This window comes from Triticum urartu, chromosome 4, assembly GCF_003073215.2.
Source record: "Triticum urartu cultivar G1812 chromosome 4, Tu2.1, whole genome shotgun sequence".
In the NCBI taxonomy this organism is placed as follows: domain Eukaryota; kingdom Viridiplantae; phylum Streptophyta; class Magnoliopsida; order Poales; family Poaceae; genus Triticum; species Triticum urartu.
The window spans coordinates 438,774,396-438,918,574 of record NC_053025.1 but is presented as its reverse complement, the minus strand read 5'-3'; the positions used below and the strand labels follow the sequence as shown (position 1 = coordinate 438,918,574).

Sequence of the window (144,179 nt, the reverse complement as noted above, 5' to 3'; positions counted from 1 at the left end):
TGGTTCGTGATTGGGTAATCCTTACCAAGTATTTGTTCGTGTCCGTACCTTGTTGTTTTATTCATCTACCTCTATCTAAGTGGCTTCTCAGTTTATGGAAGTGTGACCATTTAATTTGGAATTCATTCGTTCATTCTTGTTCGAATGTTAAGGCTATATGCTGCAATTTCGATCCATTTGATTCAGCTTGAATATATGTCTTTCAAGATGCTAACGGATGTCACCCTCTTCAGGATGGCTCCTCCAACGCGTCTGAATCCGGATCCGCCGCCACCACCTCCACTTCCAGAGGCATGGCAAGCTATAATGGCCGCTACCAATGCCAACACGCAGCTGATTATGCAACTCTTGCAAGAGCGCAACCAAGGAAATCAAGGCAATGACAACAATCAAAATCAGTTCGCTACACTCAACCAGTTCCTCGCAAACCAGCCAAAGACCTTCAGTAACTGTGTCGAGGCCACAGACACTGATGGTTGGCTTGTGGATATCTGCAAACATTTCGAGTGCAGCAACGTCAGGCCTGAGGACTTTGTCAAGTTTGCTTTGTTCCAACTCAAAGACCAAGCCGCAGAGTGGTATCAGCAATACAAAGATTCCAGAGGAGGTCGTGTGATTACCTGGGATGATTTCCGCCAAGACTCCAGAGCTCACCACATTCCTCAGAGTGTTGTTGAGATCAAGCGTGAGGAGTTCCGCAATCTGAAGCAAGGCAGCTTGTCTATTTACCGATACAACATCATGTTCCAGAAGCTCGCTCGCTTCGCCAAGAAAGACGTCCCTGACGAGAAGAGCATGATTTACCAGTTCAGAGGTGGCCTCAGAGAAGATCTGCAACTAGCCCTCATGCTTTTTAAGCCGAAAAAGTATGATGAGTTCTACAATATGGCACTAAAGCAAGAGACTGCTTAGTTCAAGTGCGATGCTTCCAAGAAGAGAGTCAGGGATGCAACTTCTTCTTCCTCTACTCAAGTGGCAGCTAAGCAACAAAAGTATTGGTTGCCTCCTCCTCCTCCGTTCCGTCAGCCTTATCGGCATAAGAGCAAAGGTGGCAATGGATCTTCCCACCCACCCAACCTAGGCTTTCAGAACAAGGTTTCGTCTCATGCTCCAAGATCAAGTGCTCCGTATCACCGTCTGCTTTCAGAGGTCACATGCAACAAGTGTCAGCAGAAGGGTCACTATGCAAACAAATGCTTCAATCAGAGGCGTCTTCCCCCTCCTCCTGTGAGATCTGCTAGCAATGCAGTGGTCAAGCATAATCCCAAGTCTGCTAAGGTCAACTTGATGAACGCAGCTCAGGCAGAGGACTCGTCAGAAGTGATCATGGGTAACTTTCCAGTTAACTCTACTCCTGCAAAAGTCCTTTTTGATACTGGTGCATCGCATTGTTTCATGTCAAGATCATTTGTTTCAAAGCATGACTTCATTTCAGAAATGTTGGGTAAACCTATGGGAGTGGTTTCTCCGGCCAAGTCTATGAGGGCTACCACGATGGTCCCGGATGTTACTATCACGATGGGAGACTACAAGTTTCTGTCTTCTCCAATGGTCCTTGGTGACTCGGATATTGATCTAATTCTCAGAATGGACTGGCTTTCTAAGCACAAGGCTCAACTTGATTGTGCTGCCAGGAAGATTCAATTGACACACTCGTCTGAGGATGTGATCGTCTTTGCCGCTCGTGATGATACCATTCGACTGTTTTCTCTCAACGAGAAGGGCGAGCTGGATGCCATCTCTCAGATTCCAGTCGTTTGTGAATATCAAGACGTCTTTCCAGAAGAGCTTCCAGGAATGCCTCCTCCTCGGCCAGTTGAATTCATCATTGACCTTGAGCCTGACACGGAACCTGTTTGCAAACGTCCTTACAAGCTTGGACCAGAAGAGTTGAAGGAGCTGAAGAAACAACTCGATATACAAGAGTGTATGGGTCTGATCCGACCAAGTTCTTCTCCATGGGGTTGTGGTGTTCTTTTTGTCAAGAACAAGGATGGAACGGACCGACTTTGTGTCGACTACGGCCCATTGAACAAGAAGACCATAAAGAACAAGTACCCACTTCCCAACATCAACGAGCTTTTTGAACAACTCAAAGGTGCTCAAGTATTCTCCAAGCTTGACCTCCGTATGGGCTATCATCAGATTCGCATTCATGAACAAGATATCCCCAAGACAGCATTCAGAACAAGCTATGGTTCTTATGAATACACTGTCATGTCTCTCGGCCTTGTCAATGCTCCTCCAACATTCTCTCATATGATGAACTTCATCTTCAACCCCTACACAAATGACTTCGTCTTGGTCTATATCGATGACATTTTGGTCTTTTCCAAGAACAAGGAGGATCATGCCAAGCACTTGAGATTGGTGCTGGACAAACTCAGAGAACATCAGTTCTATGCGAAGTTTTTAAAGTGCGAGTTTTGGCTAGATGAGGTTCTCTACCTTGGGCATATCATCTCCGCCAAGGGCATAGCTGTGAATCCTGAGAAGGTGTCTGCAATTGTGAATTGGGAACCGCCTCAGAATATGAAGCAACTCCGCAGCTTCCTTGGGCTCGCAAGCTATTGTTGAATGTTCGTTGAGAATTTCTCTAAGATCGCGAAGCCTCTTTCCAACCTTCTCCAGAAACATGTGAAGTATGTCTGGATGCCTGAATGTGATGTAGCTTTCAACACCCTCAAAGAGAAGTTAGTCACAGCTCCAGTTCTGACTCCTCCTGATGAATCCAAACCATTCGAGGTCTTCTGTGATGCTTCCCTTCAAGGTCTCGGTGTTGTGTTAATGCAAGAGAAGAAAGTTGTGGCCTATACCTCTCGCCAGTTGAAGCCCAACGAAAAGAACTACCCCACTCATGACCTCGAGTTGGCGGCAGTTGTTCATGCTCTTTTAACATGGAGACATCTCTTGTTGGGAAGAAAAGTGGACATTTTCACTGATCATAAAAGTCTCAAGTACATCTTCACTTAGCCAAACCTCAACCTCAGGCAGACTCGTTGGGTCGAAATGATTCAAGAGTATAATCCGAGTATTGAATACACTCCAGGCAAGGCCAATGTAATTGCTGACGCATTGAGGAGAAAGGCTTACTACAACAGTTTGATTCTCAAGCCCTACCAACCAGAGCTTTGTGAAGCTTTCCGCAAACTTAATCTCCAAGTTGTTCCTCAAGGATTCCTTGCCAACCTCCAAGTCTCTCCTACTTTGGAAGATCAGATTCGTGAGGCTCAAATTCTTGATGCTATGGTGAAGAAGGTGAAGATTGGGATTGCCAAGAGCCAACCCAAGTACAAGTGCTATCGTCTTGATGACAAGGATACTCTATTCTTCGAGGGTCGCATTGTTGTTCCTAAGGGTGACCTTCGTAAAGTCATTATGAACGAGGCTCACAATTCACTCCTGTCTATTCACCCTCGAAGTACAAAGATGTACCATGACCTCAAGCAGTCGTATTCGTGGACTCGAATGAAGCGCGAGATTGCTCAGTTCGTGAATGAATGTGATGTCTGCAGAAGAGTGAAAGCAGAACACCAATGACCAGCTGGCCTCCTCCAACCTCTTGCCATTCCAGAATGGAAATTTGACCATATTGAGATGGACTTCATGACTGGATTTCCCAAGTCCAAGCGTGGCAATGATGCTATCTTCGTTGTCATCGACAAGCTCACTAAAGTGGCTCATTTTCTTCCTATCAAAGAATCTATCACAGCAGCTCAGTTGGCAGAGCTATATACCTCCAGGATTGTCTCCTTGCATGGCATTCCATAGTTGATATCTTCAGATCGTGGAAGCATCTTTACCTCTAAGTTCTAGGATTCCTTTCAGAAGGCTATGGGCACCAGCATTCGCTTCAGCACAACTTTTCATCCTCAAACTAGTGGCCAAGTCGAGCGAGTCAATCAAATTCTTGAAGATATGCTCAGGGCATGTGTCATTTCTTTCGGTATGAAGTGGGAAGATTGTCTTCCATATGCCAAGTTCTCCTACAACAACAGCTTCCAAGCGAGTTCGGGCAAGGCCCCATTCGAGATTCTCTATGGCAGAAAGTGTCGTACTCCTCTTAACTGGTCAGAGACTGGTGAACGTCAACTTCTTAGCAATGACTTGATCACAGAGGCTGAAGAAATGTGCAAAGTCATTCGTGAAAATCTCCAAGCCGCGCAATCGCGCCAAAAGAGTTACTATGATAGCAAGCATCGTGACTTGGCTTTCGAGATCGGAGACCATGTCTACCTCCGTGTCTCTCCAACGAAAGGTACTTGTTGCTTCGGTATCAAAAGGAAGCTTGCCCCTAGATACATGGGTCCTTTCAAGATCATTGGCAAAAGAGGCGATCTCGCCTATCAACTTGAGCTTCCGTCCAACTTTTCAAACATGCACGACGTGTTTCACGTGTCTCAGCTTCGCAAGTGTTTCAAGACTCCTGATCGCACCATCAACTTCGAAGAGATTGATCTCCAAGAAGACATGTTTTATCAGTAGCATCCCGTTGCTATTTTTGAAGAAACTGGGCGCAAGACTCACAACAAGTCTATCAAATTCCTGAAAGTGAAGTGGTCACATCATTCCGACCGTAAAGCCACCTGGGAACGCGAGGACCACCTCCGTTCCGAATACCCGGAGTTATTCCAGTCCTAGATCTCAGGACGAGATCCTTTCGTAGTGGTGGAGTGTTGTAACACCCCGTATGTAACTTGCCATATTTGTATTCCAACTCTTGCCATTTTCGGCACTAAGTTATGATATTCCCTCGTGGTTGGGTTTTGTCTTCGTTTTTCTTTTGCCCTTGTCATGCATATCATATCATGTCATCTTGTGCATCGCATTTGCATACGTGTTCTTCTCATGCATCCGAGCATTTTCCCCGTTGTCCGTTTTGCACTCCGGCACTCCTACGTCCTCTGGTGTCCCCTTTTGCCTCTTTTCGTGTGCGGGTGTCAAACATTCTCGGATTGGACCGAGACTTGTCAAGCGGCCTTGGTTCACTACCGGTAGACTGCCTGTCAAGTTTTGTGCCATTTGGACTTAATTTGATACTCCAACGGTTAACCGAGGAGCCGTAAAGGCCTCATGTGTGTTGCAGCCCAACACCTCTCCAAAGTGGCCCAAAACCCACCTAAACCCCCTCAATCCTCTCGGTCGTTCGATCACGATCGCATGGCCGAAAACCGCACCTCATTTGGACTCTCCTAGCCCCCTCTACCTATAAACATGTGTCTTCCCCCGGATTTTCGTGCAGTCCAAACCCTAAAAATCGCTCCCGCTGCCACCGGACATGTCCGCCGTCCGCCGGACGTCTTCGTGCCACCGCCCGCAGCCAATGGACACGTGACACGTGTCCACGCCGCCGCCGATTCCACCACGTGCTGCCGCGGGCCCACGGGGCCCGTTCCGCCGCCGCCGCCTGCGGGAGAGCCTCCGCCCGAGCTACCTCGCCTCGCCACCCGCCGACCTCGCTGCCTCTGCACGCCGGCGACCCTCGCCGCGGCGGTCTGCCGCTCCGACCACCGCCTCCTCCGTCCGCGGCCGCCTCTCCCCACTGACAGCCATCATGCGCCACGCCCACACCTCCGGCGCCGCCCTCCGACGCCCCCAAGAACGGCCACCGCTGTCGGCGTTCTGGGAACGGGGGTCCCCAGACTTGCCTACCTGCGGCCAGTGGCGTGGCTCAAAGGGGGCCCCAGCACGGCCCATCTTCATCAACACAGACCCAAGACCCTTGCGAGGGGCCAAGCCTCGCGGGGCGGACGACACGGAGCTTCCTCAGGCACGGCCTCACCAGGCTGGCTCGCGAGGAGGCGGAGAGATCAAGGCGGGGTACCTCACGAGGTGCCCGTGACGCAAGCCATGACGACCAAAGGCGCCAGGCGGGTGCCAGCCCGCGCAGTGTCCTCCTTTCCTCTTTGGTTCAAAGGGGGCAAGCACAGCCGCAGAGTACCGAGGCATCAGGCAAAGGTTGCCATTTCGGTGCAACAAGACCAAGACCAGGATGACTGCAAGACGGAGGACATTGTGGAGCCCAAGACGGCGTCACCATCAGAGCTTTGTGCAGGTGAAGACTACTTTTGTCAGGATAGCTAGTACTAGCTGTCCCCCTTCAAATTAGCCCGCCATTGTTGGCTCCCTTCCCGCTGGATATTTGGGAAGAGGGCCAGGGCCTCTATAAATAGGACCAGCCACCCACGGGGCAAAGGAGCAGAGAAAGAGGGAGAGTTTTAGGGGGATCGAGATAAACGATCGAGGAGAGAGAGAGAGAGAAGGGTGACTGAACTCCTCCCTGCAGTTCGTCTCGCCAGCCAAGAACAGACCCTCGCGAGGCTGTTCTTCCTTGTATCGCTCATCATCATCATCAGCCCAAGAGGCAATCCACCACACCTCACACTGGAGTAGGGTATTACACCACAACGGTGGCCCGAACCAGTATAAACCCTGTGTCTCTTGTGTTGTTCTTTCCATAGCTTAGATCTTAGCGAGGCGGAGGGGTGCAGGTAGGTAGGAGACGAAATCTCCGTGCGCACCCCAGTGTTCGAGCCTCAAGGGTCTGCCGGAACCCGAAATCCGACATTTGGAACGCCAGGTAGGGGTGCACCGGAGTTTTCTCTTCCGCCACCGCAACGGCCTGCCTCGCGATGAGTAGCGCGTCGCCCGCTCCGGCCGCCGGCGCCAGCACGGGGGCCAGGGGGCTCCAAGCCCTGGCCCCAGCCCTACAACGGGTACGGTGGCCGGACAAGTTCAAGCCAACGACGCCGCCATGCTACTGCGGCACGACAGATCCGCTGGCCTTTTTGCTGGCGAGCGAGGAGGCCCTCCTCGAAGCTGGAGGTGACGATAGGGTCATGGCCAACTGGCTCCCCATGGCCCTCACTGGCGCTCCGCGCACATGGCTGCTCCACCTGCCGGCAGCCTCCGTGGCCTCTTGGGAAGAGCCTCGCAGCCTCTTCCCCGCCCATCGCGCTACACCAACACCCCCGGTCGTCGCGGCCCTCCTGGGCGGCTCGCGGGCGCCGCCTACAAGTCACCACGTCAAGCCGTTCATCCGCCGGGTCACAGCCGCCTCCACGCGGCAGGGGGCTCTCCCGGACCGGGCGGCGTCCAAGGCCGGCCTGACCTTTAGCTCGGAGGACCACCCCTCCAGCTCGGCCTGCTCAGGTGCGCTCCCCATGCTGTGCACCCCCACCATCTGCCAGGTGGCCGTCACCAGAACTCTCATCGATGGCGGTGCGGGCCTCAGCGTGCTCTCGGTCGAGGCCTTCAACCTCCTCTGCATACCCCTGGAACGGCTGCAACCCAGCCGGCCCTTCTCAGGCATTGGGGGAGGATCATCCAGCTCCTTGGGACAGATGCGACTCCCAGTAACCTTCGGCACCTACAACAACTTTCGCATGGAGCTGGTCGACTTCGACATCGCCCCCATCGGCCTCCCCTACAACACCATCCTCGGCTACCCAGCGCTGGCCCAGTTCATGGCCGTGACGCACCTGGCGTACAACCTCATGAAGATGCCCGGGAGCAGCGGTGTCCTCATCGTGCACGGGGACACCGGAGACGCGCTACGGGTGCTCAAGCTCGCCTTCAAGACGGCGGCGTCGGCACAGCCCGCCGGCTTGGAGACCCCCGAGCCCAAGGGGGCTGCACCCGCCAAGAAGAAACAGTTGTTCACTCAAGACAAGGCAGAAACCAAGCAGATACCCGTCGATAAGGACGGGTCCACCAACGCCACTTTCACCATAGGCGCCAACCTCGAACCCGAGCAGGAGGAGTCCCTGGTCGGGTTCTTGCGCGCAAACAAGAAGGTATTCGCTTGGGAGCCTGATCAGTTGGCAGGGATCCCTAGGAGTGTAATCGAGCATCACCTCAACGTGTGCCACAACGTGCGCCCTGTGAAGCAGAAGGCCAGGCGGCAGTCCACAGAAAAGTAGGCCTTCATCGTCCAAGAGACCCGCAAATTAGAAGCCGCTGGGGTCATTCGCGAGGTCCGATACCCGGATTGGTTGGCCAACCCTGTCGTTGTGCCAAAGAAGGGAGGGAAGGAGCGCATGTGTGTCGACTTCACCAACCTCAACAAAGCATGCCCACAAGATCCGTTCCCGCTCCCCCGCATCGACCAGATCGTCGATTCCACCGCAGAACGCGACCTGCTATGCTTCTTGGATGCCTTCTCTGGGTATCACCAGATCAAGATGGCGGTAGAAGACGTCGAAAAGACAGCCTTCCTAACCCCGTGTGGGGTGTACTGCTACACATGTATGCCATTCGGGCTGCGTAACGCAGGGGCGACCTTTCAGCGGCTGATGCACATCACCTTGGGCCCGCAGCTCGGGGAGAATGTTGAAGCTTACGTCGATGACATTGTGGTAAAGTCTCGGGAGGCCAGGACCCTGATACAAGACCTGGAGGAAACCTTCGCGAGCCTCAACGCAGTGAACCTATGGCTCAACCCAGAGAAGTGTGTGTTCGGAGTCCCCTCGGGCAAGCTCTTGGGTTTCCTCGTGTCCCACCGAGGCTTCGAAGCTAACCCGGAAAAGGTCAAGGCGGTGGAAGACATGAGCCCACCAAAGACCCTCAGAGAAATGCAGAAGCTCACTGGGCGCGTGACCGCGCTAGGGCGCTTCATCTCCAAGTTGCGGGAACGAGCGCTGCCCTTCTTCCAGCTAATGAAGAAAAAGGGGCCCTTTGAGTGGACTAAAGAGGCTGACAAGGCGTTCCAGGATCTCAAGAGATACCTGACCAGCCCACCGGTCATGGTGGCTCCCTGCCCTCAAGAGCCCCTGGTGCTTTACCTCGCCGCCACTCCCTACTCCGCCAGCGCAGCCCGGGACAAGGCAAAACAGGAACAAGGAAGGCCCACAGAAACCGCCACCGCGGCTGAGGAGGATCAGCCGCCGCAGAGGAGTGCACCAGAGGCGGAAGAGGCCCCTCTCCCAGATGGCCAGCCTCAGGAGGCCTCATCGCCTCAAGAGGCGCCATGGTCTCCGAAGGGAGCCGCCAGCACTGACGCACCCAACCTCGTTGAGCACCCAGTGTACTTCGTCAGCACGGTGTTGCGGGATGCGAGGGCGCGATACCCCATGCCTCAGAAACTCCTCCTCGCGCTACTGGTGGCCTCGTGCAAGCTGTGGCACCATTTTCAGGGTCACCCCATCAAGGTCGTCTCGTCATACCCCCTGGAGAGAGTGCTCAGGACCCCTAACTCAGCTGGAAGGGTCGCTGAGTGGAACATAGAACTGCAAGCGTTTCAGCTCGAATTCAGCACGACCAGAGTCATCAAGGGAGCAGCGTTGGCGAATTTTGTGGCAGAATGGACGGAGGCACCAGGCCTCAAGGCCGACGAGGATCGGTCCCTCTCCCCGGGAAGCGAGGCGCCAGAAGGCTGGGTCATGTACTTCGATGGGGCGTTCTCCAGGCATGGCGCTGGGGCTGGGGCGGTGCTTATATCGCCCACTCAGGACAAGCTCTACTACGCTGTGCAGCTCTGTTTCCAGCAAGGTGAAAAGGTCTCCAACAACATAGCGGAGTATGAAGGTTTAATAGCGGGCTTGAAGGCCGCAGCTGCCCTGGGGGTGAAACGCCTCACCATCAAGGGCGATTCGCAGCTCCTTGTCAATTTCTCCTACAAGGTGTACGAGCCGAAAGATGAGCACATGGAAGCCTACCTTGCGGAGGTCCGCAGGATGGAGAAGTAGTTCTGGGGGTTGGAGTTGCAGCATGTGCCCCGTGGCACCAATCAGGAGGCCGACGACATCGCCAAACGGGCGTCCAGGCGGTTACCTCAGGAGCCTGGCGTTTTCGAGGAGCGGCTCTTCAAGCCCTCAGCCCTGCCGTCATTGTCAAACACGGCTCATCTTTGGGAGGAGCTCCCCCAGCGACCTGCCTCAGGAGCTCCGGCCTGTGGCCCGGCCTCAGGAGCACGCCTGCTCCTGACGATGGAACCTCAGGAGGGATGCTGGATCACGGAGCTCCGGAGTTACATAACACAAGGGACCCTGCCGGAGAAGGAGGAGGAAGCGGAGCGAGTGGCACGCCAAGCCATGTCATACTGCATCAAGGATGGAGAGCTCTACCGGAAGCGACCAAACGATGTGTCCCTGCGCTGCATCTCCAGGGAGCAAGGGAAGGAACTGCTGGAAGATATACACGGCGGAGACTGTGGACATCATTCATCATCACGGACCCTCGTCGGCAAGGCATTCCGGAGTGGGTTTTATTGGCCCACCGCACTCAATGACGCCGTCGAACTAGTGAAAGCTTGTGAGGCCTGCCAGTTCCACGCCAAGCAGATCCATCAGCCAGCAGGAGGCCTGCAGACTATACCCCTTTCGTGGCCATTCGCAGTCTGGGGGCTGGACATCTTGGGCCCATTTCCTCGGGCGCCAGGGGGCTACCGCTACCTCTATGTCGCTGTGGACAAGTTCAGCAAGTGGGCTGAAGTAGAGGCTGTCCGCACCATTCCCACGGGTTCCGTGGTCAAGTTCATCAAGGGCCTCGTGAGCCGGTTCGGGGTGCCGAACCGCATCATCACGGACAACGGTTCACAGTTCACCAGTAACCTCTTCAAAACATATTGTGCTAACCTTGGAACGCAGATATGCTACGCTTCGGTGGCGCACCCCCGAAGCAACGGCCAGGCCGAGCGAGCCAGCGCAGAGGTCCTGAGGGGCCTCAAGACCAGGACGTTCAAGAAGAAGATGGAGGCCTGCGGCAGAGGTTGGTACAATGAGCTTCAGTCCGTGTTGTGGTCCATCTGCACAACCGCGACCAAGCCGACTGGAGAGACCCCGTTCTTCCTGGTCTACGGAGCCGAAGCGGTCCTCCCTCACGAGGTCAGACGTCGCTCCGCGTGGGTCCTGGCGTTCGACGAGGCGCAGCAGGACGCCATGCGGGGGATGGACCTTGTGCTGGGGGAGGAACGTCACCGAGAAGTCGTGCTGCGACCGGCAAGGTACCAACAAGCACTGCGGCGATATCACTACCGCAACATCCGCCCCAGAACTCTCGAGGTAGGAGACCTCGTGCTCAGGCGGGTTCTCTCCAGGGAGGGGCTACACAAGCTCTCTCCCATGTGGGAGGGCCCATTCAAAGTTGTTCATGTTTCCAGGCCCGGCTCCGCGCGCTTGGAGACTCAGGAGGGGATGCCGGTCCAGAACACATGGAACATCCAGCACCTCCGGAGGTTCTACCCCTAAAAAGGCCCAGAGCCTGTGAAGAAGGCGAATGCCTGTGAAGCTGTCACGTTTTGGAAAAGGCCCAGAGCCTGTGAAGCTGTCGCATTTTGGAAAATGCCCAGAGCCTGTGAAGAAGGTGAATGCTTGTGAAGCTGTCGCGTTTTGGAAAAGGCCCAGAGCCTGTGAAGAAGGCGAATGCCTGTGAAGCTGTCGCGTTTTGGAAAAGTCCCAGAGCCTGTGAAGAAGGTGAATGCCTGTGAAGCTGTCACGTTTTGGAAAAGGCCCAGAGCCTGTGAAGAAGGCGAATGCCTGTGAAGCTGTCGCGTTTTGGAAAAGGCCCAGAGCCTGTGAAGAAGGTGAATGCCTGTGAAGCTGTCGCGTTTTGGAAAAGGCCCAGAGCCTGTGAAGAAGGCGAATGCCTATGAAGCTGTCGCGTTTTGGAAAAGGCCCAGAGCCTGTGAAGAAGGCGAATGCCTGTGAAGCTGTCGCGTTTTGGAAAAGGCCTAGAGCCTGTGAAGAAGGCCAACGCCTGTGAAGCTCGCCGCCCGTGACACTCTCACGTAATAATGAGTTGGGGCTGTACATGCCCCGGAGTCTCAGGAGCGCCGGCCTCAGGCCCTGGGGCTCCCTCCCACGCCCAGTGGCAGCACTTAGCTCCACGCTGGTGAGAAGACCTCGAAGACTAGATTAGGTGCCGGACGCGGCTTTTCATTTGCTTTCTGCAGTTGGCTTGTTCCTTCTCATTCGAAGTTTTATTGAAGTTGTTGCCGTCTTTGGCTTGTGGTTCTTCGACTTTTCACCCTCCTGCCTCGATTTCTCTTGTGCAAGGCCTCGCGAGGGGGGGGGGCAGCCGAGCGCCCTCACGAGTGTTCCTGTCCTAGTCGTTCAAACGGTTTGCGACCTGGGTCCATTACAGGAGCACCCCTCCAGTCCGTGCCCCACGGGCACCGCGACACGAACACAGGGCCTGGGTCGGTCGCCCCCCCATGGCTAGGGCCGGGAACTATCCACGCGCAGGCACGTAGCCGGAAGGCACGATAACGGAAGCAAAACGATGATTAACAACAATAACCCAAACACGCCCCCGCGGGGCTCCACACTACTGTCTTTTTACGCAGGAAAAAGGAAAAGAAAGAACAAATCAGGCGCAGCTCGCCTCACACCGGCCCGCAGGGAAGACTCGAGCTGCCTCCGGGGCTCAGGCAGACTCCCTCTCGCGCTTCACCGGGGCGCGACGGCGGGCGGACACGCTGCCACCTCCGAAGCAGATACGACGGCGTGGAGGCTGACCGCGGCCACCGCTAGAAGAGTCGCCGCCTGAAGAAGAACCGGAGAAGCTTGGGGAACCCTGAGCGCTGCCAGTCGCGTGAGCACTGTCCTCTCCATCATCGCCGGAGCTAGGTTCCCGGCCGCGGTCATCGTCCTCGGGGCAGCACCCTGCGCGGCGACCATCTTCCCCAAACACCCTCACGTAGAGGGTGGCATCGCCGTCAAACTTGAAGTGCAGGGTGCACCGACGGCTCAGGCCACGCGCGCGGGCAAACGTCTGCCAACCGCGGGCCAGGGCCAGGCTCCCGGCTGCGGAGACCTCCAGTAAAGCCCATGAGGCTCGACTGCAACAGCCGTCGGCCTGAAGCCAGAGGCCGCCCGGGGCGCCGGCCGGGAGCTCGCCAAGGAGGAAGCGAGGAAGTGGAAGCCGGGTGCTAGTCGGCTCCGCCGACCACACGACAAACTCTGGCAGCACCTCTGCAGCGCGAAAGCGCGGCCTAGGGGGACGCGTGACCGGAGCGCGCCCCCCGGCCGCAGCAATACGCCCGTCGCCGTGCTGGAAATCGTCTCCACGGCCGCGGGGAGCTGCCGTGGTGGCCACATGATGTTTGCGAGGGCGCCCTCGGCCGCTCTTGGGCGGGGGAGAGGCAGGCTCAACCTGGCGAGCCTTCCCCTTCTCTGCGGCCGAGAACCTCCTCGACGGGGCCATGAAGAAGAATGAGAAGCAAGGGGGGATGAACTAGAAGGGCGCACGCCGTTCCGTACTTATGGCCGGCGAAGGCCAACCGCTGACCTCCACGATCGCCGGTAATCATGACCCACTTTGCATGCAGGGACTTGTCCAATCCGTGCAGTTGCCGAGGCGCCATGGGGAAGTGGAGACGCCCACGTCCAATGAACCGCCATGTGGCGCCCAAGGCCGCAGGCTGTTAGGGCCCGCGGTGCTTCGCTCTTGCCCTTCCGCCTCCCTGCACGGCCAAGTCCGGGCGCGCCTTGGGCCCGGGGGCTACTGTCGGCGTTCTGGGAACGGGGGTCCCCAGACTTGCCTGCCTGCGGCCTGCGGCGTGGCTCAAAGGGGGGCCCAGCACGGCCCATCTTCATCAACACAGACCCAAGACCCTCGCGAGGGGCCAAGCCTCGCGGGGCGGACGACATGGAGCTTCCTCAGGCACGGCCTCACCATGCTGGCTCACGAGGAGGCGGAGAGATCAAGGTGGGGTACCTCACGAGGTGCCCGTGATGCAAGCCATGACGACCAAAGGCGCCAGGCGGGTGCCAGCCCGCGCAGTGTCCTCCTTTCCTCTTTGGTGCAAAGGGGGCAAGCACAGCCGCGGAGTACCGAGGCATCAGGCAAAGGTTGCCGTTTCGGTGCAACAAGACCAAGACCAGGATGACTGCAAGATGGAGGTCATTGTGGAGACCAAGACGGCGTCACCACCATAGCTTTGTGCAGGTGAAGACTACTTTTGTTAGGATAGCTAGTACTAGCTGTCCCCCTTCAAATTAGCCCGCCATTGTTGGCTCCCTTCCCGCTCGATATTTGGGAAGAGGACCAGGGCCTCTATAAATAGGACCAGCCACCCACGGGGCAAAGGAGCAGAGAAAGAGGGAGAGTTTTAGGGGGATCGCGATAAACGATCGAGGAGAGAGAGAGATGGGTGACTGAACTCCTCCCAGCAGTTCATCGCCCCAGCCAAGAACAGACCCTCGCGAGGCTGTTCTTCCTTGTATCACTCATCATCATCAGCCCAAGAGGCAATCCACCACACCACACACTGGAGTAGGGTATTACACCACAACGGTGGCCCGAACCAGTATAAACCCTGTGTCTCTTGTGTTGTTCTTTCCATAGCTTAGATCTTAGTGAGGCGGAGGGGTGCAGGTAGGTAGGAGGCGAAATCTTTGCGCGCACCCCAGTGTTCGAACCTCAAGGGTCTGCCGGAACCCGAAATCCGACAACCGCTCCAGCTCTGGCCTCCTCTCCCCAAACTCTGGCGACCTCGCTACTGTTCCGGCCACCTCGGGAGGCGTGCACCAGATCCAGATCCAGAGGGGTTGACTTTCGTTTCCCTATAAGTCCCCAGTTTCTCATATTTTTTAGGCATCTTCATCATGCAATATCTCTGCATCTGTAGCTCCGTTTTGGGCATGTTGCATATCAAATTGTTTGTCTGGATGTGCACTTCATTTCATTCCATTGCACCATGTTCATTTGAGTTCATCTTGATGCCCTAAATGCTGTTGCAAGAGTGCTATGTAATGTTAGGTTCTGATTCTTAACAGATTATGGACATTTGTCATTTTTGCCATGATTGATGTGTGCCTCCTATGAACTTGAGCCCTACATGTGTTTTGGGCTATGCCATCTTTATAGGGGTGTATGCCACGTATTTTTGTGATCAATGTGGTGACTAGCACAAGCATGCAAAGTAGCTCTCGTGATGTTGCTGATTTCAGGGACTTCGAATTTTTCGAAGTCATTTCCCTGATGATATTTTTATGCCATGTATTCTTGTTGCTACAGAGTGATCCATGCCTCTTTTGAGCATGTTTAGTAAGGATGATTTTGAGATATTGTTATGCTCTATCCATCCATGTCTTTGTTTGCAATTATGGAGCACCATAGCATGACTCAACCTTGCTCTACTTTTGCTATAAAATGTTCCTGGCAGATTGTTTACATGTTAATCAATTTTGTCGAGGTTATTGTAGTTGATCCATGCATGCTATGTGATTTTTCTTGACATGGTTAGCTTATTGATCATGTCTTCTTGCTGGGTGTGTGCTTAGTTTGTCATGCAATGCCTTGTGGTGAGTGCATCGAGCTCGCAAACATGCCTACGTAATTCTGTTTTGCCATGTCCAATTTTTTTTATATGCTTTGAGTAGTTTCATGCCATGCCTTTATTTGCCATGATATGTTCATGTAACATGTTGTTATCTTGCCCTAAACATTGCTTCCTGATGTTAAATCCTGACATGTTATTTTCACCAAGTCTGTGAACCTAATATCTTTTGCACTTTTGCCATGCTTGTTTGAACATGCTATTTTGTGATTTAGCCATAGCTCAGTGTTCATATTTTGTCAAGCATCTTGAGTGGATCACTGCCATGTGCTTTTTTGCTATGTTAGAGTGCAGTAGCTTATTTTTCTTGATGCATTTAGATGGCATCGTGCTGTTAATCGCAGATTGGTGTCATTATTGTTTTGCTTGCCATTTGCAAACCATGCATCCGATTCCAGTGATCTTATCGATTTCGACCGAAATCAACTCATCTTTCCAGTGGCACTCTTGGTTTTCTAAGTTGAGGCCTGGTTCAATCTTTTCCTTCCGGAGCATGCATATGCATTGCATATCACATCCCGCATATCATGCCATGTTTTGCATCATGTTGTTTGCGCATTGCACCGTGGTTGATTGTGTCTCCCTTTTCTTGTGTTCTTGCTTTGCGTAGAGCCGGGAGACGAGTACGTGATTGAGGAACCCGTTGAGTAAGCTTACGAGGATCAAGCTTACGTCAACTCAGAGAATTTTGCAGGCAAGATGAACATACCCTCGAAATCACTTGTCTTTGCTTGCTTGTTGCTCGCTTTGTTGCTATGCCTATGCTACGATACCTACCACATGCTTTATCATGCCTCCCATATTGCCATGTCAAACCTCTAACCCACCTTGTCCTAGCAAACCGTTGTTTCACTATGTTACCGCTTTGCTCAGCCCCTTTTATAGCGTTGTTAGTTGCAGGTGAAGATTGGAGTTTGTTCCTTGTTGGAACATGTTTATTGTTGGGATATCATTATTATATCTTGTTTACTTTAATGCACCTATATACTTGGTAAAGGGTGGAAGTCTCGGCCTTATGCCTGGTGTTTTGTTCCACTCTTGCCGCCCTAGTTTCCGTCATACCGGTGTTATGTTCCTTGATTTTGCGTTCCTTACACGGTTGGGTTATAATGGGAACCCCTTGACAGTTCGCCTTGAATAAAACTCCTCCATCAAGGCCCAACCTTGGTTTTACCATTTGCCACCTAGCCTTTTTCCCTTGAGTTTCGCGGAATCAAGGGTCATCTTTGTTTTTAACCCCCCCCCCCCCGTGCCAGTGCTTCTCTAAGTGTTGATCCAACCTGAGCGATGTCCGGCGCCCCCTGGGCAACCGGGTCTATGCCAACCCGACGTCTGCCTCATCCGGTGTGCCCTGAGAACGAGATATGTGCAGCTCCTATCGGGATTCCTCGGCACATTCGGGTGGCTTTGTTGGTTTAGTTTTACCATTGTCGAGATGTCTTGTAACCGGGATTCCGAGTCTGATCGGGCCGTCCTGGGAGATGGAATATCCTTCGTTGACCGTGAGAGCTTGTGATGGGCTAAGTTGGGACACCCCTGCAGGGTTTTGAACTTTCGAAAGCCATGCCCGCGGTTATGGGCAGATGGGGATTTGTTAATGTCCGGTTGTAGAGAACCTGAAACTTAACTCAATTAAAATGGATCAACAGCGTGTGTAGCCGTGATGGTCTATTTTCGACGGAGTCCGGGAAGAAAACACGGTCTTGTGTTATGCTTTAACGTAAGTAGTCTTGGATCACTTCTTGATCATAGATTCTCGAATGTGCTTTGCCTTCTCTTCTCGCTCTCTTTTGCGTAAGTTAGCCACCATATATGCTACTGCTTGTTGCAGCTCCACCTCACACCTTTTACCTACCCATAAGCTTAAATAGTCTTGATCACGAGGGTGTGAGATTGCTGAGTCCCCGTGACTCACAGATTACTTCCAAAACCAGATGCAGGTGCCGATGATACCGTTCCAGGATATACGACTGAGCTGAAGTGGGAGTTCGATGAGGACTCAGGACGATACTACGTTTCCTTTCCAGTCGATCAGTAGTGGAGCCTAGTTGGGGCGATCGGGGATATTATGCATTTGGGGTTGTCTTTATTTTGGTTCCGTAGTCGGACCTTGATTTTATCTGGATGATTGTAATGTTATATTTATGTATTGTGTGAAGTGGAGATTGTAAGCCAACTCTGTACCTCTTTCTATTCAGTACATGAGATGTGTAAAGATTACCCTTCTTGTGACATTGCCTACAATGCAGTTAGGCCTCTTAGTCATGCTCCGACACGTGGGAGATATAGCCGAATCATGGGTGTTACACCTTATCAAAAAGTTTTGGTCAAGAGCTTTAATTTGCAAAAAGAATCAACTAAATCAGAGTTATAAAACTCAAGTTACGATCAAATGGAGTTCAAATACAAAACTGTTTAACTGGTTAGAGGAGATCATAACGAAGAAGTGGGCATTGGTTTCTTCTAATTATGACTAACGAGCAAAAAGTAGTGATCGTTTTAAGAGTAGGGACTAATCTGTAAAAAACACTACAGATAGGTCCCTGGCCGAAATTAAAAAGAAAAAGAAAAATCCTATCGAACGAACGTTCGCTACGTAGAACTAAAGGACGAACTCGTTCACTGCAGAAGCTAACATAACAAGCGTTTACTAATTAAATTAACCTAGAAAATAAACCGATCTAATAAGTAAAAACCAACCTATAAATAAAAACCGGACGAGTTAACGGTTTTGTACCGGTTCAGGAAATAAACTGGGGCGGCGGTTTCCGGTGGCAGTGGCGGATCGGCGAGCTCCAGCGAGGCGGCATGGGGCTCTGGCGGGCGAATGACGCGACGCGGCGCGGAGGCGAGCGCGCGGCGAGGGCGGAGTGCGGGACGGCGGCGCATGTGGCGTGGGCAAACTGCGGCGGAGCGGCACATGCGCGAAGTGCGGCGGCGAAATGCGGGGCGGAGCGGCTTGAGGGAGAAAAGGGCGGCGCCGGGGTCCAGGGGAACGGGACCTGGGTCCGGTATTTATGGGGGGGAAGGGACACTTGGAGGAGGGGTGAGGTTGAGGCGGTGGAGGAGACCGGGGCGGAGACGGCGGCGCCGGCGGTGTCGGGCGGGTGCCAGACTCCCCGCTGGAGGTCGAAGACGACCGGGGTGCGGCGTCGGGCCGGCTGGGCCGTGGCCTGGTTATTTGCTGAGCCGGCCCATTTCGGTGGCCTAGGAGGTTTTTTTGAAACAACGAAAACAAAATAAATCAAAAAAATAAAATAGAACCTAGGCATATAATATATCAAAATTTTCAGAAAAAAATTTCCTACAGCATGGACATTTTTCTAGCGTCAAATAAAATCCACAAAAAATCGAAAAAATCAAACAGTGCTACTACCCTACTAAAATACAATAAACATCATTTTAAAAATACCAAAATAAATTCAAATTTATTTCTCTCCAATTTTCTGATGTAGGGAATCATTTTACCCTATTTTCCATATATTTTATTTTTGGAGAAAATTAATTTGAACAAAACCAAATAACTCCAAATTGAAAATAATATCAAAGGGGTTTTGAATTTAACTCTTTTAAAACTTCCAAGTCATATTTCATATGTTTTGAAGAAGTCATTTTATCTTCTCTCATGAAAATCATTGAGTTGCTTAAAGTTCCTGAATTGGAAAAATATTTCCAGATAAAATTCAAATCTTTTCAAACCCCTTTTTCATTTAATTAAATGGAAGAAGTCATGTCATCTTCTCTCTAGGGTTTTTTGATGAAATGAATTTGCATTCACGGAGATTACAAATGCAAAAATGGAAGTTTGGGAAAGTCCTTTTATTCCCTCTCATTTAACTTTCAAAAACTTTCAAATTTCACTCACTTTCAGTCAATCAATCACACAACAAACAAAACAATCAAATCTTTTATTTATTATAACATTCCAAAATTAAGAATTTTGGGATGTTACATGGATCCTATGGCTCGTAGAAGGCCCATGGATCCTACGGCTCGCAGGAGGCCTATTGTTACAACAGTCCGTGTGTTGCCATGATTATTGTGGCCTAGTTACGAAAAATAGGTTATTGTGGCCACTAGAAAAACACAGAAAAAGAACTTTAGCGACTACAAGCAAACAACTAAACAAGACAATAAGGAAATAAATAAGCAAGCAACTAACGCTAGCCTATTATAGCTATTACACATATTACATCCACTGGGCATCAAAGTTCGCCACCAGTGCAAATATAGGGAACAAAGCAGCATGTTACATACACTGGCCATCAAAATTGGCCACCGGTGTAAATAAACGCGGCAGCAAAACAAGAGCATAACTGAAAACAACTTCGGAAGAGATCAAGAAACGTTATCCTAGGTATCCACCATGCTGGCAATAAGTTTAGCAAGCTTATTAGCTTTGTCCTGTTTGGCGCTAAAATCCTCTGACACTTGCTGTTCCTCCAGAAAGTATGCATCTGAATGCTCCAGGGACTTCCGCAGTCCTTCCGCTTCTTGTCGCAGCACAACTGATCGATGTCTTTCAGCTTGTAGTTGAGACTCAAGAAATTGAACTAATTCACACAGTGAGTTTGAATAGCTTGTGCAAGCGGTGGTGGCCAGTAACTTGAACACTAAACCAAGACAGGACTTTGGGGTTGTCTCACTATCTTCAAGATAGTCTTCCTTAGCTGTTTTATCAGCTTTGTTGGAGACCAACAAGGATATCTCACTATCCTGACCCTTATATGCATTACTTCCTTTACCATTGCGTAATAAGGCACTCTTCCCCAATATTTTGTCAGCATTCTAAAAGAAGAAACAAGCAGACACATAACAGGTTTAGCATGTACTAGTATATGAAACTCATTTCGGTGAACCAATTCATTAGTAAGGTGGGCAGGATTAAACTACTAAGTCTTCTATTGCCAAGTACTAGTACATAATAAAAGCATCAAACAAACATATATATATGTCCTATGGTCACTGCATTGTCTTGCCAAATCAAAATAGAGACACGGTTCAAATCATATCAGTTCAAGACAAAGCAGCAGTGAAAGAATACAAAGCGTGGGAAACTACACGGCACAGAAAGATTTCAGATGGGTACGGCGGGGCTACATGTACAACAACACTATTGGCTCTGTTGTGATGCTAGTAATGTGCATGCTATGAGAAGTCAACTGTATACACAACTGAAAATGAAATCAACAGAGCCATTGATAAGAGCAAACCAGTTAAAGAAACATGCGTGAACATACCTACTATGCCATTGGAGTTTCGATTGGATCCTTCAATTTAAAAATAAGTTTGTATGAGTAAATAGAGTGATACAAGAGCAAAGCAGTATGCACGATAGCAATGGAATCTTAAATTAGAATGGTTGTTCTTCATGTTTAAGCACTTGTTCTACATGAACAGAGTATAGTAAGACACAAGAATACAGTACTTAAAAAATGAGCTCATAGACCTTACCACATTCTTGGTTCGGGACTAGTATAGAACAAGGTGTTCCCGGTCATCATCTAGTAAATGTGTCTCGGGAGAACATAAGGGAATTTGATGAGTTTCTTTGCCAGTGAAGTACGTTTTCTTGCGGTAATTTCGATACTAGCACCAAGAATTCTTGAAGATAGCAGAGGTATTAGCACAGGTTACCTCATCCTGAGTTTCCAAATCGATCCTTCTCTATAGAAAAAATGGGAAATTTTGTTGTATTATAACCATCATGGAGGTAGAATGTATGTGACAAAGCAAAGTAATTCCCCTGAAAAACATTACTTACACATAACTCCTGGACAAACACCTGCAGCTAGCATTTTCCTTCATCTTCAGTATAATATTTCCAAGATGGGAAGATACGCACATAGGATTTAACAACATCAAATGCGATAGATGCTAAATGTCGGAGTTCTGGGAACGGGGGTCCCCAGACTTGCCTGCCTGTGGCCTGCGGCGTGGCTCAAGTGGGGGCCCAGCGCGGCCCATCTTCATCAACGCAAGCTCAAGACCCTCGCGAGGGGCCAAGCCTCGTGTGGCGGATGACAGGAAGCTTCCTCAAGGGCGGCCTCATCAAGCAGGCTCACGAGGAGGCGGAGAGATCAATGCAAGGGTACCTCGTGAGGATCCCATGACGCAAGCCATCATGATCAAGGCCAGGCGAGCGCCAGGCGGGCATCGGCCTGTGCAGGGTCCTTGTTTCCCCTTTGTTGCAAAGGGGACAAGCACAGGCCAAGGTATCAGGCTAAGGTTACCGTTCCAGTGCAACGAGACCAAGACCAGCCAGACGGCCGGACGAAGCTCACCGTGGAGCCCAAGACGACGTCATCACCAGTGCTTTTGGCAGCCGAAGACCACCTTTGGTCAGGATAACTTGTACTAGATGTTCCCCTTCAAAATGGCCAATTGTTGGCACCCTTCCCGCTCAATTATTCGGGGAGAGGCCCAGGGCCTCTATAAATAGAGCTAGCCACCACAAAGCAGAAGGAGGAGAGATCTGGTAGAACCCTAGCAGAGAGAGAGAAAACCCAGTAGAGACTAAGTAGAACACACCGCACCAGCTCAAGAACACCCCTCGCGAGGCTGTTCTTCCCTTGTACTGTTCATCATCAGCCCCTGAGGTAATCCACCACACCACACACTTGAGTAGGGTATTACACCACAACGGTGGCCCGAACCAGTATAATCGTCATGTCTCTTGTGTTGTTCATCATTTTCATCTTAGTTCGCACGAGAGGATCAGACGTAGATCGGTAGGGGAGAGATCTCCACGCGCACCCCAGTGTTCGAACCTCAAGGGTCTGCCAGAACCCGAAATCCGACATTTGGCGCGCCAGGTAGGGGTGTGCCGGAGTCCTCCCTCCTGACGACCCGCTCTCCTCCAACATCGCATTCCACCCTCATGGCAGACAACGCACTGCCCGCTCCAGCAACGGATGTCGACACTAGGGACAGGGGGCTCCGGGCCTTGGCCCCCGCCTTGCGACAGGTGCAGTGGCCGCGCAAGTTCAGTCCCAAGACGCCGCCGCGCTACGACGGCGCGACGGACCCGATGGTTTTCCTCCTGGCGTACGAGGAGGCCGTCCTTAGAGCCGGGGGAAACGACCGGGTGATGGCCAACTGGTTACCCATGGCCCTCACCGGCATCCCGTGCGCGTGGCTCCTCCACCTACCGACGGCCTCTGTCACCTCCTGGGAGGAGCTGCGCGACCTCTTCCTCGCCCGTTTCGCTGCACCAGCGACACCCATCGTCGCAGCTCTCCTGGGTGGCTCCCAGGCACCACCCTCGAGCCATCACGTCAAGACGTTCACCCGCCGGATCAGCACCGCCTCCAAGCGCCGAGAAGCCCCCCGGGCTGGGTGGCGCCCGAGGCCGATCTAACCTTTGACTCGGAGGACCACCCCTTCAACCCCATTGGTTCAGGCGCGCTCCCGATGCTGTGCACCCCCACCATCTGCCAAGTGTCCGTCACCAGGACCCTCATCGACGGTGGTGCCGACCTCAACGTGCTCTCGGTGGAGGCCTTCAGCCTCCTCCACGTGCCGCTGGAGCGGCTCCGACCCAGCAGGCCTTTCTCGGGCGTCGGAGCCGGTTCCACCGCCTCCTTGGGGCAGATCCGCCTCCGAGTGACCTTCGGCACCTGCAACAACTTCCGCACGGAGCTGATCGACTTCGACATCGCCCCCATCGGCCTCCCCTACAACGCCATCCTCGGCTATCCGGCCCTGGCTCGGTTCATGGCAGCAACTCACCCAACGTACAACCTCATGAAGATGCCTGGGAGCAGCGGCGTCCTCACCGTGTCAAGAGACAAAAGGGATGCGCTGTAGGTGCTCCAGCTTGTTTTCAGGGCGGTCGCGGTGGTGCAGTCCACTGGCACCGACGCCCTTGATCCCAAGGGGGCCGCGCCGGCTAAAAAGAAGCAAATGTTCACCCAAGACAAGGAAGAAACCAAGCAGGTACCAGTCGACGAGGACGGGTCCGCTAGCGCCACCTTCACCATAGGGGCCAACCTCGAGCCCGAGCAAGAGAAAGCCCTGATCGGTTTCCTGCGTGCGAACAAGAAGGTGTTTGCGTGGGAACCTGATCAGTTAGTAGGGGTCCCAAGGGAAGTGATTGAGCATCACCTCAACGTGTGCCCCAATGTGCGCCCCATGAAGCAGAAGGCAAGGCGGCAGTCTACTGAGAAACAAGCTTTCATCGTTCAAGAGACCCGGAAGCTAGAGGCGGCAGGAGTTATCCGCGAGGTCCGCTACCCTCATTGGCTGTTCGTTGTGCCAAAAAAGGGAGGAAAGGAGCGCATGAGCGTCGACTTCACCAACCTCAACAAGGCCTGCCCGCAGGATCCATTTCCGCTCCCCCGCACTGACCAGATAGTCGACTCCACCGCAGAGTGTGACCTATTGTGCTTCGTAGATGCCTTCTCGGGCTATCACCAAATCAAGATGGCGGTAGAAGACGTGGAGAAGACGGCCTTCCTGACCCCGTGTGGAGTGTACTACTATACGTGCATGCCATTTGGGTTGCGCAACATAGGTGCGACCTTTCAGTGGCTGATGCACATCGCCTTAGGCCGGAAGCTCCGGAGGAACGCGGAAGCTTACGTCGACGACATTGTGGTGAAGTCTTGTGAGGCAAGGACCCTGATACATGACCTGGAAGAAACCTTTGCGAGCCTCAACGAAGTAGACCTACGGCTCAACCCGGAGAAGTGCGTGTTTGGAGTCCCCTCAGGCAAGCTCCTGGGTTTCCTCGTATCCCAGAGGGGCATTGAGGCCAACCCGGAGAAGGTCAAGGCAGCCGAAGACATGAGCCCGCCAAGGACCCTCAAAGAAATGCAGAAGCTCACCGGGCATGTAACTGCGCTGGGGCGTTTCATCTGCAAGCTAGGGGAACGAGCGCTGCCCTTCTTCAAGCTGATGAAGAAAAAGGGCCCCTTCGAATGGACTGAAGAGGCCGACAAGGCATTCCAAGACCTCAAGAGGTACCTTACCAGTCCACCAGTGATGGTAGCTCCGCGTCCTCGGGAGCCCCTGGTGCTCTACCTTGCGGCCACCCCCTACTCCGCTAGCGCAGCCCTGGTAGCGGTCAGGGAGGAGCGTTGTGCCAAGGCCGCATCAACCGTCCGAACTGAAGCAAAGCAGAGCCAGGAGGGCCTCGCGGAGGCTACAACCGCAGCCGGAAAGGAACAGCCGCAACAGGAGAACGCACCCGGAGCAGGAGAGGCCCCTTCAGGCGACCAAGCACTGGGAGCTCCGTCGTCTCAAGAGACGCCTCGACCTCTAGAGGACGCAAGCAGTGCCAACACCCTCAACCTCGTCAAGCACCCCGTGTATTTCGTCAGCACAGTGCTACGGGACGCGAGGGAGCGGTACCCCATGCCGCAAAAGCTCCTCCTCGCGCTATTGGTGGCCTCACGCAAGCTGCGGCACTACTTCCAAGGCCACCCCATCAAGGTCGTCTTGGCATACCCCTTGGAGAGGGTACTCAGGAGCCCCAACTCGGCTGGAAGGGTTGCTGAATGTAACATCGAGCTACAGGCATTTCAGCTAGAATTCAGTACGACTAGAGTCATCAAGGGAGCCGCGCTAGCGGATTTCGTGGCGGAATGGGCAGAAGCGCCGGGTCTCGAGGCAGGCAAAGACCGATCACTTTCCCCGGGAAGTGAAGCACCGGATGGATGGGTCATGTACTTTGATTGGGCATTCTCCCGACACGGTGCGGGAGCTGGCGCAGTGCTTGTATCCCCTACCCAGGACAAACTCTACTACGCCATGCAACTTTGCTTCCAGCACGGAGAAAAGGTCTCCAACAACATAGCGGAGTACGAAGGCCTAATAGCAGGTTGAAGGCCGCAACTGCCTTAGGGGTGAAGCGCCTCATAATCAAGGGCGATTCACAGCTCCTCGTCAACTTCTCCAACAAGATATACGAGCCAAAGGACGAGCACATGGAAGCCTACCTCGCTGAGGTCCGCAAGATGGAGAAACAGTTCTTGGGACTGGAGTTGCAGCATGTGCCTCGCGGCACCAATCAGGAGGCGGATGACATTGCCAAGAGGGCATCTAGGCGGCTGCCTCAGGAGCCTGGCGTCTTTGAGGAGCGGCTCTTCAAACCCTCGGCGGTGCCGTCGCTGTCGAGCACGGCACAACCAAGGGAGGAGCTCCCTCAGCCGCCTGCCTCAGGAGCCCCGTTCTGCGGCCCAGCCTCACGGGCACGCCTGCTCCTGGCGTTAGAGCCTTAGGAAGGGTGTTGGATCCCGGAGCTCAAGAACTACCTGATGCAAGGGACTCTGCCGGAGAATGAGCAGGAGGCGGAGCGTGTGGCACGGTAGGCCACAACTTATTGCGTCAGGGATGGAGAGCTCTACAAGAAGCAACCGAATGACGCGACCTTATGTTGCATCTCCAGAGAGCAAGGGGAGGAGCTACTGGCGGACATACACGGCGGAGACTGCGGGCACCACTCGTCGTCATGGACCCTCGTTGGCAAGGCGTTCCGTAGTGGATTCTATTGGCCCACAGCACTCAATGACGCTGTTAAGCTTGTGAAGGCTTGCGAGGCCTACCAGTTTCACGCTAAGCAGATCCATCAGCCTGTGGGGGTCTGCATACTATACCCCTCTCATGGCCGTTCACAGTTTGGGGGCTCGACATTCTGGGCCCATTTCCTCGGGCGCCAGGGGGCTATCGCTACCTCTACGTCGTCATGGACAAATTCACCAAGTGGGCTGAGGTGGAAGCCGTCCGCACAATCCCGGCAGGCTCAGCGGTCAAATTCATCAAGGGGCTCATGAGCCGATTTGGGGTGCCCAACCGCATCATCACCGACAACAGTTCGCAATTCACCAGTAATCTCTTCAAAACGTACTTCGCTAACCTTGGAACACAGATATGCTACGCTTCGGTAGCACACCCCCGGAGCAACGGCCAGGCCGAGCGGGCCAACGCGGAGGTCCCAAGGGGCCTCAAAGCCAGGACCTTCAAGAAGAAGCTGGAAGCCTGTGGTAGGGGCTGGTACAACAAGCTCCAGTCCGTGCTGTGGTCAATCCGCACGACAGCAACCAAGATGACTGGCGAGACCCCGTTCTTCCTCGTCTACGGAGCAGAGGCTGTTCTCCCCCACGAGGTCAGGTGTCGCTCTGCGCGGGTCCTGGAATTCGATGAGGTTCAGCAGGACGCCATGCGGGGGACGGATCTCGTGCTGGGGGAGGAACACCGTCGGGAAGCCGCACTGCGAGCGGCAAGGTATCAACAGGCGCTACGACGATACCACTACCGCAACATCCGACCCAGGACCCTTGAGGTAGGGGATCTCGTGCTCAGACGGGTTCTCTCCAGGGAGGGGCTGCACAAGCTCTCTCCCATGTGGGAGGGCCCATTCAAGGTTGTTCATGTTTCCAGGCCTAGCTCCGCGCGCTTGGAGACTCCGGAGGGAGTACCCATCCAGAACGCATGGAACATTCAACATCTCCGGAGGTTCTACCCCTGAGCGAGGCCTAGCGCCAAGGAAAGGCCCGGTGCCTGTGAAGAAGGCGAATGCCTGTGAAGCTATCGTGTTTTGGGAAAGGCCCGGTGCCTGTGAAGAAGGCGAATGCCTATGAAGCTATTGCGTTTTGGGAAAGGCCCGGTGCCTGTGAAGAGGACGAATGCCTGTGAAGCTATCGCGTTTTGGGAAAGGCCCAGTGCTTGTGAAGAAGGCGAATGCCTATGAAGCTATCGCGTTTTGGGAAAGGCCCGGTGCCTGTGAAGAAGGAAAATGCCTGTGAAGCTCGCCGCCCGTGACACTCTCGCGTAATAATGAGTGGGGCTGTACACGCCCCGGAGTCTCCGGAGTGCCGCCTTCGGGCCTCGGGGGCTCCCGCCCATGCCTAGTGGCAGCACTTAGCTCCGCGCTGGTGAGAAGACGTCGAAGACTAGAATAGGTGCCGGACGCGGCTTTCCCATTTGCTTTCTGTAGTTCGCTTGTTTATTCCCGTTTGAAGTTTTATTGGAGTTGCTGACGTTCCTGGCTTGTGACTCTTTGTCTCTCTCGCTCGCGTGCCTCGTTTTCTCTCGCACAAGCCTTGCGAGGGAGTCGCGGGCGCCCTCGCGAGTGTTTTCTGCCCCGATCGTTTGGTGCTTCCCTATCCGATTCCTCTGCGGGAGCACCCCTCCCAGTCCGTGCCCCACGGGCATCGCGACACGAGTGCAGGACCTAGGCTGATCGCCCCCACAACCAAGACCGTAAGCTACCCCTCTAACTAATCCTTGTACGGTATGAAGTGCACGGCGAGGCCTCAGCCTCCGGAGGCGAGGGCCGCGTCAAGCTCCACCAAGCTCAAATGACTCCCGCACATGGACACGCAGCAGGGAACATAGCGCACAAATGGTAAAAGCAACGCGACACTTGACAGCAACAGTTCTAACACGCCCCCACGGGTCCATCTACCACCTTCTTCTTACGCAGGAAAGGAAGGAAACAAAATGGACACGACCTGTCCAACACCAACCTACAGCAAAAGCTCGAGCCGCTCCTGGGGATCAGGCGGACGCATCCTCTTGCTTCATCGGGGCACGGCGGCCGGTGGACCCACTGCCTTCCCCCAGGCGGGCGCGACGGCGCGGGGGCTGGTCGCGGCCACCGTAGGAGGAGCTGCTGCCTGAGGGAGAGTCGCCGAAAGTTGGCGAACCCCGAGCACCGCCGCCTATACGCCAGTCGCCATCTTCATCCTGGTCAGTGCCGGGGCTGGGCAGGCGGCCGCGGTCGTCGTCTTCAGGGTAGCACCCGGCACGGCGACCATCTTCCCCAAACACCCTCACATAGAGGGTGGCGTCGCCATCGAACTTGAAGTACAGGGTACACCACCGGCCCAGGCTGCGCGCGCAGGCAAACGTTTGCCAGCCGCGCGTCAGGGCCCCATTCCCAGAGACGGAGACCTCCAGCGAAGCCCAGGAGGCCCTGCTACAGCAGTCATCTGCCTGGAGCCAGAAGCCGCACCGAGCGCTAGCCGGAAGTTCATCTACGAAGAAACGTGGGAGCCGGAGCCGGGTGCTGGATGGGCCGCCGACCACACGACGAACTCCGACAGCACCTCCACAGAGCGGAAGCGTGGTCTAGGGGGGCGCACCCCCATGGTGTCCCCCCGTCGGCAACCGGGCGCTCACCACCACGCAGGGAACCGCCTCCATGACCGCGGGAGGCTACCATGGGGACCCTGGTGTACTTGCGAGGGCGGCCTCAGCCGCGCTTGGTCGGGGGAGGGTCAGGCCCTGCCCGGGGGGGCCTTCCTTTCTCCGCGGCTGAGAATCTCTTTGGGGCCATGGGGACGGCGATTAGGCAAGAAGAAGAAGAAAAGGAGCAGCAAGAAGGGATGGACTGAAGGGGCTCGCCCAGCCCCGTACTTATAGCCGGAGGAGGCCAACCGCCGAGCACCACGATCGCAGGTAATCATGACCGGTTTCTCTGCATGCAAGGACTTGTCAAGTCGTTCGGTTGCCGAGGCATTGTGGGAAGTGCAGACGTCCGCGTCCAATCAACCGCCACGCGGCGCCCAAGGCCGCAGGCTGTTAGGGCCCGTGGTGCTTCGTGCTTGCCCCTTCGCTTCTCTGCTAAGCCAAGCCCGCGCGCGCCTTGGTCCCGGGGGCTACTGTCGGCGTTCTGGGAATGGGGGTCCCCAGACTTGCCTGCCTACGGCCTGCGGCGTGGCTCAAGTGGGGGCCCAGCGCGGCCCATCTTCATCAACGCAACCTCATGACCCTTGCGAGGGGCCAAACCTCATGGGGTGGACGACAGGAAGCTTCCTCAAGGGCGGCCTCATCAGGCAGGCTCGCGAGGAGGCGGAGAGATCAATGCAAGGGTACCTCGCGAGGATCCCATGACGCAAGCCATGATGATCAAGGCCAGGCAGGCGTCGGCCTGTGCGAGGTCCTTGTTTCCCCTTTGGTGCAAAGGGGGCAAGCACAGACCAAGGTATCAGGCAAAGGTTACCATTCCGGTGCAACGAGACCAAGACCAGTCGGACGGCCGGACGGAGTTCACCGTGGAGCCCAAGACGGCATCATCACCAGTGCTTTTGGCAGCCAAAGACCACCTTTGGTCAGGATAACTTGTACTAGATGTACCCCTTCAAAATGGCCAATTGTTGGCGCCCTTCCCACTCAATTATTCGGGGAGAGGCCCAGGGCCTCTATAAATAGAGCTAACCACCACAAAGCAGAAGGAGGAGAGATCTGGTAGAACCCTAGAAGAGAGAGAGAGAGAGAGAAAACCCAGTAGAGACTAAGTAGAACACACCGCACCAGCTCAAGAACACCCCTCGCGAGGCTGTTCTTCCCTTGTACTGTTCATCATCAGCCCCTGAGGCAATCCACCACAGCACACACTGGAGTAGGGTATTACACCACAACGGTGGCCCGAACCAGTATAATCCTCGTGTCTCTTGTGTTTTTCATCATTTTCATCTTAGTTCGCATGAGAGGATCAGACGTAGATCGGTAGGGGGAGATCTCCGCGCGCACCCCAGTGTTCAACCTCAAGGGTCTGCCGGAACCCGAAATCCGACACTGAACTACGATTGGCTGGTTGCGCTTCCTCCATAGGAATAGGCGTACTAACTGGTGGAGTTGGGGTTCGCCGTGGTAGTACTGGCCCTTTGGGCACTGGAGCTGCCTTAGTAACTGCTCTTGTTTGGGAGCTCTGTGGTGGAGATGGTGTTGTGTCAACAGGAACTGGGTTACTATCTCCTGGGGTCGGGGTTAGATTGGGTGAAGCTGGTTCTTTGACCATCGTAGTAGGGGTACAATCTGCGAGAGTCTGGGTTATGTGTGGTAGGGCTTGTTCTCGTGCATGTACAACCGGGGTGCTATCTCCACCAAGAGGTAGCACTGGTTTATTTCAAGACCGTGTTTTTACTCCGCTAGATACTGCCATCACCAGCTCCAATTCAAATGGCTGATAAATAGGAAACATAGTTGAATGTACATACATTGTATGAGAGATAGATGCAATAGACAGTGTGGAAAAAAGAGGGCATGAAATAGTTGACATGTATATTGTTTAACTAAAACGGATAGCATGGCATAATTTCACATATATGATGTCTATCTAAAATGGATAGCATAGCATAACATAATTCAAAGATATGATGAATAACTAAACAAGATCGCATGACATAATTCACATACATGTTATCTAAGTTATCAGGATCGCATGATTTAATTCACATATGTGATTTATATGCTAAACAGAGGGCATTCAATATGATGTCTGAACTAAGAACATGGTGTTGAATATTGTGTATATGATGTCTAAACTATGCAATGCAAGACACCATATGCATGATATGAGCAGTATAACCGTGCCAAGTTAGAGCATACACCTAGGTGGGGGAATAGGGCTGGTCATCTGTCTCTGAATCCATCTCTAACGAGCTATCGGGTCCCAACAAGAGATCTGCTTCAATAGGTAGCACTGTCTGCTATGAAGGCCTTGTTTTCACTCTAGATTTTTCCATCTCCCACCCAACTGGTTGATTCACGGGAAGAGTAGTTTAATGTACAAACATTGTCGACAAACGGAAATGTAATGAAGAAAAGGATGGGCAAGATATCAGTCAAATATATGATGCCTAGTTAAATAGGATGGCATTGCACATTTCAAATATATTATGGCTGGCTAAAAGACACGAGACTGCATAATTCCCATATATGATATAGAAACTAAATAGGTGGCATTACAAAACATGTCAAAACTAAGTAGATGACATATATGATGTTAGAAGTAGGCACTGCAAGGTAACATAGGCATGATATGACTAACATCATCATGCCAAGGTAGAGCAAACACCTTGGGGGGTAAATAGGAGTGGTCAGCTATGTCTGAATCCACCTCAGAACAGATATCTTCCTCTGGATTACAATCTGGAGAGGGGGGGAGGGTTTGCCATTGAAACCACCATGGAGCAATGTCTGCATGACATTGTATTGCTGCACAAAACTCTTCTCTTTTTCTCTACATGTTCAACATTGTCGGCGTCCTGGGAACGGTGGTCCCCAGACTTGCCTACCTCCGGCGCACGGCGTGGCTGGGCTGGCAGGTCTGTACGGCCCATCTTCATCAACAAGGCATTCAAGACCCTCCCGAGGGGCCAAGCCTCGTGAGGCAGACGACGCAAGACCTCCTCAGGAGCGGCATCGCCAGGTAGGCTCGCGAGGGGAGGAGAGATCAAGGCAAGGCAAATCTCACGAGGTCCTCGTGATGTGAGCCATGACGATCGAGACTAGGCGGGCACCAGCGCGCACAGTGTCCTTGTTTCCTCTTTGGTGCCAAGGGGGCAAGCGCAGGCGCGGAGTACCGAGGCATTAGGCAAAGGTTTCCATATTGGTGCAACGAGACCAAGACCAGAAGGATGTCAGGACGGAGGTCACCATGGAGCCCAAGACGGCGTCAGCACCTGAGCCTTTGGCAGGCGAAGACCACCTTTTCTCAGGATAACTTGTGCTAGCTGTCCCCTTTCTAATCGGTCGTTGTTGGCTCCCTTCCCGCTCAATATTTGGGGAGGGGAACAAGGCCTATATAGGTAGAACTAGCCACCACAGGAGACGAAGGACGAGAAACAGAAAAGAGAGGACAAGGGGACGAGAGACAAGTGAGGATCGACCTCATCACAAGTCCACTAAGCACAACAACACCTCAACCTCAGGAGGTTGTTCTTCCCCTTGTAACTGTTCTTCATTAGCCCAAGAGGCAATCCACCACCACCACACTTGAGTAGGGTATTACACCACAACGGTGGCCCGAACCAGTATAAATCTTGTGTCTTTCTGTGTTGTGAGTTCGTTGAGTTCATCTGCGAGATCTTAAAGAGCTAGGGCATGGATCGATAGGGAGAAAAACTTCGCGCGCACCCCAGTGTTCGAACCTCAAGGATTTGCCGGAACCAGTGATCCGACATATGGCGCGCTTGGTAGGGGTGCGTCGGAGTCTCTTCCCCACCAATCGACCCGTCGACGCTCCGTGGCCCCGATGTCTGGCGACCCAAGGGTCTACTCCGACTTATGGGCAGCCTGGCCATCCCGGGCGGCGCCACCTGCCCATGAAGACCTCGATCCTGCGCTCCAGATGGCGCGAGCGCCGCCAAACGCTGCGGGGTGCGGGCGGGGTGGCCAGGCGTCATCCACCCCCACTCCATGACAAGCGCGAGCTGCGGCAAGGGCCGCAAGACACGCCGCGGCAACAGTGCCACACACCCGGCGGGAGCAGGCGAACATGCGGGTCGCGCTCACGGTGGCGCGGGAGTTGCTGCGGTGCCGGCTGATGGAGAGCAGATGCGACGCACTACTGGAATGTGTCACTGAGCTGCTGGATGCGGCAGCGTCAGGAGCACCGCCTTTCTGCTATCTGGTTCCTTCCCGAGCCGCTACTGGACCTCACGACGGGCCACGCCGCAACCGCGTGCCCTTGGGCGCGCCCGAGGGCTTCACCAACACCAGGACGGCCGGCAGCGCCGGGGGCCCCGTTACCCCCACGTCGCCTCTGATGAGCATGCGCACGAGCATTGCGCCCCAAGGCCCCAGCGAGGCATCACGCTACCACCCTCAGGACGTCGCGCTGGGTCGGGCGACGTGGAGCATGGGGCACTACGGCAAGGAATTTGGGGTGACGGCCCCGAAAGCCTATGTGCCCCGCATGATGGGCCAGGAGTACACGCCGGAGGACGACCCTGGCTCGTTTCCCGGGCCAGGTTGGGAGGAGGAGGCATTGGGAGCTGAAGCCTTCCAAGAGCCGCCGGAGAGCCCCGCCAACCGCGCCATCGACAACAGATACATGGTACCACTAATCCCACAGGAGCAAGCTTACACTAACCATGAGTCATGGATGAGCCAGGCCACGGCACCGAACAGTGGCTCCTGCACGGCGATGCCCGCCCCGAGAAGAGAGACCCACTGGGGGCTGCGCGGAAGGGGCCAGGAGCAAGGCCCCTCCCTGTGTCGCAGGGATCAAGGCAACACCCGGAGGTAGGCCCTCTGCCGGGGTGGCGACCGTGACCCTTCCCCCGTCAGAGGACTCTTGGTCACCAAGGGCGCCGCTGGCGTCCCCTCTGCCCTCGCTGGTCTGTCGCGGTTTCCGGTTGTCCCAACGGTGGTAGGGGGTGGCGCAAGGCAGGGCCCTCGCCTGGCGACATGAAGCAAGGCCGGTACCTGTGAAGCAAGGCCTAGTGCCTGTAAAGACCGCCGCCTGTGACAATCTCATGTAATAATGAGTGGGTCTATACATGCCCCGAAGTCTCCGGAGAGCTGCCCTCGGGCCTCGGGGGCTCCCTCCCATGCCTAGTGGCAGCACTTAGCTCCGCGCTGGTAAGAAGACGTCGAAGACTAGACTAGGCGCCGGACGCGACCATTTGCTTTGGATTTCTTTTCTGTAACCCTGCCTTCTGGGTTTGGATTTAAGTTGAAGTTGAATTTTCATTTGATGCGTGCGAGGGGGGGGGATACCTTTTCTCGTTCGAGTTATTTCTCACGGTCATGTTCTTGCCTTGTTTTGGAGTTTGCGCGAGTCGCTCCCCCCTCACGGGCCCCTCGCGAGCCAGGCTGGGCATGAAGCACACAAGCCACAGGTGTGGCGGGCTGTGGTGGCCGCTCGTTTATCACACGGCCCTCTCGGGCGTGGCGACGAATTCGTCAGGGGCTCCTCAAAAGTCGGCAGTCTCTCGGGCCGGTTCTGGCCTCGTCCAAGCTAAGGTAAACCGCAATAACAACATTGCCCCAACATGCATAAGCTCAGGAATACGCATACTCAATTTAGCACGAAAGGATAAAAGCTGAGATTATTAACATGAGGGCCCCCCCTCTCAAAATGCTCTTAGAGTCTTCCAGGGCCACGCCCATGTTTTTACAGGGAAACAAGGAATCAGCCAGATACGTCGCTCGCCGTGTCCCCCGTGTCATCGTCAGACGCACCGCTCGTGTCGCTGTCGCCATCGTTGGCATTGCCTCCACCTTCGTCGGTGTCGATGTCGCCGTCATCAACCATGTCGCCTGCGTCCGGCGCAACCACAACCCCGTCATCGTCAAAAGCGAAGGCCCTGACCAGCGCATCCCCGTGGTCTTCGACCCACCGTGCCAAGTCACCCCAGATGGCTTCCGGCGCGGGAGCAATAGCGGCATCAAAATCGAAGTCGAGATCAACGTTCTGGAGGTGGCTGAAGACGCGGGAGAATGCGATCCCAAGCAGACTACAGCTTCTCTCTTCCACAAGCTGGCGAGCCCTATTAGACCGGGCTTCCAGGCGTGTCACCACGTTGGTGAAGAAGGTCAAGTGACTGGCGTAGTAATCCGAGTGGGGGGGGGGGCGGTGCATTCTCGTCGCAGATGAAGCCCAGGGCGGCATTAGCCCTGCTCTGGAGACCCTGCAGCATGGGGGCGTGCTCGCGCTCCAGCGTCTGCCGTTGAAGCCCCTCCTCCCTGTTTTTCCGTGCGATGGCCTCGGCGTCATCAACCCGCCTCTGAAGAGAGAACAGCTCAGCAAGAGCGGAGGCCAAGTCCGCCTGCGCCATGACCAGGGCGCAACCGTGGCCTCCTAACGCCTCTCCGCCTCATCTGACCTGGGCTGGGGCGCTGCCCCAGTTTCCGCAAGCTTCAGCTCCAAGACGCGCTGACCTTCGAGATCCGCGCGAACCTCGGCCACCCGGCGGTCGACTTCCTCCTGGACTCGGGCCTCGCGAGCCCTGATAGCACCCTCCACTTGGGCAACTAGACGCTCCTTCGTCTCCAGTTGCTCGAGCTCGAGGCTACGCTCCACGGCTTCCAGAGCCAACACCTCCTCGCGCTTCCGGACCTCATCTTCCTCGGCATGCGTCCCCCTTAATGTCGCCATGGCGGCCTTGCGCGCCTCCACTTGCTGCTAGAGGGATGCACTCCAGGCGTGGAGCTCCAACGCGCGCTTCTCCACAGCCTCGCGATGGCGGTCAGCTTCACGAGCCTCCTCTAGAGCCCGGGAGCAGGCTTCACGGGAGGCCGCGAGGGAGGCCTCGGCCTTCACATTCTCTAGCTCGCGTTGGTGACGCCCGAGGTTGATGGCCACTTTCAACTTGTGCCACTCCTCTGCCAACCGAAGACCCTCGGCCTCAAGGAGCGCGTCAACACCCTCAAGTTCTTCGCCGAGTTGGTTCATCACGTATGTCGCCTCCTGGAAGTACTCATGGCGAACGACGCTCCGCCCATGCTCAAACTCGAGCGCATGGCCCATTTCGCCGTCCACCATGGGGGCTGTGGGTGGCGCCCGGTGCGGCGTGCCCCCTCTCAGTAGGGGCCTGGGGGCTGGCGCGGCCTTAGGCGCCAAGCGGCCCTCTCGAGGGGCCCGAGCTGAACAAGGCCCATTGCTTTAAGAAGACCCCAGGTGTCGGTGTCAAAACCAGCGGATCTCGGGTAGGGGGTCCCCAACTGTGCGTCTAGGCGGATGGTAACAGGAGACAAGGGACACAATGTTTTACCCAGGTTCGGGCCCTCTTGATGGAGGTAAAACCCTATGTCCTGCTTGATTAATATTGATGATATGGGTAGTACAAGAGTAGATCTACCATGAGATCAAGGAGGCTAAACCCTAGAAGCTAGCCTATGGTATGATTGTTGTATATATTGTGTATCTATCGACTAGCCTGGCCTCGGTTTATATAATGCATCGGAGGCCTAGGATAACAAGAGTCCTAGCCGAATACGCCGGTGGGGAGAAGTCCTTGTCTTGATCGCCAAGTCTTGTGGAATCTTCCTTGTATGCGGTAGCCGTCCGAACTGGCCAATGAGTATACGGCCACGGGGGTCCTCGGCCCAATCTAATAGATCGGGAGATGACGTGGTGAGTACCCCCTAGTCCAGGACACCGTCAGTAGCCCCCTGAACCGGTCTTCAAGTTAGGGACGCTCCTCGATTCTTCCGAACTGTTCTTCATCTTCGGTTGCCGGTCTTGAAAACTGGTTCAACAAATCTTCTTTATCTTCGATCTTGAGGATCGCCGAAATGCATTCGACGAGTTTACACGTCGGGTATCCGAGGAGCCCCTTTAAGTTTCCGGCCTTTATCAATGCCTTGTTTATTTTTATGCCACACCTCGGGTTTGAAGTTGTTCCCGGGAGGCAGGGTCCTCTTGCGTCCGAGCTCCAACGCCGAACTGCATTCGAGGTATCTTTTGCAGCCGAGCACCAACGCTGGACCGCTTCCCAGCTCTAGCGCCGGAATGTATCTGAGCTCCAACGCCGGACTATGTATCCGAGCTCCAACATCGGACTGTATATCCGAGCTCCAACGCCGAAATATATCCGAGTTCCAACGCCAGACTGTGTCCAAGCTCCAATGCCGGACTATATCCGAGGTGTCATATCACCTTGGTTCAAAAAGGTTGAAGGAGTTTAGCCGAGCTTAATGCCGGAAATGCCCTCTATGGAGCCATCCACTAGCGCCCGAGCTTTATGCCGGACTGCTTCCGAGGTGGTGCACCACCCCGACTATGGGCCGATTTTTTGTCAATATTTTTTATTGGTGCAATTTATTCTCTACCGAGATATATAGCCAGTAGCCCTCAAGGTGTGTATCGGTCTAAAACCCGAGATGCACATGAAGGATGACATAAGACCGCTGATCCCAATAGCCGCTGAGACTCGGGTTGATTTGCAAAATCGGCCTGAGGATCAAGTCCAAGATCGGCAGAATACTTCGGGACACAAAAGCGGCGTGCTCAGTCCTCAAGACTTAGGTTGGGTGCGGCCGACCAACCTGAGGATCAAAATCTCCTCGGAAACTATATTGCACATAAAATTTTCTGCATTGGACAAGCAATGCAGTAGCCCCCGAGACATTGGTCGGGTGGCAACACCAGATCAGGGGATCGATGTGCCCCTTTAATATTTGTAAATAATAAGCCCAAAGCCCAGTAGCCCCCGAGCCTTAATGCGGGCACGGGTGGCCGAATTAAGGATCAATATCCATAGTAAAATCACAAATTATGTGTAATGACTCTATGTATCCAAGTACTTTACGTCATTAATGCTCGGATCCGCATTGTACAAAACTTTGTTGACCGACCATCGGCTTCCACCTCCTTGGCCAGTAGCCGAGGAGTGTTTGTCCTACTTTATAAAGCCTTTATGAGGGCAAAGATTTACGACAAACAAGGCAATCTGGCCACACGGTTTTATAAACAAAGGTACGCAGAGAGATATGTTATATTACTATTTAACAGAAGAAATGTATTCCAAAGAAAATAGTCCCGCTATCGGTTCCTTTCTTTGGGTTGTTATGCTAAGCATGATCATGAAACCTCAGCTCGAATGTAAGAGCAAAATATCGAGGATTTAGTTTGGGAGGCCAGTTAATAACCCCCGGTAGTGTTCGGCGACAATCGAGGTCAAGCCGTAAACACTTTGGCCAATGTTATGAATGGCCTATCATAGTCATCGGATCGCTGACCAGTTTACGCTTATTATGACAGTCAGTTTTCGGCTTTCTCCACTAAGGTGCTTAACCATGTGAGCTGGAAGCACAATCGCCGTGGTTCTCCCTTTGCACGCCTAGCCGAACAAAACGGAACGTAGGAAGCAAGTGCAGGAGCTGGGCAACCCAACTATTGACCAAAGACACAATTCGAAACCGATGCATATATAGCAATATCCGGTGTTGCACTGCGAGACTAATGCTGGAAAACCACAAATAGTTTAAAAGTGCCAAAAAGCTTGGAAAACCAAGAAACGTCAGTAAAAACATGACGTCCGAACAAGATCAAGTGTTCGGTGCCAATCCGAAAATTGGTCTTAGAAAAAAGAAGTGCTTCTGTCGTCCTTTAACATGACACATCCTATCTCAAGACTTCGAGCGGGTCAGCCTACGACTTCAACCTCCTATCCCGAGGGCGGAGTACTTCTCATTAGGCCAGTTTAGCAAACTAAACTCTAGCGGCTTTGAGAGAGAAATTAGGCTCCCCGGCTAGTGACCGCACACTCGCGTCGAAAAAAGGAGTGATAAATAATAATAATAATAATAATAATAATAATAATAATAGAACTTTGCAATGACTGAGAAGAAGAACACTTATTATAAAACGGCTCAAATAAACTTAAGAGCCCCCAAGTGACTTGGGTAGAAGAATGATTGCATGTACCGAAGTACTTATATCATATCTATGTTCAACCAAACTTTAAACACGTCTTAACCGACCGTCGGCTTCTCCCTCTTCGGTTAAGGACCGAAAAGTGTTATGTACTCCATTGGTCGAGAATATCGACGGTGTTTCCAATAACCAGACAATCAGGCCATAAGGCTGTAACAGACAAAGCGCGCTCAGGGAACTTATGCTATATTACTGCGAAGAGTAAGAAGAATCTTCGAAGAAAATAGTACCCCCACCGATACCTTTCTTCGGTGCTCATTGTTATTATGAGGCTTGTGCAATAGATTTTTTGTACTCATGAGTTCCGTTGTGTGCCGACCATCATTGAATAACTATAAGAGCGCTAGCTTTCGGCTTCACCCAGTCTGAGGTTCGGCTCGGGTGACCCGATCGTGACAATCGCAGAGGAGCTCCCTTTACTCCCTAGCCGAACAATCGGGAACGTAGGGGTAAACACAGGAGCGAGGCAACCCAGCTTGCAAATCGCTTAAGTCAATGTGGTGCATATTGTGGCGTAATACACGAACAAGGAACGAAGCCGTACAAGTATAATCATATGCAACAGGAAAAGCTTCATAAAGGAAGCCCCCAAGTAAACGGGGTATTTGTCACAAACAAAGTTTGGACAAGGAAATTTTTTAGAAGCAACTTTTTTCCAAAAAAGTATAATGCTTGGTCGAACCGAACGCAAGTTAGAAATTAAAGCTTTGAGCATGAAAGCAACTTAGCTGGTTAATGTGTTCGGTATTGATGACGCGGTCCGAGCTTGATGCGGGGCAAGGTTCCATCCCTCAAGCCGGTCCCGAGGTGGCGGAGCGGAGAACTTGACACGCCGAAGTGGTGACATAGCACGATCAATGCAGACCGGCAGAGTGATGTTGAAGTCCCCGGATCATTTTCCTGTGCACAAAAAATAGTGCAAACCGGAGATAATAGTAATAATGATAATTAAAAAAAATCGTTGCATAATAAATAATTTATGCAAAGTAAGTAATAACAGAAATATGGCCTGGCGCCGAAGTCAAGTCGATGCAGGGCGTCGGCGTGATGCGGTAAAGGCGTGGCAAAGCCTGAATTCGCAGGTCGGTCCGAGCTCCGAGTGCGGCGTTCGCCGGACTATGTACGGAAACTGACTGAACCACCATGCGACTGTCGTTAATGCAGCCACCATTTGATAGACCTATGTACATATGACGGACAAACCAGAGTAATAATTCCTTGGCAAAAATGAACCCAAACAAGCAAAAAATACTGGGATTAATAACACCTGGTTTATTTGTTGTAGCAATCCGAAGGAAGGTGATTCCTAAAATTGGGACCCGCTCCGCACACCCATTGCCTGATGGGCAATAAAACGACGGCATGGCAATGCTGGCAAAGGTTGACTCGCCGAGGCAAAGCCCTCGGCCCAGCTAACGTGACGGAGCTGGTCGGCTAGTGACGCCGAAGTGTCCGGAGTAGGTTGATGAAGAGATGGCGAAGCCTCCGGTCCAGCCGAGATGTCGAAGCCTCGATGTCAGCCGATGAGTCGAAGTAGGTCGGCGTGATGGACACCAGCTTGAAGAAGCAATAGTGCGGCCCTGTCGATGCAGGTCGTGACGTGGTCGATGCCGGCTTGATGACGCGACCATGCGGCGATGCCGGTATGCCCGCTCCATGTAATCCGTGGGGCGGCGATGTTGGTGATGATTTATCCTTCGCGATGCCGGGCTCTTGTTCGGCTTGCCGAGATGATGATCCGAAGAAGTTGAGCTCGGCTTAACAAAGTGACGCCGTGTCTAGCGCAAGTCGGCAGCCGTGGAGTAATATTGCCGGACTGGTTTGACACCAGCATGATGTTGAAGATCATGTTCAAAATATCTTACAGTTAGTGGGATGTGTTCGGGAACAAAACACAATACCCCACACAAAACTTTCTTCAAAAGGGATGTCCGAAATCCTGTTCATAAAAAAGATGAACTCGGGTCGGATTCGTTTTCGCGCAGAAAACAGATCCGAAAAGTGATGCACTAATCGGAAGGTTTCCGGAGTTTGGACGGTCGGATCGAGCCGAAATTTTGAGAGGTGATGGATATAGGAATTCCGCAGCCGATCAACGGTTGGATCTTCCAAAGGACGTCCGAGCTAGAAGCTGGACACCACGCCCTAAACTCATCTAAATTCCCGTCCAGATTTGACAGGACTCCGGTATATCATGGATTGCCAGAGATTCCTCCATCGGAACTCGACGAAATTTTCCAGGGTTGTTGTAGAATCAATTCCGCACAATTCCACCAAAGCGATCGTCAAAGCGATACTCAAGGAGGTGGTGGTGGCAGACACGAGTTTGCTGTCCAGAAAAACAACACGGTCGCTTGAGGGCAATGTTGACGTTGAGCCCCCGAGCTCCATAGATGATTCCTCCGTGATCTTGATAGAGATCGGAGTTGACGTTTGATGAAGGCCCTCGTCCGGACATGGTGATCCGAACACGGGGCGCAATTCTTGGTCGAACCAAGGTGACCAGTCGAGCTGGTGACGAAGATGCCGAAGTCGCAGTTGATCTGCAGGCGAGCCATCGACCCTTTTGTCGATCACACAGCGGAACTCTCAATGAAAGCACCAATGTCGGTGTCAAAACTGGCGGATCTCGGGTAGGGGGTCCCGAACTGTGCGTCTAGGCGGATGGTAACAGGAGACAAGGGACACAATGTTTTATCCAGGTTCGGCCTTCTTGATGGAGGTAAAACCCTACGTCCTGCTTGATTAATATTGATGATATGGGTAGTACAAGAGTAGATCTACCACGAGATCAAGGAGGCTAAACCCTAGAAGCTAGCCTATGGTATGATTGTTGTATATATTTTGTATCTGTCGACTAGCCTGGCCTCGGTTTATATAATGCACCGGAGGCCTAGGATAACAAGAGTATTAGCCGAATACGCCGGTGGGGAGAAGTCCTTGTCTTGATCGCCAAGTCTTGTGGAATCTTCCTTGTATGCGGTAGCCGTCCGAACTGGCCCATGAGTATACGGCCACGGGGGTCCTCGGCCCAATCTAATAGATCGGGAGACGACATGGTGAGTACCCCCTAGTCCAGGACACCGTCACCAGGGTCGAGGCCAGCGAGCTGCCGACCAAGACCAAGGGGGAGCCCTTCGCACACCTACTGCGCTCCAAGCGAGGCCGCGAAGGAAGGATGGCGAAGGCACGAGCTCGGGGCGCCATGATGATGGACCAACTCCCACAGCTGACCCCGCGTCGTGGGCGGCACCCAAACCTGTGGCGATGGAGCTTGGCAGGTGCGACAGGACGAGAGGGAGCTGCTTCTCAGGAGATTTCACAGTCCCCGCAGAAGGAGTCCTGAGGGAATAATCGTCAAGAAGGGAAGACGGCTCATAGAAGATCACCGAAATAAGGTACTTACTCGTCGACGGCGATGTACTTTCGTCGCTTCAACGGTCCGAAGATACCACTGCCGCTCGGAGATCATTTCCTCTTGCGGAGCTCCTCGAAGTCCACGCGAAGCCGACTGAAGCGTTGAACGTGGCGGCCAGTGCGGGGTGAAGCCGGAGAAGTGCTCGGGAGAATGACTTCAGTGGTGCCCGGCTGCGGAGAACAGTCGGGCGCTGTTTCACCGCAACCTCCCGAGGCCTCCAGAGTTTCGGCCTCGGGAGCCGCGTGCTGCATCGCCTCAGCAACCGGCGTTCCAGAATCATGGGATCCTGAGGATGATGCCTCGGGATACCCGGGCGGCGTCCGCACATCAGCACTCGTGCCGCCAGCCTCCGGCGGTGCTCGTTCCCCTGCACCCACATTCGAGGCGAGCCCGGCGCCAGCTATGGAGAGGGGAACCATGCTCGCAGGATTCTTGTGGGACCCCACCAGGCCGTCCGGACGCAGCCCCCACTCGTCAAAGGAGGGCATGCTCCTCGCGAATTCAGCCTTGTTCCCACAGCGGTACAATAGATAGTTGTTCCCACGCAAGTCGTCCGGTGAAGGGACACCTGTCAGGACCTTGAGCACCGTTTGCCGCGCCCCAAGGGGGAGCCCAGACACCTGAAACCTCATGTGGTCCTGACTGATGAGCAAGGTCCACATCGGGCGAGAATGGCATAGAAGCGGAGCAACCCGACGCGTGATAAACTCCCTCACCACCATCGGCGCGGTCATGCCACGGCCCTTCAGTATCCTTATCCGGAACCAAACTGGAGAAAGACGGGGGCTCGCGAGCCTCTCATGGCCCCAGCCAGAGTGGGGAACGGTGGGCACTGACGGGGCATGGAGCAGGGGGCTGAGCACACCAGCGTCGACAAATACCCACCGTGTTCGAAACTCGCTCGTAGAGCGAGGAAGCTCGAAGTCGATCCCCGTGCCTGCCGTTGCGGCCACGACCTGGAAGCTCACGCACCCTGAGCATTGATGGGGATCGGTCAGATGCAATGAGAAGAAATGGCAGAGAAGGGCCACAGAGGGAGCGGTGCCCACCATGGCCTCACACACAAAGGCGAAGACGGCAAGGAGAGTCACAGATTGGGGGTCGAGATGCAGCATATGGATCTGGTAGTGTTCAAGCAATGCGTTGAAGAAGGCAGAGAAAGGGGGAATCAGGCCCGCCCAAAGGGCATCTGAGGGAGTCCTGGATTAGGGGGTCTCCGGACAGCCGGACTATATCCTTTGGCCGGACTGTTGGACTATGAAGATACAAGATTGAAGACTTCATCCCGTGTCAGGATGGGACTCTCCTTGGCGTGGAAGGCAAGCTAGGCAATACGGATATGTATATCTCCTCCTTTGTAACCGACCTTGTGTAACCCTAGCCCCCTCCGGTGTCTATATAAACCGGAGGGTTTTAGTCCGTAGGACAACATACAATCATACCATAGGCTAGCTTCTAGGGTTTAGCCTCTTTGATCTCGTGGTAGATCAACTCTTGTAATACTCATATCATCAAGAACAATCAAGCAGGACATAGGGTATTACCTCCATCAAGAGGGCCCGAACCTGGGTAAACATCGTGTCCCATGCCTCCTGTTACCATCCGCCTTAGACGCACTGTTCGGGACCCCCTATCCGAGATCCGCCGGTTTTGATACCAACATTGGTGCTTTCATTGAGAGTTCCACTGTGTCGTCACCATAAGGCTTGATGGCTCTTTCGATCATCGCTAGTGATGCGGTCCAGGGTGAGGTTTTCCTCCCCGGATAGATCTTTGTGTTCGGCGGCTTCGCACTACGGGCCAATTTTCTTGGCCATCTGGAGCAGATCGAGAGCTACGCCCCTGGCCATCATGTCAGATTTGGAAACTTGAACTGCACGGCCGACATCCGCGGAGACTTATCTTCGGCGGATTCGAGCCCATGTCGGACGCGCCGCACAGTCATGATGAGCATGACGTAACTCTGTCGTCGGACAGTGTTCGGGAGATCGCATCTGCAACTACTCCGGCTGTTAACCGGACCAAATCGCGCCATCCGAGAGCGAAGGGATAGACCCCGCCATGGAGGCTGCACTCTTAGTGGCGATAGAGCCAGATACTGATTTCACCCCTTTCGAGAGCCGCGTCGCTGAACCACTAGATTTACTTCCGGCCACGGACTCCGAGCCGCCCACATCCGTGCCCGTCGAATCCGACGGGGTGCCGATCATGGAGTTCACCTCCGCGGATATCTTTCAGCACTCACCTTTCGGAGATATGCTAAATTCATTAAGGTCTCTCTTCCTGTCAGGAGAACCTTGGTTGAACTATGTTCGGCTAGAATGGGATGCGGGCGATGAAGAAATTCGCTGCCCACCCACCACCCACTTAGTAGCCACTGTCGACGACTTAACCGACATGCTCGACTTTGACTCCGAAGACATCGACGGTATGGATGATGATGTAGGAGACGAACAGGAACCACCGCCCACAGGGCACTGGACCGCCACTTCATCACATGACGTATACATGGTGGATACACCCGGAGAGGGCAGTGGCAAAGAGACAATGGAGGATGCCCCCTCCAAGCAACCCAAGCGCCGACGTCAGTGGCGCCGCTCTAAGTCCCGCCATAGCAAAAACAGTGATAACAGCGCACGAGGAAATAACAGTCCAGTCGACTCTAGTAGAAACGACTGCAGCACCCTGGTGGCAGAGCACGATCAAGATGCAAACTGCAAACATAGTACGGATCCGACGTCCGAACACGACGATGCCAAGGATAATCCTCATAAAACCCTGTCTGGGGAAGAAAACAGTCCGGACGAAGATGCACACATCATCCCGGAAACACATTTGGAGCAAGAGAACCTCCGCAGAAGGCTTGTTGCCACAGCAAGAAGCTTGAAGAAATAGAAGCAAAGGCTCAAGGTCGCACAAGAGACGCTCAACAGCAGGTGGAGCAAAGTAACGAAGTATGGTGGAAGTTACCATAAAAATAGCTATCCAAAGCTCAAGCTATTACCGGAATTCGATGATGAGGCCTTAGCTCCCATACAGCCAAAGAATGATACGGCCAACCGGCCGGATCCACCACCTTGTGAACGCGATAGAGCGGCTAACAAAGTCGTGCATAAGTCAACACACGATCTACATGAGAACTCGCGTCAAAAATTTGGTGCGACCAGATCCATCTATGGATCTAGGAAGCGCGCTACGGTACAAAACCAACACCGAATACTACAACCGTTTGAAAACCATGGCACATCCCAATACAGGGGTGCCGCACACCCCTTATGTTTCACTGATGAGGTGCTGGATCACGAATTCCCAGAAGGATTCAAACCGGTGAACATAGAGGCGTACGACGGGACCACAAACCCTGGAGTCTGGATAGAGGACTTTATCCTCCATATTCATATGGCTCGTGGAGACGATCTCCATGCCAATAAATACTTGCCCCTCAAGCTTAAAGGGCCAGCTCGGCACTGGCTGAAAAGCCTCCCGAAAAACTCAACTGGAAGTTGGGAGGAGCTCGAGGACGCTTTTCAGGCCAATTTTCAAGGGACTTATGTCCGACCTCCGTATGTAGACGATTTAAGTCATATAATCCAACAGTCCGGAGAGTCCGCCCGAAAGCTTTGGAACAGATTCCTCACCAAGAAGAACCAAATCGTCGACTGTCCAGACGCCGAAGCCTTAGCAGCTTTTAAACACAGTGTCCGAGATGAATGGCTCGCCAGACACCTCGGCCAAGAAAAACCGAGAACAATGGCAGCCCTAACAAGCCTCATGACCCGCTTTTGTGCGGACGAGGACAGTTGGTTGGCCCGTAGCAGCACCAGCGACCCAAGCACATCCGAAGTCAGGGACGGCAATGGTAAACTATGACGCAACAAAAACAAAAACAAGCGTTGAAATAAAGGAGGTAGTCAGGGACGGCAATGGTAAACCCGCTTTTGTCAACGCCGGATTCAGGGGCTCCCGACCAGTTCAGTGGAAAAAGCCTTTCAAAGGCAGTAGAGAAGGACAATCTAGCCTAAACAAAATTCTTGACAAACTCTGTTAGATTCACAGCACCTCAGACAAACCTGCAAATCATACCCATAGAAAATGTTGGGTCTTCAAGCAGGCCGGTAAGCTAAACGCCGAACACAAAGGGGAAGAGACACCAAGCGAAGATGAGGATGAACCTCGTCACCAAAGCGCCAGAGGACAGAAGAACTTCCCACCAGAGGTTAAAACAGTAAATGTGATCCATGTGACAAAGAGGAGAAGCAAGCATGCACTCCGAGGCACACGCGCCATTGAGCCCATCACCCCTAGGTTCAACCCCTGGTTGGCCTGCCCGATCACTTTTGATCATACGGATCATGAGACAAATATCCAACATGAAGGACTGACGGCCTTGTTCTTAGACCCAATAATAAATGGGTACCATTTCACATGAGTCCTCATGGACGGCGGCAGTGATCTAAATGTGATATATCAGGACACAGTCCGCAAAATGGGGATAGACCCGACACAAATAAGCCACAGTAATACTACCTTCAAGGGAGTAATACCAGGCCAAGAGGCCCGCTGTATGGGCTCTCTACTACTAGAGGTGGTATTCGGTTCTCCCGATAACTTCCGAAGCGAAAGGTTAACTTTTCACATCGCCCCATTCCTAAGTGGTTATCAAGCACTACTCGGAAGAACGGCTTTCGCTCGTTTTAACGCAATACCGCATTATGCTTTTCTCAAGCTTAAGATGCCCGGTCCACGTGGCATCAACTCAGTTAGCGGAAATAGCGAACGTTTCTTACGTACGAAAGAGGATGCGGCGGCTCTAACATCCGCAAACTAGACGGCCTCACCAACCAGAAAAAATGGTAGGTCGTCAAGACCACGGATACAGTTAAACGAATCCGGCGTTCGATCATATATACATGAGATTGGTTTGACGATCAAACCCTCATAAACGATATCAGGGGCTTCCCACGTGTAATCAGGGCCAGCCTAGCTCAACTTGGCTTCTCTTGAATTTTGATAGTTCATTGATAATAACCAATTCTTCTTTTTGGCACAACAACTTTCACCTAAGTTCTTTCCTTTTACAGATGACAATCGTGCTACACCCGTCCAGGACACGGCACAATGGAAACACAGGCGCAGACGTGCAGCAGGGACCCGCCCAAAGGTTTCTTTTTAGATTAAGACCCTGCGTAAGCCTTTTTTACTGTATCTTGTTGCTCACATCCTCCGGATACTCCACACAACCGAGAAGGATGCTCGCGTTATTGGCATGTGGCCACGTTAGGATTTTGCACGTACCTGGACACATGGGGTTTCTTAGTAAGGGCATTTTTTTAGCCTGGTATATGTTATAAAGACCGAACACCTTAGGGAGTGTTCGGCGTCGCGAGTTTGGCCCTATATGCATCAGCTCTGAATCATGTCTTTGGTCACATGTTGGGTTTGCCCGGCTCCCACGTTTTGGTACCTTATGTTCTGTTATATCAGCTAAGGTAGCACTGGGAGAACTACTCCGATTGTGCCCTGGTTCATCCGGATGAGCACCTCAGTAGAGAAAGCCGAAAACTGACTGTCATGATATAGCGAGAGACTGGTCAACCACTCGATGACTCATCGGAATCTTCGGGATTCCTCCGCATTAATGAAGGGCCATTTCCCGGTCATGTACGTACACGCCCCGTATTCGGACGAGCGCAGAAGTACCAGGGGCTATATAGTAGCCCCACCGTCAAACTCCTATGGCTAAGTGAAAGTGTTAAAGCAATATAGTTCGATTGCCTCATTTGCTGTGCTATCACCTCCTTAATGGACCAAGACGTTGGATCAAGTGTGGATATGCATTTTCTGCGAACACCCCCGCATTATATGCGTGGGGGCGGAAGCCGATGACTGCAAACATTCAGGTTATATACATATATACATAAACGGTCGCACAGGAGGCATCATAGTACTTTCGGGCAAAAGTATAAATACAGCCTTGATAATTCAATAAAACATTGTTTTTACAATGGGAATACATGTCACTAGAACATAATATTCTTCGAGCACTGAGCCTCTATCGAACGAGCACCTACAAGAACTTCTTCAAAGTAGTGCTCCGCAGCCACTCGGCCTACGGCCGAACCCTGTGTCGCAACAGTGGTGGCCTCCATCTCCGCCCAGTATGTCTTGACACGGGCAAAGGCCATCCGCGCACCCTCTATGCACGCCGATCTCTTTACAGCATCGATGCGTGGCACAACACCAAGGAATTGTTGCACTAAACTAAAGTAGCTATTCGGCCTTGGCCCTCCCAGCCACAGGTTATCCACAACGGACCTCATGGCAAGTCCGGACAACCTATGGAGCTCGGCCCACACGGCCATTCGCTCATTCAACAGCAGTGGATGGACTGGAGCGTGAAACTGTGACCAGAATAGCTTTTCCACTTCGGGACCTTTAAGATCCTTGAAGTACTCGGCTGCATCAGCAGCACTTGCAGCCAAATCCACGTAGTCATCCGCCGAACTCCATAGCCGGTCCAGAGGAGCATACTTCGGATCTCCGAACTTAGTCCGCAACAAGAAGGGCTTCCCAGACATGATATCTGCAGCTTGATTTAGCTCCTCCTTCGTTGCTCTAATTTTGGAGCGGGCATCCTTGGTAGCCACCAGGGCCTTCTCCAGGTCCGTCGCCTTCGCCCGGTTTTCTTCTTCAAGAAGCTGGTAACAGTCAGCGGCATCTTTTAACTCTACAGCCATCTTGGCTATTTTTCCTTGCTCTCGCAATGCGCGGCCTGTTTGGCCCTTAACTCTTCAGCCGCCTTTAGAGCGACCGCATTGCTATTCCTTGCTTGCTCCTTGGCTCGGGCAAGCTCCGCCTGAAGGGTCTCCACACTGGCAGCTCCATCTGCAGTCACAACATATTAAAGATACTGGCATCATGCTACTCTTATTACATGACGATCACCAGAGAAATCACTCACCTTATGCCTCGTCAAGCCGTTGGTTTACAAGTACAATATCGGCATCGGCCGCATCGAGTTGCCGCTTTAGCTCGGTAAATTCATCAGTTCGGCTAGTCACCGTAGCCTCAGCCACCTGCACATAAAGGCAGTCGAATTATTACCTGGGTATATGATCCTCGGGTTGCCGCCGTTCTCGACGACAACCAGAGTCTCAGGGGCTACTATCTGCATAGGGCACACCTAACGTGTGCGGTACTATCAAAAACATACACTATGTCATGTACCTCGAAGCCTTTCAGCAGACTCATAAAGGCATCATGCAAACCGCTTTCAGTGGATGAAATCCTTTCTATTACTGTACCCATTAGTGTAGGATGTGCTTCCGAGACGGCCTCTTGCCCCAGAAGATCCTTCAGCGCGTCCGACCGCACACTGTACGGACCCTTGCTGTCGCTCTCCTTAGGAGCCGAATACTGGGGATTCCGGGTAGCCAAAGGGTTATCCTCTGGCCTTAGTGGATCCGGAGATACCCTTCGCGACGACACTTCAAGGTCGCCCGCTTCATGAGGCAGGATGTCAGGGGGAGGTGTTTCGCTCTCCATCATCTCCGGAAGAAGATCCCCCGAAGATGAACTCTGTCGAGAAGGGGTACGATCCGGACTACAATTTATAAGCATCGGTTATTGTCTTCGGAAGTAAGGTAGGATGTTTCCACTATTAAGTAATTTCCGATTACTTACAGCTCGGTAGAGGGCTGATCCCCGCGTGGACATTGTGCGGCAAGAATACCCTCCGAGGCAGGACCCTCTGATGAAGATTTCTTCTCCCGTTTGGAAACCTTAGTTTCCGGATCTTCAGAGGTAGTCCTCTTCCTTCCTTGGGGAGAGAGAATGTTAGATTCTTCCCTTTTGTTGTCCTCCCTTGCGGAGGAGCTCATTCCTCTGGCTGGAATAAGAAGTGAGTGAGGCCCGCTTTCGCCCTCTCTATTCCCCCCCATCATCTTAATTTGAGGGCACTGGATAAGGCACCGGCTCGAGCATCTTGTCCAGTACCGGAGTGGCCAAGCCCTCAGGAAGGGGGGCCGAACACCTGATCATCATCACCTTTGTTAGCCAGTCCTGGTCAAAGAGCGGCTCTTTATAATGATGCCATGATAAATAAAAGGACAGTAGGTTCGACATGGGATTACTTACTGGGGCAGCGGGGCGGTTGCAGCTCAGACCCACGTCCTCGGTGGTGTCCGGACACTCTATTTGGGGTCCGAAGAACGATTTGTACATCTCTTCGAGCGTCATGCCGAGGAAATGTTGAATAGCTCGCGGTCCTTCCGGGTTGAATTCCCACATGCGGAGGGGTCGGCGTTTGCAAGGCTGGACTCGACGAACTAGCATAACTTGCATTACCATAACCAGACTGAAATCTCTCTCAAAGAGATCTCGGATATGGCTTTGCAGTATTGGAACATCCTTTGCTGGACCCCAGCTCAGCCCCCTGCTGATCCATGACATCAGCTGCGGTGGGGGGTCTGAGCGAAAGGTGGGGGCCAGCTACCGACTTGGCACTTCCGGGAGTTGTGATGTAAAACCACTCCCGCTGCCACAATCCGGACACCTCTGGGAAGGAACCCTCTGGCCATGGAGCATCGGCGATTTTGCTTATTAAAGCACCTCCGCACGCTGCGTGCCTCCCCTCGATCATCTTCGGCTTCACATCGAAGGTCTTGAGCCACAGGCCGAAGTGAGGGGCAATGCGGAGGAAGACCTCACATACGACAATAAATGACGAGATGTGAAGAAGGGAATCCGGGGCTAGATCGTGAAAATCCAGCCCGTAAGAGAACATAAGACCCCTAACAAAGGGATCCAGAGCGAGGCCTAGTCCTCGGAGGAAGTGGGAGATGAACACGAGCTCTCGTTGGGTTCAGGAGTAGGGACGACCTGCCCTCGGGCAGGCAGCCTATGCGAAATTTCGGCGGTCAAATATCTGGCCTCTCTCAACTTCTTGATGTCCTCCTCTGTGATGGAGGAAGGCATCCACTGACCATGAAGGTTGGATCCGGACATAGTTGATGGTCCGAAGCACCTGACCTGGGCTTTGGGTGTTACAACTCGAGGCGGGGGAAGGATTCGATTGAGCACGGGAGGGAAAAAGCCTCGTCCCCTTTATAAAGAGGGTGAATATCAAGCGTCCTCCTCGTGGCCGTTTGGGACTTGCCTAAGATCTAGGAGTCATACCAACAGGCACAGTTGGGTTACCCACGTCTGTATTGATGAGAATCCCGTGATAAGGGGGACATGATCTCTTCTTTGACAAGATGTGTCAAGAAAACTGCCTCGCGTTATGTGCGGAGCTGGTTGAGAAAAACGGTTCGAATAATGACCGGGCCAAGGCGTGATGTCATGCTGTCAAAACGTGTCAGTAGATTAGATTTGTGGAAATATTATTCTCTCTACAGTGGTATGTGGAACTTATTTTGCAGGGCCGGACACTATCCTTGTATTCTAAACTCTTCCATGGTGTATGCGGAGAAGGAACCCGCCTTGCAATGTCGAACACAATACTGCGTGTCAGACTCGTCGTCATTGAAGCCTGGTTCAGGGGCTACTGAGGGAGTCCTGGATTAGGGGGTCTCCGGACAGCCGGACTATATCCTTTGGCCGGACTGTTGGACTATGAAGATACAAGATTGAAGACTTCGTCCCATGTCCGGATGGGACTCTCCTTGGCATGGAAGGCAAGCTAGGGAATACGGATATGTATATCCCCTCCTTTGTAACTGACCTTGTGTAACCCTAGCCCCCTCCGGTGTCTATATAAACCAGAGGGTTTTAGTCCGTAGGACAACATACAATCATACCATAGGCTAGCTTCTAGGGTTTAGCCTCTTGGTCTCGTGGTAGATCAACTCTTGTAATACTCATATCATCAAGAACAATCAAGCAGGACGTAGGGTATTACCTCCATCAAGAGGGCCCGAACCTGGGTAAACATCGTGTCCCCTGCCTCCTGTTACCATCCGCCTTAGACGCACAGTGCGGGACCCCCTACCCGAGATCCGCCGGTTTTGACACCGACAGCGTCGATGAAGATTGGGACCTCGGTGACCGTCCGAGCGATGCGAGCGCCAGACGCTGGCCAAGCCACCGTCTCCCCCACTCGTTGAAGCTGGTGGCGAGCATGGGACGCACCTTGTCCATGGCCTCTTCGTTGAGCACCAAGGATCGGCCGACTGCAGGCTCGGCGGCTGCAGGCGCACTTTCCGGAGACAGTGGCTTCTTCCCCTTGCCATCTTGTTTCGGCGCCATGGTGATGAAGCAGGCGGAGTACAGGTCAGATTGGAGGGGAGGGGCAAAGTTTCGAGGAAGCAGAAAGACTGTGGAAGCAAGGCATGGGAAATGGGAGAATAACTGTGTAGGTTGCGAGGGCTGCATAGCCAGGCGGGTTCAAAGGCAGCATGGGGAAACAGAGACGCCCACGTCCAATAAACCGCCACGCGTCAACCGAGGCCACAGGCTTTGGGGGCCCATGGCGCTCCGCGCTTGACCCTCTGGCTTCGCCTCGAAGACAAGCCCGAGCACGCCTTGGGACCAGGGGCTACTGTCGGCGTCCTGGGAACAGGGGTCCCCAGACTTGTCTTCCTGTGGCCCACGGCGTGGCTAGGCTGGCAGGTTTGTATGACCCATCTTCATCAACAAGGCATTCAAGACCCTCGCGAGGGGCCAAGCCTCGCGAGGCGGACGATGCAAGACCTCCTCAGGAGCGACCTCGCCAGGCAGGCTCGCGAGGGGTGAAGAGATCAAGGCAAGGCAAGCCTCGATAGGTCCTCGTGATGTGAGCCATGACGACAAGACCAGGCGGGCGCCAGCGCTCACAGTGTCCTTGTTTCCTCTTTGGTGCCAAGGGGGCAAGCGCAGGCGCGGAGTACCGAGGCATCAGGCAAAGGTTTCCATATTGGTGCAACGAGACCAAGACCAGAAGGACGTCAGGATGGAGGTCACCATGGAGACCAAGACGGCATCACCACCAGAGCCTTTGGCAGGAGAAGACCACCTTTTGTCAGGATAACTTGTACTAGTTGTCCCCTTTCCAATCGGCCGTTGTTGGCTCCCTTCCCGCTCAATATTTGGGGAGAGGACCAAGGCCTATATAGGTAGAACTAGCCACCACAGGAGACGAAGGACGAGAAACGGAAAAGAGAGGACAAGGGGACAAGAGACAAGTGAGGATCGACCTCATCACAAGTCCACCAAGCACAAGAACACCTCAACCTCAGGAGGCTATTCTTCCCCTTGTAACTGTTCTTCATTAGCCCAAGAGGCAATCCACCACCACCACACTAGAGTAGGGTATTACACCACAACGGTGGCCCAAACCAGTATAAATCTTGTGTCTTTTTGTGTTGTGAGTTCGTTGAGTTCATCTGCGAGATCTTAGAGAGCTAGGGCGTGGATCGACAGGGAGAAAACCTTCGCGCACACCCCAGTGTTCGAACCTCAAGGGTTTGCCGGAACCCGTGATCCGACAAGCATGACTGTGTACAATATCTGACATGCATACAAAAAATATGGTGAGATTATGTAAGGAGAGCACACAGAAATCTAGAGTGATGGTAACAACCAGCGGATGGATCCAAAATAATGATAGCAGGCTGATGATTGCTTTAAGTTAATAAAAAGACAGATGATGATTGCTTTACTATTTGTTTCCCACCCAAGATGAACAACATAGGCATACCCTAGGTGAACCAGATAATAGACAGAGATACTATTCATTGCTGCCTTGATATGTGCCCCACAACTAATTTAGAACTCAAGTTTGAACATCAATAAAGTGAAACCATATGAAAGCGTGTACAGTTAGAATGTTATTCTGCCACTAATGCACTTGGTCTTGTTTTCATGCATAGGATTTTGAAAAGTAGGTCCAGGTGGATGTTTTGCTCCATTCCTTTCAATAAAATGCATGAATAATTGAATAGTAGAGTGCCATAGGAAAATTTCCTATTGCTATCTTTTTCCGTTGAACCACAATAGCCCTAATGGATTGACATGAATGCAGAGTAATAAGTAATGCGACAAGTGTACAACCTATTTGCCGTAGTCGTGTCGGCCTCAGCATCATTGGGTTGGTCGCTAAAGAAGTTGAGCCAGAGGTGGCTGTTGGAGGTGTGGTGGAAGATCTGAGGAATCTGTAGACAGCGTCCTGGGCACTACTCTGTTTTGATGGATCGTTCTGTCATTGGAGCAGCTCTGATAAGCCGTAAGATGTCAAGGCTGAAGTAGCACAAGACAGACATCGTTAATCTCAATTGGGATTCTAATAACATCTCCAATAGATGATGTAAAATAGATGTAAAATTTACATCACCAAAAACCACCTGACTACAACAAATGAGGTAAAAACTGTTGACTCTAAACTTAACTGTCGAAACTGAATTTTACTATGGAATCTGAATGTTACTGTTGAAAATGAACGCAATGGTACCGGAGAGGCACTTGACATGTAGTTTAGTGAGGGCCTGTAGTTCATCTTCAACCTGCACCCCCTGAGCCGCCAGCCACCACCGGCCGAACCGTCGGGCCCGTGCCGCCCGGAAACAACTCCCCACCGCAAGTCCGCCACCCCGAAACAACTCCCCATCGCCGGTCTTCTGCCCCGAAACAACTTCCCACCGCCGGTCCGCCACCGCCTCGCCGCCCCAAAACAACTCCCCACCGCCGGTCCGTCGCTGCCCCGGCCAGCCCTAGCCCCCCCACCGCGCCAAGCTTTTTCTCTGGCGATCCCCACGCCACCGCCCCACCACCGCAACCCCCCACCATCGGCGAGCAGCACCCCACCCAAAACCCTAAGATATATAGTTGGCTACCTCTCCGGCGAGCCCCCCTCCCCGCTGCGGGTGCTTCTTCCTTAACTCCAGCGAGCCCCCCTCCACCCCCTGAAAATCGACTGACCCAAAAGTCGATTTAGTCGACTGAAGTGTAGCTAAATCGGAGCAGAGCAGCAGCACGAGCGAGGGGGAGAGCAGCAGTAGCAGCGCGAGCGAGCGAGAGCTGGAGCAGCAGCAGCTAGGCGAGTGAGCGAGCAAGCGAGAGCAGGAGCAGCAGCAGCGCGAGCGAGCGAGCGAGAGCCAGAGCAGCAGCAGCAGATCCGGCTGGTATTGCTGCCGCCGCCGAAGGGGCCTCACACTGGGGGAGAGCCGCCGTGGAGATGTCACCCGCGGCGCCGGCTTCGAGGTAGTCGCTCCATGGGGGTGCGGGATGGAGCACCGTCGGCGCCGGGAGGTCGAGTTAAGGAGAATATGAGATGCGATGAGTGTACAACCTATTTGATGGCGCCGAGTAGGACTCGCCTTCATCCGAGGAGTCGGTGAGGATGTTGCGGTTCCGGTGGAGCAGGTTAAGGCGGCGCTGTGAGGATGGAGCAGCCGCGATAGACGAGGCGATCGTTGGAGCAGCTCCTTGGAGGTGGAGGACGGGGCGGCTGAACCGGCGGGATGACGGGATGGATGACGGATCCTCATCCAGGGAGGTGGATGAGGGATGTCGAGTTGTTGCGGTGGACGACATCGTCGAGGAAGAGGCTCCGGCTGGGCTGCGGTCAGGTGGCAGATGGAGGAGGGTGGGGTTTCGCGGCTGGAGCGGAGAGTTTATTGCGGCCTGGGATTTATAATGGCGAAAAGGAGGCAATGGGAGGGGGAACCGTGACTTAGGACGCGCTTGTCCAAAATGTAGGGTGTGTTACAAAAGTACCCCCACCGATTTGAACTAGCGGCCCTTTCGGCTCAGTGTTAGAAGGGGGATTTAGCGTGTCGGGATTTGGCAGCTGGAGGGAGTTTTCGTGCGCGTTATAATTTCAGGATAGCAAGGCGCGGGTTGTGAAGGCGCCAGTTTTGGGAGCATGATATCTGAATTTTTGGGATATAACAAGGCACGGGTAGAATTTTGGGGACAAGCCTAATGTGTAATATTGTACTTGGACGTACCAAATCAATTCACACTTCCCTCAACGAAGAAAAACGAAAAAAATAAAAACTATTCACCCCACATAAAGAGAGAGTCTTGTCTCGTTTTACTATACAAATGCTATTCAAAGCTACTCCCTCCTTCCATCTATATAGGGCCTAATGCGTTTTTCGAGGCTAACTTTGACCAAATATTAGAGCAATAATATATAACATGCAACTTACACAAAGCACACCGTTAAATTCGTGTGTGAAAGGAGCTTTCAATGATATAATTTCCACACTGCGCATGTCATGTACCATTAATCTTGTCAATAGTCAAAGGTGGTCTTAAAAAATGCATTAGGCCCTATATAGATGGAAGGAGGGAGTATGAATCCATGTTATGTCCAATTAAATTTTTTCGCTGGCTGTATAATGCATGCAACATACTCATACCAACATTTTAGTGCATTCTAAATGTTTATACTACCGCTGCACTTCGAATTGAATTTGAATTCGTTTCTCTATTTCAATAAGAATCTACAATCAGGATTGTTGCCAACTTCAACCATCATTCATGTATTACATTAACAACACACCACATGATTACTATAGAGATAAATATGAAATATGTGTACTATATGAACTCAAATTCAATTTTTTTGAATACACTTGATGTAGATTACAAATAATAGTACATTTTGCCGGCGTTCTGGGAATGGGGGTCCCTAGACTTGCCTGCCTGTGGCCCGGGGGCTACTATTAGCGTTCTGGGAACGGGGGTTACTATTAGCATTCTGGGAATGGGGGTCCCCAGACTTGCCTACCTGCGGCCCGCGGCATGGCTCCACCAGCGGCCCTGTATGGCCCATCTTCACCAGCAAACACTCAAGAACCTCGCGAGGGGCCAAGCCTCGCGAGGCAGATGATGCAAGACCTCCTCGGGGGCAGCTTCATCATGCTAGATCACGAGGGGCAGAGAGATCAAGGCGAGGGACAACTCGTGATATTTTGGTGACGCAAGCCATGACGACTAGAGCCAGGCGGGCGCCAGCACGCGCAGTGTCCTCGTTTCCTCTTTGGTGCTAAAGGGGCAAGCGCAGGCGAGGAGTCCTGAGGCATCAGGCAAAGGTTTCCATATCGGTGTAACAATACCAAGACCAGCAGGATGGAGGTCACCGTGGAGCCCAAGATGGCGTCATCACCAGAGCCTTTGGCACGCGAAGAGCACCTTTAGTCAGGATAACTTGTACTAGATGTCTCCCTTCGAATTTGGCCATTGTGGAATCCCTTCCTGTGCAATATTTGGGAAGAGGACGAGGGCCTCTATAAATAGGACTAGCCACCACCGTAGAAGCAAAGCTGAGATTGGATCGGAACCATTCCATCCATAGCCTCACACAAGTTCACCAAGCACAAGAGCACCTCCCCTCAGGAGGTTGTTCTTCCCTTGTACTGTTCATCCTCAGCCCAAGAGGCAATCCACCACGCCACACTAGAGTTGGGTATTACACCACATCGGTGGCCCGAACCAGTATAAACTCTTGTGTCTCTTGTTCTTTGGGTTCGTCGAGCTAGGCCGTGAGATCATGATGTGTGCAAGCTAGAGGGAGGGGAGATCTTCGTGCGCACCCGAGTGTTCGAACCTCAAGGGTTTTGCCGGAACACGAAATCCGACATTTGGCGTGCCAGGTAGGGGTGCCCTGAAGCTTTCCCCTTTTGTCAATCCGCGGTTCGCCACTCCACCAAGCCATGGCCTACGCTCGCGGGGCCCGCGCTGAGCACCGGGCCGCTGTCGCCACCCGCATCGCTCAGACAGCCCCTGTCGGTGGGCCTCCCCACTGCTCTCCGTCACCCGCCGCCAACGCCACTACCGGCCCAGCAACAAACGAGCAGCAAGCCTCCTCACCGCACCCCTCCGTGCGACGAGGTGACCGCACCGCCACCCCGTCGCTGACTATGGTCGGCTCATCGTCTCATGCTCGCCGCGCACCCACGGATGCGCAGGCCGCGTTGCTCATGGCATGCGAGCTCCTGCGTTACCGCTCGGTCGACGACCTCTACAAGGACTGGTTGGACCGCATCGCCGAGCTCGTCTGTGCCGCGGGGGGCTCTCCTGCACCATCCCTCTCGCTGCCTTGCCCGCCCCCGACTGTGGGCGATGTGGCTCACGGAGCGCCTCCGCCCCCTCCGCATCAAGACGGCGCCCTTGCGCCGAGACGCACGGCTCATGGAGCGCCTCCTCCACCTCCATGTTAAGACGACGTCCTCGCTCCAAGATGTGCGGTTCCGCGGCGTGATCCACCGCGTCGTGTGCCCGCGCACGAAGAAAGAAGCTGCCAAGAGGTTCCCCGTCCGCAAGAAAACGCTCCACCGCTCCCAGCACCGCCATGTCAGGATCGCTTGCCATGGCAGGGCCATGTGCCGCTTGCCGTGGCGGTGCAAGGACACCAATATCGAGCTCTGCCTCCACGACGGGCCCCGGTGGCCACGGCGGGCTGCTGCGCCTTCACTCCTGAGCTGCGTAGCGTCATCTGGCCGGGCAAGTTCAAGCCAGATCTGCCTCCTCGCTATGATGACACCCCGACCCTGCGGAGTTCTTGCAGCTCTACGAGCTGAGCATCGAGGTGGCCAACGACGACGAAAAGGTCATGGCGAACTAGTTCCCCATGGCTCTGAAAGACGGCACCCGCTCATGGCTCCTGAACGTGCCCCGGGCTCGATCTCCTCCTGGGATGAGATGCATGACAGATTCGTCGCCAACTTCCAGGGCACTCGCGACCGCCCCCCGGCCGCGGGTGACCTGCGCCGCATCAAGCAACAGCCGGGAGAGACCTTGTAGAAGTACATCCAGCGCTTCAACAACGTGCGCCTCAAGATCCCCAAGGTGACGGATGAGGCCATCATCTCAGTGTTTTCCGATGGCGTCCGCAACATCAAGATGAAGGAGGAGCTGTGCACAACTTTGGAGATGTTCAACATAGCAACCAAGTGTGCAAGAGCTGAGGAGGGGCGTCTCTCCCTCCTCGAGCTCGCTGTTGCGGATCCAGAGGAGGAGAAGGCCAAGGTCAAGGATGTGAAGCCCAAAGGGGTGGCCATACTTGCGGCAGAGCCAGACACAAAGCGCAATCGAGACCTTCCCGAGTTGTCCAAGGGAAGCCGTACGTTCTGCGCCTGCCACAACATGCGCAGCCACAACACCAACGACTGTCAAAAGCTCAGGGCCATTCGAGATGGACGCTTCGGCTGACGCCCCGAGCGCAACGACCAAGGCTACGACCGAGGAGGTGGACGAGGTGGAGGACGTTGGGATGACCGCGGGCCCCGCTTGGAGTGGCGCGATCAGCCTCGTGAGGACCGCTGGCAGGACCAGCCTCGTGAGAGCGCCTGGAGGGACCAGCCTCGCGAGGATCGTCCTCAGGGCAATCCTGGTCTCCCTCCGCTGCCGCCACCACCAAGGAGGAACGACGACCACCAGCAGAACGAAGGGGCTGGGGGCTTCCAGGAGTCGCACGCCATCACCTGCATCTTGGTTGGCGCTCAGGGCCCAGCTTCCCAGCACATCTTCAAGTAGTTCTCTCGCGAGGTGAATGCAGCCCTCCCCAAGCTTGAGGCCACGCGCTTGCTCGGATGGTCCAAGTACGCCATCACCTTTAGCTCGGCGGGCCAGCTCAAATGGGCGGCAACCGCCAGCGTCCTCCCGATGCTCTGTTCACCCGTCATCAGTAATGTCCAAGTCACCAAGACCCTCATCGACGGCGGCGCAGGGCTCAGTGTCCTGTCCGTCGAGACGTTCGACAGCCTTCAAGTGCCATACGATCAGCTCCAGCCCACCAAGCCTTTCTCAGGAGTGACTGACAGCTCCACCACCCCGATTGGGCAAGTTTGTCTCCCTGTCACCTTTGGTCAGCGCGGCAACTACCACACCGAGCTCGCCGACTTCGACGTCGCCCACATCCGCCTGCCGTACAATGCCATCCTCAGGTATCTAGCACTAGCCAAATTCAAGGCAGTCACGCACCATGGCTACAACGTCCTCAAGATGCCGGGAAGCGGCGGAATCATCACAGTCCCCTGCGAAGAAAGAGATGCGGTGTGCTCCCTCGTGCGTGCCTTCCAAGCCGCAGCAATCGAAGACCCTGATAGCGCGGGTGTGCAATACCCTCCTGAGGCCAACCCCAAGAAGAAGAAGCAGCTACTCCGCACTGGGCCTCAGGGGAGCGACGCCTCCAGCGGCGCCACCTCAGGATCGGTGTCCGCGCCTGGGGCGCCTCCCTCCCTCGCATAGGGAGGCGCGCCCGGCGCTCTCCTCGGGCAGGGCTCGGGGGCTCTCTTCTGGAGGGCCTCGAACCTGGCCAATGTCATGAGGGAGGCACTCAGGCACCACGTGGAGGTGTGCTTCGCGGCACGTTTCCCTTAGGAGGACACCGGGCAAGGAGCGCCCAGCGCTCAGGACTTCATCAGCAAAGCCACTCAGGAGCTGCAGGATGAAAGAGCCATGCGCAGCGACCACCGCCCACCTGGCGCTGCTCCCCATCCAGGCACGGATGGTGGGCTGCGCGTCTGTGTCGACGTCCCAGGGCTCAACAGAGCCGCATCTCAGGAGCGCTTCTGGCCTTCGCGTGCTGGTCGTTGTGAGGGCCCACCTCACAACTACGTTCGCATGCCATTCGGCGTGCCGAGCATGGCAGCCGCCTCCCAGGGCAACCTGCGGAGCATCCTGGCAGGTCAGGAGCCAGGCATCATGCAGTCCTGGCGGAGATGGAGATGGTCCTCAGGAGGCCACCTGAGCCTCCAGAGCCTCCCGAGGCTCTAGGCCTCGGCGCTCGTGAGGAGCGACTTCTTCAGTGCACGTCTTCAGCTACCCCAACACTCCTTCGACAACCAAACTAGGTGACATTTTCCAAGTTTATTTAGCTGGGAGCGCCCCCTAGGCTGCATCATTACCAGGCCGTGTGGGTCTGTCCCTATGGCTTGTATCCTTTACGTCTTTAGCTTACTCTGCTGGGGGCTCCCCTCGGGCTGCATCATCCCCAAGCCGCTCGGGTCCAACCCAGTGGCGTGTATCGTTCTTGCATTTACCTAAGCTAGTTTGCTTTTCATGCATAAGCTTCCTAATGTCACTGCATGCTTGATTATCGCCCGCCATGGGAACCTCTCATGCCGGCACGGCGCTTGTGCTCGGGTCCGTCCCTGCAATACTAACAAATCTGAGCGGTCGATCTTTGGCTCGCAGCACGCCCACGCACGTCACCTCACCAGACCCTCAGTGCCTTCATCTCCTTGTGAAGCAACCAGTGGCGGACCAGCAATCACCATGGAAATTTGTGCCCCTCCTCACGCTAACTTGTTGGAACCTCTTGAGGACTACAGTGGGCGGTACTGCGGCCTCCCTCTTCTCCCATGCAATTCGCTTGCGCGTTAAAAGGGCGGCTCCTGAGCACCGTGACTCAGGAGTTCTTACTGGCTCTCCAGGCCTCACCCCCTGGCCTTGACCACGGCATCACGACCTGGCATACCAGCGGCAGCTGAGCTCGCTCAAGGGCCGGGACCTGAGGATGTAGAGCACATAGAAGAGCATGGAGAAGAGGGAGAGGCTCGCACGGGCCTAACCTAGCTACCCAACAGTGGTCGACGCCCAAGTCTGGCGCAACACAAGGAACCAGCTCCAGAATGCCAAGATAAGTCCCACGCATGGGTCCACCCAGCGCTACAGCATAGGATCCTCACCTGCGGTAGCCTTGTTACAGCGACATCGCCACCCTTTCCTACCTCTCGGTAGTTGCTTGAGCGCTAATGGGGACCTCTTGAGCATTGCGCCTTAGGAGCTCTTACTGGACCTCGGGCCCCTCACCTCCTGGCCTTGACCACGGCATCGCGATCTAGCATACCAGCGATGGCCGCAGCCTTCCTGGAGACCGGGACCTGTCAGCGTAGAGAACCAAGTTGCCGTGGGGTTGGAAAGGGGAGACCGAGCCGAAACAAGACATGCGATCGCAAATTTTCATAATAGGGATAATATGAATAGAAGACAATGCAGACCCTTTACACGCCCCCACGGGGTCCATTTCATTTCCTCGCAGGGAACAAAAGGAAGGGAGTTCCTAGGAGCTCTATCTACATGCGCCGAGGAAGCCGACGCCATCATCAACAGTGGGCCATGGAAGGCCGGCGCCAACTAAATCCAGATTAGTGACGGTGGCGGACGGACGTTGCAGCCTTGCTCCGGGCCCGGCGAGAGCTCGGGGGCACGTAGTTGTCGTCGCTTGTCTCCGGAGTCCCGACGAGCTCGGGAGAGTCGCTGGACCAGCAGGAGTCACCGCTGTCACTGGAGGAGTTGCTGGCGAGGCCAGCGGCGGGCTCGGCGTCGGCCGATGCACTGTCCAGGCGACTCCCTTTTGGGCAGCACTCCAAGCGGCGTCCTTCCTCGTCGAAAACCTTGAAGAACATCGTGGAGACTGATACGTCCATTTTGCATCATGCTTTTATATCGATATTTATTGCATTATGGGCTGTTATTACACATTATGTCACAATACTTATGCCTATTCTCTCTTATTTTACAAGGTTTACATAAAGAGGGAGAATGCCGACAGCTGGGATCTAGGCTGGAAAAGGAGCAAATATTAGAGACCTATTCTGCACAGCTCCAAAAGTCCTAAAACTTCACGGAAGTCATTTTTAGAATATATAAATAATACTGAGCGGAAGAAGTTCCGGAGGGGGGCCACACCCTGCCCACGAGGGTGGGGGCGCGCCCTACCCCCTGGGCGCGCCCACCTGCCTCATGGGCCCCCTGGTGGCCCTCCGATGCCCATCTTCTGCTATATGGAGTCTTCCGATGAGGAAAAAATCATAAGCCAGCTTTCGGGACGAGACTCCGCCGCCACGAGGCGGAACCTAGGCAGAACCTTGGCGGAACCAATCTAGGGCTCTGGCGAAGCTGTTCTGCCGGGGAAACTTCCCTCCGGGAGGGCGAAATCATTGCCATCGTCATCACCAACGATGCTCTCATCGGGAGGGGGTCAATCTCCCTCAATATATTCACTAGCACCATGTCCTCTCAAACCCTAGTTCATCTCTTGTATCCAATTCTTGTCTCCAAGTCTGGGATTGGTACCTGTGGGTTGCTTGTAGTGTTGATTACTCGTTATAGTTGATGCTAGTTGGTTTATTTGGTGGAAGATCATATGTTCATATCCTATATGCATATTAATACCCCTCTGATTATGAACATGAATATGCTTTGTGAGTAGTTACGTTTGTTCCTGAGGACGTGGGTGAAGTCTTGCTATTAGTAGTCATGTGAATTTGGTATTCGTTCGATATTTTGATGAGATGTATGTTGTCTCTCCTCTAGTGGTGTTATGTGAACGTTGACTACATGGCACTTCACCATTATTTGGGCCTAGAGGAAGGCATTGGGAAGTAATAAGTATATGATGGGTTGCTAGAGTGACATAAGCTTAAACCCTAGTTTATGCGTTGCTTCGTAAGGGGCTGATTTGGATCCATATGTTTCATGCTATGGTTAGGTTTACCTTAATACTTTTGTTGTAGTTGCGGATGCTTGCAATAGAGGTTAATGATAAGTGGGATGCTTGTCCAAGTAAGGGCAGTACCCAAGCACCAGTCCACCCACATACCAAATTATCAAAGTACCGAACGCGAATCATATGATCGTGATGAAAACTAGCTTGACGATAATTCTCATGTGTCCTTGGGAGCAATTTTCTCTATATAAGAGTTTGTCCAGGCTTGTCCTTTGCTACAAAATGGATTGGGCCACCTTGCTGCACTTTATTTACTTTTGTTACTTGTTGCTCGTTACAAATTATCTTATCACCAAACTATCTGTCACCTATAATTTCAGTGCTTGCAGAGAATACCTTGCTAAAAACTGCTTATCATTTCCTTCTGCTCCTCGTTGGTTTCGACACTCCTACTTATCAAAAGGACTATGATAGATCCCCTATACTTGTGGGTCATCAAGACTCTTTTCTGGCGCCGTTGCCGGGGAGTGAAGCGCCTTTGGTAGGTGGAATTTGGTAAGGAAAAATTTATATAGTGTGCTGAAATTTTCTGTTACTTGTTACTATGGAAAGTAATCCTCTGAGGGGCTTGTTCGGGGTATCTTCACCCCGACCAGTAGAGCAAAGAGTTGCTCCTCAACCTATTGAACCTACTGAAAATGAAAATGTCTACTTTGAGATTCCTTCGGGTATGATAGAAAATCTGCTAGCTAATCCTTTTGCAAGAGACGGAACAATGCATCTTGATGAGCACCTAATATATGTGGATGAAGTTTGTGGATTATTTAAGCTTGAAGGTGTGCCCGATGATGTTATTAAGAAGAAGGTCTTCACTTTATCGTTGAAGGGAGATGCATTGACATGGTATAGGCTATGTGATGATATGGGATCATGGAACTACAAACGATTGAAATTGGAATTTCATCAGAAGTTTTATCCTATGCATCTTGTTCATCATGATCGCAATTATATATATAATTTTTGGCCTCGCGAAGGAGAAAGCATCGCTCATGCTTGGGGGGGGGGGTTAAATCAATGTTATATTCATGCCCCAATCATGAGCTTCCAAGAGAAATAATTATTCAAAATTTGTATGCTCGGCTTTTTGATAACAATCGCACAATGCTTGATACTTCTTGTGTTGGCTCTTTTATGATGAAGACTACTGAATTAAAATGGGATTTATTTGAAAGAATTAAACACAACTCTGAAGATTGGGATCTCGACGAAGGTAAGAAGTCAGGTATGACACCTAAGTTTGATTGTGTTAAATCTTTTATGGATACCGATGTTTTCCGTAAATTTAGCACTAAATATGGACTTGACTCTGAGATAGTAGCTTCTTTCTGTGAATCTTTTGCTACTCATGTTGATCTCCCTAAGGAGAAGTGCTTTAAATATCATGCTCCCATAGAAGTAAAAGTAGCTACACCTACTAAAGTTGAAGAAAAGACTATCACTTATAATGATCCTATTGTTCCTACTGCTTATGTTGAGAAACCACCTTTTCCTGTTAGGATAAAAGATCATGCTAAAGCTTCAACTGTGGTTCGTAAAAGCAATATTAGGACTTATACACCTCCTGAGCAAGTTAAAGTTGAACCTAATATTGCTATTGTTAAAGATCTCTTGTCTGATAATATTGATGGGCATGTTATTCATTTCTATGATGAGACTGCTAGAATTGCTAAACCTTGTGCTAGAGATAAACATAGACCCATGGTAGGCATGCCTGTTATTTCTGTTAAAATAGGAGATCAATGTTATCATGGCTTATGTGATATGGGTGCCAGTGCTAGTGCTATACCTCATGACTTATACAAAGAAATTATGCATCACATTGCACCTGCCGAGTTAGAAGATATTGATGTCACAATTAAACTTGCCAATAGAGATACTATTTCACCAATGGGGATTGTTAGAGATGTTGAAGTCTTGTGTGGGAAAACTAAATATTCTGCTGATTTTCTTGTCCTTGGTTCCCCACAAGATAACTTTTGTCCCATTATATTTGGTAGACCCTTCTTGAACACAGTTAATGCTCGGATAGATTGCGAAAAGGATGTTGTTACTACTGGTTTAGGTGATATGTCTCATGAGTTTAATTTCTCTAAATTTTGTAGACAACACCGTGAAGAGGAATTGCCTAGTAAAGATGAAATTATTGGTCTTTCTTCTATTGCCGTGCCTCCTAGTGATCCTTTAGAACAATATTTGCTAGACCATGAAAATGATATGTTTATGAATGAAAGAAGGGAAATAGATGAAGTATTCTTTAAACAGGAACCCATCCTGAAACACAATTTGCCTGTCAAAATCCTAGGGGATCCTCCTCCACCCAAGGGTGATCCCGTGTTTGAGCTCAAACTGTTACCTGATACACTTAAATATGCTTATCTTGATGAGAAAAAGATATATCATGTTATTATTAGTGCTAACCAGAGAGATTATTGAAAACTCTGAATAAGCACCGTGCTGCTATTGGATATACTCTCGATGATCTTAAGGGCATTAGTCCCACACTATGCCAACACAAAATAAATTTGGAGAAAGATGCCAAACCAGTTCGTGACCACCAACGATGGCTGAATCCTAAGATGAAAGAAGTGGTAAGAAAGGAAATACTAAAGCTCCTTGAGGCAGGTATAACTTATCCCGTTGTTGATAGTCAGTGGGTAAGTCTTGTCCATTGTGTCCCAAAAAAGGGAGGTATTACTGTCATTCCTAATGATAAAGATGAATTGATTTCGCAAAGAATTATTACAGGTTATAGGATGGTAATTGATTTCCGCAAATTAAATAAAGCTACTAAAAAGATCATTACCCCTTACCTTTTATTGATCAAATGCTAGAAAGATTATCCAAACATAAACATTTTTGCTTTCTAGATGGTTATTCTGGTTTCTCTCAAATACCTGTGTCAGCTGATGATCAATCTAAGACCACTTTTACTTGCCCGTTCGGTACTTTTGATTATAGACGCGTGCCTTTTGGTTTATGTAATGCACCTGCTACCTTCAAAAGATGCATGATGGCTATATTCTCTGACTTTTGTGAAAAGATTTGTGAGGTTTTCATGGACGATTTCTACGTATATGGATCCTCTTTTGATGATTGCTTAAGCAACCTTGATCGAGTTTTGCAGAGATGTGAAGAAACTAACCTTGTCTTGAATTGGGAGAAGTGCCACTTTATGGTTAATGAAGGTATTGTCTTGGGGCATAAAGTTTCTGAAAGAGGTATTGAAGTTGATAAAGCTAAGGTTGATGCTATTGAAAAGATGCCATGTCCCAAGGACATCAAAGGTATAAGAAGTTTCCTTGGTCACGCCTGTTTTTATAGGAGGTTCATTAAGGACTTCTCAAAAATTTCTCGGCCTCTGACTAATTTATTAAAAAAAAGATATACCATTTGTTTTTGATAATGATTGCATAGAAGCATTTGAAACACTTAAGAAAGCATTGATCTCTGCACCTATTGTTCAGCCACCTGATTGGAATTTACCCTTTGAAATTATGTGTGATGCTAGTGATTATGCTGTAGGTGCTGTTCTAGGGCAAAGAGTCGATAAGAAATTAAATGTTATTCAATATGCTAGTAAAACTCTAGAGAATGCTCAGAGAAATTATGCTACTACTGAAAAAGAATTCTTAGCAGTTGTATTTGCTTGTGATAAGTTCAGACCTTATATTGTTGATTCTAAAGTAACTATTCATGGTGATCATGCTGCTATTAAATATCTTATGGAAAAGAAAGATGCTAAACCTAGACTTATTAGACGGGTTCTCTTGCTACAAGAATTTGATTTGCATATTATTGTAGAAAGGGAGCTGAGAACCCCATTGCAGACAACTTGTCTAGGTTAGAAAATGTTCTTGATGACCCACTACCTATTGATGATAGCTGATACGTCTCCAACGTATCTACTTTTCCAAACACTTTTGCCCTTGTTTTGGACTCTAACTTGCATGATTTGAATGGAACTAACCCGGACTGACGTTGTTTTCAGCAGCATTACCATGGTGTTATTTATGTGCAGGAGCAAACATTCTCAGAATGACCTGAAACTTCATGGAGCCACTTTTTAGAAAATAATAAAAATACCTGCAAAAGATGAAGGCCAGGGGGCCCACCACCTCTCCACGAGGGTGGGGGGCCCTCCTGCCCCCCTAGGGCGCGGCCCCCTACCTGGTGGGCCCCCTGTTGACTCTCCGACTCCAACTCCAACTCCATATATTGAGTTTCGGGGAGAAAAAAATTAGAGAGAAGAAATCATCGCGTTTTACGATACGGAGCCGCCGCCAAGCCCTGAAACCTCTCGGGAGGGCTGATCTGGATTCCGTTCGGGGCTCCGAAGAGGGGAATCTGTCGCCATCATCATCATCAACCATCCTCCATCACCAATTTCATGATGCTCATCGCCATGAGTGAGTAATTCCATCGTAGGCTTACTGGACGGTGATGGGTTGGATGGGATCTATCATGTAATCGAGTTAGTTTTGTTAGGGTTTGATCCCTAGTGTCCACTATGTTCTGAGATTGATGTTGCTATGACTTTGCTATGCTTAATGCTTGTCACTAGGGCCCGAGTGCCATGATTTCAGATCTAAACCTATTATGTTTTCATCAATATATGAGTGTTCTTGATCCTATCTTGCAAGTCTATAGTCACCTATTATGTGTTATGATCCGTTGACCCCGAAGTGACAATAATCGGGATACTTATCGGTGATGACCGTAGTTTGAGGAGTTCATGTATTCACTATGTGTTAATGCTTTGTTCCAGTACTCTATTAAAATGAGGCCTTAATATCCCTTAGTTTCCGTAAGGACCCCGCTGCCACGGGAGGGTAGGACAAAAGATGTCATGCAAGTTCTTTTCCATAAGCACGTATGACTATATTCGGAATACATGCCTACATTACATTGACGAACTGGAGCTAGTTCTGTGTCACCCTAGGTTATGATTGTTACATGATGAACCGCATCCGGCATAATTCTCCATCACCGATCCATTGCCTACGAGCTTTCCATATATTGTTCTCCACTTATTTACTTTTCTGTTGCTATTGCTATCATCACTACAAAATACCAAAAACATTACTTTTACTACTGTTACCTTTTGTTACCGTTATCACTACTATCATATTACTTTGCTACTAAATACTTTGATGCAGATATTAAGTTTCTAGGTGTGCTTGAATTGACAACTCAGCTGCTAATACTTGAGAATATTCTTTGGCCCCCCTTGTGTCGAATCAATAAATTTGGGTTGAATACTCTATCCTCGAAAAGTGTTGCGATCCCCTATACTTGTGGGTTATCAAGACTATTTTCTGGCGCCGTTGCCGGGGAGCATAGCTCTATTCTTTGAGTCACTTGGGATATATATATATATATATGCTTATCATTATGAAGAACTTGAGAGATCCAAAAACCATGATCTATCCCTCAACTACGAGGGGAGGTAAGGAACTGCCATCTAGCTCTGCACTTGATTCACCTTTTGTTATGAGTAAGTTTGTGACACCTACACCTGCTTCTGCTATTCGTTCTGATATGTCGCATGTTATTGATGATGCCACTTCTGCTATGCATGATACTTATGATGAAACTACCTCTATGCCTGATACTACTGTGCCACTTAGTGACTTTCTTGACGAACAACTTGCTAGGGCTAGAGAAATTGAAAATATTGAATCTGATGATACTGATGAAAGTGATGATGAAGAATCACTTGTTATTCCTAAGGGTTATGTTTTTGATCAAGAAGCTTCTTTAGCTATTTTAGCTTGCAAAAATAGAAATGAACTCAAAAGGTTATTAGCTAAATGGAGTAAGCAATCTCTAAATGCTAGAATGAAACCTGACCCTGCTTTTAATACTTCACCTATCTTTGTTACTGATAAGGATTATGAATTCTCTGTTGATCTTGATATAGTTACTTTGGTTGAATCTGATCTTTTTCATGGTTATGAATCTGTAACTGTTGTGGCGCATCTTACTAAATTGAATGACTTGGCACTTGGGGGCTAATGGATGCAGAAATTTCTTTATGAAGCAATGACAGTGATAAGTACCGGTTTATTCATGACAATTAAACTGGCCCTTGGGGGCTATAAGTGCAAAGTTGATTCTTGAAAGTCCCGGCTTGTTTTGATTCAGATACATAGCTAAAGGCTATCTAACAAGTATATAGTATATTTTATTCTATCATATTCAGTAGACTTGGGGGCTAAAAGAATATATATTATATAAAAGCAGAAATTGATACCTCATATTTCTGGTGCATGTGCTTGACCATGTCAATCTCCAGATCATGGTTGTTGTGCACTTGGCTGAGATAGCCGGAGAGGATTTCACTAATGTTCAGTTATAGTTGGCCATGTCAAATTTGACCTTGCGCTTCTCGATCAATTCTTCCTTGGGCAGAATGTTTTGCTAAGGCAACAGGATTCCCCGCTTCTTGAAAACCAGTGCCGCCCGGTGATCAGAACTTCTTCAGTGTTTGGTTCTGAAGGCTTGAATGGGCTTGGCAGTTCAGCAACCAAAGGATCGACAATTATATGTTCAGCAGAGGTACCAGGATTTTCTGTTGGCGGGTCATCAGCAAGTTCCTCCGGGTGTTGCACGGAGGCTTCAGATATTGGTGCTTGCTTTTCCAGCTCGTGAGTCCTGGGGTCTTTTGTTGGCTTTTTTATTTTAGCCTTTTTGCTAGGCTTTGCCATTCCACTACAAGAGGATTGAAAAGGTCAGTATAAATACAGAGATATGAAACAACAAAGATAAAGTTTGTACCCAGGAGCAGTTTTGAAAGTCGGAAGCTGAGTCTGGGATGAATCGCCAAACGAAGAGAGAGAAGTCCCCTGATAATTTGAGTTGGAAGGATTAAGTGGTTGACGAATAAGACCGGCCTTGGGATAAATAGAGTTGGAATTTTTAAGCACCTCGTTCAGGTGCTTGCGTGGGGCTAGTGTGTTTTGTAACCCAGAGGAAAGCTCTCCGCCCCCACTGGTCCGAGTTCTGCGCCGGTTATCATGCTGTTGTTGCTTCAAAATAAAGTTGGGATCCAAGTGAGATAAAGAGTGAGAAAACCTTACTTTCCGGGTCACTCGTCGAATTTTCTGTCTTGGCAAAGGCTCTGAGTCGGAGGAAATAATAGTTACCTCATCATCACCTGCCTGGCTGGCTTCCATGTCATCCTAATAGCAATCAATGTCAATAAGATAGTTGAAAAAAGAGCCAAGGGAATCAAGGTCTACCTCTGAATCATCATCTTCGTCCAAGTTCAACATATCACAGGTAGTGGTTTTCTTTTTATTCCTCTTCACGGCTTTGGTCTTAGCCCCGGCCTTCTTGGCAGCCTTTTCATCATATTTCTTTTTTCAAAAGGCGGCTCCAGCCTGCAAAAATTACAATAAAGGTTGGGGATTTGCAAGTTATATGAACAATGAAGTGAAGTATATAAACCGGACAGACTTACATCCGGTGCTAGGTTGAGTGTGTAGAAGGGATTCAACCCCACTTTGCTGCAGCTATCCAAGATTTCATTGAAAAGAGTTTTGGTCATCTCATTAATGGCTTTATCAGTCAAACGTGTTGAGTTGTAATGCAGTGGATCTTTGGCATCGCCAGTATATGTGCACATTAAACCGGACCGGCGGCTTAATGGTATGATCCTCCAAGGTACCCAGCATCGAACCAGATCGACCCCAGTCAATCCATTGGCCAATAAAGCTCTAACCTTTGAAAAGGTAGGCATAAGTTTGGCTCGATCAGGAGTGGTAAGCCATTTGGGGAGAGGGTGTTTCGAGTTGAGTCGTTGGTCACAGAAGCCTGGCAAGGGGTTTTCATCAGCAGGAGAAGTATCTTTACAATAGAACCAGGTTTGATTCCAATCCTTGGGATGACTTGGAAGCTGAGCGTAAGGAAAAATGGCATCTCTTCATCGCTGAATTGAGATCCCTCCAAGCTCCTGGCTGGGCCCGTCAGTGAATTCATTTTGGTGGTTCAAATAAAAATACTCTCTAAAGAGTTCAACATTGGGTTCTTCTTGAAGATATACTTCACAGAAGACTTGGAAATTGTAGATATTTGAAATGGAATTGGGTCCGATATATTGAGGATGAAGTTGCCAAAAATGCAGAACGTCACGGAAGAATTTTGACCCGGATGGTGAGAAGCCTTGGTTCATGTGATCAGTGAAAACGATAACTTCATCGTCCTGCGGCTGAGGTCTGACTTCATCCGGTTTTGGAGCATGCCAGTGAATAACGTTCTTTGCCGGTAAGAAGCCAATTTTGACATAATCCTGGAGCATCTCTTCGGTAACGATGGATGGGACCCAGTCGCATGATGTGACTGTCTTAGTCTTGATTGAGTGCACGGCCTACACAAGGCGATTCAAGATGTTATTAAACCGGCAGATATCTGGCAGGTTATAAATTATCGTTTAAACCACTGTAAAGGGCTGATGGCTATGGAGATACAGTTCAGAGTATGTAGTTTTCAAACCGGAGAACTAAATTGTGAGGGTGAATAAGCAAGCATGGTTAAGCTGGAAGGATATTGCTAGATTATTGACTTTGAGGCATATGGTGGCGGCTTAAATGGGGCCTAATGTTGTATGGTGGGTCACGGTTTATGGTATACGACGCCATGGTAGTTATGGTGCTTCAAATCTATTAGTGCAAATTTTGCTAAGTGATGGATAAACAGATTTGACAAGCTGCAGCTGTAAATTTGGATCTATGGCAGTTCAGGAAAGGCAGTAAATTCTAAAACCTAAGGTGGCGACAGTAGAAAATTTTGGGTGCTCCTATGAGGTCTTCTATGGAAAGATGTTATTCTGATAATAAAAATGAATGCTAAACTACTACCGACAAGGTTCATGACCTGTTCAGATTAAAGCTTCTTGAGTTGAAGGAGAAAACAAAGAACGACGAAGAACATCGATGAACAGAAGAAACCCTAATGCAGATCTGAGATAAAAGAGAGGAGCACTTACAGGTGATGAGGAACAGCGATGGCGCACGAGAGTTCTCTGGTCTGGTCAGGTCAATGCAGCGGCCTGAGTTGGTGTAGCGGTTGGAGATTGCGGCGGTGGAGCTCAGGTGACAGAAGAGACGCGAGAGGAAGATGAAGGCGAGGAGGCAAGGGGAAAATGATAAAGACCCCGTCCCTATTTATAAGAGGGTGGATACAATGCATGCACAGGAATCGAGGAGGCCGAAATCATCATATGGCTATCTGGATGCCTCAATTTTTGGGATAGTCATTAAGATAAGGACCAGTTAAAGATATTCTAGGCCTCGTGCAAGATTAATGTGAAATGACATCATGGCAGTTTAAGAAGATTATGTGAGCTGATGTCATGGCGGGTTACAGCAAGTTTATCAAACAAGCAATGCAAGATTTTGACAAGTCAGGTATTGAAGATTGACATGAACAAGTTCAAATCAACATGCGGCCTAATGTTGGGGATATAACTATTGGGTATGACCGCCCAAGAGGGGCCGGGTCATACCACTGATGACTTATCAATGAAAATGGTGGCTCATACAAAGCCCATTGACGGCCCAAGACCCAGAGGCAACTTGAGGCCCAAGAGGATGAACCGCCATATGTGTATAACATGTTTTGTTAGGCAAGCTTAGCAAGTCACCGAACCGGAAACGATGTGTATGATCCGTCCGGGACTCCGTGAGCCGCCGGGCGTCTTCCTGAGTATATAAAGGGACGACCCGGCGGCGGTTTAGGGACAAGAAACAACAGATCGAGAACTAGGTCAAGCGTATTCGCTCCCTGGTAATCGAAACCCAAGAAATACAACCCCAAACTGGAGTAGGCCTTTACCCCCACCGCTAGGGGCCGAACCAGTATAAACTCTATGTGTCCTTTGTCCTGATTAACCCCTTTAATCTAACCTAGTTGCGATGGCTCCACGACTAAGTCCTTCCGCTAGGACATCTGCCGTGTCAACTCCACAACACATACCCTAGTTCGGTGATGAGCTTGCTATGGAGGCTACGGCGGTGTCGAATTCTGTTGACGGCGATGGAGACCAGCGGCAGGAGGTCGCTGGCGATGAGAGGACGATCCGGAGATCCGAGACGGCAAAGCAGGACACGCATGGGCGAAGAGGTTTTGGAGAAATTTCCAAAATTTGACTCGTCGGTATATATATCTTGACCATGTCGGTGTGACCGAGTGGAACAACTCAGTGGCACCGAGATGCAGAATCGCAAGCAGTTACTGCAACTCGGTGTGACCGAAAGGTTCTAATCGGTTGCACCGAGATCGAAAACCTAGATCAACTCAGTGAACTCGGCCAAAATGCATAGAGAGGTTTTGGAAGTTTAAGTCTACGATGAATCGGTGACCCCGAGTGCTCCTCACACAGATGGTTTGAATCTGACTTGATCAAGCTTTGTTATGTAGCATGAAAAGAGTTTGAGACGAGAAAAGCATAGATAGCTAGAGGAAGTTCTTAGGCATTCTTGTCCATCCATTTGGCAAAAGAAAAAAGCCAGTCATTCAAAGCAACAAATGGATGTCCTCAAATGATTAAAATATGCAACCAACATGCTCACACAATAAAATGGCAAATGAAATATGTGACAAAGCATGCACAAACCCTATACCATCTATCAAGCAATTGGGATGACTAGGTCATCTATATATGAGTATATTGACTTAGGAGTCAAATGAGAACATTTGATCATAGGTCATACTCATCGTTTAAGCACAATCGGGGTTACCACTTTTATATAAAGCATTGTTGTGGTCACACCGTTAGAGTTGCTTTAGCTCAATTCTTAGAGTAAAGCTCCCCCTAGATGTGATATCCCCCCTAAGAGGGATGAACTAACCTTGAGTTTTGTCGATGATGACTTCATGTAGATGTTGAAGATGTGGATGCTCAATGTTGATGTAGATCATTCAGAGCAATCCATTGGAGTGAGTTGCACTTTCAATACCTACACGTGTTAGTACCACAAGGAAGAAACAAGTATATTCATAGACATAGAGTGAAGTTCACACAAGATAATGTACATGAAAGCATTAGGTTACCTTGTCCCTTGTCTTACCAACAAGAGGGTTTGTGACTCCTTGAACTAGTGCAAGATGTGGAAGTTGTTTGCACTTGTTCTCGCCAAAATGATATGAGTGAAGTATGTTGATGGAGTCACCCTCAAGAACTCTCTAGTTCTTCTTCTTCGGGATCCACATCAACTTGATGGGAATCCTTGGAGTTGTAGTCATACTTGATGAGGAATAACTTGATGTAGTCTTGGGAACCCACTTGACCAAGGCCTTGGGAGCTTCTTCAAATGCATCAATCTCCTCTTGAAGCTTGCCCTTGCCTTTTTGCTTGTGGTCTTGTCGTGGAAGATCATCTTGAGCTTGTGTCCCCTTGAAAGAAGGAGGATCATACTTCTCTTGTTGAGGAATAAACTTTGTCTTCGGGTATTGATCTTCTTCCCACTCAACTCCATTGGCATTGAACTTTCATTCAAAACCAACACCTTGATTCTTCCGATGCCTTCCTTGCTTGCATACAATTTCCTCAAATTGTTTACTTCCAGTAAGGCTCTTGTAAACACATTTCTCTATAATTCCCTTCAATAAGCTATTTTCTTGCTCAAGTGTAACTTGGCTAAGAGAATCATTAGTGGAATCAAGAGGACTACTAGAAGCAACAATATTGGATTTAACATGATTATTGTTACTACTAGATGAAGAATCTTTCTTACTCTTGTTGCTAGATTTTACTTGTGGCATGAAAGTAGACAAGAGTAAACGCTTGACAATGTAAGAAGAACTTTTCTTATGAAGATCATCATTGATTGCCTTTAAGAACCCATGCTCTTGCTCAAGGTTGAGCTTTTCAAAGCATAGCTTGTCATGAGTCTTTAAAAACTCTCGATGATCTTCCAAGGTAGTTTCATGAGCTAACTTAAGAGTGTTTAGTTCTTTAGTTAGACGCTCAATCTCCTTCTTATCATCATCATTCGTTTTATCTTGATTCACGTCATTAATAGAAAGATCATCATAGTTTTCATCACTAGAGTTGTCAACAAGTAAATCATCATCACCTAGCAAATCATCTTCATCACTACTGAAATCAACATACTCGGGGTGTGATGCCTTTGGGCCTTTAGCCATGAAGCATCTTCCAAATCCTTCATTTGGTGAGTCAAATATGTCATAGGAGTTGGTCGACACAAGTGCTAGACCGGCAACACCTTCATCTTGAGTATATTCCGAGTCGGAGTGATAACTTCTCTCGGAGTGATGGTCAGAGTCAGAGCCGGATACCCATTCACCAACATGAGCTTGATGTCTTCGTTTTTTTGTAGCTCCTTGATGACTTGTCCTTCCTTTCCGAATCCTTCCTTCTACGAGAGGTTCTTCGTTCATAATGATCATCTTTACTCATCCTCTCTCTTGGAGGTGATTCTTCTCTTCTACTTCTTCTTTTAGGTGAGTCCTTGATTCTTTTGTAGGGATTCGCACACTCATTGGAGTAGTGTCCGGGTCTTCCACAATTGTAGCAATTATGCTCATGACTAGAAGATCTTTTGTCATTGTAGGACCTTGACTTGGAACTTCTTTCTTTGCTTCTACTCTGTAGAACTTGTTGAAGTTCTTCACATTAGGCTCAATTCCTCATTGAAGGCTTGTTTCTCACTTGATGATGTAGGAGCATCACATGAGGCTTTGTAAGCACCACTAGACTTGTTGTGAAGCTCTTCTTTATCCTTAGGTGACATCTCATGAGCAACAATTCTTCCAATGACTTCCGTTGGCTTGAGATATTTGTAATTGGTCATCATTTGGATCAATGTGCACACGGTATCATACTTTCCATCCAAGGCTCTTAGGATCTTCTTGATGATGAATCTATCGGTCATCTCTTCACTTCCAAAGTCGGCAATCTCATTTGTGATGAGAGCAAGCCTAGAGTACATTTCAGCAACACCTTCACCATCCTTCATTTTAAACTTGTCAAGGTGACTTTGAATACATCCAATTTGGATTCCTTGATGGAGTCGGTACCTTCGTGCATATCAATCAAAGTATCCCAAATTTCCTTTGCATTCTCAAGACGGCTGATTTTGTTGAATTCTTCGGGGCACAACCCATTGAGGAGGATATCGCAAGCTTGAGCATTGTATTGTAGCATCCTCAACTCTTCCGCGGTAGCTTCATGATTTGGTTCTCTCCCATCAAAGAATTCATCTTGCAAGCCAATACACACAATAGCCCAAACAGTAGGGTTATGTCCAAGAATATGCATTTTCATCTTATGCTTCCAACTAGCAAAATTAGTACCATCAAAGTAAGGACATCTACGGGGGTAATTTCCCTCGCTAGACGCTGAAAGGATCGATATGGTTGACTAGAGGGGCATGAATAGGCAACTAACATTTTTTAACTTTTCTTTACCAAATTAAAATTTACATCAAAGTAGGTTGTCTAGATATGCAACTAGGTGAGCAACCTATATGATGCAACAACAACGAACAAACACGCAAGCAAGAGAAGTAACACTAATGAGCTTGCACAAGTAAAGGTAAGAGATAACAAAGAGTGGACCCGGTGAAGACAAGGATGTGTTACCGAAGTTCCTCCCTTTTGAGGGGAAGTACGTCTCCGTTAGAGCGGTGTGGAGGCACAATGCTCCCCAAGAAGCCACTAGGGCCACCGTATTCTCCTCACGCCCTCGCACAATGCGAGATGCCGTGATTCCACTATTGGTGCCCTTGGAGGCGGCAACCGGACGTTTACAAACAAGGTTGGGGCAAACTCCACAACTTAATTGGAGGCTCCCAACGAAACCACGAAGCTTCACCACAATGGAATATGGCTCCGAGGTGACCTCAACCGTCTAGGGTGCAGAAAGCACCCAAGAGTAACAAAATCCACACAAGAAAGTATGGGAAGCAAATATCCTTTGGTGGAAAGGTAGATCTAGGTCTCCTCCTTCAATCCCTAGCAAATCAACAAGTTTGAGTGGCTAGAGAGAGAGATCGGGCAAAGAGAGCTTGAGTAGAATTAATGGTGGAAATAGAGAGGTTAGAGGTAGGTGTGGTAGGTAGAAGAAGCACCCTTATATAGCAACCCTAAAAATCCAACCGTTACTGTGTTCTCAGTGCTGCAGCGGTACAACCGCTCCTGGTCCCGGTATAACCGAGACTCGCAGTTTACGTGCAGAACCCTACCAGGCGGTACAACCGGGCGACCAGGCAGTAGTACCGGTTGAGAAGAACAACCGGACCAACCGCCCAGCCACCGCCCAACCACCGCATAGGAACAGAAGGGAGTCACCCCTGAGTGCGGTAGTCGAGCGGTACCGGGCCGGTGCAACCGCATGGCCTCGAGCGCTCGGGCGGCTAAGTCCTAAGCGGTAGAACCGCTCCGGACCCCGGTGGTACCGGTACGATCAGACCAACCGGGCCACCACCGCACGAGTACCGCATCAAAACAGAGGCCACACCGGTACTTAGGCGGTGCCTGGCCGGAACAACCACCCTAGTCCTTGCTGAGCATTGGCGGTACCACCGCCCGGATGCAGCGGTACAACCGCTCGAACAAAACTGGTCAGCGCCAAGACCCAGCGGTACAACCGCTCCAGAGAGTGGTACAACCGCTGGAGCCCACAGTAGACAGTAGGAAGGAAGGGGAAGATAAGAGAGGGGTGAGGTATGTGTATGTGAATGGATACCCCCAACACTTTCCAATGTGGATTCCCTCTTGATAGTACAGGTTCCCTATGACCAAAAGAGATAAACAAACGTGTAGAAAACACCGTCTTCGATCCTTTTTTCTTCAGAGAGAATAGCTAACCGAAGAAGACCTAAAACCGAAACCTGAAACACTTAGCATAATATTAGGTCAATAAAGGGTTGTCATCATCCTCCAAAACACAAAGTAGGGAAATGACCTTACAGACGCCATACTCTCCTAGGTTGTGAAACCAAGACTATGATCACCAAAGCTATGGAAATCAAGGCAAATGGAGACCAAAGCTCTAATACCACTTGTAGGATCGAAAGTATGTCTAGAGGGGGGTGATTAGACTACGTGACCAAATAAAAGTCTAGCCTTTTCCCAATTTTAAGTCTTGGCAGATTTTAGCAACTTAGCATAAGTCAAGCAATCAACCTACACATGCAAATCTAAGAGTATAGCAACGGGATGTAAATCATTGCATATAAAGGTAAAGGGAGGAGTTTGGAGGGAGCAAACGCAATGTAGGCACTGAGATTTTTGGCGTGGTTCCGATAGGTGGTGCTATCGTACATCCATGTTGATGGAGACTTCAACCCACGAAGGGTAATGGTTGCGCGAGTCCAGGGAGGGCTCCACCCGCGAAGGGTCCATCAAGAAGCAACCTTGTCTATCCCACCATGGCCATCGCCCATGAAGGACTTGCCTCACTTCAGTAGATCATCACTAAGTAGGCGATCTCTTTGCCCTTACAAACTCCTTGGTTCAACTTCACAATCTTGACGGAGGCTGATACGTCTTCAACATATCTATAATTTTTGATTGCTCCATGCTATATTATCTACTGTTTTGGACATTACTGGGCTTTATTATCCACTTTTATATTATTTTTGGGACTAACCTATTAACCGGAGGCCCAGCCCAGAATTGCTGTCTTTTTGCCTGTTTTAGGGTTTCAAAGAAAAGGAATATCAAACGGAGTCCAAACGGAATGAAACCTTCGGGAACCTGATTTTCTCAACGAACAAGACCCAGGAGACTTGGACCCTATGCCAAGAAAGAAAAGAGTAGGCCACGAGGTAGGGGGGCGCGCCCACCCCCACCAGGCGCGCCCTCCACCATCGTGGGCCCCCTGTTGCTCCATCGATGTACTCCTTCCTCCCATATATCCACGTACCCCAAACGATCAGAACAGGAGCCAAAACCCTAATTCCACCGCCGTAACTTTCTGTATCCACGAGATCCCATCTTGGGTCCTGTTCCGGAGCTCCGCCGGAGGGGGCATCAATCACGGAGGGCTTCTACATCAACACCATAGCCCCTCCGATGAAGTGTGAGTAGTTCACCTCAGACCTACGGGTCCATAGTTAGTAGCTAGATGGCTTCTTCTCTCTTTTTGGATCTCAATACAATGTTCTCCCCCTCTCTTGTGGAGATCTATTCGATGTAATCTTCTTTTTGCGGTGTGTTTGTTGAGATCGATGAATTGTGGGTTTATGATCAAGTCTATCTATGAATAATATTTGAATCTTCTCTGAATTATTTTATGTATGATTGGTTATCTTTGCAAGTCTCTTCGAATTATCAGTTTGGTTTGGCCTACTAGATTGATCTTTCTTGCAATGGGAGAAGTGCTTAGCTTTGGGTTCAATCTTGCGGTGTCCTTTCCCGGTGACAGTAAGGGCAGCAAGGCACGTATTGTATTGTTGCCATCGAGGATAACAAGATGGGGTTTTCTTCATATTGCATGAGTCTATCCCTCTACATCATGTCATCTTGCTTAAGGCGTTACTCTGTTTTTAACTTAATACTCTAGATGCATGCTGGATAGCGGTCGATGAGTGGAGTAATAGTAGTAGATGCAGGGAGGAGTCGGTCTACTTGTCTCATACGTGATGCCTATATACATGATCATACCTAGATATTCTCATAACTATGCTCAATTCTGTCAATTGCTCAACAATAATTTGTTCACCCACGGTAGAATACTTATGCTCTTGAGAGAAGCCACTAGTGAAACCTATGGCCCCCGGGTCTATCTTTATCATATTGATCTCCTACTACTTAGTTATTTCCTTTGCTATTTACTTTGCCTTTATTTTCCTTTGCATCTTTATCATAAAAATACCAAAAATATTATCTTATCATATCTATCAGATCTCACTCTCGTAAGTGGCCCTATAGGGATTGACAACCCCTATTTGCGTTGGTTGCAAGGATTTATTTGTTTTGTGCAGGTGCGAGGGACTCGCGCGTAGCCTCCTACTGGATTGATACCTTGGTTCTCAAAAACTGAGGGAAATACTTACTCTACTTTGTTGCATCATCCCTTCCTCTTCGGGGAAAACCAACGCAGTGCTCAAGAGGTTGCAAGAAGGATTTCTGGCGCCGTTGCCGGGGAGGTCTACGCAAAAGTCAACATACCAAGTACCCATCACATACCCTTATCTTCCGCATTACATTATTTGCCATTTGCCTCTCGTTTTCCTCTCCCCCACTTCACCCTTGCCGTTTTATTCGCCCTCTCTCTCTATCCTCCCTCTCTATTTGCCTCTTTTTGCCCGCTTGCTTTTTGTTTGCTCATGTGTTAGTTTGCTTTCTTGTCACGATGGCTCAAGATAATACTAAATTGTGTGACTTCACCAGTACGAACAACAATGATTTTATTAGCACTCTGATTGCTCCTCTTACCGATGCTGAATCTTGTGAAATTGATACTGCTTTGCTGAATCTTGTCATGAAAGATCCGTTTTCCGGCATTCCTAGTGAAGATGCCGCTACCCATCTAAATAGCTTCGTTGATTTGTGTGGCATGCAAAATAAGAAAGATGTGGATAATGATATTGTTAAATTGAAGATATTTCCTTTTTCTCTTAGAGATCGTGCTAAAGCTTGGTTTTCGTCTTTGCCTAAAAATAGTATTGATTCATGGAACAAGTGCAAAGATGCTTTTATCTCTAAGTATTTTCCTCCCGCTAAGATCATCTCTCCTAGAAATGATATTATGAATTTTAAGCAACTTGATCATGAACATGTTGCACAAGCTTGGGAGAGAATGAAATTAATGATATGTAATTGCCCTACTCATGGTTTAAATTTGTGGATGATTGTTCAAAAAATTTATGCCAGGTTGAATTTTGCTTCTAGAAATCTTTTAGATTCGGCCGCGGGAGGCACTTTTATGGAAATCACTTTAGGAGAAGCTACTAAACTCCTAGATAATATTATGGTTAATTATTCTCAATGGCATACTGAAAAATCTACTAATAAAAAGGTGCATGCAATAGAAGAAATTAATGTTTTGAGTGGAAAGATGGATGAACTTATGAAATTATTTGCTAATAAGAGTGTTTCTTCTGATCCTAATGATATGCCCTTGTCTACTTTGATTGATAATAATAATGAATCTATGGATGTGAGTTTTGTTGGTAGGAACAATTTTGGTAACAACGCGTATAGAGGAAATTTCAATCCTAGGCCTTACCCTAGTAATCCCTCTAATAATTATGGTAATTCCTAAAAAAATTATTATGGAAATTATAATAAGATGCCCTCTGATTTTGAATCTAATATTAAAGAATTTATTACTTCGCAAAAGAATTTTAATGCTATGATTGAAGAAAAATTGCTTAAGATTAATGATTTGGCTAGGAACGTTGATAGAATTTCTCTTGATGTTGATTCTTTGAAACTTAGATGTATTCCACCTAAGCATGATATCAATGAGTCTCTCAAAGCCATGATAATTTCCATTGATGAGTGCAAAGAAAGAACCGCTAGGATGTGTACTAAGAAAGATGCCTTTATAAGAGTGTGTTCTTCTAGTTCTTATGAAAATAAAGATGAAGATCTAAAAGTTATTGATGTGTCCCCTATTAAATCTTTGTTTTGCAATATGAATCTTGATAATGATGGGACAGAATATGATCCACCTTTACCTAGAAGGCGTTCCAAGAATTCGGAATTTGTTGATCTTGATGGTAAATTTGATAAAAGTGGGATTGAAGAAATTTAAACCCTAGATGTTGCTAAACCCACTATTATGGATTTCAAGGAATTTAACTATGAAAATTGCTCTTTGATTGATTGTATTTCCTTGTTGCAATCCGTGCTAAATTCTCCTCATGCTTATAGTCAAAATAAAGCGTTTACTAAACATATCGTTGATGCCTTGATGCAATATTATGAAGAAAAACTTGAATTGGAAGTTTCTATCCCTAGAAAACTTTATGATGAGTGGGAACCAACTATTAAAATTAAAATTAAAGATCATGAATGCTATGCTTTTATGTGATTTGGGTGCTAGTGTTTCCATGATTCCAAAGACTTTGTGTGATTTGTTAGGTTTTCGTGATTTTAATGATTGCTCTCTAAACTTGCACCTTGCGGATTCCACTATTAAGAAACCTATGGGAATAATTAATGATGTTCTTATTGTTGCAAATAGGAATTATGTGCACGTAGATTTTATTGTTCTTGACATAGATTTCAATCCTTCATGTCCTATTATTCTTGGTAGACCTTTCCTTAGAACGATTGGTGCAATTATTGATATGAAGGAAGGAAATATTAAATTCCAATTTCCATTAAGGAAAGGCATGGAACACTTTCCTAGAAATAAGATTAAATTACCTTATGAATCTATTATGATAGCCACTTATGGATTTCCTGCCAAAGATGGCAATGCCTAGCTAGGGGCGTTAAACGATAGCGCTTGTTGGGAGGCAACCCAATTTTATTTTTATTCTTTGCTTTTTGCTCCTATTTAGTAATAAATAATTTATCTAGCCTCTGTTTTGGTTGTGTTTTTTTGTTTAATTAGTGTTTGTGCCAATTAGAACCGTTGGGAAGACTTGGGGAAAGTCTTGTTGAACTTGCTGTAAAAAACAGAAACTTTAGCGCTCACGAGAACTGCTATCATTTTTATTTGGAGAGTGATATTTAGTTAATTATTTTTTCAGATGATTAATAGATAAATTCCTCACGTACAGCAAGTTATTTTAGAATTTTTTGGGTTCCAGATCTTGCGCTAGCTACAGATTACTACAGATTGTTCTGTTTTTGACAGATTCTGTTTTTCATGTGTTGTTTGCTTATTTTGATGAATCTATGGCCAGTAAAATATTTTATAAACCATAGAGAAGTTGGAATACAGTAGGTATAACACCAATATAAATAAAGAATGAGTTCATTACAGCACCTTGAAGTGATCTTTTATTTTCTTTCGCTAACGGAGCTCACCAGATTTTCTACTTTAAGTTTTGTGTTGTGAAGTTTTCAAGTTTTGGGTAAAGATTTGATGGATTATGGAACAAGGAGTGGCAAGAGCCTAATCTTTGGTATGCCCACGGCACCCCCAAGATAATCTAAGGACATCTAAAAGCCAAAGCTTGGGGATGCTCTGGAAGGCATCCCCTCTTTCGTCTACTTCTATCGGTAACTTTACTTGGAGCTATATTTTTATTCGCCACATGATATGTGTTTTGCTTGGAGCGTCTTGTATTATTTGAGTCTTTGCTTTTTAGTTTACCACAATCATCCTTGCTGTACACACCTTTTGACAGGGCCATACATGATTTGGAATTTGTTGGAATACTCTATGTTCTTCGCTTAAATCTTTTGAGTTATGTAATTTTGCTCTAGTACTTCACTTATATCTTTTAGAGCACGGTGGTGGATTTGTTTTATAGAAACTATTGATCTCTCATGCTTCACTTAGATTATTTTGAGAGTCTTAATAGCATGGTAATTTTCTTAAAATCCTAATATGCTAGGTATTCAAAGCTAGTAAAATTTTCTTAAGAGTGCTTTGAATACTAAGAGAAGTTTGATGCTTGATGATTGTTTTGAGATATGGAGGTAATAATATCAAAGTCGTGCTAGTTGAGTAGTTGTGAAATTGAGAAATTCTTGTGTTGAAGTTTGCAAGTCCCGTAGCATGCACGTATGGTAAACGTTATGCAACAAATTTGAAACATGAGGTGTTATTTGATTGTCTTCCTTATGAGTGGCGGTCGGGGACAAGCGATGGTCTTTTCCTACCAATCTATCCCCCTAGGAGCATGCGCGTGGTACCGAGGTTTTTGATGACTTGTAGATTTTTGCAATAAGTATGTGAGTTCTTTATGACTAATGTTGAGTCCATGGATTATACGCACTCTCACCCTTCCATCCTTGCTAGCCTCTTCGGTACCATGCATTGCCCTTTCTCACATTGAGAGTTGGCACAAACTTCGCCGGTGCATCCAAACCCCGTGATATGATACGCTCTTTCACACATAAACCTCCTTATATCCTCCTCAAAACAGCCACCATACCTACCTATTATGGCATTTCCATAGCCATTCCGAGATATATTGCCATTCAACTTTCCACCATTCCGTTCATCATGACACATTCATCATTGCCATATTGCTTAGCATGATCATGTAGTTGACGTAGTATTTGTGGAAAAGCCACTGTTCATAATTCTTTCATACATGTCACTCTTGGTCCATTGCATATCCCGGTACACCACCGGAGGCAGTCATATAGAGTCATACTTTGTTCTAGTATCGAGTTTGTAATCATTGAGTTGTAAATAAATAGAAGTGTGATGATCATCATTTTCTAGAGAATTGTCCCAAGTGAGGAATATATATATAAGGTGGAGAAAGGCCATAAAAAAGAGAAGACCCCCAAAAAAGAGAAAGGCCATAAAAAAGAGAAAGGCCATAAAAATGAGAGAAAACGAGAGAAGGGACAATGTCACTATCCTTTGCCACACTTGTGCTTCAAAGTAGCACCATAATCTTCATGTTAGAGAGTCTCTTGTTGTGTCACTTTCATATACTAGTGGGAATTTTCATTATAGAACTTGGCTTGTATATTCCAACAATGGGCCTCGTCAAGTGCCCTAGGTCTTCATGAGCAAGCAAGTTGGATGCACACACACTAGTTTATTTTGTTGAGCTTTCATACATTTATAGCTCTAGTGCATCCGTGTCAGGATCGGTTTTCCAATAAAACATTTATTTAAAAACTGACCATTATATCCGACTAGTATAGAAGAATCCTCCTTACTGGTAGACAAATTCTTGATACAGAAATCCAGAAGTATTATAAAATGTTGAGTTGAGGCTGCTCAACAATTTATTACAAGCACGCCGATATTATACATAAAGGTGGATATGACACAGAGGGGTATGGTGGCATAACTACTGACTCGTAATAAAAGTGGTGGTGGGTATGTCACAGTGAAGCGGGTGACATGACTCCAAATCTTACAGATCATCAAGCGTCGGAGTGAGGCTCAATGATTTTATTAGGGTAGCGGAAGCGTATATAATACAAGTGACCAACTCCAGTATCGCACGGGACCGACTGGAACTCCTCTAGGCGTCGGACTCGCTATCGAACTCTTCATCCATAAGATCGCCTTCGTCAACATCTGGCCAAATCAACAAGCCAGGTGAGTACTTTGAATGTACTCGCAAGATAGTTTGGACATACTATATAACAAATGCAAACATGATGCACATGAGCAGATTAGTAATGCACACTCAGGTAATAAATTTGCACTGCATGATAAATGAAAGGAAGTCAGGCGGTAGTCCTCCCGAAATCCTAATAAAATAACTGAAGGCCGATCGGGTGTCTAAAGCGACGCCTCGAAAGGAAAAATAAATTAACATGCCACAGTCGGGCGTCAAGGCGACACCACATAAAGGGCTTATATTGAAATGTAAATGACAGTATGTGCCATAGTCGAACGTCTAAGCGACATCTCGAAAAGGGCTTATAATGAAAGTAAATAACAAGGTTGCCACAATCGGACGTCTGAGCGACATCACATAAAGGGCTTATATCAAAAGTAAATAACAAGAATGACACAGCCGGACATCTAAGCGACATCACATAAAGGGCTTATATCAAAAGCAAATAACAGGAATGCCACAGTCGGACGTCTGAGAGACATCACATAGAGGGCTTATATCAAAAGTAAATAACAAGAATGCCACAGTCGGACGTCTGGGCGACATCTCATAAAGGGATTATATTTCGTCATTCGAATTCAAGTAGCTCATGAATTTAAATCATCCCAAAGAAATACTCAGTACATAATAATAAACTGGTTAGTCCGTCCACGGGAATAACTTTCAGCCGGGATTACCACTCTCGGTTTCATGTTCCGGAGACTGTCACTGAGACTGACACTGATATGTTGATCAAAGTCCTTGATCATGGACACTGTTACTCAGATGGTTTTTACTCTGCAAAGTTTGTACTCTTTACCCACAGCCAACGGATTTCAGTAGTCACAAAGGACTAGTTCCGTTTATGGTGTTTTAGAAGAAGCACATCTAACCAGTACACACCCATTCCACATTCTGCTGCCAGGGATCACCCTAGGCAACGTTCAAGAAAAACTCTGAGACGGGGAGGCTACAACCTCGAGTAGCATGGGATCAAATTTATATTCGCGTGCTCTAAGGGGTGCCCCCCTCTCGGTCCCAACCGGAAACACCCATGCCCCCTGACCGGATGACGGGCTTTAATCCAGGGCCATGGAACCCTCATCACGGCCCCTCTATTTGGTGTGTACAAGGAAAGAGGTTAGCAACTGACTAGACCGCATTCTTTGCAGAAGACATGTGGCGGCACAAAAAGGGACGAACGGGACATGACTTGATCCACGATAATACCGGAGTTAAACGGTTGACATAAGACTAGCATGCTTCAACAATACCAGCTTACCGCCTATCATGCCACCACATGATCAGGTTATATCACCATCATATGAACACATCGTATTTCGAAGTCCACTTGTAGCTTGCCTTGCATGCAATATAACACTCACAATTGCTTATATAAACATGCCATGAGAAAACTACTCAAGCAAACATGCAAAACACTCATCATATCAAAGGTTCAAACATGCTTGCCTGGTTCGGAGTAGTCGGAGTCTAGCTCGGCAAAGTTTGCGGTTCCGTCACCTCCTTCGGTATCTACGGTATAAAAGAAATCGGATACTAACATAAATACCGTGCGTGCATAAAAATTGCTCCAAATATTTTTAAAATAAATATGATAAAAAACTAGACAGAAAAATAAAGATGCCAGAAAAAGAATCAACTCAAAATCATCTTTTGTTTAAAAGTTATAAAGGTTTTAGTCCAGGGACTAATATGTGATGAAATAGAAACTTTTCAGGGGCTAGTTTAGAAAAACAGAAAATGCTTCGGTTAGAAATACGCCAACCCAAAAGAAAAACGTACTTTGCCCGAAGGCGTTTTCAGATAACGCTTCAAATAAGAGAGGAGAGGCTAACGAGGGGGTCCCACCCGTCAGGTTTAAAACTCAAAACAGAGTCCACCGGCGCCCGAGGCTTGCGGTGGTCGCCGGCATCGATCCACGGCGAGGTAGGGAGAGGGGATGGTACCTACGGACTCATGGAGCTCTCCCGCGTCTGTGGGTGGTGGAGTTGGTCGTCGGCGAGCACCACGTCGACTATGGCCTCCACTCCGGCGGACGGTGGTTCGGACGGTGATGGATCTCGCCGAGGAGGGTTGCAAATGTCAAATTGGGGCTCGGGTTAGAAGAGTGGGTGCACTAGGAGGCTGCTGGCACAGTCTGGGAGGCGGGGGTGCCCTCACCAGAGAAAATTTTGCCGGAGCCCGAAGCGGATCGGGGCGGCCGGAGTCGAAGAAGAAGGCTCTCCCAAGGCCTTCTGATGAGCGTGGCAAGGTTCTAAGGCGAGGAGGGGAGGTGTTGGGTCGAGAATGAGCTCGGGTCCTCCATTTATAGCGGCCTGAGGCGGTTGCCGAGAACGGGGTTACTCCGGCGAGTGATTACGGCGAGGCAGTGGTCGGGCAGGCGGTTTAGGTGACTGGGCAGCTGCGGATTGGTCCACTGGCACCATCCAATGGCTAACCTTGGTCGGATTTGATCTGCTCCCGTGGTTTCGACGGAACGGCCTCACGGGCTCGTCGGCGGCAGAGAGCGCGCTCTGCGCCTCTCAGGCCACGGCGACGGCTCTGCAGCACGCACATGAGGAAAGGACGGCCACGCGGAGGCTCCTGGTGGTGTGGGCGGTGCTGGACAGCGCCGTATGGCAGGGCTGGTCCCTGCTGACCGCCACGGGCGGTTCTGCCACCGCGGAAGACGTCGGCGCTGGCGAGACACGTCGCCACCAACGCTTGCGTCCGTCCAAACGACCGTGCGGCGCATTGGATAAGAAGGAGGAGCAGGGAGCAAGGCGCCAACGCGTGCACTGGCGAGATTGACGCCGCGGACTGACGAAAACGACATTGTCTCTGAAACTGAAATCTGAATTTGAACAGAAACAGTGCACACCAACTGTTCGACGAAATGATTTGAGCACATGGAAGATTTTTCTTGAGCTGAGACTTGGTGAGTGATCTCTTGATGCATCTGGAGACTGCCTGAATTATCTCGGAATTTTAGGAAAAATAAAAGAATGAATTTCACCAAAAATGGCAAATCTGGTCCAAACTTGCAGCAAGCAAATTTTGAAAAAATTAAACTGTGGACTAGCAGATCTTGATGGATCTAGGTTGAGGGTACTAAGGACTAGCCAGAGGAGTTTATTTGGGATCAAGATTCAAAGGAAATTTGTAGTTCCTTTGTAAACCACCATAGTCCAAATAAATGACAAAAAATGATCTTGAGGATAAAATAAATAGAAATAAAATTTAAAAGGGGTTGAGACTTGCTGGAATAGGATGCTTGGCTTGATCCAGAGTGGGGAGGTGGGTTTTGGAAGAAAAATATTCTACATAGGCCATGGCACAAGAGAAAATTTTAAATGGAAAGAAGTAATCCATGATTTTATAGGAATTCTTTTTAATGGAAATGATTTGTAAAAACCCTCCAAAGTTATTTGTGTTGAGCCAACATAAGATGAAAAACCCTTAAGACCAAAGATCAAGATTTGGAAGAACCCATAAAAAAATACTTGTCACAAATGAAAATTTTGAGAAGGAGAGTCCCTTAGAAAAAATTTAAATGACCTCCTTCCACTTAAATAAAGAATTTGATAAAAACCAAATCAAAATTTTTGGAGTGTTACAATCCGTTGCATGGCAATCCCTACTCCTTGCAATAACATCAATTGGTGGCATCTCCATAGCCCATTGATTAGCCTCGTTGATGTGAGACTTTCTCCTCTTTTGTCTTCTCCACATAACCCCCCTCATTATATTCTATTCCACCTATAGTGCTATGTCCATGGCTCGCGCTCATATATTGCGTGAAATTTTATAGGTTTGAGATTACTAAAGTATGAAACAATTGCTTGGCTTGTCATCGAGGTTGTGCATGATGAGAGCATTCTTGTGTGACGAAAATGAAACATGACTAAACCATATGATTTGTAGGGATGAACTTTCTTTGGCCATGTTATTTTGAGAAGACATAATTGCTTTGTTAGTATGCCTGAAGTATTATTATTTTTATGTCAATATGAACTTTTGTCTTGAATCTTTCGGATCTGAATATTCATACCACAATTAAGAAGAATTACATTAAAATTATGCCAGGTAGCACTCCGCATCAAAAAAACTATTTTTATCATTTACCTACTCGAGGACGAACAGGAATTAAGCTTGGGGATGCTTGATACGTCTCCAACGTATCTATAATTTTTGATTGATCCATGCTATATTATCTACTATTTTGGACATTATTGGGCTTTATTATCCACTTTTATATTATTTTTGGGACTAACCTATTAACTGGAGGCCTAGCCCAGAATTGCTGTTTTTTTGCCTATTTTAGGATTTCGAAGAAAAGGAATATCAAACGGAGTCCAAACGGAATGAAACCTTCGGGAACCTGATTTTCTCAACGAACAAGACCCAGGAGACTTGGACCCTATGCCAAGAAAGAAAAGAGTAGGCCACGAGGTAGGGGGGCGCGCCCACCCCCACCAGGCACGCCCTCCACCCTCGTGGGCCCCTTGTTGCTCCACCGACGTACTCCTTCCTCCAATATATATCCACGTACCCCCAAACGATCAGAACAGGAGCCAAAACCCTAATTCCACTGCCATAACTTTCTGTATCCACGAGATCCCATCTTGGGTCCTGTTTCGGAGCTCCGCCGGAGGGGGCATCGATCACGGAGGGCTTCTACATCAACACCATAGCCCCTCCGATGAAGTGTGAGTAGTTCACCTCAGACCTACGGGTCCATAGTTAGTAGCTAGATGGCTTCTTCTCTCTTTTTGGATCTCAATACAATGTTCTCCCCCTCTCTTGTGGAGATCTATTCGATGTAATCTTCTTTTTGCGGTGTGTTTGTTGAGACCGATGAATTGTGGGTTTATGATCAAGTCTATCTATGAATAATATTTGAATCTTCTCTGAATTCTTTTATGTATGATTGGTTATCTTTGCAAGTCTCTTTGAATTATCAGTTTGGTTTGGCCTACTAGATTGATCTTTCCAGGAATGGGAGAAGTGCTTAGCTTTGGGTTCAATCTTGCGGTGTCCTTTCCCGGTGACAGTAAGGCAGCAAGGCACGCATTGTATTGTTGCCATCGAGGATAACAAGATGGGTTTCCTTCATATTGCATGAGTCTATCCCTCTACATCATGTCATCTTGCTTAAGGGGTTACTCTGTTTTTAACTTAATACTCTGGATGCATGCTGGATAGCGGTCGATGAGTGGAGTAATAGTAGTAGATGCAGGGAGGAGTCGGTCTACTTGTCTCAGACGTGATGCCTATATACATGATCATACCTAGATATTCTCATAACTATGCTCAATTCTGTCAATTGCTCAACAGTAATTTGTTCACCCACGGTAGAATACTTATGCTCTTGAGAGAAGCCACTAGTGAAACCTATGGCCCCCGGGTCTATCTTTATCATATTGATCTCCTACTACTTAGTTATTTCCTTTGCTATTTACTTTGCCTTTATTTTCCTTTGCATCTTTATCATAAAAATACCAAAAATATTATATTATCATATCTATCAGATCTCACTCTCGTAAGTGGCCCTATAGGGATTGACAACCCCTATTTGTGTTGGTTGCGAGGATTTATTTGTTTTGTGCAGGTGCGAGGGACTCACGCGTAGCCTCCTACTGGATTGACACCTTGGTTCTCAAAAACTGAGGGAAATACTTACGCTACTTTGCTGCATCATCCCTTCCTCTTTGGGGAAAACCAACGCAGTGCTCAAGAGGTAGCAGAGGCTCCCAAGCGACAGCTAACCAATCTAGGCGACACCACTCTCCAAAGGGTAATAGATGGTGTGTTGATGATGAACTCCTTGCTCTTGTGCTTCAAATGATAGTCTCCCCAACACTCAACTCTCTCTCACAAGTTTGGATTTGGTGGAAAGATGATTTGAGTGGAAAGCAACTTGGGGAAGGCTAGAGATCAAGATTCTTGTGGTTGGATTGGAATATCTTGGTCTCAACACATGTGTAGGTGGTTCTCTCTCAGAAAATGAATGGTAGATGTGTAGGCACGTTCTGATAGCTCTCTCCACAAGTGGAGGAAGGGTGGAGGGGTATATATAGCCTCCACACAAAATCTAACCGTTACACACAATTTACCAAACTCGGTGAGACCGAATCGAGAAACTCGGTCAGACCAATTTAGTTCAAAATGTGAACGTTAGCTTTTCAGTGGGACCGACATGTCAACTCGGTGTGACCGATTTCATTAGGGTTAGCGAATAATGTAATCTCGGTGAGACCGATCATATGAACTCGGTGAGACCGATTTATTTAATATGCAAACAGACAGTTGGTCAGGCAAACTCGATGGGACCGATCGCTCATTTCGGTGAGACTGAAACGTTACGAAAAGGAAACAGAGAGTTTGCGTTGCAAACTCGGTGGGACCAATCGCTCATCTTGGTTAGACCGAAACGTTACAAAGGGAAACAGACAGTTTGCAATCCCATCTCGGTGAGACCGAGATCCCTATCAGTGAGACCGAACTGATTAGGGTTTCTGGCTATGGCTATGTCAAATGAACTCGGTGGCGCCGGATGGATCAAATCGGTGGTTCCGAGTTTTACTTTTGGTTTGGGACATATGTGGATATGAGAAAGTGGTTGAGGGTTTTTGGAGCATATCACTAAGCATTTTGAGCAAGCAAGCCACTGAGCAACACCTCACCCCCCCCCCTTTAATAGTATTGGCTTTTCCTATGGACTCAATGTGATCTTGGATCACTAGAGTCTTGAGCTTGAGCCAATATGTGTTCTTAGCATTTTGAGGGGTCCACATTTCTAGTCCATGCCATGCCAATCATTGAACTTTCTGAAATAATCATCTTGAAAGAGCATTAGTTCAATGAGCAATATTTTGTTAGGAATTACCAAAACCACCCAGGGATAGTTGCACTTTCACAACCTTATCCACACAAATAGTGGAGGAGGACCCACCTGTCAGTGACACAGGGGGGCTAATGACATTTAAACTAAACAGGGGGTAATTAGGGGGGTGGACCCACCTATCAGTGTCATAGAGGTCGGTTAACTTAACACTAATGACATCCACGTGAGCCACAATGATGTTTAGTTGCCAGCGACCATGAAACACTGCGGCATGCTCGGGAAGTCATAATAAAACGCGCACGGGGCATGGTTTGATGCGTGGCTTGTGGCGTTCTAAAGCCAGAGCTACGCTGTGTCCAACGGTGGTGGTCGCTCGAGCTAGGGTGGCCAGTAGAATCACCGGTGATGACATTTTGTGAAGGCTGGAGCTCGGGATCTCACGGGTTCATAGTTGCGGTGCGACAACGAGCAAGCGGAAGGGGCCAATGTACCCAACGCGTCCATGTGAAGACGATGGACATGGAGCCAGCCCACGAGGAGCACGGTGGACGCATGGATGAGGGCGGCCATGGCGACACAGGTGCGGGTGTGCTTGAGCTCGACGATGGAGGCGTGGGGAGAGGGGAAGGGATCTTTTGATGAGTCTAGGGTGTCCACGGGGGAGTGCTTGTCCTTCCCCAGCTCCTATAGCAGCACAGGCTACAAGGTGGTGTGATGGCAACGGCAACCGTGGACGCGCGCGTGCCGACACGAGGAGGAGAGAGGATGGAGACAATGGGAAGGCAGGTTGGGCCGTCCACTATGGACTAGAGCCCAGTTGGCCTAGCTCTTTTTTTAATCCCTTTTTTGTTGTCTTTTTCTGTTTCTTTCTTTTATTTCCGCTTTGTATTTTCATTTACTATTGAATGATTTTAGTTTATTATGCAAATTGGCACATAAATACTAGGACATATCTAGGAGTGGTCCACAATGTTTGAGGTCAAATGGACTTAAATATATATATTTGTTTATTTTGGAAAGGCCAAATTTAGTGTTGTTGGGCCACTTTAAATATTTCTAGGGGCATCTGGGGAATTAAAAATATGTTGGTTTCTTCATGAAAATTAGTTAATGAATATTTGCAACCCAATGAACATTTTTTTGTCTGAACAAATATTAATTTTTACTTATATTAAATTTGAGTTTGACTTGAATTTTCATCAAGTGACAATTTGGCTTAGCAAAAAAAGGTGATGGCATGGCACCTTTAGGGGAGATTACTGTAGCATGATTGTTGGGGTGTTACACCTTGCTTTGTTGCAATAAACAACAGCCCCTGCAGTATTCAAGAAGGGCCTACCAAGGATAATCGACATGTTGTCGTCCTCGCGCATATCAAGTATAACAAAGTCTGTCAAGATAGTAACATTTGCAACTACAACGGGCACATCCTCACAAATACCGATAGGTATGGTCGTTGGTTTTCAACGATTTGCAATGATATTTCAATACGTGTGAGTTTATTCAAATCAAGTCTTCTCTATAAAGAGAAAGGCATAACACTAACACCGACTCCTAAATCACATAGAGCAGTTTAACATAGTTTTCTTTTAATGGAGCATGGTATAGTTGGTATCCCTGGATCTCTTAGTTTCTTAGGTAAACCATCCTTAAAAGAGTAGTTTGCAAGCATGGTCAAAATTTCAGCTTCAAGTATCTTACTTTTATTAGTGATAATATCTTTCATATACTTTGCATAAGGAGCCATCTTTGAAATATCAGTCAAATGAGTAGGCAAAAAGACTGGCCTAAGCATTTCAGCAAAGCGTTCCAATTCTTCTTCATCCTTATTCTTAGATGGTTTAGTTGGGAAAGGCATGGGTTTCTGAACCCATGGTTCTCTTTCCTTAATTATCATGTTTTCTACCAACGAAATCTCTTTTATCGTAACGTCTATTTTTAGGAGGTGGGTTATCAAGATCAACATCAGGTTCTATATCAACATTATTATCGAGTTCTTTATCATTGTCTGCTTGAGCATCTACATGAACATCATCATTATCATTATCACTAGGTGAATGTTCATTACTACATTGTGTTTTAGCATCAGAAATAGAAACATCATTACTATCCTTAGAAGGTTTTTCTACCTCAGGTTCATTAGAAGCATGCAAAGTCTTATCATTTTTATTTTTAGATGGACTAGATGCATCAACATTAATTCGTTTAGAGTCTTGTTCAATTCTTTTAGGGTGACCGTCAGGATATAGTGGCTCCTGAGTCATTCTACCTCCTCTAGTCATTACTCTAACAGCACGACTATTCATATTACTATTCATTTCATTAAGAAAATCCTTTTGTGACTTAGCTACTTGTTCTAACAGCATTACGTTTTAGTTGTTTCATAACATAAGCATTAAAGTGATCTTGCTAGATAATGTAGTTGTCAAATTCATGCAAGCATTGATTAGGAGATTTATTATAAGCAATATCACCTTCATCAAAATTTTCAATAGAATTTACCTCTACTACCTGTGTCGGAGTGTCGAGTCCATGTATTTCTTCAATAGGTGGTAAATTCTTAACATCTTCAGCTTTAATACCTTTTTCTCTCATAGATTTCTTTGCCTCTTGCATATCTTTGGGACTTAGAAATAGAATACCCCTCTTCTTCGGAGTGGGTTTAGGTGGTGGTTTGGGAAGTGTCCAATTCAACCTGGTAGTCGGGTCGGGTTTGGTCGGGTCAAGCTCTACCAAACCCATGCCCGGATAGGAAATGGGCACATCAGCAGACCCACGATCCTACCCATGGGCAGAGGATCAGACCCATGCCCAAACCCGGTAGGTAACCCGACCATACCGGGCACCCATCGGGTATTAAAAAAATTATTTTTCAATTATGTTTCACGAGCAGTACATGTTCTGCGTCGTACCAGTGCATTTCCTAGTTCTTACTTCTCACCGCGCAAAATACAGGGACACGCTCCTAGTCCTCTTTTATAATTAGCACTCCGCCTCCTATGTCCGAGTAGCGAGGTGGGACTAAAATGCTGGACATCTAGCAGTTTGATGCACGCATGGCACCAGGCCAGCAGCCTTGCACACGTGTGGAACCAAATTCCAGCCTATCGAGGCCCATCAAGCAAATATCGGGCCGAATGAAACATCTTATTGGTTTTCCTATGGGCCTACCAGATAAGAGAAGCAACCAGTGCCAGAGAGATCCATGTGTTCGGCCAATTAGCGTCACCGCTAGCAGTAGTTTTCATTTTAGACTAAAAAAAGTAGTGTCCAGTTTGCTAATAGTCATTGATACTTGAGAGTTCGCTTGTACTTATATGAAGTGCATTTCTAAAAGAACAAGTGTATAAAAATATTTATTTTATTATTTATACTAATGGGCAACCCATCAGGTGACCCACGGGTGCAAACTTGTAGCCATACCCTACCCACGACTGATCGGGTTATCCATGGGTAAAACTCATGGGCGAAGTTGGTGACCCATACCCTACCCATTTGGGTCGGGTGCCCATGGGCGGTCGTGCCCATGGGCAGGATTGTCGGCTTGATGTCCAATCATTATCATTCCTCAATGCATTATTCAATAAATCTTCAGCTTGTTCAACAGTTTGTTCGTTGAAAACGCAACCAACACAACTATCTAGGTAAGAATTAGTTAGTCCATTATAAAAGATATCAAGTATTTAATTTTTCTTAAGAGGATGATCAGGCAAAGAATTAAGTAATTGAAGAAGACTCCCTCAAGCTTGAGGGAGATTCTCTTCTTAAATTTGCACAAGTTAAATATTTCCTATAAGGAAGCTTGTTTCTTATGAGCAGGAAAATATTTTTCAGAGCAGTAATATATCATATCCAGGGGCCTACACACACAACCAGGAGCAAGAGTATTAAACCATATCTTAGCATCACCCTTTAACAAGAAAGGAAACAACTTAAGAATATAGTAGTAGCGATTTTTTTTCTCATGAGCAAATAGGGTGGCTATATCATTCAGCTTAGTAAGATATGCCACAACGATTTCAGTTTCATAATCATGGAAAGGATCATATTCAACCAAAGTAATTAACTCAGGATCGACAGAGAATTCATAGTCCTTATTAGTCACAAACATAGGTGAAGTGGCAAACTTAGGATCATATTTCATTCTAGCATCCAGAGATTATTCTTTGAGCTTACATAATAATTTCTTAAGACCATCTCTATCGTTACAAGCAAGAAATTCTCTAGCTATCTCTCCATCCATAACATAACCCTTGTGTATATTAGGCAATTCATATCTAGGAGATCTAGGTCTAATAGGTGTTTCATAATTTCCAGTTTCAATAATTTCATCAGTTTCAGCATTCTCAAATTCTTTAGCTCCAGCAAGTTATTCATCAAGAAATTCACCTAGTGGCATAGAATCATAAAGCAAAGTATTAGTATCATCAATAGCATCATTCATACCAGATGTAGCATCATCAATTACTTGCGACATTTCAGAATTAATAGCAGGTGGTGGTGTCGCAAGCTTACTCAAAACAGAAGGTGAATCAAGTGCAGAGCTAGATAACAGTTTCTTACTTCCCCTCGTCCTAGTAAATATCTACAGCTGAGTGACCAGTAACACAATAATATGGTAGTTTGATAGCAGTGGTAATAGTAGCAACAGTAACGGTAACAGTAGTAGCAGTAGTTTGGTAGCAATGGTGACAGTAGGAGCAACAGTAGTAACTTAGCAAAGATCAATATGTAAAAAGCTCGTAGGCATTGGATCGATGATTATGTTGGATAACATTCATCTTGTAACAGTCATAACCTAGGGCGACACAGAACTAGATCCAATTCATTGATGTAATGTAGGTGTGTATTCCGTATATAGTCATACGTGCTTGCGATAAGAACTTGCATGGCATCTTTTGTCCTATCCTCCCATGGCAGCGGGGTCCATAAGGAAACTAAGGGATATTAAGGTCTCCTTTTAATAGAGAGCGGGAACAAATCATTGCACACAGTGAATACATGAACTCCTAAAACTATGGTGATCACTGGAAATAATCCCAATTATTGTCACCTTGGGGGTATGCAGATCATAAAACGTAATAGGTGCGTATAACTTGCAAGCTCGGATCAAGAACACAAATATATTCATGAAAACATGAAGGGTTCAGATCTAAAATCATGGTACTCGGGTCCTAGTGACAAACATTAAGCATAGCAAAGTCATAGCAACATCAATCTCAAAACCTAGTGGGTACTAGGGATCAAGCCCTAACAAAACTAACTCGATTACATGATAAATCTCAGCCAACCCATCACCGTCCAGCAATCCTACAAAGGAATTACTCACTCTCGGCGGTGAGCATCATGAAATTGGTGATGGAGGAAGGTTGATGATGACGTCGATGTCGAATCCTCCTCTCCGGAGCCCAGAATGGACTCCAGATCAGTCCTCCCAACGAAGAACAGAAGGCGACAGTGGCTCCGTATCGTAAACGCATGATTTCTTCTCTCTGATTTTTTTCTTGACGAATAGGTACTTATGAAGTTGGACTTAGGGTTGCGGGGGCTACCAGGGGCCCACAAGCCTGTCGGGGGCTTGTGGCGCCTTGGTGCCCTCCTCTAGTAATTTCTTCTGCCAATATTTTTTATATATTCTGGAATAATTCTCCGTTAATTTTCAACTCAACCCGAGAACTTTTATTTTTGCACAAAAACAACATCATGGCAATTCTGCTAAAAACAACGTCAGTCCGGGTTAGTTCCATTCAAATCATGCAAATTATAGTCCAAAGCAAGAGCAAAAGTGTTTGGAAAAGTAGATACGTTTGGGACGTATCAGGCGACGATGGCTCGGGAGCGAGCGAAGCCGAGAGGGGGAGGACGAGCGAGGGGATAAATGAGGGTTAGGCTTTACCTACGGGGTCGGGGTCTTCTTATCCATCACTGGCGAGCATCAAGCCATGGTGGCCACGGATGCGCGCCACGGTGAGCTCTTGCCTCCTCTATACAGAGGACGGAGAAGGTCTATGGTGGGCTGGGCCTTGTACCGTTCCAACAGGCTGAAGTGCACAGCAGTGCTTTACTATTTCTCCTTTTTCTTTTTCTTCTGCAATTTCCTCTCCGTTTTGCATTTAATTTTTATATCAAATGAATTTTGTTGCTTACAAAACTTGACACATAAATACTAGGCTACACATTGAAGAAGCCCATGAAGTTTCAAGTGGTTTGGAAATACATAAACGTTTGTTTATTTTGAAATGGCTATTTTGGTTGCTGTTGGGCCACTTTATAGTTTCCTATGAATTAATTGATGAGTCAAATGATGTTGGCTTCAACATGACAAGTGATCAGGGGATTTATAGAATAATGCAAACATTTTAGTTTTACTGCTTGAAAAATATTAATTTGACTTTGACTTCTATTTTCATTGAGTGACAACTTGGCTTAGCAAACATGGTGACATGGGATCATTAGATTGGAATTACTGTAGCATGATTATTGGAGTGTTACACTCCTCTGACGACATTGTATTGTGTTCTGCGCTCAATGTCGAGGGTACACGGTGGCGTGTCCGTGTGCGAACATTACGAAAATATTGTGGGCAGCCAAAGAAATAAAATTATATGCTCTGGCATCTTTAAACAACATGAAGTTCTGAATTACACGAAACATAACAGATTTTTTAGGTTTGATCAACCAAATAGTTTTTAATTAACAAGTTAAAAGTATTTATTGAAAAGAAAATTTTGAAAACTAAAAACATACTCATGTACGTACATGTAAAAATGTTCATCGCATATTTTAGAGAAATGTTCATGGATTAATTTTCAAATGTTTGTCATGAATTTAAAAATGTTCATTGCATATTTGAAAATATTAATAACATAATAAAAACATCATCACATATTTGAAAATATGCATCCCATATTTTTTTTAAAATCAGGTTATTAATAATGCTCATCGCGTATTTGAAAAATATTTATCACATATTTATAAACATAATCACGTATATAAAAATGTCCGTCGCATATTCGGAAAATCACTATATAATTAGAAAAGCATTTCCTATATAAAAACATTAATCATGTATTTCTAAAAAGTTCATTGCCTATATGAAAATGGTCATATTCCAAAAATATACATTGCATATTTGAGAAAATAGCAACCCGAAATAAGTGTCTGTCGCATCTTTGAAAAATGGTCATCTTGTATTCGAAAAATGTTTATTTTGTATTTGAGAAAATAATAATAATGTATTAGAAATTTTTGGTCATGTATTTGAAACATATTCAATGAGTATTATAAAACTATTCATCGCATATTTGGGAAAAATATTAACCACCTATTTAAAAACTTCATGACTTTAAACAGTACTAACCGCTTATTTGATGGGAAATCCGCTTTAAAAAAACTGCATACGTTTTACAAATTGTCACAAATTTTATTCCATGCATATTGTGCAGAAATGGTACATGTGGTTAGCAAACTCAAAATTCACATATATAGACAAATACATATTCATATTTCAATGTGAGAACATTAAATAAAGATAAAATTGAAGATAGACCGCTGACCTCGCTGCCAGGCGTATGTCTATTTTCGTGATTTTGGCCATTGGGAGATGCCCATAACACATGCGACACGATCGATCGTGTCTCGGACAGAAAGCCGCGCGCGTCTTCCTATGGACATGGTCGTGTATTGCGTTCAGTCGAGACGTGATCCAGTTGAAGCATATGCACGTTTGTTGAAGACGTCAAACGATGGGAGCTCTCATGGCCGTATCATGGTGTACACGGAGACAAACACATAGCAGAAACGTGGATACGTTGAGAGCTCGACACGCGGTATGGGCATATGGCCATCGACGGTCAGTCGGCGAACTCTCGCGCAACATAACGCAGTGATAGCGCATTTAGCGTTGGTCCCTCCGTGCGCGCTTGTTCTTACGCCTCTCCTCTTCGGATGTGTAAGTAGGAGGTCGCAACCGACGATTCATGGACCGGTAGAGGAGAGATGATTTATGGCACACATGTCCTCGGGCATCGAGTCTCCCGTGTATTTTTTTTAAATAGCTTCCGATTTTTAGTATTTCATGTCTTTTGTATGAAAAGTTTAAATTAAATTTTGTTTTCATATTCGTGTTTCTCGTTACTAGGCCTTTTAAGTAAGATTCGAGATTTCAATGTTCCTGTTAAGTTTTAACTTTTCAAATCATTACGAGCGATCGATAAAATCACAATTTTAGTACCCGCAACTGACCAAAAAAACCACTTAAAGTTCCAACTACTTGATACAATGAGCGTGAAAATCTAAGTTTCAGATACAAAATTATAAGTTTCAAAGATTAAAACTTAAAATTTAATGTGCTCTCGTGCAAGAGCCAACTACTCTACAATTATAATTTTTACAACACACTATAATTTTTGGAGGCTATGCGCAACTTCGTTTCGCCATAAACGTCCTCCATAACTTGGTACTTTTTTTTTCATCAGCTCGATATTTGTAGCACCACTTCATTTCTATCCCATTCAAAGGCCACTTGGGTAGTGGTCCGATCCGGCTATTAATGTTGTATGTTATGTTATTATATGGTCCATAGTCCGTACATGACGGATGCCAACTTGGCGAAATCGTGTGAAGGTCCAACGAGAAAATCTCAGTGATGCTATGTCACTATGTATTATGCTCTATTATTGATACTCCCTCTCCATATATAAAGGGTCTAATGCATTTTTTGAGACTAACTTTGACCATATATTAAAGCAATAATATATAACATGCAAGTTACAAAAAGTATACCGTCAAATTCAAACGTGACAAAGCTTTCAATGATATAATTTTCACATCATACATCTTATATACTATAAATCTTATCAATAGTCAAAGGCAGTCTTGGAAAACGCATTAGGCCCTTTATATAGAGCAGTGCTATGGGGACGATAAAGTTTGGACGACTTGTGCACGATGGTTAAATCCAGCCGAAGAATGTCAAGCACAGCCCAGCAGCGGCCGCTAGATCCCTCGGTCGTGCAGTGATCGTTCAAACACTGTCGTGTGTGGAGCATTTTCGCTTTATATATGGATGAAGGGAGTAGGCTGTTTTGTTTTTCTAGGAAAGAGAGACCCAAAAGGATGCCACGAAGACGTAGTTGAGATATCTATTTCGTTATAAAGATTTCAATTTGTTTCGGCAGGATAAAGGTTCTAGTTTATTGGACAACTATCGTTAGTTTTTATAGGGAAGAGTTATTGTTAGGTTACTTTTTCTGAGAACATGTATGTAATATATTAATATCAAAATGATACTAATTATCTGGTCTTGTAACAGCACAATATAAAGTTCTAGTCAAGATATCAAGAATGCACACAACAACAACAAAAATAAGAAAGGCAACACATCCAAAGACTTGCAACAGACATCAACAACTCCACGTTCCTTACGACACAAGAGTTGCGAGAACGGCTCTCTGAAATCAATGTTCAAAAAGGCAACAACGCTCAAGCCCCGTTGTTGCGAGATCCGACCACTAAAGACTAGATCTTGGGTTTTAACCAAAGAGAGAACGTCTTAGCATATTTCAAAGCAATTGCTTTGACAAAGACATGACGCGTGAAACACGACCATTGCCGGGTGTAGCCATCGAATGACAGACATATGGTTTTCACCCAGGAGATCGAGACCTGATTCTCAAATAGCACCACCAAATCTAAAACATCGTGTGTTGCTGCCACCTTTGGCAAAGAGGATGAAAGTACATGGAAAGGCATCCACACACCATGATGACGGAAATTGAAATTTAAATCATTATGTCACATTAATGTTTAGAGGTAGTGTCTTGCATGCACATCCTTGCCGTGGAGATCACAACACAAATCAAATCTATGCATGGCAACACGGAATATCACAAAATACGGAGAGTTGAAAATTGGCGAGAGCCATCTCAAGTGCGCGTGCTTCAAAATTCCTATGCCAGAGGCCGACAACGACGCCAAGACATGGCTAGAACTTCATGTTCGATGCAAGCTGTAGTCGCACTACCACCAAACCGTCGATGCACGTTTCTGCGTTGCCACTGTCATTGTCATTTCGTCACCGCTGCAAACCAATCCCCAATCCGCCGCTGTTAGATCATGTACTCCATGCGAGATGATATCGATCATGCATTCAGGCTATGGTTGGAGCTGGCCGGTGCTCTAACACGATATTCGTCTTTCATCACTGAAGGTGATTGTTCATCAATTATCCTTCATAGGATAGAATAGTCCAGCGACATATGTGTACTAAAGAAGAAAATATACATTATTGCAATTTATTTTCTAGTCACGCGAATATAATGTGATCCGAAACAACATGAGTTTTGTAAAAATAATAGAGTATATAACAACGGTAAAGAAATATATTAGCATTTTTAATGAACACGTGTGGATTATTACATTGACTCTAGAGAAGTGGCAAAGGTAATTGAAGCTAGATGAGCATTTGTGGAAGCATACGGACACAAAATATTGTACTTATTAAAAAATACAACTACAATACATCTATTTATAAGGTTGGTTCGAGGAAGAGAACCACACGGTTTAGCTATATGCCTTTAATTTTTAGATTTAGTTTTTGGCAGAACATTTCTCAAAAATGTATTGGTAGGAAGATAAAAAACGACGAAGACGGGAAGAAAGACATTCATAGATTTTGTGAGCAAATCTATGATTTGGAGTGGCGGACCACATATCTCACATCAATGCTAAGCTATCACCCACCTGGCCTTAACCACCAAAAACCTAATGATTTAATCAAATTTTCTGAGACCATATTGCTACGATATTTTTTATCTTAAATTATGGATGAATACATAAAGTTATAAAGTAAATAGAAATATAGTCATTAGCCATGTGTTTCAAAATAGTTATCTGCCTTGCAAATAACCATTGGGGAAATTAATTATATCTAGTACAATATAGTGCAGTAAATCTAGCCATCCATATGCGCGACTCATCTAGCTAGTCATGAAATGAACGACGAAGGAAAGTAGTATAGATGTGTGCAAGAAACCTCTCACGTAGAAACTACACAGCCAAACCTACAGAAATCCATGAAGCCTACTCCCATCTATATAGGGTCTAATGTGTTTTCTAAGATCGCCTTTGACTATTAACAAGATTAATAGTACATGACATGCACAATGTGAAAATTATATCATTGAAAGCTTCTTTCACACATGAATTTAACGAGGTGCTTTGTGTAAGTTGCATGTCATATATTATTGCTCTAATATTTGGTCAAAGTTAGCCTCAAAAAACGCATTAGGCCCTATATAGATGGAAGGAGAGAGTAGGTTTTACTATGTCTCATAAAATATAAGGTGCAACTTATATGTGCGGTGCAGGGTCTACAACTTTGACGAGTAATGGTATACGTGTGAATTTGTATGCATTGATCATGTGTAAGAATAATGTAATTTGCAAAAATGTCTATGTTGATCTTTATGGAATTTCTACTGTCAAAGAAGTCTTACATTTATGGGACGAAGACATTAGTGTAAAAAAATATCTTATATTATGGAATGGAGTGGGTATATTGGAGTGTAAAAAATTCGACCAACGGGCCATGTATCTCCAGACATACAGCTCGCTAGCCGCCAAGGTGTCACGGTGTCGCCGGAACCATCATGCCATAAATGAGTACCCGATCAATCAGTGAAGGCATGATGCCGCCCCCAAACGGCAGGGCGCGCTTTACGACGAGACCGACACCGGCCCAATCGTCGTTCTCCAGGACCGATCCCGTGACGCAGTGCCGTTGCGGTTCACTCGTTTTGCTCTCTTGGTCATGCCATGTCCAGAGAACCATGGGGCGCTCCATGGAGACACATCGCGAGGACAACGCCGAGTTCGTCGACACCCACAAGTTACTTGTGCAACCACTGTAGAAACACGTACCAGCGATGGGGAAATGAGTTAAAGCGCATATATGTGGTGTGACACAACGAGCAGTGCGACCGAGCACACGACCAATTAAAAGTGCTTTGCTACTTCGTCATTTATTAGTTGATTAATTAACCGTTCTAAGCATGGTTTGGAAAACTAAGTGTGCTACTAGTAGAAAGCTGAGAACTTAATGGAAAACAGTAACTACACACCCCGCAAAAAAAAAAACAGTAACTACATGACCTGGTGAATGGCGAGGCATGGTTCATGGTTGCCCTGGCTCTCCGTGACGCGTGCGTGCGTGCACGTGTTGTTATTTCTCGTCAGTTGCTTCCCCGGTCGAGACCAGCAGACAGCAGTACAATGTCCCTGACAGATCCACGCGTGTTCCCATGCCGCCGTGTTCCTCGTTTGTCGTCATGACAGATCCACGCGTGCACAGTGGACTCTCTTCAAGTTCCACCAATTAAGCTCCTGTTAGTAGGCCCCCTCATTGCGTGCTACTGCTAGCATCCACGTCTCCAACAGTTAATATATAATCTTGCTGCTAAAATTTTGTACGTCATCAACCAACACTATTTTGACTGGCTGTACTTAAATTGTCTAATACTAGATCGTAAGAGCAACACTAGCATAGTCATCATACGGCATCCCTCGTAACAAATATGGACGCACGTCGAGGTTTTGGTTTGAAAGCTGACTTAACGGCCAGGCGTTGTTCCTGCTTGCGCCTGAGATTTTCGGTCTCTCCCGACGCAAGTGGAGATCTGTTAAGAATGCTCTGGACGGCAGCAAATGCGTCACCGACTTGCAGGGCCGCATCACTAGCGAATCCTTCCCTGAGTTCGTCGCCTTTTGGCCCAACGTGGCATCTATGGGCGCCTTGGCCGGTGACGATGACCAATTCGCGTTATCGGCAAATGGATGCTACTCGGCTGCACCGGTGTACCGACTTCAGTTCCTCGGGTCTTCATTTCCCCGATCACTGCGTCCGTTTGGAGAGCTTGGGCTTCTGCGAAGTGCAAGTTTATTGCCTGGCTCCTTTCTATTACTAGTTGATACCCCACGCGTTGCTGCGGAATTTTTTATAAAGGATAATTGATGCGCTGATAAATATTTCAAATCATGAAAGGAAATATATATTTGTATATTTATTGAACCGTCAAGGTTAGTAGATTTGAGAACAATTGAAGTAAAATACAAATAATCAGCTGGGTAAAGTGCATATCACCCATAGACTTCACAATTCAGACTTAATAATTGCATATATAACATGCATAGGGTCATTAGGAAATAGTAATAACGTGAGTTTGTCGGGATTACAATTTAAGCAAGAATGTAACTAATTTTACGTATAAAGGTAGTAGTGTAGCTAGTAGGTGCATCTCTTCTATGTCGTTCATGTTGCTAAAAACAACAGTATTCTTGTGCAGCATTATTCTTGTGATAGCATGCATCTTAACGATGTCATTTTTCCCTCGCATGTCCTGATTGCACAATAATTTCTTTATTGGTGGTTTCATCTTCTGAAAGTTCAATGCTCATTTTAGCCAAAGAGTACCTGTGAAAAAAATCATCATTTGAATTTCATATTGAATCTGAACCGATCGATTTATGCGGATAGTTTTAAAATTATTACCTATTTTCTTGTTTCTCAACCACATTAGTTGTGGGTTAGCAAGGGGGAGGTGTAGTATTGTTTGCATGATTGCATCCTCTGGTGTATGGGTCATTGCACTGCGAATAGAAAATTATTGGGTCGACCATGTTTAGATAGAGTGTAAATGCTATTTTGTGCTTAATGGCAGACCTCTTGATATTCTTTGAAGATGGATGGGTCATCATTTCTTTGCATGGAGATGGCTGGAAGTATTTCATGTTTCAAGTTACACTAGTAGAAAATGGGTCATCTGTCTTGGTTGGTAAAGGCCTTTTGTCCCGGTTTTTGAACCGGGACTAAAGGGTCGTTACTAATACCCTAGCCCTTTAGTCCTGGTTTTTACACGAACCGGAACAGATGGGCCTCCACGTGGCCGGTGCGCCGAGCCCAGGCAGGAGGGCCTTTGGTCCCGGTTGGTGGCACCAACCGGGACCAATAGACATCCACGCGTCAGCATTTCAGGGGCTGTGGTTTTTGTTTTTTTAAAGTGGGGGGGGGGGGGTGGGGGTTTTGCGGGTTTAATTTAGGTGTTTCATATATTGTGTTAGCCAGCTAATTAATAGAGAGAAGTGTCCTCTCTTATGTCCGTACTTGGTCGACGCTATATATGTGTATAGAGAGGACTAGACACGCTAGCTAGTAAGCAAATGAAGGAAACAGGAGATCGTCATGAACATATACGCATACAGAGAGAAGTGATATCAACCACCTCTCCTTCTCCGAGAGATTGGTCGAACAACAAGTTCTCGTATATCTATCCGACACTACCGGCTACATATATACAATAATTATCTCTTACAATATAATCTCCTAATTATATACGAACACAGGGTCTACATAGTATTCTCCGTCTTCAGCGATCACGTGGTCAAGGAAGAATGCCGCCAATTTCTCTTGAATTGCTCACATACGATCTGGTGGTAGGAGTTCATCCCTCATCCAAAAGATCTAATTTGAACAAGGGGGTCAATATATATATATATATATATATATATATATATATATATGAATAAATGAAACTCAACACAAATGATGGTAATAAAATAAAATTGTGAATATTATTGCTTACGCACTTCATATTGTTCGTCAGAGTACCCCCGTTCACAGGTCGTGTGGCGGATGGACTCGCAAACGTAGTATCCACAAAAATCATTCCCTTATTCCTGCCACAACCACTTTACAAGAAATAGAGGTCAATCAAACTGATAAGCAAGCATGCCAAATGGTATTGATGAAACTAGCGCTTGAATCACTAGGAGATGCGCGGAAAATGTTACTATAGTACTTACTTTCGGGTGTCTAAATTGCAGCTTCTTCGGCAGTGCCGGAGCTTTTTTGGTGAATTTTCTCCAAACCCTGCCAGACAAAGAAAACAATTACTTGATATCAGGAAATGAACAAAGTTGCTGATATGGTGGATAATGATCGATTTAACTTACTTCTCGAGCATTTGAGTCATGTCCGCATAGTCCTGGGGATCTTTTCGTCTCGAGTCTAAGACGGTTACTAGTCCCTGCTCAAGCTTAAGCCCTAGGAGAATATAGTGGAAGTTGCGCACGCATGCATAACTCATCAATTACATTACTATAACCTGGACTAATAAGGGAAACCGAATATGCACAAGACAGTAACACTCACTTGAAGTTGTAAGGAAAGAGTATTATATCTTTGTTTTCATTTATTACCAACGATCGTAGCAAGTTGGCCTTAGTATCTTTGGCATGATATTTAACCTCAGTTGCATCTATGAGATTTGTGTTAATGAACCCAATATCACCGATTTGTCTTTTCTTCAATTCGGCGATCTTCAATCTGCATAATATAGTGAGGATAATTATAAATACATGCAATGAAAGAGCTGACCTATATAGAGAGGCTTAATGACAGAAGTAGTACTACTTATAGACAGTAGCAAGTGACAGTTGCTTTATCGAGGGCCTTTTGATTGAAGAACTGGAAGAACTCCTCAAATGGAACATTCAACAGTTCAATTCCAACGAGGTCATGCTCCTCTCTAACTCTCAGCGTCAAAGTATTCCTCCCCCTAGACTCTCTGCAGGTTTTCATGTACTAATCATGGAATCTTCACATCATCGTTGTTAGAGATCTTTCATCTTTGACGAGAGGCTTCCCGTACTCGTATTTGTGTTCCTCCACCTCCAAGAAATCATAATCTACATCATCGGGCAGGTAATCTCCAAGATTGCTATAACCGGGCACCATCCTCGGATCATTAGCGGCGATGTCGCTAGACACCTTGAGCGGGGGGCACGATTGGTTCGCTTGTTCGCCGAGCTGGGCAATTTTTGTCCCAGCTCGTCGTTCTTTTATCCTTTGACCACTGACAGTACTTCCCGACTGCTGCGCTTCGACAAATGTCTTTGCAATAATGCACTCATAGTTGCCTTTCAGCGGAGACTTTGGTGGTTTTTTCAGGGCAGCCAGAGTGCGCTTCGCTTTCACCGGATCTACCTTCTCCTCCGGAGGTGGATGTTTCTTTGCTTTCACCCCTTGAAAGAAGTTTGTCACTTCGGCTCGCGCGATCTTAGCGTTCTCCTCTGGGGTCCTCTCGTATGGTAACTTCTCTAGAGTCTTCAGAGAAGGACCAAATCTATATTGCCTCCCGCCTCTGGCTGTACTGCTAGACGCCGACAGAGTAGACGGAGCGGCTGCGACTGTCTTATTTCCTTGCTTACGAGGCGGAGGAGAAGGACTACGACGCTCCGGAGCAGCCGGAGCGGCGGCGGGTCTCTTCCGCCGTTGCTGACTAGGCGGAGAAGGAGGAGGCTGGCTGCTCGGGCGCGCCGGCGCAGGCGGAGTGCCGCCACGCGCCGGAGAAGGAGGCCGAGTGCCCTGATCACTCGCTGGAGGAGGGGGCGGAGGAGGAGACGGAGTGCCCTTACTCGCCGGAGGAGGAGGAGGAGGCGGAGGCGTCCAGTTCGGAAGGTTGATGAGCTCCTTCCGCCATAGGCATGGAGTCTTCAGAGCAGAACCCAGCCGAGTCTCCCCTTCACCGGTAGGGTGGTCAAGCTGGAGGTCCTCAAATCCCTCCGTTATTTCGTCCACTGTCACCCTGGCATATCCTTATGGAATCGGACGACAGTGAAAAGTTGCGTCGGGTTCAGGAGGTCGAACAGAGCCGACAACTGCCTTGACTTTGAAGTTCTGCCATCGCGTCATAAGGTGGCAATGTTGAGACTCCGTGATAGCATCCACGGGGTAGCTAGCAGGAGCCGTCAAGACATGCTCCGGCTGAAGCAGCTCGGTTGAAGCCACGCTGCTTCTCCGCTGAGATGGCGGGGTAGCTTCGGGGGTAGTTTCGGCAGGTCTCTTGCAGCGAGCTACTTCTCGTTCCTCTAGCGCTTGAACCCTTCCGTGCAGCGTCTGAATTTGGGCCTGCTCCACTTTTTCCTCCTCTCCTGGCATTTGTAACCCTCTTGACTGGTATTCTCATTTGCTCGTCCATCCAAATGCACTTCCCTGATACAGGGTCCAAGGTTCTGCCAGCCCCGAAGAACCAAGTCCGGCAACGGTCTGGCCATTTCATTGCATCTGGTTTGATCCCTTTATCAAGCAGATCATTCTTAGCCTTGGCCCACTTAGGCCGGGCTTTGAGGTAGCCACCTGACCCCGTGCGATGGTGAAGCTTCTTCTTCGCAACATTTTTCTTGTTTGTCGCCGACATCTTCTTACTCTTTTTCGATGTCTTGTGGGCCACAAATGCGGGACAGTGATCTCTGATCTTCTCATATTTGTTGATGAATTCTGGTGTCTCTTCTTTGTCGACAAATGTTTTCAGCTCATTCTTCCACCTCCTGAATAGGTCTGCCATCTTCTTAAGAGCATGAGACTTGATTAATTGCTCTTTAACTGGCTTCTCCGGATCCTCCTCTGGCGGTAGGGTGAAATTTTCCTTCAGCTCGGTCCAAAGATCATCTTTGTGCATATCATTGACATAAGACGCCTCAGGGTCTTCGTTCTTAGGCTTATACCATTGGTGGATGCTGATCGGGATCTTGTCCCTAACAAGAACCCCGCACTGAGCAGCAAATGCTTCCTTTGTCCGAATGGGCTCAATCGGTTGGCCGTCGCGCGCGATTGTTGTAATCTCAAACCTTTCATCCGAGCGCAACCTTTTCTTCGGGCTTCGTCTCTTTACCGAAATTGTGCTCGATCCGGAGGGCTAGAAAAAAGAAGAAATACGAGAGTTAATTAATATGTGTACATACCAAAACAATGAATGCATCAATTAGCTAGTCAGCACAGGCTTAACTAATATATTTACCTGGCCGGACTCTGTTCGGTCACCAGAGCCGTCACCACGGGCTCCTTCTTGCACCAGCATTGGGTCACCGGAGCCATCATAATCATGTCTTTCCTCCTCCATTATTCGATCACCGTAGCCTGCTTCTTCACCCTGTTCTTCCAGACCATCATTGTCATTAAGATACGACAAGACATCACCTCTGGCTAAGATTGTGTCCCCCAACACCTCTTCTGCTTCCTCGTCTCGTCCGTACTCCATTGTTTCTGCAAATATTACAACATGGCAATTATTACACAAACATGACAACATGTGGATATATTAGTGGCAAACGTAGACCTAGCTTATTCCGGGTTTGGGGTGGCCTCGGTAACGCTTCAAGGGTAGGGGCGCGGCGGGAGGAGGTAGGAGACCGACATCGTTTTTTCTAGGGTTTGGGTGTGTCCTCGAGAGTTTTGGTCGAGCGAGAGGGCCGGGGGGTGCTCCCATGGTATAAGTTATCACTGTCGAAGTTATCCAAGAGGGGGTTATATCGACAAGATGACATACATACATGGGAAAATAATGTTATCGGGGAGGGGGTAGGTCGAACCCCCCTTCGTGTTGAAGTTATCGGGACACAGGGTATATCGACAACGACATACCCGATAAAAATAAGAAGAAAAAAAAGAAGAAGAAAAAAGAGGAGAAGAAGAAAGGAATAGAGGAGAAGATTCTTCTTCTCCTCTATTCCTTTCTTCTTCTCCTCTTCTTTTTCTTCTTTTTTCCTCTTCTTATTTATTTCTCCTCTTCTTCCTCTCCTCTTCTTCTTTCTTCCTCTTCTTATTTTCTTCTTTCCTATCCTTCTTTTTCTTCTTCTTCCCTTCCTAGCTAGATATATAAAACTTTTCAAAAAATGTAACTTTTGCATATATAAAACATTTCCATGGATCATCATTTCTCATATATATCGAATATATATCCATAGTCATATATAAAAACTTTCTATATATGAACAAAAAACTTTCTATAAACAAAAAAACATTTTTGACATATATATTTAGCATATTCTAAATTTTCCTAACTCTTTTACAACTAGAAAAATTACATATATGGAAAAAACATTAATACACATGTGAACAAAAAATACATATATGAACAAAAAAATACATATATGAACAAAAACATGCTCTGAAAAAAACAGAGCCGGGGCGGCGCGACGGCTCACAGCGGGGGCGGCTAGCTATGACGATGGCGACGGCGAGGGCGGCGAGGGCGCCGGCGCGCGGGGGTGGGACGGGGCAGGGGCTCGGGGCGCCGGGGCGGCGCACGCGTCAGAGCAGGGGAGCTCGAGGCGGGGCGGCGCGTGGGGGCAGGGCAACGACGACGAGGACCGGGCGGCGACCCGTCGGGGCAAGGGCGCGGGGTGACGACGACAAGGAGCGGGCGGCGACGGTGAGCACGGGGCAGGGGCTTGGGGCGCCGCGCGCGTCAGAGCAGGGGAGCTCGAGGCGGGGCGGCGCGTGGGGGCGACGGCGACGAGGAGCGGGCATCGATGAGCTCGATCGGCATCGTCGGGGGCAAATGGTCGATGAAACTGAAAAATTCCTAAGTCCTGCTTATATACACAGAGTATTGGTCCCGGTTCGTGGCACCAACCGGGACCAATGCCCCCTTTATTCCCGGTTGGTGCCACCAACCGGGACCAAAGGTCAGTTTTCGGCAGCCCAAAGGGCGGGAAATAGAGACCTTTGGTCCCAGTTGGTGGCACCAACCGGGACTAAAGGTGGGCATTGGTACCAGTTGGTGCCACCAACCGGGACTAAAGCCCACCTTTAGTCCCGGTTGGTGCCACCAACCGGGACCAAAGGCCTTGCGCTACCCGCGGCCAAAAGTTTAGTCCCACCTCGCTAGTTGAGAGGGGCTCGGAGTGGTTTATAAGTCCCACTGCGGCTGCCCTCTCGAGCTCCTCTCAAATGCAGGCTTACGGGCCTAATCTCACACTATGCTGTCTGTGGGCCTACTGGGCCTTCTGCGGGCCTGAATCCTGGCCCAGGTTGGCTTTCTAGTCGTATTCAGGCCGTGGTGGCACAATAGGTGGCAGTTTTTTTGTTTTTTTTTTCATTTTTTTGTTTTTTGCACTATTTATTTTCTTTTATTTTTAATTCTTTTTTCTTTTAGGTCAGAAAAATTATAAACTTTCTGTTAGTGCCATTAGTTTTAGAAAAATTATAAACTTTCTGTTAGTGCCATTAATTTTCAAATTTGAATAGTTAAAATATGAATTCTTTGAAATTTATGTGAATCACAAGTTTGTGATTAACTTTACTATAAAAATATTTTTTTTCATTTTTTCATTTTGTTTTTTTCATTATTTATTTTCTTTTATTTTTGCTTCATTTTTTAGTTCTTTTTGCTTTTAGGTCAGAAAAATTATAAACTTTCTGTTAGTGCCATTAGTTTTAGAAAAATTATAAACTTTCTGTTAGTTCCATTAGTTTTCAAATTTGAATAGTTAAAATTTGAATTCTTTAAAATTTGTGTGAATCACAAGTTTGTGATTAACTTTACTATAAAAATAGTATTTTTCCAGTTTTTTGTTTTGTTTTTTGCATTACTTATTTTTTTTTGTTTTTTGCTTTATGTTTTAATTCTTTTTGCTTTTAGCTCAGCAAAATTATAAACTTTCTGTTAGTGCCATTAGTTTTAGAAAATTATAAACTTTCTGTTAGTGCCATTAGTTTTCAAATTTGAATAGCTAAAATTTGAATTCTTTGAATTTTGTGTGAATCACAAGTTTGTGATTAACATTACTATAAAAATAGTTTTTCTCCATTTTTTGTTTTGTTTTTTGCATTATTTATTTTCTTTTGTTTTTTGCTTTATTTTTTAATTCTTTTTGCTTTTAGGTCAGAAAAATTATAAACTTTCTGTTAGTGCCATTAGTTTTAGAAAAATTATGAACTTTTTGTTAGTGCCATTAGTTTTCAAATTTGAATAGTTAAAATTTGAATTCTTTGAAATTTGTGTGAATCACAAGTTTGTGATTAACTTTACTATAAAAATAGTTTTTTTTCCAGTTTTTTGTTTTGTTTTTTTGCATTATTTGTTTTCTTTTGTTTTTTGCTTTATTTTTTAATTCTTTTTGCTTTTAGGTCAGCAAAATTATAAATTTTCTGTTAGTGCCATTAGTTTTAGAAAAATTATAAACTTTCTGTTAGTGCCATTAGTTTTAAAATTTGAATAGTTAAAATTTGAATTCTTTGAAATTTGTGTGAATCACAAGTTTGTGATTAACTTTACTAAAAAAATGAGCATAGATGCGCCTATAGAGAGAATTCAACCTAAATTCATAATAAATTTCTATGAATTTCAGAGAAATTCACTCTGAATTTAGGTCAAATTCCCTGTATAAGGGCATCTATTTTCACTTTGAGAGGAGCTCAACAAGGCAGAGAGGGACGGGCTTATAAACCGGTGTGAGCGCCCTTCAGTTGGCGAGGTGGGACTAAACTCTGACCGCAACGAGGACCAACCCTTAGTCCCAGTTTGTGGCACAAACCGGGACTAATGGTCATGGGCCAGGGGCGAGGCGCATTGGTCCCGGTTCGTGCGTGGAACCGGGACCAAAAGGTCCAGACGAACCGGGACCAATGACCCACGTGGTTGCCCTCTTGAGTGTTCTTGGTGAAAACATAGTTGACAAGGAGCGAACCAGGAATAATGGTATTACGAGGGCCGAACCATAAGACATTAAAGCATTTCAAATGAACTCTGAAAAAGTTGAAAGTTGGCATGGTATCATAATTTCACCGACATAGCATGTGCATGTACAAAACGGACAATGGTATCATACTCGTCTATTACAAAGTTGGCATGGTATCATCATAATAGTTGCGGGAGAAAGTCTTCACTTTTTCTTCGCTTGTGTCATTTGCTTATTGCGTCGTAACCATGGATAATCTTCATCGTTTATGAGGATGCTTGGGTCAGCCTTGACTTTGAAGGGAGGAATTTCATGAAACTTTTCATAATCTTTAGACATGTCTGTCTTGCCCTCCACTCCCACGATGTCCCTTTTTCCTGAAAGAACTATGTGGCGCTTTGGCTCATCGTATGATGTATTCGCTTCCTTATCTTTTCTTTTTCTCAGTTTGGTAGACATGTCCTTCACATAGATAACCTATGCCACATCATTGGCTAGGACGAACGGTTCGCCAGTGTACCCAAGATTTTTCAGATCCACTGTTGTCATTCCGTACTGTGGGTCTACCTGTACCCCGCCTCCTGACAGATTAACCCATTTGCACTTAAACAAATGGACCTTAAAATCATGTCCGTAGTCAAGTTCCCATATGTCCACTATGTAACCATAATATGTGTCCCTTCCCCTCTCGTTTGCTGCATCAAAGCGGACACCGCTGTTTTGGTTGGTACTCTTTTGATCTTGGGCGATCGTGTAAAATGTATTCCCATTTATCTCGTATCCCTTGTAAGTCAATACAGTCAAAGATGGTCCCCTGGACAACAAATACAGCTCATCACAAACAGTGTTGTCACCTCTGAGACGTGTTTCCAACCAACTGCTGAAAGTCCTGATGTGTTCACATGTAATCCAGTCATCGCACTGCTCCGGGTGTTTGGAGCGCAGACTGTTCTTGTGTTCATCGACATACATGGTCACCAAGGTAGAGTTCTGTAGAACTGTGTAGTGTGCTTGAGACCAAGAATATCCATCCCTGCATATTATTAAGTCCCCTCCAAGCATGCCTTTTACAGTCAGTCTCCCCTCATACCGCGATTTAGGGGGACCTATCTTCTTAAGGCCAGGAATGAAGTCAATACAAAACCCAATGACATCCTCTGTTTGATGGCCCATGGAGATGCTTCCTTCTGGCCTAGCGCGGTTACGGACATATTTCTTTAGGACTCCCATGAACCTCTCAAAGGGGAACATATTGTGTAGAAATACGGGCCCCAGAATGACAATCTCGTCAACTAGATGAACTAGGATGTGCGTCATGATATTGAAGAAGGATGGTGGGAACACCAGCTCGAAACTGACAAGACATTGCGCCACATCACTCCTTAGCCTTGGTACGATTTCTGGATCGATCACCTTCTGAGAGATTGCATTGAGGAATGCACATAGCTTCACAATGGCTAATAAGACGTTTTCCGATAGAAGCCCCCTCAATGCAACCGGAAGCAGTTGCGTCATAATCACGTGGCAGTCATGAGACTTTAGGTTCTGGAACTTTTTCTCTAGCATATTTATTATTCCCTTTATATTCGACGAGAAGCCAGTCGGGACCTTCATACTGAGCAGGCATTCAAAGAAGATTTCTTTCTCTTCTTTCGTAAGAGCGTAGCTGGCAGGACCTTCATACTGCTTCGGAGGCATGCCGTCTTTTTCGTGCAAATGTTGCAGGTCCTCCCATGCCTCAGGTGTATCTTTTGTCTTCCCATACACGCCCAAGAAGCCTAGCAGGTTGACGCAAAGGTTCTTCGTCACGTGCTTCACATCGATTGAAGAGCGGACCTCTAGGTCTTTCCAGTAGGGTAGGTCCCAAAATATAGATTTCTTCTTCCACATAGGTGCGTGTCCCTCAGCGTCATTCAGAACAGCTAGTCCGCCGGGACCCTTTCCAAAGATTACGTGTAAATCATTGACCATAGCAAGGTACGTGATCACCGGTACGCATGGTGGGCTTCTTCCGGTGATCTGCCTCACCTTTGAAATGCTTGCCTTTTCTTTCGACATTGATGGTTGGTCGGAAGAAATCGACGATGGCCCAGGTACACATTCTTCCTGCATTTGTCCAGGTATATACTTTCAGTTTCATCTAAACAATGTGTGCATGCGTGGTATCCCTTGTTTGTCTGTCCTGAAAGGTTACTGAGAGCGGGCCAATCGATGATGGTTACAAACAGCAACGCGTGCAGGTTAAATTCCTCCTGTTTGTGCTCATCCCACGTACGTACACCGTTTCCATTCCATAGCTGTAAAATTTCTTCAATTAATGGCCTTAGGTATACATCAATGTCGTTGCTGGGTTGCTTATGGCCTTGGATGAGAACTGGCATCATAATGAACTTCCGCTTCATGCACATCCAAGGAGGAAGGTTATACATACATAGAGTCACGGGCCAGGTGCTGTGATTGCTGCTCTGCTCCCCGAAAGGATTAATGCCATCCGCGCTTAAACCAAACCATATGTTTCTTGGGTCACTTGAAAACTTAGGCCAGTACTTTCTCTCGATTTTTCTCCACTGCGACCCATCAGTGGGTGCTCTCAACTTCCCGTCTTTCTTATGGTCCCCACTGTGCCATCGCATCAACTTAGCATGCTCTTCGTGTCTGAACAGATGTTTCAACCGTGGTATTATAGGAGCATACCACATCACCTTCGCAGGAACCCTCTTCCTGGGGGGCTCGCCGTCAACATCACCAGGGTCATCTCGTCTGATCTTATACCGCAATGCACTGCATACCGGGCATGTGTTCAGATCCTTGTACGCACCGCGGTAGAGGATGCAGTCATTAGGGCATGCATGTATCTTATGCACCTCCAATCCTAGAGGGCATACGACCTTCATTGCTGCGTATGTACTGTCGGGCAATTCATTATCCTTTGGAAGCTTCTTCTTCAATATTTTCAGTAGCTTCCCAAATCCTTTTTCAAGCACAACATTCTCTGCCTTCCACTACAGCAATTCCAGTACGGTACCGAGCTTTGTGTTGCCATCTTCGCAATTGGGGTACAACCCTTTTTTGTGATCCTCTAACATGCGATCAAACTTCAACTTCTCCTTTTGACTTTCGCATTGCGTCCTTGCATCGACAATGACCCGGCGGAGATCATCATCATCTGGCACATCGTCTGGTTCCTCTTGATCTTCAGCAGCTTCCGCCGTTGCAGCATCACCATATTCAGGGGCACATAGTTGTCATCGTCCTCTTCTTCTTCGTCGTCTTCCATCATAACCCCTATTTCTCCGTGCCTCGTCCAAACATTATAGTGTGGCATGAAACCCTTGTAAAGCAGGTGGGTGTGAAGGATTTTCCGGTCAAAGTAAGACTTCGTATTCCCACATTTAGGGCATGGACAACACATAAAACCATTCTTCTTGTTTGCCTCAGCCACTTCGAGAAAATCATGCACGCCCTTAATGTACTCGGAGGTGTGTCTGTCACCGTACATCCATTACCGGTTCATGTGCGTGCATTATATATAATTAAGTGTGTCAAAAACCATTACAGAACATCATGAATAGATAATTAAGTGACCAAATTAATAAAAGTTCATCATCACATTAAAACCAAAGTACATACATAGTTCTCATCTAACAACATATAGCTCTCCAAAGCATCTAATTAATTAAACCATACATTGAAACTATGTAAAACATTTCAATGCGAAAAAATGCGATCATAATCGCAACTAAGGTAACAATTGATCCAACAGCATAATGATACCAAGCCTCGGTATGAATGGCATATTTTCTAATCTTCAAGCGCATTGCATCCATCTTGATCTTGTGATCGTCGACGACACCCGCAACATGCAACTCCAATATCATCTTCTCCTCCTCAATTTTTTTTATTTTTTCCTTCAAGTAATTGTTTTCTTCTTCAACTAAATTTAACCTCTCGACAATAGGGTCTGTTGGAATTTCCGGTTCAACTACCTCCTACATAAATAAAATCTATGTCACGTTGGTCGACATAATTGTCATAAACAATAAATGAACCAAATAGTTATAAAAAGATAATATATACCACATCTGAATCATAGACAGGACGAGGGCCGACGGGGGTGGATACCAAAACCATCGCACTATATAATAACAAGCAATAAAATAGTAAGAAAACTAGACAAGTATCTATCTAAAGTAAGAATTTTTTTTCTTTCAGAAAGAAGATAAGAACAAGAGGCTCACCACGGTGGTGCCGGCGACGAGATCGGCGCGGGCGATCGATGGTGGTGAAGACGGGAATGGGACGTGACGGGCCACTAAACCTAGACAAATCTCGAGGAAAATGGAGCTTTGAGGTCGAGCTTCGACAGGAGAAAGCTTAACTAGTGTGGCTCGGGCATTTCATCGAACACCTCATGTGCATAGGAGGTGAGCTAGAGCACCACAAAGCCCTCCCCTCGCTGGCCAGAGAAAAACAGAGCACTGGAGTGCTCTGCTCGCGGGCGAGGGGTATATATAGGCACCTCATTGGTCCCGGTTCGTGGCATGAACCGGGACTAAAGGGCAGCCTGTGGTCCCGGTTCAAGCCACCAACCGGGACCAACGGTGGTGGGCTAGGAGCGAGGCCCATTGGTCCTGGTTCGTCCCACCAACCGGGACCAAAGGGGCCAGACGAACCGGGACCAGTGCCCCCACGAGGCCCGGTAGGCCCCTGGCCTCACTAACCGGGACCAATGCCCCCATGGGTCCCGGTTCTGGACTGAACCGGGACTAATGGGCTGCCTCGGCCTGAACCAAAGCCCTCTTTTCTACTAGTGTTAGTACTTTATATGTAGTAGGTAATATGGTTGCAATTAGGAAGAACATATATATACTCTTTGAATGGAAAGAAATTAGCCAGCCTTTGTAGAAGGTAACACTTGTGCATTGTCACCCGAGAAGCTTTTCTTTATGAGATAACTTATGGGGAACTTGGATACTGAATCAATCTTCATTCTCTCTGGCAAGCGCCAAGTAATCTCATTTGGTGTCATATAGCGACATTCTGGATGCTTTTCTATTTCATTGATTGTTTCACTTGATGAATCAGATGATCCATCATTAAACTCCATTTTTTATCTGCCTATCAATTCCCTTCGTCATATACTTGGAAGAGAGATTTGTACATACCATCAGTGGACGTTGTGAGGAACACGTTCTCTAATAGTGGCTTGCTCATAGAAATCTTTAGGGTAATACTTTTGTATTATCCTAACTGACCTTTATTTCAAGGGTGTGACAACATGTTGTGATTGACGACAATGGTGGTCATTACTACGTGAGACTAAATGCCTACCAGGATGCCTTGAAGTAGATCATAGCCAATATGTTTGAACAAATAAATAGAATGAAATAATCTAGAGGAAGAAATTTATATGGTATTTTACTATATAATATGCACTGAAATAAATAGAAGGTGCATATGCTCATCAATTGTAAATAATTAAATTCAGCAGTGAGTGTGTTCGTACCAATGCGAGCTGCAAGAGACCTATGAAGCAATGAATCCAATTCGAGCATCAAGAAGAGATCTATGAAGCATAACGTCGAGCACCTTTTGATCCGAGAGCAATTTGAGAAATTCATAAAGATAAGATCACTTCTTTACTAAATGAAAAAAACTGATATATGGTGCATTGCTTACATAATTGAGACCATATATAACAATATGACTAAATACAATGGTCCAACCCATAAGAAAATTGAGACCTTCATGTTTCCCTGATAGAAAGAAGGTGGACCATTGATGTCTTTCTAACATAGAATGTGTTTCCTGTAGTCTAGGTCATCTAAGACAATTGATATCTTTCTAACATGGAATGTGTTTGAGAGAACAAAAACTACCTCTTAGAATCTCACTCGCATCATCACTCTTTCAGGGTCAGTAGCTTAGTGAACCTTGAAAACAGAGGTAAACAATGCAAAACAAATTACTGGCTTAACACATAGAAAAATATTTCAGCAACCATAAGCATGTAAGGTGTATCTAGCTGTGACTAACGACGGCACCCACGACCGCGTGGGACTAAATGGATACCATGATTTGTAGAAGATTTTGCGGCGCTATCCATCTTTGCAAAGCATGTGCACAAAATTGCGTTAAATGGAAGCAGATTGTAGCCTATATGTTTGAATAAATATATCACAGAAAACAATCCAAGGTAGGAAATTCATATGGTATCTAATATGCATGGAAAGAAATGGAAGGTGCATATGTTCGCATAGCAATGTAAGAAGCAGGAGACCGCTGCAAAAATGAAATGAAGCCAATCCGAGGAGCAAGAGACCTACTAAGCAGAAGTTGAAGCACCTTTTGATTCGGAGAGCGATCTGCAAAAAATTAAAACACAAGTTCAGGCGTAGGAGAAATCCTAGGTGACTGGAAATAGGAAGCATGCAGGAGGAGGGAAATAACTATAATGTACTGATAAAATAGCAATAAACAAATAAATTAGTAAAATGATGATATTGGCTTTTGTACTATGTCCATCCTAAATTAGAAACATGTGCAGGTCGCACTGCTAATCAATTTGTGTAAGCACATATCATAATCAAATAGCAATATTATGAAATAAGAATTTGAAAGAAATGCAAGGAGCAAGCGACCTATGAAGTAATGTGGCCAATCCAAGCAGCAAAAACCTATACGCTCAATATCATTTCATCCCTAGCGCAACCTGAGAAATTGGAAAGCATAATCTTGTGAGGATTGAAATATTCAGAGAGGGCTGAAAAGTGGTAGTGTGCACCAAGTAGGGCAGAAGTTGGTTCCTGACATGGAAGTGAGCAGGCGTTTGTGGTCTATGCATATGGCAGTACAGAGGGGTTATAAGCAAAGATTCATCTGGTGAGCGTAGTTTACCTATCCTATGTTCTGGTTGTTCTGGTTTATGCATTGTGCAGCGACGGGGTGCTCTGGTTGCAACGAGTCTGCAATCTGCTCCTCTTAACATCCAATTTAGGAGGGTGCTTGTGGGTGACCGGTGGGAGGCTTGGATTCATCTGGTGAGTAGAGTCATGGAGGTTCAGCTTACTCATCAGCCCGATCAGTTGTATTGGAAGCTTACTAAATCTGGTGAATTCATAGTCAAGTCGATGTACATTGATGTCATCAATTCTAGTGTAATTCCTAGTTCCAAACACGTTTGGAAAGTTAAGGTTCCTCTCAAAATTAAAGTGTTTATGTGGTTTATGCATAAACAAGTCATTCTACCGAAAGATAATTTGATTAAGCGCAACTGGACAGGATCTACTAGGTGTAGTTTCTGTGATCGGGATGAAACTATCAAGCATCTTTTCTTTGAGTGCCCGATGGTGAGGGTGTTGTGGCGCTCGGTGCAGATTGCCTTTAACATTACTCCTCCGAATTCGGCCAGGTCGTTGTTTGGAACGTGGCTGGTTGGTATAGAGGCCGAAACAGCTAGACAAATTCGTGTGGGAGCATGTGCGTTGTTATGGGCAATTTGGAACTGCAGAAATGACTTGGCTTTTAACAGAACAACAACCATTCATTTTTTGCAGGTTCTCTTCCGGGCTACTGCGCTAATCCGTACGTGGTCATTACTCACTCCGACGGAGGCCAGGGCGTGTTTGGTTACTGGATCTGTCCGGTGGGAGATGGTAGCGCGGGATTTATTCAACCGGTTTGGATGGCGGTCATGTAATAGGATAGGCGCGTAGTTTACCTATCTCTCTTTACTATGCCAGCCGGTTGTGGTTTTTGGGCCTTGTTTTATTTTGCTTGCTCTGTGTGAGCCAGTATCCTTTGTTGCAGCACTTTGCAAGAAATTGTTGAACTACTTTATTTATTTATAAATGTGGCCATATGCATCTGTCTGATGCAGAGGCCGGGGAAGCCCCCCTTTTCAGAAAAAAGAGGGGTTATAAGCACAAGCTTTTCCGCATTTGCAAGGTAATGAGGCAGGAGATAATGAGGGCCGTAAATTGAGTGTTGCGAGGCCATTTCATATGCATTTGTGGCATGGAGGTGGAAGAGTTTGCGACATAAAAGCGGCGAAGACGAATGAACTTGATGGAATTAATGCTCATCTGTGGAGCATCGGTGACTGGCAGGTGGGCATGGCGGCGTAAGTCACTGGCGGTGGCTGGCCATGAGGACCATCGATTGGGGCGCGGGGCGTCGGCGGAATCCATGGTGGCTGCGGATGGATCCCGCATCTCTGGAGAGATTTCTCGGCGGGGACCGCCGGCGGTGAGGGCGGTAGGGTCAGCAGGGCGGCTGGCTGGAGGCAAGCATGGGTGGTGGCGGCTGGTGGGAGAACATGAGGGGCAGCAGCGGCTGGCCGGGGAAGGGCAGGTGGTGGCACAGTCGCACAAGGGATGCTGGCGGCGATGGGTTCACGCAAAGGATTTTTTTAGGCAAGGCTTCTTCACGGAAGTGTAGCTCGTGGTAGTCTTGACCGATGGATACCTATGGGCTTGTAATGGGCTATTGGTGAAGTGTACGCGCAGCCCAAAAAATTGAGTCGAAGGCCAGCAGCAAGCGGTAAGGCTGCAAAAGAACGAAACGGTATCTTCACTTCACTTAGCGGTGTCAGCCCTTTGTAATTTCCTGAACCTTTGATCAAACGGCTGCAAACTTCCGAATCAATGGCTATAACAATTGGAGTGATGTGGCTTCATGAGAAGGCAGAAAAATCACCTAGTGGGATGCCTCTATTTAGATATAGAAGATTAATAGGCTACTCACGGCTGATAGATTGATGCACCAAAAGTGGTCCAACTGCTAATCCTACCTACTTTGCAGGCACAATTTGGAAATGGCAGTGCACCTTTTTTTTATCGAGTGCAGCTGGTCGCTTCAGCTCTGGTAGGTGGCTTCCTTGCGTTTTGGATATCCCTCCTTTTGACCCTGGTGTTTGGCCACATGTGCATTTTATTTCTTTGTGAAATAATTTGACTCGTTGGAGTTAGTGTGTGTGTGTGTGTTGTTGCAGTTCCTTTGTAGAGTAGTGTTGTGATACTTGTCGTTCCACACACATAACGTCATGTTGTGTATGGATATAGCATGCACGTTGTGTTTGGTGGGCGTCCTATGACGATACTATGCATTTACTAGCAGAAATGCTAGATCTGCATAGTGTCGGTTCTGTGGTGTCACATCGCGGATGGCAAAGACGGAACGGATGCATCCTGTCATGGGGAGCTCAGTGACGATGATCTTGTGATGCTTTTGAAGCTTTCCATTCGGTTCAAGGGCCCAGGAAAAGGATGAAAGTAGTTGGCCGTTGCGGGTGAGTTTGCCGGCGGCCATTTCTGGAGAAAGAAAGGAGTTGGTATGTGGATGTTATGGAAGCATCGGAACGATATCGTCTTCAACGAAGCGACCCCTTCAATTCCACGGACTACGCAGCTCATCCTGGAGAAGGGTGCACTATGGGTAAAGGCAGGCTTATTTAAGGGTGTAGTGCGAGGATTCGAGGAGGCTAACACAACATGGGCAGAGCTAGAGTAGTAAGCGTCCATATTTGGGGTGGTGTCAGACTTGTTCCACATGTAAGTATCTTGTAAGACTATGTAAATAACTTGTAAAACTATGGAGTTTTTAAAGAGTTTCCCCCTCCTTCTTTAATGAATGATATGCACACCTGTGCGTTTTCAAGAAAAAAAGTTGATATAACGAAAGTACTATTCTAATCGGTAAAATCCGGTGAATAGTAATATCCACAAAAGGTAAAAATAAAAAGCAAAGATTCATTTTATTGGCAATAAACATTGATGATTGTTCCACCTGCGTGCATAGAATGACGTCCATGGAGCTTTTGGAGAAAACAAAATCGGTGCTCACGTCAAACACTCATCAATGATTATAACCTTTTTCAGATTTTTTTGAACTCTTTTGGATTTTACTATTCACCCAAGTAGTGTGAGCTCGGAATCGGAAACTTCATGTGCATGGTATACATCTATTTTTCTCTCTGTTCACAAATAAGTGTACACCTAGATTTTGTCCTAAATCAAAGTTTTAAAACTTTGACCAACTTTATATAGAAAAATAACATCATTTATGACATTATATTAGTATCATTAGATTTGTTTTGAAATGTAGTTTCATAATGTACCAATTTGATATCATATGTGCTACTACTCTTTCATATAAAGTCGGTCAAAATTTTAAGACTTTGACTTAAGACAAAAGCTAGATGTATACTTATTCGTGGACGAAGTAAGTATACTCATCATAGACAAGAAAGATATGTTCAGTGGAGTGGCAAGCGTGCCCGAGCTCGCTGAGGTCCTGGGTCCCTGAGTTTATTTCTTCGTTGCAGTGACAAGTGAGATCCACATGTCATAGACAGACCATTGGAAATTTTTATCATAGGTTGACAAATGGGACCCACCTGGTGCCAAGGAAAAATGTAATAGGTTGACAAACGGGACCCATCCGGTGTCATGTAGGAATAATAAAATGGCTTCAGAGGTAATACAGTGTCACGTCAACTGAGTTAATGTCTACGAACGATAAGGGCACATAATCCAATATTTCACATCAGTTTTTGATATTTTCGTTTTAGATAGTGCATTTACCTTTTTAAATTTAATAAAGAATTGGTTCTGGTACTTTGCACTTCTGAACTACACTTTGCACTTCTTTGCACTTACATTCGTAAACGGCGAACGATGCTCCATTCACATCGAAAGAACAGTGGATGACAAGAGGAGCGTCTCCGTCGGCGCTGGCGTACGCGTCTGAGCTTGGGTGTTGTATCGTGATATCACGCTCGGAGACGAGAGATCTCTGGAAAATGTATGAGAGTGGACGAACTGGACGCAGCGGCAGCTGCACGCAACTATCCGGCCGGTCGCGTGCCGTGTGGTGATGCGTGCTGTCTGATTAACAAAATGGGTAAAGTGGAGATACAACGCGTGATACATGCAATACCCTGCCGCACGTCGGCATCGTGGGGTCGGACCGTGGTACTCGTCCGTCAGAGAAAAGTGTGCGTGCTGCGCGGGGCGTACCATGTGGGGGCGTTGGTTTCCTGTTCTGCAGGGCCGGCGACCCGGACTACTGGAATGGTGGCGACAAGGATTAGGTGCATGTGCTTATTCTCGCGCTAGTCCATTTCCTATTTTTTGCCGGGCGACGAACAAGGTGATCCGCGACGGCAGCCGGTGTGCTTCCTCCTCCTCGCGGATCTGCTCATGCCGTCCCCCGGAGCGTCTACCTCGGCAGTGTTGGCCTCTGGGTTAGTGAATCCCTTCATATGTACTTGTTATTGGTCAAAATCTAGATCTAACGGGCTCGCCCCGGTCCCCGGTGCTGCAGATCTATCTTGGCTTCTATGGGTGCATGTGCGCAGGAGGCGCCGTGCGTTCTGGGCGGCGGCGGCGACGTTGTGCCCGATTCGGGCATTGGCTTGTCGGATCCCGCCGTCTGCCCGGTCTTGCCAGACGTGCCTGAGCTGGATCAAGGGGTGGGCTTGGCTGGTGGCGGAGGCGGGGATGTGGCGTCGGGATTGGCGACTCCAGCCGGCGTCTCGCACAACTCCGTCCAGGCCAGCGTCTCGCACAACTCCGTCCAGGCCAGCGGCTGTAGTGGCCCGGCGGATTCGTGCACGACATTCAGTTCAGGGGGCGTGGTCCAGCCGACGGGATTGGCGACTCCAGACGTCGTCTCGCACAGCTCCGTCTAGTCCAGCGGCAGCAGTGGCGCCGGGGAATCGTGCAGGACATTCAGTTCTCAAGAGGTGGTCCTGCCGTCGGCACGGGTCGGCGACGGGACGCCGGCCGTCGTCTCAAGCTGCGCCGTGCAGTCAGCACGTCACAGTGGCCCAGCTTCGGCGAACACCACCATCCGCGTAGGCTGGAAGCGCAGGTACATAACAATTTTGCGGTTGGCTGGGACAAATGTGTATTTTCTTGATAGCATTCATACGAGCTGATGAGAGGAAGTTTCACTAGTTTAGGCGAATTGGGTATAAAAAAACGATGCTCAATCATCCCTTGCTGAAAAGTTCTTACTGCCTTCAATAAATCACTATCCGTTCGTACGTTATTGGTGAAAATTATTGTTGCCACTGCCAGAAAAACCCGGTTTAAGTCCCGTGGACATAGAATGATTGAATTGCTGCTGCTGTCGACTAGTTGACTTGTATGGTTAGGTTACTATGTCCATAATTTTCACTCCGCAAGCTCACTATCCATTGGCATGCTGTCATTATTTAGTGTTGAAACAAAATGCAAGTGGGGATGGTGTGCTTACTGCAATCCAATCCGTAGAAGTTTGCTGACTTTTTCTTTCACCACTCTGGAATGTATGGTGCTTCGCACAAAAGAGTCTGAATCAATCCTGCCGGAAAAGGGTCCTAGTATCGATTTTGTAATTATGAAATCGTGTTGCATCAGTTTGGGCTCTTTTAAATCGTGCTTTTCGTCGTAGTTGGTTTTCGTAACTAATTTGGTTGTGCTTTTCAAAATGCAGGCCAAGAGGTCCTAGTGTGCCAGACGAGAGGGCTGTAGTAGCTGATCATGTGCCGCCACTGGAAGCTGCTATTAGAGGGTTCGCTGATAGGGGGACTGAGGTGGTCGTCAACCCGGTGCTTGGCGCTATTTTTGATTCGCTGGCAGAGGCGTATGAATTCTACAATCTATATTCATGGGAGGTCGGCTTTGGGATTCGTTACGGCAAGAGCAGGCAAAATGTCAATGGGACGAAGTGTATGCAAGAGATTGTGTGCGGCTGCGCTGTAAGCCCCCTGCTTTGCTTCCTAATTGTGTTTCGTGTGCGTGAATGCCTTGTTCTATGCAAAAATGATCTGACACATCTTTGGCTGTTGACTGCTTTGAAAAATAATCTCAGGGCAAACCAGAAAGGGAGAACAGCTCGTCAATGAGGAGAAATTGCGCCGCCATGCTTAGGTTGCACCGGACAGATGATGGTGGGTGGTATGTATCTGAAAATCGGGCCTCCCACAACCATGAAATGCTATGGACTTGTGCTGAGAAGCTGCATTGGCCATCACACCGGCACATTGACACATACACAAGAGATCTCGTGAAACAGTTGCGCCAGAGCAATGTAAATCTGGGGAAGGTATACACCATCATTGGAAGCCTGTTTGGGCGGATGGAGAACGTCCCGTTCACAAAGAGGTGCCTTAGGACTTTCTATGGGAAGCTTAGCAAGGAGAAGGCGGATGATGATGTGCGGAAGACCATGGATGCATTCTCTGAGCTGGGGTCAAATGATCCGGAGTTTTCATATGTTGTTGAGGTTGATAAGGAAAGCAAGATAAAAACCCTGTTGTGGACCAATGGTAGAAGTAAGATGCAGTACCACAATTTCGGGGATGTCATAACGTTCGATACTACATACAAGATAAATCTATACGACATGCCTTTTGGGTTGTTCGTGGGGGTGAACAATCACTTCCAGAGTATCATCATGGGCGGGGTAATGATGAGAGAGGAAACGATCGAGAGTTTCAAATGGGTATTCACCGAATTCATCAGGCTGATGGGTGGCAAACCTCTGAAAACGATACTAACTGGTTTGTTTGCTGCCCTATGATTTCCTTATTTGCCACCTCCGAAAACCCTGTCCTGCGTCAGTATAAAAACTATACGATGAACAAGAGAACACAAAGCAAAACGCCGGATACTGCAGCAAAGAGATTGATATTGGTTCGAAAAAGAACTTACTCCCTGGTTGGGGCACTTGTAGAAACGGACGCTGGGGTTCCGGTCTGTCCCGGAGACAAACCATCTCGTCCTCGTCCCGGCGCACCGCGGGCACAAGATCAATGGCAGCGGTGGTGGGGGGGCGCGGAGACGATGCGCAGAAGTTGAGTTCTGGGACATCGCGGCACAACGGTGTCGATGGATCGAGGAAACTAGCTGTGCTTGTGAGAAGTGCAGCTGCCGCTGCGTCCAGTTCCTACACTTGTGCTTGTAGGCAAATTCGAACAAGAAAGTCCTACAAGATCGGTACTGCGACAACGACTGGTGCATGCGCCTTAAATACGTGCATATGTGGTAAAGTGTTTATGTTATACAGTGTGTGTCGCAATGGTAATATTGTGTACTTCATTCTACGCGTGCACAGTGCTCGGCAGGTTCGCGCCAGACGTCTGACAGTACAGGGTACACCAAATACACCAAATACGAACCAGAACGCCCGCTCTCGCCGCTATATACGCCAAGTAGCACATGCAGCTGATCCAAATCGCGAAGCTGTACCAGCCGTGGATGCACTGCGTGCAGCTGCCGCTGCGTGCAGCACCACACTTCTCAAAAATGTATGCGCTAGACTGCAAATTTTCAACGCTCTTTTCCCCACTCTGCTACGTTCGTCAATGCCGTGACATTCATCTGACTGTTTCTGTGACAATTGCGTTACTAAGAAGAGGCCCCTCTGGCCATCCTGGCGTGGCGTTCGCCACCGTCCCAGCATGGATCAGTGCCTTTTAGCACCTTTCACCACTTCAGTTTTCAGTCGATGTGCTGCTATGTACGACCACATCAGATAATTATCAAGTGTGCGTTGGCTTTGCAGGGCGTTTTGTGTATGTCATTTTTTTCGAAACTTGGCCGCCTGAAGATCTTGATTTCTTAAAACAGTAGAAGAGAGTTGCCTGGTTAATTTACGGAAACCAGACTACAACCGGTACAACATGCTCAGAAGAAGGGCACCCCGCCTGAGCTGGCACCCACAAGACCCACGCACACCGTCGAGGCGAGGACACCGCCGGGGTTGTGTAATGTCATTGTCATCACCTTTCCCCGAGCAAGTGACTCTGACTTCAACGCGGACGACCCATCAAGGCCCCTCCGAACGAACGATACACGGGAACCAAGTTGGCCACAGCCAAACAATCGGCCAGCAACGACGAGGACGAGGCAGCTCCGACCTTCATGACGAGCATCGCAGAAGAAAAGGAGCACGCCTGGCGCCGACAAAGTTCGAGTTGCCCATCGCCTAGCATCATTGCCGACGTTACGCCCCGCAACGCCGCAGCTCCGACTTCACGCTTAGGAGCAAGCCGACCGTCGAGTACAAAGACTAGTCACAACCCTGCATATCTTACCACCATCACCGTCGCCGCATACGTCGCGACCCCACAACCTCCACAATGCCGGCCAACCACCTACCAACCGCAGCGCCGTGAGCGTCTAGCACATGGAGAGCACGAACCGGTTCTCAAGGTCTTCAATATGACACCCCAAAGGGGGAAGCGACAATGCCGGTGCCATTGCCCAGCCTGACCGGGCCTTAGGCTTTCACCCGAAGAGCTGGATCCAATGGTGTGAAGGGGTGGACTCCACGACGATGCTTCCAAGGAGGTAAGACGGGGGTCTGCCACCCCACCCCGATGCGCCAGGTTGGAGCCACCGGGCCAAGGCCCCGGACCCTACCGGTGAGGCCACTGCGGCTACCACCTGCCGGAGGCCTTGCCGAGGAGCTGAGCCACCACGCATGCCCGCAGGATAGGGCGAGCCTCCCCTACCTAGATCCGGACATAGGAGAGGATCCCCGCCGCCACCGTCCGGCGGTGTGCGTGATGTCCGGGCGGCCAGGTTTGAACGTTTGAATTCGCTTTTAGGCAGAGATGGGTCGCAAGCGAATGATAGCTGTGTGGGCTTGGCTAGTATTGGGCTTGAGGCCCAGGGGCTGGCCAGGCCTGTGCTTCACCTGGTAAGGGCGACGTGCATGAGGAGGCTTCGGTTCGAGAGCCACCGCATGTACGATCTCTCTCCTCCTTCTGCCGCATCGCTCCTGCTAGGGTTCGGTGTCGCGGGAGCCAGGGTTTCCCGTCTGCTACCTCGCGCCGTCCCACACCGGGGATCGCCCGTGTTGGACTCCGCCTGCCTCTTGGGTCGTCTGCGGCCGCGATGCCGCCCAAGCCTCCTCTGCCGCGGGTTGCGCTGGCAGTGAGGATCCCGCCTGGGGCTGCAGGTGTCACTGCTGCTCAAGCAGCAGCCGCAGCCGCGCCGGCTCCCGTGCGTGCGGCGCCTCCGCCTCGAGTGGCGCCTCCTCAGCCCCCGAGGGCTGCGCCTCCTTCGCCGCCCCTGCCTAGGGCTGCGCCTCCGCCGCCGCCTAGGGCCGAGCCGCCACCGCCTCAACGGCCGTGGCCGAGGCAGATGGCGGGTGCTCGCGGTGGGTCGGGCCAAGGCATGAACCGTCGCGGGGCGGGTGCTCCTGCGGGGGTCGCTCACAATCCTCCGCGCGGTCAGTGGGGCGATGATGGATATGATGCTTATGGTTCTGGTCTGCATCGGGGGGTCTTCGTCTACTGGAGGTGGCCGTGGCTATGCTTGGGTGGACAACGGCAACGCTAATAGGGGTTTCCAAGGACTGCCCGACAATTTTGTGGAGGGTGCGGTTGGCCCTAATAACCGTTCTTTCCGGGGTCGTTTCCGCGGAGGCCGTGGCGGGAACCGACGTCATCCTCCGTCGATGCAGCCAACTACTGTTGCTGAGCAGCATGCGATCTCGCCGGAGGTGGCTGCGGGTGGATCGGTTCTACCGCAGGTGGCGGTGGAGACGGTTCAAGCCCTGGCTGCAGTCACGTTGCCGGAGCCCATGTAGACTAGAGATTCTACTTCTGAGCAAGGTACGGAGAAGTCCGAGGTTGAAAAGGTGTCCAAGTGGGCGGCTAAAAAGAAGAAGCTAACCTGTTTCCGTTGTGGTGAACCAGGGCACTTTTTGGTTGAATGCACTGCAGAGTTATGTGACTTGTGCCGGAAACCTAAACATACAGCTGCTGAGTGTCCTCTTTTGTTGGGGCCTAAACCTTCTGTTCAGATATACGGAGTTTGCTGCTCAGAGTTGATGTTTTTCGAGTCTCCCAGTGTGGAACCCCTGGCACCCGCGGTGGAGACCTCCTTCCCCGGTGTGGTGAAGGTGGTTCATGGACCTTTGACCGAGTCACAGATCATTCAGCAGTTGCGGGAGCTGGCTCCGGGTAATTTTCAGTGGTCGTTGCTGAAGCTCACATATACAACTTACAAAGTAGATTTCCCTTCTAAGGAGGATCAGCTGAGAATCCTCAAGTTCGGTATGAGCAGGGTCACGGGCACTAGTTTTGTGTTGCAGTTTGATGAGTGGAAAAAGAAGGAGCCGCAGGGCACGCCGTTAACTCAGATTTGTGTTCGTTTCTCTGGGGCACCTTCTGATCCCCTGGACAGCTTTTTGGTTACGTGGAGCCTGGGTTCTTTGATTGGCAAGACTGAGCAGGTGGATATGCAGTTCACACGTGCTCACGGGGTGGCGCGTTTACTTGTCAGTGTTGCTAACATTGAGTTCCTGCTGGACGTGCTGCCTTGGACGCATGAAGGTGTTCTGTATCAGTTGGATGTCGAGTATGAGGATCCTAACCTTTTTCAGGAGTTTGAGGATGATAATCCTATGGACACCTCCGAGGGAGGAGGTGCTTTGGGGAACCAGGATGATAGTGCTAAGAGTAATGATGATAAGGCCAAGGGGCCTTCGGGTCCGTCTGATTCTGGTGACACTGCTCCTAATAGGTCAACTGGCATGGTCCCGACGAGTACTTTGCAGCTTGGGTCCTTGGGGGCTTTCTCAGCTCCGCCTAGGCTTTGGTGTGACCGAGTTGATCCAGTGCGCCTCGTGGTAAGTCAGTGTGTGTCAAAGCCTGTTGAGGTGGGAGGTGCCGAGGGGTAGGAGGCCCCTCCCTCGTCTCCTCCTCCTTCTCTGGTTATGGAGGAGGTGGCTGCGACGGTGGTCTCGGCTGGAGGTGGCGGGCAGGTGGCTCGGCGTTCCACGTCGCCATCATCATCGGCGCCGATGGCGAGCTCGGGGGATTCGCTCCCTCCCATGAGGGCGGCTGTGTGCGGAGGGGTGTGCGTGCAGGAGGCCACCGCATCCCTTCCTACCAGGCCGCTTCCTGCCACGGAGGGCGGGTCAGGTGGCGTGGCCGTTCTGACGCCCCACTCCCCGGATCGCTCCCCTAGGCTGGATTCGCCAGTCTCGGGTCTGTCGGCCGCCCCGACTATCGGCGGGACTCCCTTGGAGAAGCCGCGGGAGATGTCATCGTCTTTTGGTGCAGCGCCGGAGGTCCCAGCACGGGTTACCGCTGTTGGGGGACGGGCAGGAGGCCCTTCCCCTAGCAGAGCTTCACGCGAGGAGGTCATCTCCTTTGGTGGGATTCCAGATCCTGTCTCTGAGGGGAGGCGGATCAGCGGGAGGCTGCAGGAGCAGCCAGACGTTGATGACATGCAGCTGAGGTGTGCTATGAGGGCGGCCAAGCTGCGTGACGTCAAAATCTCCACCGATATGTCTGTTAATAAATCAAATTCAATTTTGCATTTTACCAATGTTGAGATTGTTCATAATGCAAATCAACTAGGAGTTTCACTTGGTAGTAATGATATGGAGATCTCTAGGTTAGTTAATGACATTCTTGATTTAGAAGCATAGAGGGCGTTGGAAATGATTCGTAACATAGCTGTCGTTAAACCCATGAATGAGTCGGACATTGATGCGCTTGGGGTCAGGGTTCTTGATGGTTTGTGTGCCGATCTTGACCCTGCGTTACCAGAGACGGAGGAGGAGGAGGGTTTTGATTATCCTGAGACCTCTAACCATGTAGATGAGTCGTTGGTGATTGTGGCTGAGCCTAAGTGTGGTGACCGAACTAAAGATCGCATTAAGCCTAAACGAACTTGGAAACGGAAGGTTTATCCAGTGTTGACTGTGCGTAGAAGTGCTAGGATCCATACCTCTAAAAAATTTCATGATGAAATATGATAGGCATTTTCTGGAATAGAAGAGGTCTTAAAGACTTGGCTAAAAGAAGGTTTCTAGCGGATGCTTCTCTTGAACATCATTTGGATTTTATTGCTTTGTCAGAGACTGGAAGAGACAACTTCACTTCCCAATTTCTTTCCTTTTGGGGGGGGGGGGGGGGGTTGACTTTGACTGGAATTGCCTCCCACCGCGAGGTAGATCCGGTGGGGTTTTACTTAGGGTTAAGTGTGATTCTTTGGAAGTTCGGAGTGTAGTTCTGGGAGATTTTGCGGTAAAGTTTCACGTCAGAACTAAGGCAGATGGGTTTGATTGGGCTTTGGTGGCGGTTTACGGCGCCGCGCAACCAGAACTCAAACCAGACTTCTTGGCCGATCTGGTCCGTGTGTGTGGTAACGAGAAGCTCCCTATCTTAGTGGGGGTGATTTCAACATTATTCGAAGAAGGGAGGAAAAGAATAATGAGAATTTTGACGGCAGATGGTCGTTCATGTTCAATACCATCATTGAGAGCTTGGATCTCAGAGAGATAGAGTTCTCGGGTAGGAAATTCACTTGGGCTAACTTGTTACCAATCCCGACTTTTGAGAAGCTAGACCGTGTCTTAGCTAGCATCGAATGGGAACAGAAGTTTCCCCTGGTAACAGTGCAGGCGCTGACACGAGGTATCTCGGATCACACGCCGTTACTAGTTGACTCGGGGGCTCAAACCCATGCGGGTAACAAGAATATTTTCTCGTTTGAACTTGCATGGTTTGAAAGAGAAGGGTTCCTCGAGCTGTTAGCTAGAGAGTGGGCTAAAGACTCAGGAGGAAGGTCACCTATTGAAAGATGGCAATGCAAGATTCGTCATCTATGAAGGTTCCTTCATTGATGGGCTAAGCATACACATGGTATTTATAAGGCTGAGAAGGAACGACTCCTTCTACTTATTCAGACCCTAGAAGTAAAAGCTGAAACTTCTATTTTAGATACCAGTGAGCTGGAAACTAAGATGGAGGCTGAGTTGCGGCTGAAAGATCTCCTCCGCGAGGAGGAATTGAAGTGGGCGCTGCATTCTAAGGTTCTCAAAATCGTCCAAGGAGAGGATAACACTCAATTCTTTCATATGATTGCTAATGGAAAGCATTGTAAGAAGAGGATTTTCCAATTAGAACAAGACGAAGGAACGATAGTTGGTCAAGAAAATATGAAAGTTTTCATTACCAATTATTATAAGCAGTTGTTTGGACCTCCGGAAGAGAATTTTGTATCCTTAGATGAGTCAATGGTTGAGGATGTTCCTCAACTTGAGACTGACGAGAATGAGATTTTGACTGCTCCCTTTACGGAGAAAGAGGTGTTTGAGGCCATCGCACAAATGAAAAATAATAAGGCTCCAGGTCCGGATGGTTTTCCGGTGGAGTTTTATAAAAAATGTTGGCACTTTATTAAGGGACATTTACATCTATGCCCCTAATTTGCGCCCACTCTCAGATTTACCCCTAATTTCAAAGCCTGCTCAAATTTGCCCCTTCGCTGTTAGGTGCACTTACAGAAATACCCTTCTGTGTCGTTACCGTCCGGTCAAAGCATGTCAAAGTCGGTCAAAGGGCTTTGACTATCCTGAAAAAAATAGCAAAAAATTCTAAAAAATCTGAAAACTTGTGGGATCAAAGATACTCAGGTATGCAAGGTGCGTGCAAAGTTTCGTGCTGTTTGTACATTCCAGGAGCTCGTGTCAGAGGAAAAACAATAAATATGTACACTTGTGAACAATAAATTCAAAAAAATAGCAAGAAAATTCAAAAAAATATGAAATTTTTTGGCATCAAAGAGGCTCGGGTCTGCAAGCTGCGTGCAATTTTTTTGTTGTGTTTGGACATTGGAGGGGCTTGTGGAGAAAAAACAAAATTTGGCTCGGGAAAAAACTTGGGAAAAAATAACTATTTTGTTTTTTCTTGCTAGAGCTCCTCGCATGTCATTTGATCACAAAAACTTGCAAGCACCTTGTGCACCCAAGCCACTTTGATGCCAAAAAATTTCATATTTTTTAAAATTTTCTTGCTATTTTATTTCAAATTTATTGTTCACAAGCGTGCAGATTAACTATTTTTCCTCGCCACGAGCTCCTGGAATGTCCAAATAGCACGAAAATTTGCACACACCTTGGGCACATGAGTATCTTCGATCTCACAAAATTTTAGATTTTTTTTGCTATTTTTTTCAGGACGGTCAAACTTGTTTGACCGGATGGTAACGGCGCAGAAGGGCATTTCTACAAGGGTACCTAACGGCGGAGGGGCAAATTTGAGCAGGCTTTCGAATTAGGGGTATATCTGATTAGGTGGTTCGAGTTAGGGACAGAAATGGAAATGGCCCCTTTATTAAGGGGGACCTGATTCCGTTGTTCCATGAGCTTTTTGCTGGACAGCTTCAATTGTTTAAGCTGAATTTTGGAATGATAACTCTACTTCCTAAGAAGACAGAGGCCGTTCGCATTGAGCAGTTCAGGCCTATATGTCTGCTTAATGTTAGTTTCAAAATCTTCACCAAGGTTGGGACAAACAGATTTACGCAGATTGCGCATTCTGTGGTGCAACCGTCCCAGACTGCTTTCATGCCAGATAGAAATATCCTTGAAGGGGTTGTCATCTTGCATGAAACGCTCCATGAGATTCGCTCAAAAAAACTAGATGGCGTTGTTTTTAAAGTGGATTTTGAAAAAGCATACGATAAAGTTAAATGGCCTTTCCTTCAACAGGCTTTGCGTATGAAAGGATTTGAACCGGCCTGGAGAAACCAGATCGAATCCTTTACGCAAAAATGGAGTGTAGGGATTAAAGTGAATGATGACATAGGTCACTACTTCCAGACACACAAAGGGTACGGCAAGGAGATCCAATGTCACCGATCCTATTCAACATAGTGGTAGATATGCTGACCATTTTAATAGGATGGGCTAAGGATGCGGGGCAGGTAGGCGGCCTTGTTCCGCATTTAGTTGATGGAGGTATCTCCATCCTTCAGTATGCTGATGATACTATCATCTTCATGGAGCACGACTTGGCAAAAGCGAGAAACATGAAGCTCGTGTTATGCTTATTTGAACAATTGACCGGGTAAAAAATTAACTTCCACAAGAGTGAATTGTTCTGTTTTGGAAGAGCTAATGATGACCAGGAGGCTTATAAACAATTGTTCGGATGTGAATTGGGAACGTTACCGTTCACGTATTTAGGTATACCCATTCATCATCGTAAGCTGACTATAAAGAATGGAAATGTATTGAGGATCGATTTGAGAAGAAACTGAGCTGTCGGAAAGGGAAGCTCAGGTCATATGGAGGGCGATTAATTTTGATTAATTCGGTCCTCACAAGTATTCCTATGTTTCTCCTATCCCTTTTCAAGGTCCCGATGGGAGTCAGGAAGAGGCTAGATTTCTATCGATCACGATTCTTTTGGCAGAGTAATGAGCATAAACGAAAGTATAGGCTTGCTAAATGGGATATCATCTGTAGGCCGAAGGACCAAGGGGTTCTAGGTATTGAAAATCTGGAAGTCAAAAACAGATGTCTCCTTAGCAAGTGGCTGTTCAAACTTTCATCCGGGACGGAGGCCACTTGGGCTCAGATTTTGCGAAATAAGTATCTTCACTCTAAAACCTTGTCCTAGGTGACAGTGAGGCCGACTGACTCACCATTTTGGAAAGGCTTGATGAGAGTCAAACCACTCTTTTTCAATAGGACAAGGTTCTTAGTCGGCAATGGAGCTACTACGAGGTTCTGGGAGGATACATGGCTTGGGGAGACTCCCCTTGCGCTTCAATATCCTACTTTGTATAACGTTGTTCAACGTAGAGAAGCCTACGTTGCAACCGTTCTACAATCCACTCCCCTCAATATTCGTTTTCGGAGGACGCTAGTGGGAAATCGTTGGGAGGCCTAGCTTCATCTTGTCAGACGATTGATGGATGTCCAGTTGTCTCAGCAGCCAGATCAGTTGTGTTGGAAACTAACTATGAACGGCGTGTTCTCGGTCAAATCCATGTATCTGGATGTTATTAACTCTAGCGTGATTCCTTCCTCAAAACACGTTTGGAAAGTGAAGGTACCTTTGAGAATCAACCTGTTTATGTGGTTTGTGCATAAACAAGTTATTTTGACTAAGGATAATCTGGCAAAACGCAACTGGGTGGGTTCTGCAAGATGTAGTTTTTGCGACCATAACGAAACTATCAAACACCTCTTTCTTGATTGTCCGTTGGCCAAGATTCTGTGGCGGTCGATTCATATTGCTTTTAATATTAATCCGCCCACTTCTATCAACACGTTATTTGGGACGTGGCTTGATGGGATTGATTCAGATACAGTGAGGCACATTCGTGTAGGCGTGTGTGCTTTATTATGGGCAGTCTGGAACTGCAGAAATGATTTGGTTTTTAATAGAACAATGAACATTCACTTTTTGCAGGTTATCTTTAGGGCCACTGCATTGATCCTTATGTGGTCGCTACTCACTCCGACGGAGGCCAGGGAGCGTTTGGTTACTGCGTCTACCCGATGGGAGATGGTAGCTCGGGATATTTTCAACCGGTTTGGATGGCGGTCATGTAATAGGATAGGCATGTGGTGCTCCTATTTTTATTGGCCAGCCGGTTGTGGCTTTGTCCTTTTTGTTTAGTTCTTGTGATCATTTGTTTACATCTTTATACGAGACTTGGAGACTATTGCTGGATATTTTTATTAATAAGATGAGCCGTATGCATCTTTCTGATGCAGAGGCTGGGGTAAACCCCCTTTTCGAAAAAATACCGATAACAAAGGGAATAATGTATGCTATTATGCGGTTTGACTGATAAAGATCTTTGTAGAATATGTAGGAGCCAATATGAGCATCCAGGTTCCGCTATTGGTTATTGACCGGAGATGTGTCTCGGTCATGTCTACATAGTTCCCGAACCCGTAGGGTCCGCACACTTAACGTTCGATGATGATTTGTATTATGAGTTATATGATTTGATGACCAAAGTTTGTTAGGAGTCCCGAATGAGATCACGGACATGACGAGGAGTCTCGAAATGGTCGAGAGGTAAAGATCGATATATTGGAAGGTTATATTCGGACACTAGAATGGTTCCGAAGTGATTCGGGTACTTTTCGGAGCACCGGGAGGTTACCGGAACCCCCCGGGGAAGTTAATGGGCCTTAGTGGGCTTTAGTGGAGAGAGGGAAGAAGGGCCACGAGGTGGCACACGCCTCCCCCCTTCCCAAACCGAAATGGACAAGGGGTGGGGGCACGGCCCCCTCCTTCCTTCTCCTTCTCCCCTCCTTCATTTCCCTCCGGTGGAAGAAAGGAAAAGGGGGGACCGTATCCTACTTGGACTAGGAGTCCAAGTAGGACTCCCCCCCTTGGCGCGCCTGTCAGTGTCAAAACCGACAGATCTTGGGTAGGGGGTCTCGAACTGTGCGTCTAAGGATCGAAGGTAATAGGAGACAGGGGACACGCTGTTTACTCAAGTTCAGGCCCTCTTGATGGAGGTAATACCATACGTCCTGCTTGATTGACTCTGATGAATGTAGGGGTTACAAGAGTTGATCTACCACGAGATCGTAATGGCTAAACCCTAGATGTCTAGCCTGTATGATTATGACTATATCTGTAGACTAAACCCTCCGGTTTATATAGACATCGGAGGGGGCTAGGGTTGTACATTCTTGGTTTACAGAGAAAGGAATCTTCATATCCGCACGCTAAGCTTGCCTTCCACGCTGAGAGTCCCATTCGGACACGGGGAAAGTCTTCCGTCTTGTATCTCCACGGCCCATTAGTCCGGCCCATATCAAATAACCCGGACGCCCGAGGACTCCATAATCCTGGACTCCCTCAGCGCCCCTCATGGCCGTCCTCCTCTCTCCCTCCCTCCTTTATATACGTGGCCAGGGGGCACCTCAATAGTACAACAGACAATCTCTTAGCCGTGTGCGGTGCCCCCTTCCACAGTTTAACACCTCGGTCATATCGTCGTAGTGCTTAGGTGAAGCCCTGCGCCAGTAACTTCATCATCGTCGTTGCCACGCCGTCGTGCTGACAGAACTCTCCCTCGTCCTCAACTGGATCAAGAGCTCGAGGGACATCATCATGCTGAACGTGTGCTAAACACGGAGGTGCCGTATGTTCGTACTTGGATCGGTTGGATCATGAAGACGTTCGACTACATCAACCGCGTTACTAAACGCTTCCGCTTTCGGTCTATGATGGTACGTGGACACACTCTCCCCCTCTCGTTGCTATGCATCTCCTAGTTAGATCTTGCGTGATCATATGATTTTTTTGAATTACTACGTTCCCCAACAGTGGCATCATATCCGAGCCAGGTCTATGTGTAGATGTTATATGCATGAGTAGAACACAAAGAGTTGTGGGCGATAATAGTCATACTACTTACCACCAACGTCTTACTTTGATTCGGCAGTATTGTTGGATGAAGCGGCCCGGACCGACATTACATGACCGCGTTCATGACACTGGTTCTACCGACGTGCTTCGCACATAGGTGGCTAGCGGGTGTCTGTTTCTCCAACTTTAGTTGAATCGAGTTTGACTATGGCCGGTCCTTATTGAAGGTTAAAACGGCACACTTGACGAAAAATCGTTGTGGTTTTGATGCGTAGGTAAGAACGGTTCTTGCTAGAAGCCCGTAGCAGCCACGTAAAACTTGCAACAACAATGTAGAGGACGTCTAAGTTGTTTTCGCAGGGCATGTTGTGATGTGATATGGTCAAGACGTGATGAGATATAAATTGTTGTATGAGATGATCATGTTTTGTAGAAGTTATCGGCAACTGGCAGGAGCCTTATGGTTGTCGCTTTATTGTATGAAATGCAATCGCCATGTAATTGCTTTACTTTATCACTAAGCGGTAGCGATAGTTGTAGAAGCAATAGTTGGCGAGACGACAATGATGCTACGATGGAGATCAAGGTGTCAAGCCGGTGACGATGGAGATCATGACGGTGCTTTGGAGATGGAGATCAAAGGCACAAGATGATGATGGCCATATCATGTCACATATTTTGATTGCATGTGGTATTTATCCTTTATGCACCTTATTTTGCTTAGTACAGCGGTAGCATTATAAGATGATCCCTCACTAAATTTCAAGGTACAAGTTTTTTCCCTGAGTATGCACCATTGCTACAGTTCGTCGTGCCGAGACACCACGTGATGATTGGGTGTGATAAGCTCTACGTTCACATACAACGGGTGCAAGCTAGTTTTGCACATGCAAAATACTCGGGTTAAACTTGACGAGCCTAGCATATGCAGATATGGCCTTGGAACACTGAGACCGAAAGGTCGAACGTGAATCATATAGTAGATATGATCAACATAGTGATGTTCACCATTAAAAACTACTCCATCTCACGTGATGATCGTGAAGGAAATATGCCCTGGAGGCAATAATAAAGTTATTATATATTTCCTTATTTCATGATAAATGTTTATTACTCATGATAGAATTGTATTAACTGGAAACATAATACATGTGTTAATACATAGACAAACAGATTGTCACTAGTATGCCTCTACTTGACTAGCTCGTTGAATCAATGATGGTTATGTTTCCTAACTATAGACATGAGTTGCCATTTGATTAACGGGATCACATCATTAAAGAATGATGTGATTGACATGACCCATTCCGTTAGCTTAGCACATGACCGTTTAGTTTACTGCTATTGCTTTCTTCATGACTTATACATGTTCCTATGACTATGAGATTATGCAACTCCCGATTACTGGAGGAACACTTTGTGTGATACCAAACGTCACAACGTAAATGGGTGATTATAAAGGTGCTCTACAGGTGTCTCCAATGGTACTTGTTGAGTTGGCATAGATCGAGACTAGGATTTGTCACTCCGATTGTCGGAGAGGTATCTCTAGGCCCTCTCGGTAATGCACATCACTATAAGCCTTGCAAGCAAGGAAACTAATGAGTTTGTTGCGGGATGATGCATTACAGAATGAGTAAAGAGACTTGCCGATAACGATATTGAGCTAGGTATTGAGATACCGACGATCGAATCTCGGGCAAGTAACATACCGATGACAAAGGGAACAACGTATATTGTTATGCGGTTTAACCGATAAAGATCTTCGTAGAATATGTAGGAACCAATATGAGAATCCAAGTTCCGCTATTGGTTATTGACCGGAGACGTGTCTCGGTCATGTCTGCATAGTTCTCAAACCCGTATGGTCCGCATGCTTAAAGTTCTGTGACGATCGGTATTATGAGTTTTTGTGCTTTGATGTAACGAAGGTAGTTTGGAGTCCCGGATATGATCACGGACATGATGAGGAGTTTTGAAATGGTCGAGACGTAAAGATAGATATATTTGATGACCATGTTCGGACACCGGAAGGGTTCTGGGAGGTTTCGGACATATAACGGAGTACCGGGGGGAGCCCCCCGAGAAGCTATTGGGCCTTATGGGCCTTAGAGGAGAAGAGAGAGGGCATCTAGGAGGTGGCGCGCGGCCCCCTTGCCCCAATCCGAATTGGACAAGGGGAAGGGGTGGCGGCCCCCCTCTCCTTCCTTCTCTCCACCTCCTCCTTCCCCCTTCTCCTTCTTGGAATAGGAAAACGGGGGACAAACCTATTTGGAGTAGGATAGCCCCCCTTGGGCGCACCTCTCCCTTGGCCGGCCCTCTCCTCCCCCCTTTATATACGGGGGAAGGGGGGCACCCCAAAGATACAATAATTGATCTGTTGACCTCTTAGCCGTGTGCGGTGCCCCCCTCCACCATAATCCATCTCAGTTATATCGTAGCGGTGCTTAGGCGAAGCCCTGCGTCGGTAGCTTCATCAATATCGTCACCACGCTGTCGTGCTGATGAAACTTTCCCTCGAGATCTACTAGATCATGAGTTAGCGGGACGTCACCGAGCTGAACGTGTGCTGAACGCGGAGGTGCCGTACGTTCGGTGCTGAGGATCGGTCGATCATGAAGACGTACGGCCACATCAACCGCGTTGTTATAATGCTTCCACTTAACGGTCTACGAGGGTACGTGGACAACACTCTCCCCTCTCGTTGCTATGCATCACCATGATCTTGCGTGTGCGTAGGATTTTTTTTTGAAATTACTACGTTCCCCAACAGATCGGACATGGTTTAGTTGATATGGATCGCGCGATCATTTAGATGACTTGAGGGATGTCTATCTAAGTAGGAGTTCTTAAGTAATATGATTAATTGAACCTTAATTTATCATGAACTTAGTACCTGATAGTATTTGCATGTCTATGTTGTTGTAGATCAATGGCCCGTGCTACCATTCCCTTGAATTTTAATGCGTTCCTAGAGAAAGCTAAGTTGAAAGATGATGGTAGCAACTACACGAACTGGGTCCATAAATTGAGGATTACCCTCATTGATGCACAGAAGAATTACATCCTGGAATCACCGCTAGGTGCAAGACCCGCTGCAGGAGAAACTCCGGACGTTATGAACGTCTGGCAGAGCAAAGCTGATGACTACTCGATAGTTCAGTGTGCCATGATTTACGGCTTAGAATCAGGACTTCAAAGATGTTTTGAACGTCATGGAGCATATGAGATGTTCTAGGAGTTGAAGTTAATATTTCAAGCAAATGCCCGAGTTGAGAGATATGAAGTCTTGATACGTCTCCAACGTATCTATAATTTTTGATTGCTCCATGCTATATTATCTACTGTTTTGGACATTATTGGGCTTTATTATCCACTTCTATATTATTTTTGGGACTAACCTATCAACCGGAGGCCCAACCCAGAATTGTTGCTTTTTGCCTGTTTTAGGGTTTCGAAGAAAAGGAATATCAAACAGAGTCCACACGGAATGAAACCTTCGGGAACATGATTTTCTGAACGAACAAGACCCGGGATACTAGGACCCTACGTCAAGAAAGAAAAGAGGAGGCCACGAGGTAGGGGGCGCGCCTACCCCCCAGGAGCGCCCTCTACCCTTGTGGGCCCCCTGTTGCTCCACCGACGTACTCCTTCCTCCTATATATACCTACGTACACCCAAATGATTAGATACGGAGCCAAAACCCTAATTCCACCGCCGTAACTTTCTGTATCCACGAGATCCCATCTTGGGGCCTGTTCCGGAGCTCCGCCCGAGGGCGCATCGATCACGGAGGGCTTCTACATCAACACCATAGCCCCTCCGATGAAGTGTGAGTAGTTTACCTTAGACCTACGGGTCCATAGTTAGTAGCTAGATGGCTTCTTCTCTCTTTTTGGATCTCAATACAATGTTCTCCCGCTCTCTTGTGGAGAACTATTCGATGTAATCTTCTTTTTGTGGTGTGTTTGTTGAGACCGATGAATTGTGGGTTTATGATCAAGTCTATCTATGAATAATATTTGAATCTTCTCTGAATTCTTTTATGTATGATTGGTTATCTTTGCAAGTCTCTTCGAATTATCAGTTTGGTTTGGCCTACTAGATTGATCTTTCTTGCAATGGGAGAACTGCTTAGCTTTGGGTTCAATCTTGCGGTGTCATTTCCCGGTGACAGTAGGGGCAGCAAGGCACATATTGTATTGTTGCCAACGAGGATAACAAGATGGGGTTTTCTTCATATTGCATGAGTCTATCCCTCTACATCATGTCATCTTGCTTAAGGTGTTACTCTGTTTTTAACTTAATACTCTAGATGCATGCTGGATAGCGGTCGATGAGTGGAGTAATAGTAGTAGATGCTGGCAGGAGTCGGTCTACTTGTCTCGGACGTGATGCCTATATACATGATCATACCTAGATATTCTCATAACTATGCTCAATTCTGTCAATTGCTCAACAGTAATTTGTTCACCCACCGTAGAATACTTATGCTCTTGAGAGAAGCCACTAGTGAAACCTATGGCCCCCGGGTCTATCTTCATCATATTAATCTCCTACTACTTAGTTATTTCCTTTTCTATTTACTTTGCCTTTATTTTACTTTGCATCTTTATCATAAAAATACCAAAAATATTATCTTATCATATCTATCAGATCTCACTCTCGTAAGTGGCCTTATAGGGATTGACAACCCCTATTTGCGTTGGTTGCGAGGATTTATTTGTTTTGTGCAGGTACGAGGGACTTGCGCGTAGCCTCCTACTGGATTGATACCTTCGTTCTCAAAAATTGAGGGAAATACTTACGCTACTTTGCTGCATCATCCCTTCCTCTTCGGGGAAGACCAACACAGTGTTCAAGAGGTAACAAGAAGGATTTCTGGCGCCGTTGCCAGGGAGGTCTACGCAAAAGTCAACATACCAAGTACTCGTCACATACCCTTATCTCCCGCATTACATTATTTGCCATTTGCCTCTTGTTTTCCTCTCCCCCACTTCACCCTTGCCGTTTTATTCGCCCTTTCTCTCTCTATCCTCTCTCTCTTTCTCTATTTGCCTCTTTTTGCCCGCTTGCTTTTTGTTTGCTTGTGTGTTAGTTTGCTTGCTTGTCGTTATGGCTAGTCCTTTACCTTCTACCTCTACGTCTGAAATTGGGGAAACTATTGTTGATAATAATTCTGATGCTCCTACTAAAGAACCCACTATCTCACATACAAAAGATTCCGTGTTGGTAGTGGTAATACTA

General features: G+C 48.0%; 1 protein-coding gene across 1 annotated transcript; it reads left to right on the top strand.

Annotated features, from left to right (window-relative positions):
• Positions 1-57,861: 57,861 nt before the first annotated feature.
• Positions 57,862-127,357, top strand: LOC125554783 (protein FAR1-RELATED SEQUENCE 5-like). The gene is made up of 5 exons (XM_048718206.1): positions 57,862-58,092; positions 125,148-125,398; positions 125,516-125,662; positions 126,269-126,533; positions 126,647-127,357. The coding sequence occupies exons 1-5, from the start codon at positions 57,862-57,864 to the stop codon at positions 127,355-127,357; spliced, it is 1,605 nt and encodes a 534-aa protein (XP_048574163.1).
• Positions 127,358-144,179: the final 16,822 nt, after the last annotated feature.

What these genes read in the sequence shown, in the direction of transcription:
- LOC125554783 (XM_048718206.1), top strand. Translation starts at nt 57,862, where the DNA reads ATGTGGCTCACGGAGCGCCTCCGCCCCCTCCGCATCAAGACGGCGCCC. An exon ending in TGTAGTGGCCCGGCGGATTC is followed by an intron (nt 125,399 to 125,515) that starts GTGCACGACATT and finishes GGAATCGTGCAG; the next exon opens with GACATTCAGTTCTCAAGAGG. An exon ending in CGCGTAGGCTGGAAGCGCAG is followed by an intron (nt 125,663 to 126,268) that starts GTACATAACAAT and finishes TTCAAAATGCAG; the next exon opens with GCCAAGAGGTCCTAGTGTGC.